Genomic DNA, 144,179 nt, shown 5'->3' on the forward strand with positions numbered 1-144,179 from the left:
TGGTGAAGTGGATGCTTTCTCGTGGTTACACCTTGCACAAGCTGAAGAGTTAAAAGTCACCACTAGAATCTTTCCTTGGCTTTCTATCAAACTTTTGCAAAGTGGAAAGGGTAATAATCTATCATTTTACAGCCTCCACTCAAGAAGGCTGCCCAAGTTGACAGACACTTCACACATAATACTACCAACAATATCAAACACTACTTGTACATCAAATGTTGTTGAGATCTATGATTGATGTCTCCTCCTACCCTAAAATGTTAATGCTATTAGATCAACAAGACTCATGCATGTATTGTACGTATGAGCAAGTAAACAAACACAACTTCTGTCTTTTGTAATAGTCACCTACCCCAACCCTTTCCATGGATTTGTGTCTGAAAGATTCCATTCATTCTATGACTGGATTTCCCAGTATCCTTGTCACATTGTTCCAACAGAAACCCCATCACTGTTCTATCAACTGACATATTTGATTGACTGGACACAGTCTTTAAGGTTCACAATAGTGTCTGACACACACACACTGTTTAGTAACACACAAGCACAAGTGCAGGAAAATGAAGTATACGGTAGCTGTGTAACTTTCTAAGTCAAATACATCAGTAGTAAGATACCAATCATATAAAACGATACAGGATATCTGCACATGAAAAATAATGTATGCAAGATGAATGCAAAATCGAGTAACTGTCACAAAGTTTTGTGAGCATGCACGTGTGTGGAATATTGTTTTGTGCGTGTATTGACTTTGTTCTGCAATTGGTTGCTTTACGGAAGTAAAATCCATACAAGCACATGCACAAATGTACACGGCAACCTAGAGATGTAGCATGTCTGGTTGCAACATGAACTCCAATCAGTCACGAATGCAAAAATGTGGTCCCGACTGGCAGTCATCGCCTACTAGTCTTCCACCCTTATGCCATGAATTACACTTCACAACAAGGAAAAACACATTTCTACAAAATCATTCTTCCTTCTCTTCTTCCCCCACACATCATATCATACGGTTGAGATATGTTCTGTCATGCCACAGGCAAATTGCAGTACAATACTGACATTGATAAATGTAGCTTCTCCACAAAGCAAGAGAGAATAAACAACAACCTAACACGATTTTTCCTCTATTTTAAAAAAAAAAGTTGTTTCAACATGTTGCTTCAGAAGTGTAAAACTGCTGCACGTGTAGTCGTCCATTCCACCACACAAACAAAAAATATCACGCAAAAACTGTAACAGCATCTGGGCTTAAGTGTCAAAAATGGCCCATTACTAAACATTGACTAAATGTGATATGTTTCAATAGAAACACTTTCTCTTCCCTTGCATAAACCCTCCTATTTTGTTCCATGTTCCCTCTCCATTAAGGACATTACCACAAATATTCCAGAGGCCACTACTTATGATCTGCATCACGTCATGACCAACACAGTATACTACATTGCCAGTACTGTAAAAGTGGACATTTTCGCGGTGTTGAAATTTTCGCACATTTCGCGCAACCACAAACTAGCGCGAAAATAAAAGCACTCGAATATTTTTGCTTGCTGTATGTTCCTGTACTTGGTGTCTTGATTCCGTGGAATTAAAAACACGCGAAACTCTTCTCACCCGTCCAAGCGCGAAAAATTAGTCGCGCAAAAAAATATCCACTTTTACAGTAAATGGACAAGAAAGCCATAAACTGGGTACATTGTCTCATTTGTGCTGCCATCCAAAGATTTGACTTTGGACTGGGTAGAATGTAGGATAATGTGATATTTTCATGGAGTATTAATTCTTTCCTCTCAAAAGTTGAGTTTACTGGCAGCCGTTGCCAACATCAAAGTGGTACTGTGCAGCAGTTAATCCTTCCTAAGTAAACACAGTATGGTGTCTTCTTTAAATTTGTGTGCTGATCATTTCAAACTGTAATGCAGCATTCAAAAAAGAAAATACAAGAATAAAGTAAATGAACGATAAAGAAAAGAAAAAAAGTAGAATCATGCAAAAAACCACAATTATCATTCCATGCACTCGGCAAACCAAAACCATGATTTACAGTTATGCCCTAAACATGATGGAAGCGAGCTGAAAATTCTTATTTCATCCCTTCTTCCTTCTCCCCAAACTCCTCATGAGAGAGAGAAAAAAAATTGAATATAAAATATACAAGACACAAAATCTTGAGGTGTGCTGTACTTACAGCAACCATCACAAGTGCAAGAGAGATGTATGTCACCAAAATTTTCTAAACGTCTTTCTAGCATCATTTTCTCAGTCTGTAAGTTTCAATTTACATACGTACATGTTTATATCCTGTTGTATCTCAAATTCATCTATCGAGAAGAATGTACAGATTTATCTACACCATGACGTAAAATGCTTCGTTTCACATTAGATTTGAGAGCAAAACTGATGCAGGCAAGTATGACACAGCCTAGCAAATGTTGTAGCTACAAAGTTTTGTTAATGACAACACAGTCCAAAAGCTTTAGCAACGCTGCCCAAACTCGTACACCATCCTGCTTGGTGATCTGCTATCAAAGCATCTGCACGGTAGCATGCACTAATGCTTACTGAGCAAAAACCTGATAAATATACACTGATGTTCCCATGAGCCTGGAGCTTTTTGAAGGTATGACCAGATAAAAAAATTGTACCTCGAGGTTTGGGGTATGTGTATGGCTAGTGAGGAGCTTATCAAATATCTTGTCAAGACATTTAGGAGTTATCTGTTAAATCAACACAGATTATCAAAACTGAGTGTGGCCTGAAAAGATACTGCATGTAGACTAAAAGAAAAAAATAAATGATCGCACGGAGCATTCTGCTTTTTGGGGTGGTTTGGTTTTGGGAGGTTTTCAGCATATTAGTTCCCCTGAACTTATCCTCGTTAACAATGAGGAGAAAATCTTTGGCATGACATTCATTTACAGAGATATCACAATAGTGTGTTGACAAAAATGACATGCCGTGTATTGAGGAGCAAACAGCACCTTGACTGCAAATGCCATGCATTTAACTATACATGGCACATTGATCTGAGATTAACAAGGTCGGCAAGAGTCAACAAACACCGCCCTCATTCATGATAAGGTATCATGCACACAAACAAACAAACAAAACAACAGAGAGAGAAAGTGTAGCATCCACAAGTGGCAGTTTTACACAACTTCAATAAAACAAAGAAAACTATTGAAATATGCATCCCTCTGAATGAGGTTAAGCTTTTGCACAATGCTGCAATGAAGGATCTTTACCACTATAAACCAGCGTGGATATGACGGGTGAAGAATTTTCGAGAGGAAAATACTGATGTTTGGTATGAGATGGGTGTTACTATGCATTGTGATTTGTAGCTGTGTTCAGACTGGGGTAGGTGCGGGTGCTTTCTTGTGTTCCTTCTCCAAGTGTGAACTCCCCCTCCTCCCAAGTATCATAAAGAGTCGATCCAGCTTTGTTCCACGATGGCGGACACCTTCTTCTCGTACTCGCGACGATTCTCCTGGTACAGCTGCGCAGCTTGGCTGTTGGCAGGACTGTTGGGGTTGGGTTCATCGAGTAACGACTGCAGGAGAGACAATTCATTGGAAAAGGAAAGGTAAGGGGAAGACAATAGTGGAGGAGAACAGAGTGAATATCTGGAATCAACGGACACATGTTATACATGTATGAAGCCATCATTTCAATTCATGGAAATATTCTTCTATGTTGATGCATACATGTGTACATCTGAACTGAAATATTCATATTTGCAGTTCAAGATTTCAGTAAAATTGAATCCAACTTAAAAAGATGTCCATTAACATTACAGATTACTAGGTAAAAATAGCTTTTAAAGTGAGTGAAACAAACTGTCATGATGTTTTGTGTACAGGTATCATTACATCAGGATTTTATCAGCATGCTTTGATAAATGTGGAAAGTTGAGAAATGGAGCTTTGCATTTTTAAATGTGGAGGACTTGTAAGGAATGGAAGTCATTTCATTTCATCTGCACATTGTCATGTGTAGACATACAGGATGTACAAACAGTTTTGCACAAATCAATCATCTGACATAAACATTCTATGAACTTGAATGTTGAAATAGGTTTGCAGCTGGTCCATAGGGTATGCAAATTTTGAATGTATTTAAAATGCTTGTGACATCATCACGAATGCCAACAAGCATCATAAAGACTGGATGTGTGCTGATATGTGCATGCATTAAAAGGCAAAATAATTTCATGCTTTGTTTTACAGTCCATGGACTAAATTCAAACAAGAGATTTGATTCAAACTTCCTCTGTGAATGCAGGCCATAGACTTTCAGGCCGGAATTCACAAAGGTAGAATTTTTACACCTATTCTATAGATAACACTACTGTAAAAGTGGAAATTTTCGCGGTGTTGAAATTTTCGCGCATTTCGCGCAAACCAGAAACTAGCGCGAAAATAAAAGTACGCAAATATTTATGCATGCCATACGTTCCAGTGGTTGATGTCTTGATTCCGCGGAATAAAAAACACGCGAAAATCTTCTCACCCGGACAAGCGTGAAAAATTAAGTTGCGCGAAAATATCCACTTTTACAGTATATCTTAACTGCATACATGTGCATGACACATAATATACCTCAACAGACCTCCAATGAGAAAAGCAAAGCTAGCACATACATGCGCAAGGAATGCCTATTTCTCTCTTAATCTAGTCCACAGACTTAATTCAAACTGGGTAGTTGATACAGACCACCTTTGTGAATGGGAGCCATAGACTTTCAGAATTTACCTGTATTGAGGTGAGGATAGCAGAGACGTCGTATGTCGGACTCCACCTGTTCTGAAGGATGTCCAGACAGATACCTCCGTCAGCATATACTGTAGAGGAGAAAAATTAGTTTGTGACAAGGTTACAGCAGCTGTCCCAGTTCCTGCCTTCATGGGGGAAAAAAAATCTGACTCCGACATAGAATGCTATAATGTTGCCGAAAGACAGAAAACACTAAAACTCTGTTCTGCAGTACTTTCTTTTAATTTTGATCCATGACTGCTACTCACTTCTAATTTTGCTTTGAAAATCCCTTGGAAACGTTCATCAGAAATGTCTATAAAATATGGCCATACAGAAGTATGAATATGTTTGACGATGCCTACTATAAACCGTCTAGTTTCGTATACAGCAGAGCTCTAGCTGTATTACAATAGAAGGCACAGCAAGTAACAAAACTGGAGTCTCACCAAAATCCTCACTAGAGCAATAACAACATGAGAATGCATGCCTAATATGGATGGGTGTACGGGTTCTTCACATGATAATCTTGTCCATTAACTTACCATGCAATTGCATTAATGTTTTGGTGAATAACTTCCTCTGACAAAATCATTCAAGCAGATACTACTCATACAGGCCACAAATGTTCTCAAAAACAGTTTGAGGTTTGAATACAAAAGCTATGTGTTCATGATTTCTTTTAAAAAAACGTAACACAAATTTCCTCTGAACGTAACACAAATTTCCTCTGAACGTAAAAACACAAACATACTTGTGCTAAGTTACAGAAGTGTCCCTCACACTTGATATATCTACATTATATGATAAGGCGCAATTGCCACTCAGAACTGTACTTCTATTGAAATGCCAACTCACCATTGGGATGAAACATCTTTGATATAAAGCGTACTGTAGGGGGCTTGTTCGGATACTCTTCCGTGAATTCAATGGTCAGCTTGAAAGTACCTAATGGCAGAGAAGCATACAAACACAGAAAAGGATGGGAAATTAACATGTCGTATCATAATCATATATCGTATATCATAAAACATGAATTCTATTCTCAAATAGGGATTATGCAACATGGTGAATGTACTTCTGAAGAAATTTGAATGAAAGATATCAACATGCAGATTGCACTGAGGCATTTTAAAAGTTTCTCACATTTTGAGGAATGGCTATTGATCTGGACTTGGTGTCACACATTTTTAACAATGAACTGTCAATCTGGACAACACGTACACCACAATATGTATGTAATGAGGTCAACATACTTTTGAAAAAAAAAGTCAATGAATACACTGGAGTATACATCATGTATCCTTGCAGATTTTGTGGAGTCAATTATAGTTTCAAAGAAATTGTCTTTTCTTCTTATCAATCTTCCCTGAGCATTGCAACTGATTGACAAATTGCCCTTTGTCGAGGTCGATAACCACCTATTATTCGTGTTTGAGAAAATAACATGATAAAAGTCATGGGCATACACAGTTTTTACTTAGTTAAAGATTCTATCCCACGACTTCCTCATTAAACAGGTACTACATCTACTAAATACTGTACACTAGGTACTGAGCTTCTGCCCTATAGCCATTACTGATTCTGCAGCAGGTACTGTGCAATTATTCAAATTAACTATTCTTGCTTTGAGTTGTTTTTTATTGCAACTGACTGACAAATATCCCTTCATCGATGTTAATTTAACTTAGATTTTTTCAGTGGTTGAGTGGTAGCCATGAAAAAATTAATGGGCTTTCATACGCAAGTAGCATTCAAACTGATGACCTCCTGATTGCTAGACAGGAGTCATAATATCCACTTTTTTTCAGCAGGTCTGGAAATTGTGGACATGGTAGAAGGTGTAAAATGAATGCACAGCCTTGGCCAGCTCATAACATTCCACTAGTAACTATGATTCGATAAGATAATACCTGCAGAAAGCTCTGAATGTATCCTTACAGTCCTTCCAACTGCTGGAATTGATCTCACAGTGAACTCTACAGCTGTATGCATATATCAGAAAACCCCATGAGCAGGGCCATCAATTACACATGCTACTGTGCTGTGACAGCCTGTACAATGTACCTTTCCTGTATTGTGTTTACAAGAGAATCCCTTTGGAATATGGGTGAACTCTCCGCACATACACACAATCTTGGGGAGAGAGATGTAATACAACAATGGACATCACTATACCATATGTTGGCATGAGGACGTGACTGTGTCTCTAATAACAAAGACTTTTGTACGCAATCAATTCATGTGAGATTTATATTTTTACGTTACAGTAGAGCTGCACAGCATAAATGCAGGAAGTAAGAATTCATAACTGTACCATCATAAAATAGGGGGAATAAAGAACAACAACAAAAAAGTATTCAGAACCTGTTTGGAAATCTGAAACCTTGCTATCAATTTCATGTGTACCATCAATGAGTATAATAAACACAGAGCAAGAGAGAGAGAGAGAGAGAGAGAGAGAGAGAGAGAGAGAGAGTTTGGCAAGTAGGCCCCTATAGTTTAGCCTGTGAATCTGAGTGACTTCTGACCTCAAAGTGGCATGTGACCTGGGTAGTACTATAACATCAAAATGTGGATTAAGTGACCCAAGAGTGGTCACAAGTGGACTTATGGTTGGAAAGATAATTGTCAAACAATCAGAGTTGTCCAAGTAAACTAACATTTGTGACAACTAACAGCAAACAGATACTAATATGCTTTATGGATCCCTTTAATAGGCCTGTGGGTAAGACAAAAGAGAGGGTGGAGGTGGGGAGAGAAATTCTGAAACAAAACCATTTGGCTAGCCTTCGGAAATGAATCCAAAACCCCCTTCTGTAGTTTGATGCAAAATATTGGGGGAAAACATGACACTAAACACTTCAAACGGGGTAAACGAACCTACTGTACGTACACTACAGTAACAAAACCAGCCGTAATATGACATCAAGCAGACACAGGTTGTAGTAGCAAAGGCAAGTTGTAAATCTCCCATGATATCATTCACATGACCAACAGGAAATAATATAGAACTATTATTCCACACAGTGCAACTACTCTCTGTGAATAAAGAGGACTTGTTTTCAGTAGTTTCTGCATTTTGCCCTTTTGTGTACACCCCTAGTGGACTAGTACAGGATATGACAGTCAAGCATGACATCCCCATTCCTTTGTTCTTGCATGTGATTTTTCAGTAGCAAGCATGTACTACGTGTGGTATCTACAACGATATGTTGTGGCTGACAAGAAAATACACCCCTCCCCTCCTGTATAACCTACACTGCTACAAGAAGACAGCCAAACTTTAATACTGGTGTGGGTGTAGTGGACACAATGGTGTATGATGGCCAAGGTTTGTGGATTTTGCTTTCTTTCTTTCAATATTTACCAGCCCCATTATACAATAGTGTCACAATTGTCATACCCACTGGTAGTGTCTCCGGGGAAAAAAAAAAATCATATTACCATGAATTTATATCTGGTCTCTAGATAGCTAAACTGTGTAAATGGGATGAGCAAGATATTCAATACAAAAGGCCCTGAAATACAACTTCTGGTAGTTTCTTTACATGAACATAAGTGTATTGTCTATTGAGACCTACTACATGAAAGAATTTTTGGGTGAGCATTTCTTCTCTTTTTGTTTGACGGAATCAGTTCAGAATTGTTGACACACTTTCTCATATTAAACATCAGAGTCACAAAAATAAAGACATCAGATGCACTGTTCAAAGTGAATACACACACAAGAAAAAAAAAGAAAGTTGTACTTGGCCACAAACTAAAACTACAATATGAATATTTTGATCACACACAAATTTATTTACTACATTGCATCACAAATAGTAGAAGTCATAATTTTTCAGTGGTATCAAGTGTGCCATAATGGGAAACTAATGTGTGTTGTAAGTACTGTAAATGTCGATATTTTTGTGTGATTTATCTTTTGTGCATAGCAACTAAAAACCATATATTCACAGTTTCTTGAATTCGCGCTGCACAATTGTCTTGTCATTAAGAATGTGCAGATACATGTAAGATTGTAAAGGCATTTACATATTTAGTGGGTTTTTTAATTCAATAAAATAGAGCGAAATACGTGAAAATGAATGTCCTGCATTAAAAGTATCTCGTAGTCAAAAGGATATATCAAGGTTGTCTCTTGAAGTTTCTATGCAGAACAAATTTACATTACAATTCATAAATTATTTGGATAACAACATCAAATGAAATGAAACTCTTAAGATTGTCATTGTGACAAATTTGTACACTTTCACATCTCGTGATCATAGTCATCAATACTACTGAGAAAGACATGTCATGAGAACCTACTGTATGCGTCTTTGGTATACAGTTCAACCTCGATTATCCGGCCATGTCGGGACCGGCGCTCATCTGGAAAAGCGAATTGGCCGGATATGGGAGACACAATGTTAGTGTATATAATAGCTGCCGTCCAAGATGCCGTCCCAGTGCACTGGCAGCTAGGCAGGTAGCGTACCCCGCAACGGTGGTGTAATCTATGCTAGTCTGCGCAAAAATTGTAGTCCCTTACTTTTACGACGATAATGTGGTGTGAATTTATGTTACTTCTGTCGGGAATATTGTAGGGAATTGATGTAAGTTTTGTAAAAATATCAATTGAGTTTAAAGTCACTGTTTTTTCTCAATTTTTGGATGAAAAAAAAAAAGTCCTTCACTGCGTGAATGCGTCCAGACAATAGAGATTTCCGGATAAAAGGAGGCCAGATAATCGAGGTTGAACTGTATTGAAGCTTTCTATGTGAACATGATGGAATCCTGGCAGATACAGTCAGTGATGCCAACCTCACAGACAGTATTGTAATATTCTGAGGGCTGACAAGGGGTATTTTGGTGCAAAAAACCCAGTGTTTTAACTGTTCCTGCAACAGACACATGTACTGTAGTAAATATAATACACGGGGAAAAGGTACTTTCCACAAAAATTGCAGTATTCTTGGCAAAAACACAAATACAAAACAGTACAAAATACTGCAAGCAGTGTAACAGCAGTCTAGTGTGCTACTGATGCAAAACAAATATACCATGCCAGAGTATGAAAGAAAGGACTGCAGCAAGCAGAACCTAACATTTGTACTACTGTTCCTTTGCACTCCGAAGTGAGTAATGTTGGCTATCATTGAGAACATAATTGGTCTTTTAATAGTACGTACATCTATATGTACACTGTATATTTTCAAACGAATGGGCGATGTCAGTGTTGTCTGTCATCATGTGGTTGTCATGTAACACACAATGCATCCCTGGTCACAATTACAGATCTTACACTAAATTCATGCATACAACAGCAGCAGCTATGTACAATTAATTAATAGTGCTACCTTGCCTACAAATACAATGCTCATTGTATGACTGTGTCTACAGCACAGGCTCGTAGATGGTGGAACAGTTCACCCAGCACTTTGCCGCATTAGCCTAAATGCTCTGTCGAATCTGCACAGAAAGGCCACTCAAGGACATCACACCAGCAGCTTATGAGATGACCTTCCCTCCATGATGTAAATATGATTGATAATTTTTCTTGTTTTGTGTTTTTAACAAGAGCAGACCCATTAATCAGACACCTTTATACTGATGAAATTACAATGGTTAATCACTTAATTGTTGTACGTGGGCGCGATGTGCATTGCACATAAATATACACATGTATACATTGTGCAGACATTCACTTAGTATTACAAGCATAGGTATTTTTCTATAGTAGCGAACCTTCATGTACACTGTACATGAAAAAAAAAGTAATTGCTTATAATTACATTAATATCATATCTGAGGTGTGTTTGTGTCACAGTAAAGATGTACAATGTAGGTGCACTATTAAACCCCAAGCTAGACTAACACATCACCATTCACAGATACAACTGTACCTTTAGCTAATGTGCGCAGTCATAAAACTGATCCAGAGATGTAAGATCACATATACTAATAGATGGGTTTTGCAGCGCTTGATGGAAAAATTTTTGTGGCTATTCCAGGATAATAGTTATTCTGAACTGGAGGGAACTGACATATTTTACCATTAAAGGGATCGTTTAGTTTTGGTTGAGACCTAATTTCAGGTTTCTAACATTTTTTGGTGAGATAATGAGAAACCTCTTATGAAATATGAAAGAACATGTAATTCCATGAGGAATTCAACGTTTATTTGATGAAAATTGGTTTTGAAATGGCCGAGATATCCAAAACAGAGCAATTCTATTATTAAAGTGTGGGACCCACACTTTATTATGATTGCTTTGTTTTACTTTGTTTTTGGATGTTTCAGTTATTCCAAACCCGATTTTCATCAAATAAACTTTGAATTCCTCTTAAAGTGGTATGCTACATGTACTATTTCATAATTGATTTTCTTGGTATCTCGAAAAAAGTAAGCCCAATTCTCATCTCCACCAGTACTGTACCAAACCTTTAATGCATAATAAACTTAAATGAAAAGAAAACAAGAATGCAAAACACTCTTTCCTTGAGTTGCTGCCATAATTGGGTCATTCAGGGAAGCAAGCAAGGCTGAAATGTATCATCATATGATCGCACTGCAAATGTACAAATACAAGTGTACACTGTAGGTTATATGGTACTTGTGGTATATTAAAAGAATTAGGATCAAAATAACAATGTACTATAAGTAGTGATAGTGAAAGTAGTGTTAGTTACACAGCCTAAGAAAATAACAACAAAATGAACAAGGGAATAAACTCAAGACTGAAAATATTTGACAATTAGGTTATCTCAGTTTGAAATCATATATACCATGGTAGTTGATTTCTTACAATTACAACAAATATTTGATAAGAAATGACAACAGTTCTTTTTACATACTGTAAATAACAGTGTATTCCCCATTTTCAGCCATGGGGGGGGGGGGGGGGGGATGATAGCATGCCGACGAGCGCAGATACTGCTATGCAATGGGTGGAGATAGTGCCAACATGTTGGATGAATTTGAGTGAAATGTTTGGCGCAGAAAATGTGTTGATTTTTATGCCATTACAAAAAAGGAGTATGTACACTGTACGGTAGAATGCCTAGTGAACAGGAAATTATTTCACCAACATTCAGTGTTGGTATGACTGAGTAAGAGAAAATGAACAAAATACTGTAGAAAAGAAGGGCTTGTTCTCTGTCATGCAAACATACATTAGGTATTGGCTGCAATGGTGTATAAACCACACTTTTTAATTTTGACCTGTTTCTGAGGGGAAAAAGTGCAGTTAATTTTACATCGCTATTCACGGTATATCCAAGATAAACAAGTACACACAAGTACATTCTATATTCTTAGAACACTTTGATAAACACACTTTCGGTATGAGAATAATCATTAAACATGTGTAATAAAAAAAAAGAGGACAGCATGCAGGCTCAGTGGTAAAAGAATGCTTGCCTAGTTGGAACAGTGTGTGACAGTGTCCCATGTTCCCGGATGATGCCAATTGCTCTTTATTGAATAGGGGGCCGCCAAGTCATTCTTATCTTATGTAAACCACAACTTGACAAGTGATGGCTCTCTTGCTTGGCTGTCAGAAGGGAAAAGTTAACCTTTTAGCACTGGTGCAGCTTAAAGGGAATTTACTACAAAAATATGAATATGAGGATTCAGTGAATGGAAAACTATCAGTGGAAAGTGTGTGAATTTTTAAAGTTTTGGAAAGGGGCTTTCCTGTAAAAAGAGGAGAGTTCCTGGTGTCAAGTGGTGGTAGAATAAAAGCATAACAGCAAAGTACATGATATAATAAAGAGACTTCATTTTCATTTTTTGAGCATAATGAAAGATCACTTGACTTACAAGTCAGCAGAAGGCAGTGGTAATACTACTATCATAAATATGTGTCTACGACCAGTTGAGAGAATATTTACATGCCTTTCATTAGAAATGAACGTTTGTGGAATTTTCACTATATTTTCTAAATATTGGTCCACTACTTCAATAATTTACCAATTTTTGTTGCCATCATATTGGGGGGGGGGGGTGGCAGCACTTGGATTCAAAAACATTTCACAACTTTTCAAAGGATTGTCTGGTTTTTTCCAACTTCACAGATGTATTCCACTACTACTCCTGCATGCACTAAATCCACAATATGTTTGGGGTAAATTCCCCTTTAATGATGAACCTGCCTAATTATGGCTTGCATCCTTGACAGGCTTTGAACCAAGCAATGTCAAAGAAAGTACAGTGCCTATCTGAACTAGTAACGGAAGCACTTAGAATGGCAGATCATAGACCGAAACAACAGTAACAAGAAGGGAAGTGAGACACATTAACCAACATATGGCATGCAACTTAACCTCTCCAACAGACAATACTGTAAGTACTCAGCACATTAGATACACACAATACCTTTTAACTACACCGTACAGTGCAGAATAAAGTCCAGAAAAGAGACAGCTGAAACAAATAAATAACACCACACACACACACACACACACACACACACACACACACACACACACACACAAACAAGCTAAACAAAGACACAGAAAAGACTAAAAAGTTATATACAAGAAGTTCCTTTGCTTACTAATCACTGTCTACTTTTTAATGTACTTTTCACTGACATCTTATTTGTTTTATTTGTGTTTTGTGTTGCTTTATTTGTGTTTGTGTTTGTTTTTTAGGTGTACAAAGAAACATGCTACCACTCAATGTATTTAACTTTATAAAACTTACCATCTTCAAAGGGGGTATCATGTGGCCTGTGGGTAAAAAGGTAGACAAAAATTTTGTTACCACAAGCTGACAACAGAAGTGCCACGAGCATAACAATCACACAAGCTATGTTTCATCATTCTTGATTCTAAAATGACTAGCACAATCGAACAAATGCATCCTTGAGATACAATGGTACAGCAGTATAAAGTAATCTAACTACAGCATACATACGTACAGTAATACATAGGTTAAAACAGCAAAAAAATAAACAGAATGCGCTACTGTCAATAAGTAAATAACACTCAGAGACAATGTTTCCAGTGTTAAACCCTCATGTAGGTAACAGATGAAAGCAGCCGTGTGGTCAGCAAACAAAAAATCAGATGAAATCATCACATTTTGTGTCTCATACAAGGAACCATCAATTCATTGTGGTTGGTCTTGCATGTTTCTTTCCTCAGAGACATCATGGCCCATCAGAATTTAGATGTGTACTGAATTCAATACAGGACTAAACATCACAATGTACAAAGTCTTAACACCATGAATGATCCACTTGTTCCTTTTAATTTCTGCTGGAATAACTATAGTCAAATATAATTCTAAATTAAATCTCTTTTTTTTTTTTTGGATGTTGTTCTATTACTGTCGATCACAATCTTTTTATGAATACAAACACCCCCTTAAAAAAAATCTTTCTTTGAAGATGTCTTAAATTCAACATTTTTTAGACAAGTTTCCAATACATTGCTCAGTAACAACGAATATCTTGGTATGACTTCCGTCATGTCCACACTCATATAATGTAAGTTCAATGTCATTGATCTGTAGATCTCATTCTGGACCCTGAATATAGCTTAAATACACTCAAACAATGGAACACCCTTCTTTAAAATGTTTTCCTGTAAAAAAACAAAAACAAAAACATCTATGGCAGTATCAACATATTACCCATGTAAATGTTTTCAGCAAGACACTATCTAACTGCCTTGCTCGACATACATGTACCGACACTAAATAGTAAGGACTTCCTATCAAGATCTAATGTCTGGAACACAGTGGCATATAAAGTGAAGTCCTTCACAGTCCAATGGAGAGAGAATGCTTACCCAAATATAACAGCATTCCATAGCATGATGTTGTTTTCTGACGGAGCACCACTCACACCTGCAGGTGGGTCTTCTTGTAGTCTGTCAGGAAGAGGGCAAAAGATTAGGAAGTTTTATGTGGAGTATTTGAAACTTGCTTTAAAAGATTTGTTTTTGTCTAAATTTTGCTCTGTATATGTGCCTTGAGCACTATACAGAGTGGATTTGGTGCAAAATACTGATACAAGTGGACATTTTGGCCCATTTCACACTACCAGATTAGGAAGCTACAGTAGCACAAATATAACAGCATGTGAATGTTTTTTGCATGTCATGAATGTGTTCCATTCATAATGTTCTCATTCCATGGAATTAAAAACATGCAAAAATCATCTTACCTGGCCGAGCATGAAAAGTTACTTACGCAAAAATATCCACTTTTACAGTAATTACAGCTGTATATTTATTATTTTCATTATCATCATCATCATCATCATCATTAAACACCTTCTTTAGGACATAAATTCACAAAGACAACTCTGCCAAAAACTTGCCCAAGTGCTCTGTACAGGATAAAAAGGTGAGAAAGCAACTTGTTCATGAGTCATCAGGGCTGCAATTTAGGGCACCTACAGTGTAGCTCAGGACACGGGAAGAAATGGACTTGTTTAAATGACGCAGGTAGAGAATTTCAGATTTATTCATTGGAATCCAGATTTCAAACAGCCCTTGTGTCAGAAACGACCATACACATAGTCATACTCTGCTTTCTACCTCCATGTTCTTGGTACTTCACTATAAAACAAAATTTCATGGTTTGAGCAGGGTACTAACACTGACATGCACTTGGATCCTATGCAACATGGATCTGTGTTTGCTATTACATTATTGAACAACTACATTGTATGATGCCAAATCTGCTATACACTACTTATCACTTAGGAATATTCCTGATCTAGACCAGTACAGTAATACCTTTATAAAAGTCTCTATTCAAATACATGTAGCCCAGATTCCTTGGCTAACAGCCTGTGCTATCTTTCTTCATCCAGGCCAATCATGGGAAATGTTCTGCAACACTTAGAGTCACAAAATCTTTTATTACGCGTATACATGCCAGTTGGTGTGGTAAAATTTTTTAGACTCCCCTGTATTACACCTAGGCAGACCAGATACTGCGCGCCTGGCGAAGCGCCAGACAAGTATCCTTGCGTATTTTGATGGCGATTGGTACAATCCTGTTGTGACTTGCTGTGCAGCGAAAGGGCTGTGTTTAGCTATGTTATGCTCTGCTTTGCTCATGTGAATAAAATAAACAAATGCAGTTTATTTTACAAATGCATACATGTAACCCCATATAAGCCTTGTAAGGAATCCCTGAACGCTTTTTGTCTTGATCAGTGTGTAGACTAAAAAAGATCTACATAAAAGGGTACCTACATGTACATATCTGTTGAACAAGGAAATGGTAAAGATATTCCATTACACCAAGGCACAGAACGGTCTACCGTAGTCAAAACAACTTCGGGCGGTCACGCAAAACACACTCGCATCTTTGCAGTGGTCATTCTCACTTCAAACACTTCCCCATAGCGGTCTTTTTTTTTTTTTTTTTTTTAAAGCAAATTGTCCAATTTAAAGGTTCGACCTCCTGTGCCAAAATTCGACCACATGCAAAAGACATAGGTTTTTACATGTAGCAGCCAGTCGAATTTTAGATGGCATTGCGGTCAAATTATGGGCGGCTTGCTTTACATAAAACAGGGTCATTTTGACGTAAAAAAAAAAGACCTGCACCAAGTTTCGAAATCCTGTGCCAAAATCTGACAGCATGCAAAAGCGTAGGTTTTATGTAGCAGGCAGTCAAATTTTGGACAGGATTACAATGGTTGAATTATGGGTGGCTTGCTTTTTAGAGGGGTTCTACTGTAGTGTTGACCATGTTTATCATATTCACTGATTCACAATGATTCATGTCGACCATAAACTAAATTCAAACACCCTTGGCCTTGGTTTGGGCTTGTCCATATGCGTATTCTATTATTCATTGGCCCAACAAGACGCCATGGGCAGCACCAACTGCCTCGACTTTTGTACAGTGACAGGGCTGTAAATAAATATGAGAATGTGAGATCTTTTCTATTGCAGGCCTGCGCCTGTTGTCTTTGTGCTATTTAGTATTTGTTTGTGTACTCTTAAGGTGTTTTCACATCAGCCCGATAAAAATCCAAGCTCGAGATATTTTCCTATTTCCCACGTCAGAAAATAGCGCGCTATTTCATACATCGGGCTGATGTGAAAACGCCTGTCTCACTGCTCTACAATAAATTACAAGTTACAGTAAATCAGTGCAATATACTGATATAGTTCTAGTACTAGTAGTGTAAAGCATCACTGTAGTCTAATTTTACCTATGTAGACCAACGGCTGTATATCCATAACAAGCATCATGCATCACAATACTCATCAACAATTCAATCTCTTTCTTCTTCTGTTTATCTGCCTCCTTCAATCCTGAAGATTTTTGGATTTTTCTACTATTGTCGTGGTTGTGGGCATACTGAGAATAGATCCAAGAAGTTCAGCTTTCAAGTATTCAATGATCACTTAAAATGTGAACTAATAATTCACCAAACACTGCAGAAAACATTTCGAAACACATGAAGTTCCTTGTCTTCCTAGATTCTAATAAATGCCTAGCAAACTGTTATGTTGAATGCTGTCTATCATCAGCTAGGTCTATGTTGAAAGTCAGTGCATCGTTCTGTCGTTAGGCGATAGGCTGTACACTACACACACAGCGTATGAAAATATCCATTGTCATGCCAAAATGGCCCGAGTTTCGCAACGATACTCACCTCTTGAAATCTCTCATTAACCGCCTTCTCGCCGGAGTTGACATGTTTTGTGAAAAGTTTCTTCGAGTTCAAATAAATATATTTACAAGGATACAGAATGAACTCCTCTAAAGTTAGAATGGCCGTGGCTATGCTAGTTTTTTCGTAGATTTCATTGCATGACTTTGGTCAATTCCACGGTTCCCCAATCCACCCGGTAGTAGTGTGTCATAGAACGTGAGCGAATGTGTTGCAAATGTTTTCCTTTTCTCGTACGTACGTACAGTACGTCAACCAACCGGAGAAAAATGACCTCATCGCTACGCTGTCTGTGTGTGCGTGCGCCCTATACAGTGTGTGCCTGAGTGATGTGCAGACGGTGCAAAAACCACTGATCCCCCATAAGGAAGCTTCTGGATAACTCATAGGCTGATCGCTTTTGAAGCCACTGCGCCGCCATCTCGCCACGCAGGACGCCCATGCTTTCTGTGCATGGGTGTTGAATATTCAGTGCCCAATTGAATACTATACTTAAGTTCCCCGTTCCCCTACTTCTGGTGCCTACACAGCTACAAACGCATCATTTTGCTAGGTAGCTGATTGATAATTTCTTCATATCGTCAACCCGCTTTTCAATGATTTACATTCTTATGAAAAGCTTACAAAATGTGGGTACCGGTATTTGCGTATTTTTCTACAGAAGATGTCAGAAACAAACGCAAACAGATGGATACTGACCAGAAATGAATATAATTCATAAAGTGGAAAAATGAGCAGTGTAAAGTATTCTCCAATACCCAGTCATCATTTGGGGTGACTTGAGAACAAAAATTTACTGTTATCACTGTCATTTATTCTTGTGTACAGAGCTAGCTCGCGTCTTCATTGCGATCTTGTTGACAGTTTTAGTTAGATAAGAATGTGTGCAAATTGTCATACCATGGAATAAGAGTGTGGATGTAAGATGGCGGCGCGGCGGCTTCATTTGTTTATACAGTGAGTGTTGGCCAATGAGATGTCCAGATAGCTGTATAGATCAATGGCAAAAAAGCCCGTCCCATAATGCATGGGTATCTAGCGCCATCTGCGTCTACAGTCAAGACAACTTTCATAAGTTGTGAAATGACCAGGGGGTCATTGCCTAAAAAGATGCATTCAAACGTTTAAGTCAGGAAATCAAGGGTAGTCAGGTATCAACCAATCAAAATTGAGTATTTAGAGACTTATGTTTAATTTTCTGACTTATTTCAAACGTTTCAGTCAGGAAATCAAGTCAGGATCTCAACTTTTATGCAACAGGGCCAAGGTGTAGGGAGAGAAAAAAATGTTTGGAGGGGAGGATAATAAATTTCCAACTTTAAAATGTTTGAGTGACATGGGTTATCTTTAAAAAATAAATGGTGAAGATATTATTGCCAAAAACTCTCCCATCAGTTAAATTGCATCTTCAACTTATCATTAGATAACATGTTGTCATAACATGCTAGCACCTCAACCCCTCCCGAACCCTGGGTGTGGCAGTACAGTATTAGTAATTCAAGAGTGTTCACGAGTTGAAGACATTGTTACATTATCTAAGTACTATATTTTTCTGTGACCAACAGTTCTTTGTGAACACATGTGAAACATTTATGTCCACAATTTATTTTTTTTTTATAATTCTGGTCAAACTTAATGAAACAGTCATCACTTTTGTTTATCAAGATATTTTGTAACTTCATGATAGCCAAAATTTACTATAAAACCTATTATTTGACAGATTCATATCAGTGGGTTTCTTTCTTTCCCTCATCCCTCATCTTTTTCTCTCCCTCCCTCTCTTGCTATTGCTTTCACAAGAAAGGAGAAAAAGTAATCAGCATCTCAACCTACCTCTTTAAATTACATGTCTTTTTTAAATACTTAAGTATGCATGTGTATGTTGCAAACTTGTGGATTTCACTCTTATCACCTTGTCTGCTGATGAAGATTAAGACTAACACTTTTTTCACTGGTCTTCAAAAAAATAAAAAAAATGACAAAATGTGATCCAAAGACGTAGGAAATATCTTATTAGTTCTACCTCAGCTGGTGTATTTGAAAGATCATGCTTTAATTTGCGTTTTTTTCCCCGCGCTTTTATAAGAATAAGGAAATAATCGTAGACAGAATTATATGGCAGCTTGTGCATTATCGAAAGATAAAACTTTGATTTCTGCTTGTTCCTGACGTTTTTATAAGAGCATTGTAAATTCATGAATATTAAACTAATTATGGATCAATGGCTTTATTTTATGAGCTGGCTTCTTTCAACAACAGAGATATACATACAAACATACATACATACATACATACATACATACAAAGAGATTGAATGCAAATATAAGTGCCATTTTCAATTATTATAATGGTGATCACCAAACAGAGAATGATAAAATGTTCTCAGTGATAGCACACTTGTCACATAACAAGAAATATTTTTGAAGATACTAAAATTATGACAGATATCTAAATTGTTTTCAGTTTTTCAACAGTCAATCTCAAATACAACTGTATCTCAAATTCAGAGAATGGAGAAACATGTATCTGTTTTGGCTTTCACACTCTTCATATAATTATATATATGTATATATATATATATATATATATATATGTATATATATACATATATACATAATAATCATGCAGGGCTCAATATTAGCGGTGGCCCTGGTTGCCGGGAGCCACTGTAAATAAAGACCTGGCCAACAAAGGAAAAATTCAGTATTAGGCCTTTTAATATGTATACATATAATATCCACATACACACATATACCAGCAAACATGCATCAATCCATGCACATACTATACATACAGATAAAAAGACAAAAATACAGAAAGACAGACAGACAGACAAAGAGAAAACGAGATGAGCATGGCAAAGTTCACCTCACATGTCCTTCAATCTAATCCAGTCATGAGAGAAAACAGAACACACACGTCAGTTTAAGTGCAAAACAATCTATATTTCATGAATTCGTTGTCACAATGCTTCCATCACTTTTCATAACACATGCACAAATTTTCAACAACTGTCCAAGTTTAACAATGTGAATTTCTGTGTATTGAACATTATCAAGAAAAACATGAGGGAATAAAATCTGGCATCAATATATCACCATATACACAGTAATCTGTTTCTGTCAATTTCATTCCATTTTAGTATGACCTGACTGCATTCATTTTTCTTCTACCTTGTCAGCCAAATTCTGTCACATCTGCCCATCCAACTTTTTGATTTCTTACCTTTGAAATGCTAAAGCCTAAAATCTCAGCAGCATTTTTCCCCATCACCATCTGTAAAATCTTATCTTTACAAACACAATTAGAGATTCAAATTCTTTTTCTGAAGTCATCCCAAGAATATAGCTCTCGAAAAATTTGAGAGTGACCCTTGATCCCTAACCTCTGACATAATTGTGAAGTTTAAATCCCCCATAAGGCCCTGGCACTGACCCTTCACTGAAAACATTGAAAACTATAAATGCCTCATCCCTCTATCAGATCGAATTTGACTTGATTTGTTACATGTTTTTTGCATTGTAAAATTCTGGACTAGATTATGGTGAACATATACAAGGAACCTTGATTTTAACACTCAATATCTGTTTGGTTCATCTTCTTTTTGTCACATACCCACATATCAGTCTTCATTGGGACACTCCTGCTCTTTTCAAGGTTTAACAATTAGGAATATAGTTTTGGCAGAGACAGATGGATGACAAATGACTATTAAAAGAGATCACAATGCTCCCAGAACCACTTTGTGGCAGAGGCAAGTAATTGACCCACACACAACTTTTCTGTCTCTTATAAATGGGTTATGACTGAGTAAAAACACCAAACATGTAAGTTGTCCTTCATTCAAATCTGAATGATTAAAACATTTTTCATTTAGCTGTATAAATAATCAGATACAGATAAAGTGAGAATAAACCTGTAAAAAGAAAAATAAATAAATAGTAATAACATGCACAAAGAAGAGGCACAGGTAAAATCAAATAATGACCTGAATAGCTCTTTTGCAAATTTACATGGCCTACAAAGTTAATTTGCTCAAGCAAGCTCACAAAATTGCACATATTTATCTAAGAATATATTCTCAACACTTTGAGAAGATCCAGTTGAGTCTGTAACTTATTATCTTGAAAGTGTGTTACAACGCATTTTCCTTGTAGAGATCTTACAATGACTAGCTCATGAGGCACAACATCATGATCAACATGGATCTAAGCAATGTTTCAACAAAGATTTCTGGGTATTTAAGGGACAATATCTTCCTCACATTGTTCTCTCATCATACACTGGGGGATAAGCAAAGCTTGGCATATTACTGATGTCATTTCATGGATTGTAGTCACGTTACAACAGGCACAGAAATCATATTCAGAGGAGCTATCATATCGAGGTACTCCCTTGCAGGACAGAAAATTAATACATAACGACAAAAATCAATACCATTAATCAAAAAACACTTAAGCCAAAAAAAAAAAAAATTATAAAAAAGGCGAATTATACACAATTTGATATTACATGTAGGGCATGATCAAAGTTTACTGTTTAAGAAAGTCTCCTATTTCCTCTAACTTCAGATGAAATTTCTCTGAAGAAAGTCAGCCGACCAACAGAAAACCTAATTCTCAATGCAGCATCAGCAACTACCAGGAACCAGCCACCTCATTCTGATGAAGGAATAGATTTACAAGGACACATGGGTGACTTAATTGAAAGACAGTAAGAAAAGTACAGGTCTACGGGCAAGAAAAGGTAGGTTGTAAATATTACACATCCAGTGTAAAATCAAATCAGATGGATTCTCATTCTCCTAGAATTCACGTTCTTACATCTTTATAAAAACTACCATTGGTGGATTAGTATGATCAAAGCGAGCAAAAAAGGGAAACTCCTACATTCCACACTACCTGGCTTTCTCTCTACATGTACATTCATTCAGCATCATGACAACTCTCAACACAGATTCATTGTCAACTTGTCATGCTAAAATCAACCATAAAATCAAATCATGTCTGTACTCTCAGGGAGTATTACATGACGAAAGCAAACGTGAATGTAGGAAAGAATTAAGTGCAACATTTTTGTGTCAATCTGATACAATTACACAATTTTGGTACAGGTCTGATATGCTGCACACCAATGCTGTTATATTTTACGTAAGCTGCTATGATATCATAAAGTCCACTGGTTTTAACATACAGTACTTACTGTACAATATCGCTGCATAAATTCTTTCATACAGGGTATATTATGTATATTGACTGACCTTCACAGCTCATCATATCCCATTAATGTCAGCAAGAAATCAATACCAATGACCTTTCATTCATATATTCTACAATGCTGTGGTAAAGAGACATTACAGAACCCAATTCAAATGGTCAAATCTTGGTATAAAGGTCATGATAGGCAAACAAACATGTGAACATCTGAGGCTGCATGCAAATGCACTGATTGGATGAAATATAATCTCCTACAGTTTCTAGGGAGTTAATGATTACGCATTTCTCGGCTGAGACAATGAATAGGATCATGTTCAACCCATGTTGGGGAAGCAACGTTGTGAGGTGAAGAAATTCTCCCTATCACATAGAGCCGCAGATACTGATGTCTGATTGTATCGCTTTTGGGACATATACTTCCGGTTTTGCGGTTCTAGAAAATTGTACCAAAGACCCTATGTAGTGTAGGATCTTTACGTAGGATCTTTGATCGTGCATTCCTTTCTGGAAATGTCTCGAACAAATATGCAAGTTTGACTTCAGGTCCAAGGGGTCGTTCCTGCGAAGCAGATTTTTCCACGCTCTCCGCTGAACTTTGTCTGTTGGGAACTTCACCCGCGTCATGTCCTTCATCTATGGATATTTTCCGTAATTTTGTTGTTTGGCATCAGCAGACCAGCATTGGGCCACTTCTCAGAAGAATCCCATTTATTAAATGTTAAGTTACAGCTTAGAAAATAACTCTATTATTCGCAAGATTATAAGACAGAATTTGATACGATCTATGAATACTAGCCAGTACTTCGGCGTTCAATGTGCATAAAAGTGTACATTTACACATCGCATGTTCATAAATGGAAATTTAATATCCCCAGAATTAAAGGTAAAAAATTAGAGCGCCACACACGTTCAGATTCGAAGAGCTATATGCCATAGGGAGAATTGTGCTGATGCATGTCTCTATTACAAAGATGGTTCTTTACATCTGAAAAAAAAAAGTTGAAAAATACAAAAGCTTGACTAATAAAGCAAAAACTAGGCACACAAAAGAGCTGTCTAGGAGAGACAAATATTTTATATTGAGAGTTTATTTGGATACCGAGTAGGTTATCACTGGGTCCAGCGGGACAGCATAGCAAAAAATTTGAATACATCAGTAATTGCAATGGCATATATCACCGATCCAACACTCCTTTTTTCATATCCGCTCAATGGAAACAATACCATAAATTGGGGAATTGAGTGTCAATATTGAATAAGAATCTATGGAGTTAATGCCCTTCTGGTCCATGCGATTTGATATTTAAGAATAAACAACAGAGTGAGCAAGGTAACAAGCATTCAGCATTAGGCACAACATGGGAGGCAATTGCAAATATCAACTCAAAAAGGCTTGCATCACACTTATAACTTTTCAACCATTGACAAAAACAGTTGGAAGAAAAACATGTCTACAAAAGTGGGTAGCTCACACACATATATAAGCACTGCACGCCCTAAATACGTAAACACTATTTCAAACAAACACAAGTGAGAAAGCCCATGTACAATTCATGCATGCACTTACAAAGCATGACTTAAAACATTAAAAAGAAAAGTGGGGGGGGGGAGGGAGCTGAATAAATGCACTTGCACTTTTTTTCAACTATGCAACATAAAATATCCATATATGACATTGACCTCGTGACTTAACTTGCAATCAATAATTTACATTTATACCATGCAAATTCACACAAAAAAAGAAGACATTTCCACATCTGTAAGCCACAACTTCACACATACCACACAAAAACTAACAAGAGCTTCAGTTGTTGGGCTTTCTGTTTCATTTTTTCCCTCCGTGCAAGGTCAGCTCCTGCTGAACTGTGTCACATATTTCACAGCCATCTGAGGATCTGAGATACTAATCACCTGTAATGCACAAGGCATTTCTTTGAATCACTCGGTGACACAGAGAACAATCTTGGTGTAACACTAAGGATGACACTTATGTTACATCTTGACTTGTTGCACATCAACCCAAGGTATTACACTTTGCCTTGATGCATTACAGAAGATAATATTGGTACTACACCAATAATGAGCTGGGTGTTTGAACTTTCCAACTCACTGCATTTCACCAAAATCTTATCATATGAAAACATCTCCGAGTTTCTCTCGCAGATGTAAGCATCAAAATATCTACAAACATATACTCTAAGGTTGGTAATTACCAACAGAGTCACAGTTTCTTTATTTTATTGTTCATCTTCGAAATATCGAAGCTTGTATACATTCACATAGGCACTTGGATAACAAATTATATTATCTAGTTTCTTATTACAGTTACTATCACTTCAGAGGTTGGTTTCCAGTAAAGTCTGCTGGAAAAAAAAAATGGCTACATACTGTATTTTCACAGCTTCATATCACAGAACTTCACCTCTACCACACAAAAATACAGGTCATTTGATACTAACATATTTACAAATCTCATCAACAAACAACAAAGTGAAGATTGCATAAAAACATACCCATTTTACACAGCAAACACACATAATACAAAACATTTATCTTAAAAAAAAAGACAATTACATAATACGGTAAGCTACAGTATATCTCAAGCATTTTATGCTTTGACAGAATACGAGGGAATTTTGCATTGTGTACTTTCATGTAAAAGACATGGCAAATTTTTGTAAGTTTAGGTGCAAAAACTTTTACTTGACCATCAAATGTGAAATAATGCAAACCACATTGCTGGACCTCCTACTCACAGTGGTCAAGCAGACTGGCCCTGGACAATGCTTCATGACACGTAAGTATATCCAATTTCATGTACAATATCTCTTTATCTTTATGGTACCATGTTAAGGTATCCAAGTATATTTTAATGTATAAAATACACAGCAGGATGCTCTGAAGTACACACCTGTATGCTGAAGTAAAAACATTTGAGTAAATCTGTGTCATGGGCATATAACTGTTAATAAAATGGCCATGCAAACTGTGTAAACTTTAACTGTACACAAGAATGAGACCACTGTTTCATGCTTATATCTCTCTCGCCTTGGCATACCTGCAGTGAAGAGACCTTTCGTGCTGGTGTCGCAGAGGTTTATTCAACTTTGGCTTCAAGGGAAAGGAGTGCTTGAGGCTAAACACATAGGCACTATCCTAAACAACTCTTCTAGGTACATGAAGAATTACCAGGTAGAATGAAAAATACTTAATAGGCAATTCTGCAATACAAGAGAAAACAAACTAGATAAAACTTAACCCGTTCCTTACGGGAACCTGGTTTACCAGGTTCCCGTGGGAGCAACTGATATACGGGAACCTGGTTTACCAGGTTCCCAAAATGAAGACAAGGGTGCCTGTTTCAGTGGCCTAAATTCATGTTTCTTTCTGTTAAAATGCCCAGAAAAGTGAGTTTGATAAAAAGATCAGAGTTTATTCTATCAGGATTTGCTCTCCTTCTGTTTGAAAAATGCGTGTTTTACAGTATTATGTACCTTTTCCTGATTTAATTTTTTGCTTGTTCTGCTGTAAACTCGTACGAACATGTACATAGCGATCAAGGCTGAGATCAGTTAGAAATGCGGGTTCGCTGACCCCAGTCACCTCATTCAGGTACCTGATTTTGTGTAGAACAAAAGATTCTGAGAGCTCATCAGCGCACGCTCTATTCATACCTCGCACCCGATCGATATTTCCATTGTTCACTGGCACACGTAGTTGACCGTGGAAAGGGGGAAACAATGAACCGCTTGACTGCCTTCACACAGATGGATTACCAACCTGTGTGCCTCTCTGTCGACGGGTGAAAAGAATCTCGTTTGGGGGCATTAAAGGCACTCAGAGAATTGCGGAAGGAACGGGTTAATCTGAGTAGCATTCATATTTGATCAAACAAGCACACCTTTTGCCAAGCGCAGCCATGAAACTTGTTGATCTCAGATTTCGTACTTGAACAATGACTACAGTAAAACTTTTAAAACCTTAAATGAAAAAAACAAAACATATAAAAATGTGCTGGATGGATAATACTGTATATTCAATTCAATTGCATCTAGGTTTTGGATGGCACCTGCAATGTTCATACACTAGATAAAAAGGTATATCAGATATTTCATCTTTGGATAAGAGGGCATAAGAATACAAGGATTGTACAAACACAATCGGCACAGCATTGCCAAATTTAATAGCTGGAAGTTTCTACGTAATGAATAAGTTTGCATTAGTTACTACAGTAACAGTACATGGGATATCAACAATTGCTGAAGCAATTCTTAACAACACTAGTCTACTTCTGATTGTTCTCAAGCTTTATGGTTTGCATAAAGTGCAATGCACACATTGTAACTCTTTTTTACTCGACAGATACAAATTTCATTAACAACCAAATATTGTGGATCTTTTTCTTTGAATTCACCTAAAGGTACACAGTCAAGACTCAGTGATTACACACTTGCATGAACATGCAGAGACACATAGATTGTTACATTTACATAGCCCCATGTGATATGTGTCTGTGGGTATCAGTCAGTATAGAATAATACACATTCAACAGGAAAGATGCACTGTACACAATAGGAATGGCAAGAAATTCCTTCTACTCTAGTTATACAGATAATGCTTCTGGCAGGCCCAAAATGAATAAAATAATTCTGTGCCGAAATCAGTGACTAGGAACTAGAAGTGGTCTCAAGGCTTTAAGTAGGTGGGAAATAAGTTCAAAGTATCAAATTCTGAGTATTAAAGTGGACAGCCTAACATTAAAAACACTACAATATATTCTATCAAAAATACTACAATATATTCTGGAAACTACACACACATGCACTCTGAATGTATTATGCATAGCTGAAAATAAGTTCTGAAAAGTTTGCATCTGTTACATCTTAATAATGGCACATTAATATTCATTCTAGGCTCACGAAGATCCACTATCAACCATACAATCAATCACTAAATGACACTAGATCCGAAATTTGTCTCATGAAAAGTCAGTTGTACAGACTACTTTTTTTTTAAAACTTCCTCCCAATCCTCTCTTGCAGAATTTGAAATTCTCACCATTTTATTCTGAGAAAAGAAAATGCCTTCATGTTGAAAACATATGAACATCCATCTTTTGAATGCTCTTTTTTGGACTTCAGAGAGAAAACATTGTGTGATTAATCACTTTGGAATAGCAAGTATATCTATATGAAATAAGCACTTTGTCCCTAGCTTTCGTGTGACTTTAGATGATGTCGACCAAAGTCCCTGCTAATAGGGAAGCTGTACTGCATCAAATACTTCTCACATAATCAGTATGAGAATATATCTCAGACATGAAAACTGGGATATCATACAATTATTATGATGCGATGCTTTGACACATTATGGGACGGCCACAAGGAGAGATTTAACCTACTACCACTCTCGGTTCTTAAACCCATACTTCCCTACTTTCTGCTCGGTAATCTGTTTCCACGTCTCGATGCCAATACAACATGTGACAGTGCATTGAAAAGACATCTGTCCCTTTTTCAGCAAGTGCCCTTTCTGTCAGCCAAGAGCCAATGTGGTTATCAACAAGACGGAACCATGCTTCACTATGCACATTAATTATTCAGTTAGAAGAAAAGCCTGTCATCTGGTTCTTCTACAAAATCCTGAAAGTGAAAATTCACGATGTCTACAATTGGACTATGAACCAGTCCAATTCACCTCCTTCTGACATAGATTGAACTGGATCTATGCAAAGAGCATGACTGTTGACCAGTGGGAGTAACTGAATGTAAGTTTATTGCAAGTTTCATAGGCATAAAGTCTAGACCGAAAATTGATTGTCAGTAGTAAAATGGTATATTAAAGTAAAGGTGCACACTACATCTAGCAGGTGGAAGTATCAAGGCACCACGGGCCTTTATGGAGCACCTTAACCCATTGAGGATGAGTCCCGAGTATACTTGGGCAGGTGCATAGGAAAAATACGAGTTATAGCAAAATCAGCCCATTCTCAATGGGTGAATGAAATGAACTTCTGCAGCTCAGACAAAATTTCATATAAACTTATACACAACAGATAGAAAGAAAAAAGGAAGTTGTTTCTATAATTTGTGTTTTCTAACAAACATGACAACTATTCGATATCGATTAAAAGAAACAAGTAATACATCACATCAAATAATCTACTTTTGACTTTTCAGTGACTGTAAATTCAATAAAATAAATAACACACACACAAAATTCTACATGATTGTGAATAATACTATGTGGAATGTCTAGTCATGGCACCAATTACTATGAAAAGCAGTATTGTCTACATAATTTTGACAAGCCAAAAAGCACAAAAATTTACAACGGAATATACATGTATGACCCTGATACTTGTGTATTGAGGGTGCAGCAAGGTAGCACCAAAGAAACATTATTACTTGGAAAAGAGTTCCAACGCATTTCAAAGTTTCTCTCTGGTAAAAAACAAAACAAAATATATACATCTTCTAGATCTTTGACGAGTCTGAGCCAGCAGCTGTTCATTGATCACTATTGTCCACGCTAGTAAGCATGTCCATACAACACCTCCTCATAGCTATTAATTGTCTCTGCAACTTGGGTGTCATACCCCAGGCAATGGTTTACCATTTCACGGTGCTCCGCGGCACCGTTTGACATGAGATCCCCTGTGCTACGTAACTTCTGAGGTGATGCGGAACCGATGGCAGTGCACAGAGCCATGGATTGATCTACGGTTCCCGAATAAATATTGGCATTTTCCATCACCCTCTGCATGTTTCCATTGGTGACTGCAAAGCCATTTTGTGGCAGGTGGGGATAATCAACCGCTGGCACATCGTCCATCGGTGCCATTTCTGCATCGTCACCATGGTTACTACACTGCATCTCCCTGAACTCTTGGCCCTTCAACAGAAAGGGAGTTTTCTGGAAGACTGGCTGGCAGCCTGGCAATCCAGGAACATAGTCTCTTGTTACCTCCACACTGCCATTGCCACACCTGGATTCCATCGTGGTACCCTTAGTGCCAATGTGTTTGCCATTGGTGGAACCATTCAGACCTACCACACCACCAGACGCCGTTCTCTTATGACCTACTCTGATTGTTCCTTTACCTGCAGTCAATGCTGGATTGTGGCTTTCTCTTGCAAAATAAGACAGCGGTGCTTGGACTTGCTCTGTGTTGAAAGAGACATTGTATAGAAAAGATGAGAGCATTTCACATGCATAGTTGTTGTGATCTGTTGCACCTTGCTATATCCCAGGACTTGCACATATTGGGCACTGAGTGCAAGTTCATTTGACCAAGACATGAAGGGAATGTACATGAAGCACAAAACATGCTTGACAATTCCAAAATTCCAAGCTATGCATTAAAATAAACATGAAGCATGCAGGTAATTTACACAATCACAAAACACCTCTTAAATTTCAAACAGCAGAGTTGTGATACCCATTGGGACACTAGAAATGCCATGATCTAATATCAAAGGAAAGGCAATATGAATAGTAACCAAACATCATTTTTCTGAGCCAAACCGTTTTTGCAGTAAATATTGCCAAATAAAATCAAATCCATTGCATCTTGACATCAAAATGAGACATGAAACAGTATTTGGCGGTCAGAAGGAACATCAAATTGTTCTCAAAGAGTTAAAATAACAATTACTCATTAGAGTGTGCTGTGTTCTTATAATGTGGACATGTCAGGACACATGGAACATATTCATATTGTAGACTAGACCCCATCCCAACCTCCCCACTGTTCCCTGTCTAAATAGTGAGGGTTAGCACCCCTCAGACACATGCCGCATTGCGCTGTCAGAATACAAAGAAGGATAACACAACATATTGGTCATAGAATACATACCTGCCAACATTTCAAGATGAAATATCTTACTCTTGGATTGCAAAAATCTTATTTTATATGCAAACTGAAGTTAAAAATCTTACTTTCAGTCAAATCTTCAGAAAATACACATGAAAAGTATATCTAAATATTTTTTTTAAATCTGATTTCTCTGACAGAAAATCTGATTTTGCTATTTTTAACGTAAAAAATCTTACTGAATCTGATAAAATCTTATTAGTTGGCAAGTATGAGAATAACATACAGCGCATGGTCTATCCTTTCACATAAACTGAATGGGTTGTGCTGACAAGTATTTTAAAGCCATGCAGCACGTACACTCGGGGATATTACAGGGTTACAAAATTCTGAACAAATAATCATTATATCACAGTAATCATATGGACAACACATTATCAGTGAAATGACATCATTTTCGGGATGAAATTGCATTTGGTACAGAGGAGTCTCTTGGTGTAAACATGGAATTACAGAAAAGTGTTCATATTTGGCAAGTAAACATAGCATATCTGGGAAGTTGTCAATTTTCAATGTCAACTGAAAAAGAAATAAATTGTCTAATGCAATTGTCAGCAACATTGGAAGATAATCCTCAAAGCAAAGTACAGTCAAACCTGCCTTAGCGGCCACCTCTCTATAGCGGCCACCTGTCTATAGCGGCCACTGAAAAATCCCCCCGAGAGAAAAGCCATGTTAAAGACCCTGTGTATAGCGGCCACCTGTCTAACGCGGCCAGCGGCCACAAATTTTGTTTCCCGCGATAGATTTTAACCTGTCTATAGCGGCCAAAAACCCGATGGAGCCGTAGCCGAGCTGATAATTCAGGGTGTTTTTCTGCTTTTTATTCGTGCCAGTCATTTCTGGGCAACATTCAGTGATCGCCACCGTTGCATTCACCACTTATTCAGTCACAATAATGCACTAATTCATGACTGTGCACATGCTACATCTAGTGTACTGTGCAACAATTTCATAAACACCGGCATTGTTCTATGAATGATACACACGTGTGCATACGTACACACATAAATGTACATGTACACGTATATATAACAACGATGATACATGTACATGTAGGCTATGCACACAAAGTTGGATTACCTGTCTATAGCGGCCACCTGTCTATAACGGCCACTTTTTCCGTATCCCTTGGGTGGCCGCTATAGACAGGTTTGACTGTATGTGCAAGTGTTTCACGTACTACAACATCATACTATGCTACGGATTTGTACACTCTAACGACATTGTAGCTCAAACACTGGGCAGAAATCTTGTGTGTGTGTGTGTGTGTGTTTATGTGTGTTTGAGCAGAACTCTCATTCAAAGTAGTAACATTTTGGACACAATTGTCACTCATATATGAATACTCTATTGTGCCATTCTTGAACATCAATTTAAAGATTGCTGTCTTTGTTATTCAATCAGTGTTTTTTTTTTTTTTTTTTTTTTTGGGGGGGGGCTCCGATGCACGAGATGAATTAAGTGAGTTTACTGCAGAGCTGTCTAATCAAAGCAAGCAAAAAAAAAAAAAAAAAAAAATCGGCTTTGGGTCTGAACAATGGAGGTTACACTGGTTAGGAAAGAAGCCAACAGATTTTCATGGTGACGCTATGCTGTACATACACAGGGATTGGTACCAGCTGCAGTAAACTAAACCAGTTGTTGCAGATAATTCCCTCATTTAAAGCATCACAATAGGATACTGCTTATCATGCACATGTCTTTCCGTTTGGACCTTTGGCAGATGTATGCATGTAAATGCACATTCATGTTGTGAGATGTTAATTAGGACAAGTATTAATGGATAGTCATTAACGTTTGAAGACCATATGATTCAAACCTTGCGACTAAGAAAAAAATACATATTTGTAAATACTAAAGCTTATAAACAACTTTCATGTGGTAAAGTTTACTGTTCACTGTTGCCTCTACAACGTATGATCTGTTGCAGAATTTGGACGTCCATTACATTTGAATGACTGCATATATCTGCACAGATCTGATGAAAAATTTCATATGTGCATCAAAACATTCCTCCTGTTCAGGCAAGTGAATTTGACACACTCAACACATTGCCTGGATCTTAAAAGTTCTAGCCCTTTAAGAAATGATAATAATGATAATTAAAAAATGTATATCCTTTGCAGATTCAGCATTAGTGCAACCTTTGCTTGAATTACCAAAAAATGTATACAATGTACTAGTAATCTGCTACAATCTACTACAATGAAGAACTGTGTAGACAGGGTATGTCTTGATGTCATTTTGACTTTTATGTACTTTATACAGTTACACTGTATATTCTTCCAGCCTTTTCAGGCCCATCTTATTCTGATATTTCAAATCACTTGCCTGCATAGATTTTATGTTTTTCTTTACTAGCCAAGGGATATTGGGCATGTGCTCCCTCCCTTTAATACAGCCATCTTATATCATACAGATTGCATTTGCTTCAAACCATGACATGGCGTCCACACTGGTTTACAAGTAATGCCCTCTCAGAGCCATGCATTTCGGTATTGCAGTCTTCTGCATAGGGCTCTGTTTTGTGAGCCCCATCGCATCTCCGTTGGGAAAGAGATGGGTTGTCATGGCAACTGAGTGTGCAACACGGCAGGCCATTGGCGCCTCCCTAGCGTCATCCACCTCAACAGACATACTCTCCACATGACTGACACCATTGCTCGGGGTGGAAACGTGCATATCAGAAGCATGGTTGGAGTTGTTGGACACATGGAATGTAGCACCACTACCACCATCATCATCTCGTCCAATCGTTGTTACCGATGCATCGCTGTAAGCACTACCACACATTACCGGCTGATCAGAAGATGAAATCGAATCCATCATCACAGTCCCATTTGCGTAAGGAGCATGCACAAACCAGTTGCGGCCATTTTTGTCCCTGCCATCCAACGAGTTCGTTCCACGCCCAGATGCTGTGTGTGAAAGGGTCGCCGTGGTTTCCCACTGTGAGTTCTGCAGGTGAGTTGCTACATCGGTGGTGCCAATACCGACTGCAAAGGTGCAAAAGAGGACAAACAGTTGTTTGCTGTCGACACACTGATCAATAGTTTCCCGACACAAGCCAACATGGCAGCCAGAGTGGTGCAAATACTCCACAGAAAGAAAAGAACACACAGTTCATCTGTGCATCATATCTACTTACTGATATGAAATAGGGAAAATTTACATTGCTGTTTAGGTGGTGTGTGCCTGTACATTTACCTACTTTTACTGTAAAAGAGACTGTGCCATGAACATGTTACACAATGTGTGTGCCCTGTTTCTCATCGTGTAGAAAATTTCGCCTCCTCAAATGGGTGAAACAGTGATACACATTGAGAAATCAAATTTTCTCTTTGCGGAGAGAAAGATACAAGTCCTTCAAGGACAGTGAATACAAATGCTAGCCATATATAGACAACACAAAGATTGCACCAATAATTTCAAGCACAGAACTGAAAATAACAAAACATTTGCATGCATCACCATTATCAAAGCAAAAGCTATAAAGAATGTAGCCACAGGCTAATTAATGGATGAGCACCATTGATACATGCACTGTCATCAGCAGAATGAATGTATCCTAAATGACAGACAAGTGTGCAACTTCTCACATCTTAATGTGAAAAAGCAGAGACATCTTATTTGCATAAAGTATCAACATACAGCCAATTCAACAACTACTCTGCACTGGCTTGATGACATATTCACAACCTTACTAAGTGCTTTAAGGACTAGATATAAATATGCCTTCAGATTCAGCCTCTATTAAAGAAATGCTTGCACATGAAAAAAAAAATTGCAACATTGCATGCATTGTCGAGAAGATCACACTCACAGAAGTCCTCCTGCGTCAGCAGTACATGCTCCACATGGGCAAGGAAAATGAAAAATATCTCAAACAGCACAATATGATACAATACAGTTGCATGGTCTTGGAAAGCAGGCCCAAGAACACATACATGCAGGTTTACAGCACAAAGCAACAGTTCCAACTCATGCAGAGAGTTGTCAGAGGGCTATGCAACCACACACTCAGTGGCCCAGGGCAATTGAAAACTCAATTTTGGACAGGTTAGGTAAAATGCAATGACACTCGCACATTAATTACCACAAATCTGCAGGACAATAGCCCATATGCCAGGGTTCACATCACTGCTAAGTACCATCTTTTGATGCCTTAAACTGTAAAACAATAAAGTTCCTCACCATGTACATGTATGAATTAGGGTTACAAAAACTACACTCATGCATACAAATATCTGTACATACGTTAAAGCACAATCAAAGTAAAGTAACCTGCGATAGCAACCTTTACACAAAAATTAATAAAATCCACAGTAGTAGCCCATGCAGCTCTTCAAATAGGACATCGAAACATTGGTGAAGGTCAGAAAACTAGCAGCATTTTCCAGCAAATACATCAGCAGTTTAGATGTGGAAAAGGCATTAACTCCACTGACTTTGCACAAAGTTGACACTTTCTGTTTCTCTTCAAACTTCTGTGTTGGGTGTGTGCTCTGTCTATGCAAAGACAGCTCTTCCATAATCATGTATGTAGTAGATCCTCATAACATAGAGGTTGCATACAACAGAACCCTCCTATAGCAACATGAATTTGGCAGTCCCAACTCTTAATATTTCTTTGTGTTTTGTACCCTGATAAAGTAAGAAACCTAATATAACAAAGTAATTGTCATGGTTCTTAAGTCATTGGTTTAAAGAGGTTCCTCTGTATGACAAACCATTCATGAGCATGTTGTGACTGGCACCACAACAGAAGAAGTGAAGTTTTCACAAACCGGAGGCATCTCACTCTAAAAAACTGAGCAACTTTTCATCCAAATATCCCAATTCACTTCCTGCTTTAACCTCAGAATGAAATGCTAACTGAAAGTTGTGTCAATCCTGAGGACCTGGTCAGTGGAGGATGGGGTTGGAGACAGTCAGCCAGAGAGGACATGATGGATGATTATGAATACGTTGTCATGGTTACATGCAAAAGGATGCTATCTCCATCTGACCCTTTGACACAGCTAAATCAAGTTGATTCTTCTTCACAACCCATGAACAACCTTGGTTGACACGTTTTCGCAAATATACAATCACATTTAGTTCTTTAGCAATTACTTTGATGCTTAACATAGCCTTTGTGATACGTGTGCCACAATTCATCAATGGCTGCTTATGTAAGTATGCATAGTTGTGTTTGTTCGTGAACATCTAACTTACTTTTTAAAACATTCAAATAGCTTTGAGAATTAAACATGTCTGTGAAACATGCCTCACAAATGTTACAATACATTGTGCACTTGTCTAAGAAAAAAACTCAAAAACTTTGCAAGGCGACTGCTTGTGACCATAAGATACATGTAGTGTTGAGTGGCAAGAGTAATAAAGGACAGAAATAATCTACAGATAGATATAGAATACAAAAATATCGTGCTGACTACATTCTCTGAAACAATAAAAGAAGCAACAAACATGCTCAAGTAATCTTTACTTAAAAACAGCACCAAGATCTCAGTTAAAGTTGCAATATACATTTTTTATGTCATATGTCAATACCCTTAATGATTGATAAAATCAAACACCAAAGTCTGAAGAAAACAAAGTATTTAAATATCTCTCAGATGAATACCATATTTGGTAATATATATTAATTGTATTTCCATACCTCCTCACTTGTAAAATAAAACTTTTTAAAAAAAATCATCAATTATTCAGCAGTGCATATCATCAAATGGGTCATATGCTGCACATTAGGTTTTACAGCTGTTGTATAATAATCTATTAGTTTTCATGCTATTACAATTTTCAAATTATCTTTACTAGGAGATTAATCAGTTTTTTGATGGACTTATTAAGAGTGCAAATTATGCAAATGTCTATAGACATCAACAAGAACATCTGATGGATGCACCCTTCTTTCTTTCTTGTTTGTTTTTGTTTTTGTTTATTTTGGCAGTCAATGATAAAGAACAGAAAAAAAAACACAAAAAGAAGTATAATTACATTGCATACAGCATAAACACAGAAAAAAAAACACAAAAAGAAGTATAATTACATTGCATACAGCATAAACACATCATGAGAAATACTATCTAAATCATTATTTACGACCTTAACTACCCTGGCTACTGATAATACTGCTGCTGGTACAAAAGTACTGTACTGTGCAGGGGTGCTTCATAGCAAATCAAATGATCTGTTATTTTGCATAAAGAGAGGTTCTAAGGAGAAAATGTGGAAATCTGACATTTCAACTCCTATCACAGTCATCAGTACCTTCAAATCAAATCTGTTTGTTATCCTCTTTCCCTTTTCTCTTTCCCTCATACCTGAAAAGAAATAAAGTCTTTCTCCTACTCTTTGTGTTTTTCAGTGAGCAACTTTGGGACATATAATCACCTTACACATGAAACTAATGGTGGAAATGATAAAGCACATGTTTGGTTTGCTGATAAATATTCATACTTAATACAAAGTTACATGTGAAGTGAAAAAAAAAATAAAAAAAAAACTTTCATCAGATACAGAATGGCTGGAATCTCCAGTGCTCTTCTCTTGGTATCCGCCGTGGTAAAACAGCCACTGGGGGCAGTCCGTCACTTTTTTCAGCTGTGACAATGTGGCATTCGCTCTCATCCATCCTAGCTGCAGCCTGCTCCTCATGTTCATCTTCCTCTTCAATGCCAGGCAAAGTGTCATCCTGCCCATCGCCATGGTCGTTGCTGGGTGTGGCACTTTGAGGCGGAGTTTCTGCCATCTCTTTTGGACATAATTGTTGGGTTGTCGTTGTTTTGGTTTGGTTTGGTTTTTAGAGGTGGGTTTTTTGTTTTTGTTTGTTGGGGAAGAGATCATGAGGAGATAAGGAGTAACTATTTATTGGACCAACATTACGACAGACATCACAAATTGAGCAATCTTTGGGGATTTCTACAGTTTGAATGAATCATTATTTCTAACTCTCCCTTCAGTACAAGCCATGACTCCCTAGAGAATTTACAGAAACAGACGCAGATCGTGTAACTGTATTACATACACTATATGCCTACTCAGTACTGGAGCCTTACATTTTTACAGTTTGAAATGTAGCATACAACTTCTGATACCAAGTACAAGCCATGGCTCCAGAATTCACAGGGAGAAACAGCAAAAATTTATAGTGCACTGCATGTATAAGTTGACATGTCCTGTCTCAGTAAGCCATAAATTCTGGTGAATGTGGCAGTGCCATATTCTCCAGATTTAAAAGTCTCATACAGAAAACTTGTTGTAGCTGCAGTAGACTCAGTTAATGATTAATGACCTGGTTGACAAACACCACATATTTTATAAACTAGAGGCATATATCTACAAAAAGGCAGAACACAACTTTCATGCAATAATTCCCCCCTCCTCCTCCCCCCCCCAAAAAAAAAAAAAACAACAACAAAACAAAACAAAACAAAACACACACAAAAAAAATCATTTGGAGATGGTTGCTGACATACGTATCAGGAAAAAAATGCAACGTAACATGAACCAGGCACAGCATCTGGTCAAAACCGGAAATGAAATTATTTCTCTGCATTTTCTTCAATTTCCTCAATTGCCCAAGTCACCTCCCAGCTCTCTCACTCCTTTTTTAGAAAGCTTACAATTGTAGTTTGCTGATTCCCCCAGAGGTTGACACAATTTCTAAACTTATTGCTACTCATGTCTTTTATTTGTAGCTGAGGAATCCCTTTAATTGCTATTACATCGCAATGTCCTTGTTCTGGGACTGTCCAGTGTGGCATCTGTGACATCAAAGCAGGTTTGCATGAGTGTCAATAAATTGTACAGCCCAGTCTATCTGGGGAAGTCTGTGAATGCTCTTAATGTAAAGAGACATGATACTAGTACAAAAAAAAAAGTTCTTAAGGTATGCACAGGTACATGAATGGCTCATATTACAGGGCCTACTTTAATACTTATCAGGCAATATCATGAGCATACAATGTAGATTACAAGTCATGACATGTCTACTTCTAAGCTGTCATATCTAGTCACATTGAACCCACTTCTAATCAAGGTTTCCAAAAATGACCTGCCATCAAGGGCTAAAACTTTGAACCATATGATGCTTGCATCGCGACAAAGCCCTCACGGTTCTAGGAAAAGATAAAATGTAAAGCCCCATTCATCTCCACAACATTCAATAAAATTATACAACCACTCAATGACGGCGATATAAAAGCAGGACTGCTAACCTGTGCAGAGCCAAACACATGCTTATGCACAGTGAAAAAAAAAATATATTTGTAAACATATTCTGAAGGGGAAGTAATATATATAAATAAAACTTACATTGCTTTATCCAAAAAAAAAGCCCATATAAAGAAAGCATGCAAAGTGAAGTACTAAGAATAATATTTGTCAATAATGAATACATTTCCTCAAGATGGAGAAAACATGCAGGGGCGGATCCAGGAATTCTGTAAGGGGGGGGGGGGGGGGGGGGGGGGGGGGCGTGACTAATATTTCTGGTGCCACTTCCGGGTTTCATTTCATTGTTTTTCTTGTTATTTCTTTTGATTTTACGAAAAATGAAGGGGGGGGGGGGCATGCGCCGGTTGTGCCCCCCTCTGGCTCCGCCACTGACATGTACTATTTTAAATAGGGCAAAACACACATTTAGTAGCTCATCCAACAGTAACTGAACATTTATAAGTCAAGTTTGAAAAGGATGATTTATGTGTATCTACAGTGTAGAGAAGTGAACCTTTGCAAAATGAATATGGCTCCAAATACATACATATATATCTCCAGAGAAAAAAAAAAAAGAAGAAAAAGAATACAAGATGACTTTAGAAGAAAGAAACTGGAAAACCAGCAACAGATTCATGAAGCTTTTGAGGCAAATCACAAAAATGATGACATCTAGAAATGGTCACTGGAATTTCAGTAGGTCATCTAACACAGCCTACTATAGGGACTAGGAATCATCAGTCCTGTTCAAATGACTGCCATACTGCTTGCACAAGACTCCTAGTGTGTTTTGTTTATGTCATTATTTCATATTTTCTCAAAAAAGTCTGTCTCCAATGCTGATGGTTAAAGTCATCCTGGTTACCATTTGACAAATCTTACTATGTGGTTTAAACCTTACCACATCCCACAACTGGACAGTATGAAAACATTCTGTCATGGAATCAAAATTTCCCCTTCAATATTCATCATGCAATATGATGAATATGAAAAAATGTGAAGCTAGCTATGTGACTAGAAAAATCATTTGCTTATTAACTTAACTTAATTTCATGGTCATGTGTGAGGTTCAAAAGATATGTTCTGATGGTCATAGAGTGTATACACTGTATGACCATCTTGAACATTACGAGTCCGGTATAAATGTCACAGAGTGAAATGAAAGCACCTCCACACACTACTACGCTGTCCTACACTTAACACTTCCTGTAATAACGAATGAACCCTTCCAAACTGGGAGACTCAAAACTCACTATGAATCTACATTATGCATGGATATAGAAATAGCAGGGCAGTGGCCACTTGGATGCTGTATGCAATTTATGTTCCTTCCTTTTCTAACTGATATGACGTCAAGGCGAGTTTTCAATAAAGAGACATTCTCACATTAATACAGATATCTTCCATTTTAAAAAAAAGATAAAAAAAGATACACCAGTGACAGCGACTGGTTTGGCTACAGTAAGTCCTTCCGACCACAGCCTTTTTTTTTCTCAGACACCTACAAAAGATGTGTCAAGCAAATATAATAGTGTAAGAGTGTATAACCATGTTTTTATGCTAAATGGATTGATTGTTTGTTTGTTTGTTTGTTGTGTGTGTTTTTATGCCATTTAGTTGCAGGAAGATGGCTAGATAAATGCACCCACCATGTTCTACTCTGGCTCTCTTGGCTGCCTCTCCATTCGTCTCCATCTCCGCCGCCTGCAGCCTCTTGCGGTTCCCGGCGGCTCCGTTGCTAGCTCCAGCATCTAAGTGCATAGCAGTCCTCACATGAAGAGCATCCCCTCCGGCCCTGAAGTACTCTAGACATGGACCTTGGAGATGGGACATCGCCAAGTCAGCTGCGGTTTCCCCTTGCCAGTTTTGAAGACTTTGGTGTAAAAACGACAAACTTTAAAACTCTAAACATAACAATGCAAACTGAGACATCATAGGGACATGTTCACTTGGTGGGGAAAAAAAAGCAACTACATTTTTGAAAGGTGGAGAACGGCACATCCCTCTAAAAATTGAATTTTGCTATATTTGGCAAAACAGAAATTAAGATGTTTCTCATCTTGTTTGGTCTGAATTCAGTTATCTTTATGTGAAATGAAAGATATAATATGGGTGACTTTACTTCCTAAAATGCAACGCCTAACCTTACCATTATTAGTATAAATAGTGCAATCCCTAGGCATTACCTGGCATATTCAATTACAAACAATAAGATGAAATTAGCCCTCTAGAACAGACTTCAAGTGTTAAGTTAGGGGCTGCTCTGATGTAGCTTAACACAGGTGTATGTGATGTACACTTATCCAAGCTATGTTGAAGTCTCAAATGGCAGATGCTCCTTTTTTATGGAAAAATTTTATCCAGTACACTGACTTAGAGGGGATTCTATGTGAAATGCATGCACCATACATGGATACAAGATGGACTGTGATATACCTCAAGTCAGCACCATGTTGTCGGAGGATATGAAGGCACTGTACACTCCCACATCTCACAGCCTTGTGAACTGCAGACTCTCCCATGTCGTCCTTCATTAAAGGAAAACCAAAATCAGTACAGTAACACTAAAACATTCCAAACTTTTTGTATTTTGTAAACATGTAGGAGACACTGAAGCTTGCTACCACATTGATCCAAATAACCACATGTCATTTTTACTGATAAAAGACTTTGCAGCTTGTAGCCAGCATTTATAAAGTTGAGTGAATATTTTATACTATGTGAAGACAAGTTTTTTTAATAGCGAAATATTATTGATTATTACCTATACGAGGTAGGTTTGCGAGGCAATTACAGTTGTTATTTTGCAGGGTCAAAGGTCAGCAGTCAATATTCGTTTCACCACGTCGCTGCGTGTCGGTTACACACACTGTACTGTACACAAAACAATGTGTGCAAACAGTGCAATCTTCCGGTTTTCGCCATTCACTTTACACAGGGAGGTGGGAAGAGAAAGAGTGGAATCTCTCTCCCCACCTCCCTGCTTTAAACGTAAACATTCCGATTGACCACGAAAAGAAAACATTCCAGGACGTCGCTGGGTGTCGGTTACACGCACCGCAGAAGAACGCTGATATATCAACTCATACAAGGTCGACCACTTACAGCAGCACTACACGTCAAACAATGAGTAGTCCATTTGTGCTCAATAATTGCACAGTGACCATCAGTTTTACAACTCTCCAAATTTAAACAGAAGTAAAAATAAAGTGTAAAAGCATTCAGATGTTTGAAGTTCGCCTGTTACAACTACATATGCATCTTTGAAGTTGGAGTTGAATGATATACATTGATGAACAATTTTTCAATTATTTGACATGTTGACGATCTACAGGTAGTCAAATGTGGCTTGATCTATGTCAGAGTGTATAGCCGTATTCACATATTTTCTTAATTTACCGAGGGGATAGGTAATAATTATGATATTGACTGGCCTTGAGCGAGATACCAGATAAATATTGCCCGCACTGACAGAATATTGCCCTCGTCTTCGACTCGGGCAATATTTTCTGGTATCTCCCTCGAGGCCAGTCAATATTATACAAGTATTACTGTCCATATTGTTTCTTTGTGATTAAACCGATTCACTTCTATTTGCAACCCTAAACCAAAACAATTTCAGCTTCCTCTGTTTTCTTCATTAAGGCTATCCCTGCCTGGTTTACAAGAGAAATCTTATAGACAGGCTGTGAAACTTCTGTCATATCCTGCAGAACACAGGCCATGTTGGCTCACCCTAGCGTCAACAGCAACTCTGTTCTGGCATAGCCAGGCAAGGCAGGAGGCCTGGCCCTCCAGCGCTGCCACATGGGCCAGCGTCAGGCCCTTCTCCTGGGTGGCTACGTTGCACGACACTCCTGCCGACAGCAACATCTGTAGGCAGTCAACCTATCAGAAACAGAAAAGGCAAAAAAAAACGATGATGATGATGATAATGAGAGAGAGGGGGGGAGAAATTGCTGCAAAAAAAGAGAGAGAGAGAGAGAGAGGGATGTCCTATAACTGGTGTTGACAAGGAATAAGGTCTGGGACGTAAATTTATGCCATAAGTGTTGTCCGTACAATATTTTGCAAGTGGAGACAAATATGGCTGTTCTGCGAGTCAGTGGATGTGTGATAAAGAATCAAAGCTGTACGCACAAATGCATGCTGCAATACATTACCGAAATATATCCCAAAATCATAATGTAGCAAAGGGCAGTCCTTTGTCATGACATTAATTTTGCAAGCATTTTAGTGTTATCCTGATTAAGACCCCCACCCCCCCCCCCAAAAAAAAAGGAGGAAAAAAAAAGAGTGGCAGTCTTTTGATCATCTCAATCCCTGCGATGAGAAATAGGAACTCATATACACTTGTAAGAGTACTGCTGCCATCCTCCTGTTTGTCTTACATTACAGTGTATGAGAGTTTAGCTCTAGTACTCCTTATTGGTCATAAGACAGCACGTTGCATAACTGATCTGCTATATTTTATATTTAGATTTATTCTTGTCTATCCATAAATAATTTGAGACAATATTTTGCCAAGTGCATTAGGAACAAACAGAGAAAGTAGCCTGCTCAATCCCCTCAGTGTGACACAACATCAGCAGACCCTCTGACAAAAATGGTGTGAGTTCTTTTTTATGTGCCAAACAATGGTTAGAGCATCAAGGAGTCATATTAATGGCACATGTGTCACACAACCATTTAAGAACTGATGACCCCTTAATCATATACATCCTCAAATCTAGTTCAGTCTGGTTTCTTTATTGTCACAATCCTGTTGGTTGTTTTCGGTGGCTAAAGAAGTGACTCGTTCATAATTACTCACAGTGTTTAAGCTGTCCATGTGTTGTGTGGAGTCTAACTGACATGATCAGGACATTCAAGGGGTGGTATATGTACACACAGTGGAGCCATAATATGTACATCATGATTTCAGTATCATGGATGCTAATTTCAGGCAGGTTATTACCTCCACCGATCCAAGGGAGGAGGTTATGTTTTCATTTCCGTTAGTTTTTGTTTGTTTGCTTCTGCGCAAAATAACTCAAAAATTTGTTCACAGATTTATATGAAACTTGCATTAATTTAAAGGTTGAGAATGACACAAGGAACAAAAGATTAAATTTTGGAAGTGATCAGGAAATTTTGATGGATTTTTAAGAAGGATTTTTTTATATTTTGGCAGGTAGGGTTAATGAACTTGGGTCCTACTACTGTTGGGAGTTCAAGCTGCACATTTTTGTCATCTAGCGTTAGTACTGGTAGTAGACTCTAGTTTCCACACAGCGTGTAATAGATATAAGAGCTCAAATAGATGCAACTCTTTATCTTTCAATACAAGTCATTATTCTAATCAGCATAAACATCAACCAGTATTGACCAGTGGCAGTGCTTGGACTTTATAAAACACACAAATAAACAAGAATCAGGCCACACACGAATATGAACGCAGACATTCTTGAAATTCTTACCATTTTGGGAACCTGGCTATCAGAATCTACCAGTGGTCCAGGTTCCCGTTATGAATGCGTTAATACTAAACAGAAACAAGGCAAAACAACATGATAAAAATGCAGAAAAACCGCAGTGCACACCTTCCCGTTGTGTGATGCCCAATGAGCCGGGGTCCAGCCGAAGAGCGGGTCCTGACCAACCGCATCGCACACCGACACCACTGAGTCCCCGAGCAGTGAAGACAAAGCCGACAAGTCTCCGTCGCGGCAGGCCCGGTGAAGGGGGTAAGCTTGCAAGAGATCCTCCGCACCATATCGTTTTCCGCCGTCAACTTCCATACTCTGTGCCCACACGTTTACAGTTGTCACGTCCGTTATTTTGTTTGGCTGATAACTTTCCCCAGAGTGTAGTCTTACGTGGTGTGCACTAGATCAAAGACAGTAGACGTTATGACACATCAGAAGAAAGTACTTCTTGTCTAGGACGCCGGAGAACAACTGCTCGTGGATCGTTTTACACTTCACTACCGGACCGCATGCTCCGCTCCCGAAGAGTGTACATACAGACAGGGTACCGCGTCTGAATGAATGAGGGAGCAGTGATCACCGGCCGTTAGTTTCGCTTTGCATATGATATGGCATAAATGACTTCCCGAAAGTTTCTATGACGATCGTATGCCTACGTGGTTTTCTCTCGATATCAGTACCGTTATCGACCCCACTTGTTTTCCATGGAATCACACACCAGACAAGAGTAGGACTGGTGAAATGTCTGACATGATGATCTAGCACACCGCAGATGCACACACACGATGCTTTTCACTCAAAAAGCAGGCCGCGGGTATGTGTGCGGCAGCAGCAGGCAGCGCAAATTCAGTGTGCATGTTCATGTTGTGTATTAGATCAAACGGGAAGTAAACAATGATCTCGCGCCGAATTTTTTAGCAGGAGTGTCCTGTAGATGGCGCTATACTACAGATGGCAGAGCGGGTTGTCGTTGATAGATAGTATGACCAGGGAGGTGTCACTCCCTGGTATGACAGATGGATAACAAATCGTAGCGTAGTGTCCACAATGTTGCCCATAGCTGCCACTTGGGCAATATGATCGGAATCCAAAGAGTGGAGAGGGAAAAAATTCTCTTTGTTAGAATCACAGCTTTTAAAGTTTACCTATTTCAAATTCGCCCCATTTCATTAAAAAAAAATCGACATGAATAGTAACTCTTGCTGCAATGACGATTGTCACGATAGTATACAAATATACTTGGCCTTGAGAGTTTCTTGTTAAAACTATGGGCAGAGATGACTCCAGAAGAACTATTCACTGAGGGGCGCAGCCCCGAAGTGAATAGTTCTTTTGGAGGCGCCGAGGCCTATAGTTTTAACAAGAAACTCGAAATTAGGCAAAGTATATTTGTTTTATATTTTGGATCAAAAAAAAAAAAAGGAAAATGATTGAAATGCCAAACCTGGGGCCCGTTGCATAAAACTTACCACTGAATTTCAATGGTGACTACCGTCAAAATTAGGCGTCACAGCCAATCAGCATCAAGGATTATAAAATTTACCGCTGATTTGAAGACTTACCGCTAGAAAGGAGCGGTAAGTCCAGCGGTAAGGGTTTTATGCAACAGGGCCCAGAAGTCGTAAACGTGGATGCGATGTGAAGGGATCCTACACTCAACACTAGGACCTAAGCATGCAGCTAGCTAGCAGCGTACGATGTAGAACGCTTTGTGATGTTACTAAAATAGTGAGGTTCACACCTAGATCCCTTTACCTTAATGTTTTCGAAACCTCGAGGTTTTGTAAACTACGAGGCACTTAACTCCAAGTTAGCGTAGATGTAGACGCATGTAGTTTTGAAAACCACGACAAAACCTTAAGGCGAAGACACCACGACAACACCATAAGATTTCTTAGGGTGTTGTGGTTTCGTCGTAGTTTTGGGAAGGCCCCCCACAGCGCGCTTAAACCAGGGGCGGATCCAGGAATTCCGTAAAGAGGGGGCGCGTTTACAAAATTATAGGGGGCGCACGCACCCCTCCCCCATTTTTTCTTTTTATTTCTTTTGTTTCAACAAAAAATAAAGGGGGGGGGGCGTGCGCCGGTTGCGGTCCTCCCTGGATCCGCCCCTGTAAACTGTTACAGATGTGAATGGAGTTTTGTTAACCACGACGCTCAATTTTTAAAACTTAAGGCGTAGACACCACGACAACACCGTAAGATTCCTTAGGGTGTTGTCGTGGTTTCGTCGTAGTTTTGGGAAGGCCCCCCACAGGGCGCTTTTAAAAACCAGGGGCGGATCCAGGAATTCCGTAAAGAGGGGGCGCGTTTACAAAATTATAGGGGGGCGCACGCACCCCTCCCCCATTTTTTTCTTTTTATTTCTTTTGTTTCAACAAAAAATAAGGGGGGGGGCGTGCGCCGGTTGCGGTCCTCCCTGGATCCGCCCCTGTAAACTGTGACAGATGTGAATGGAGTTTTGTTAACCACGACGCTCAATTTTTTCCACAATAGCGCGCAACCCTATGTGCGAACTAGGCGCCCTTTATTTTCTATCGTAGTTAGCATTACCTCGAGGTTTTGCTAACTGCATGTAGGTGTGAACGGCATCGAAGTTTTGTCGTGGTTAGGGGAAGGAATTTTTGCGCTCGTAGTTAGTATAACTACAAGTTTTTGGATAGGTGTAGACATGGCTAATGTTACATTTGACACGCGCGACGCGATGCACGGTGCGAAGCAATTTGCGCAATGTCCAGGGATGCCAAGTTCGAAAAATTTTTATGAGTGAGATTTTCATGACTCAACGTCTCAGCGCGCTCATGTGCGCGTGAGCGAGGGTGTGGGAGGGGTTAGTATGGAGCTTTTTACTTATTTTGAAAGACAAAAAGGAAATATACCTTCAATTGCAACTATCACTTTAATCCTTTGAGCTATGCTCATTGTTAATAGGCCCAAGTTGCAGATTTCACCCAATGCGTGAGAAAAATGGGTGCTAGGCCATGCGTGAGATCGTGAGACGAACCCTAAATGCTTGAGTCTCACGCAGAATGCGTGAGACTTGGTAGCTCTGAATGTCAGAATTGTTTTTATGACGTCAAAATCGCTTTGTTAGGAATTGGTACATTTTCGGAGAGACTGTATGAGCAGTGCGCATGGAAAATGATACATTTTCGGAGTGACTGTACGAGCAGTGCGCAATGTCAAAATTGCTTTGTGGCGTCACAATTGTTTTGTTAGGAATTGTTACATTTCACAGACTGATGGTTCAAAGCTGCGCACAATTTCAGAATTGCTTTGTGACATCATTTTGCAAATAGTATGCTATTTGCAAAATGTCATCACAGAAGTGACGTCATTTTGCAAAGAGTACTTTATGGACTGTCAACTTTCTGAAATAGCTGAAAATACCTTTAATCACGTGAAGCTCTTTCAACCAATTATCAGAGGATAAATTTTTGATACAAAATATAATAACAAATATCCTGCTTCTTGATTGGCTGTTGCTATACGGGAAGAGATCATTTACATTGCAGAAAGCGTTGAATTGATATATACATCTTTTATAAGTTGAGCCATTTAAGACACCACAACTTGGGAAGACCTCGAGAGTCGCTCTCGAAGGGTAGCCAACAAGCTGTTCCTAATTCTACGAACCTAACAAAATTATACAATCGCTGGTTTCTAGACATAAAACACTTGCAAATTCACGTATAGATACACCCGCCTTGACAAGAATCAGAGCGCAAATCAAGTTTGCTTTTTAATGTAACGGTGCAGTCGTCATCTAAAATGTATATCAATACGCGTATTAAATGTATTAAATAAAACACATCGATTAAGTTTGAGGAAAACACAACATTATTGATCTGAACTGCAGTGTATAGGGTAGGGCGATAGTGTCTCTTGGTCACTATGGATTAAGGCAGTGTGTTTAAGGGGGTCCACTTTATTTTAGGGGTCAGGAATAACTGTTCAATTTTAACCTCCAGTCAGAGAGACATTTGACCACAAACATAATTAGTGATAGGGCCAACAGCATTTTTGCTAGACATGCTTAGTATCATAATTACTGTATTATGATTACAGTTGTCAAAACAACGACAAGATCTGCATGAATGTTTATTTCAAGTTGACAAATCACAAGATAGCTGGTGACAGAAGTTGATTGTTGTTGTTACTTTTCGTGTTTTCTTCTTTTTTGGGGGGGGAGGGGTTGTTTGGATTTTTTCTGGTTTAGTGAAAGAAGCACTATAATTAAAATTTAATGTCTGGAGGTTAGAATCGTTAGTGGTGAGAATCTCCTGGGGTATTTTGTGAAGCGTTTTTGTCAAATATTTTTCTGACAAACTTTTATAAGCTACTGAAATCCTTGCATCTGACTGGCTGAGAGCAAATTTGTCCGACATATTTGTCACTGTATGTTCCCTGAAAAATGTTTCATGAAAATGCCCCCCCCCCCCCCGCCCGCAGTTTCTTTTCTACGACCACCGTTGAGGGCGCTTGTGAGTGCGGTCCCTCGCCCTTGCCAGGTCCATGCACAGAGTTCTAGTATTACGCAGGTGGGTCCATGCATATTATGGACTGCAGTCCCTTGAATGTATGAATGATTCTAGCTTGTTTTTGGTGACATGTAACACAGTTATATAGCTACAATTACCCAGCACAGAATTGATTGTATGACGCCCGAAACAGCATTCAGCGCACTCCACGAGCAGAGTACCAAGTAATTGTATAAAACTGGATTTACACGCATTTTAACATGGCCCATCCGTATTAGTGTTCAAGTACTACAATAAAAAATGGTAATTTAACTCTGGCTGTCCGTCTGTTCAAGCACGGCTTATAACGGCGGCCCTCTGCATTATATGTATATATTATATATTGTACTGTGAATCAAGTCATTATTGGCCATATAAACATTTTGTATGTTATTCAACGTTTCATTTGTCTTTATATACAAAATATGACTTACTATGTAATATGTCAATAATTTTCAGAATTGTATTTGTGTAATTGAACCTGCCTTTGTTATCTTTGTATTCTGAAAGAAAATATGAAATGCAGAAAATAAAATCTTTTCAAACAAACAAAAAGACATAATACAATATATAAAATATATTCACACCGTCATCTCGCTTTAAAAGGACCTGCAGTGTGGCTTGGGTTCAAACTTGTGATAATATGGCATCATGTCTTGACATTCCTAATAGATTACCATGACACAGTACTCGCAAAGGTCATTGTATGATATTGAAATATCTATCATCAGAGTTATATACGTAGGGATTGGCCCCTCTTTTATGCGTGCAGCTCACAATGGAACCCTCCCGCATTATCGATTTACAACAGTCATGAACCAGAACAACATATTCCAACAGCCATCACTGAATATTTTTCAGGATATATCCATACATAATGCGCCGAGTTGTTTTGTTGGGGCTCTTTCATCGACTGCCACAAACTCTTGCTTGTAACAATGGAACGGCAAAGCGATATAAGTGGCTACTTTTTATGTACATTAAAGATTTCTCTCGGTATTTTCTACAAAATTACAAGCTATTCTGTCATTACAACTGATTGCCAGTGGTGTACATAAAAGAGGTATATGATATATCAGTCATCCCCTTTTGCACACTGTATACATTATAGTTGTACAAAATAGCTTAACTGCCGTGAGGTTCTGTTGGTTGGTTGTGTGTGTGTGTGTGTGTGTGTGTGTGTGTGTGTGTGTGTGTATAAATATGATATGAGATTCCAAGCATTTGTTACATGAATCTTTAGTGTTGTTAGATTTATATTTCGATACCTTTCCGCTGAACAAATGTTATGGCCCGAATTCACGAAGGTGGTACAAAATAATGAAACCATGGTTTAAACCATGGACAAAAACCATGGAGCGCCAAGTGTCGCACGGAATATTTCGTTACGAAATTAGATCATTTCGTCGACAAAATGACCGTTTCGTTAACGAAATTATCATTTCGTGGAGGAAATGTTCATTTAGATACAAAATGTTATAATTTCTCTACAAAAAATGACTGATTTCGTAACGAATTTTGATATTCCAGGCGACACTTGGCATTCCATAGTTTTTGTCCATGGTTTAAACCATGGTTTCATTTGTACCACCTTCGTGAATTCTGGCCAAAGAGGCGCCAGGTCACCACTTTAGGGGGAAGATTATTTCAATTCGACCTGTACAGACAAAAACTGCATCTGATTATTGCGAACAATCACACAATATTGACATGGCATGATGATATGATTATGATCTGTATCAATATGAGAACCATGAGAAATTGTGTAATTTCATCATTTTTCCTATAATAGGCTGTGGTCAACGTTAACATAGTAATATCATTGCCGAGGTCCTAAACTCTGGATTTCATTGTTCCACATCACACTGATAGTACATGATCTTGAATACTTTATAGGATGATGGATGTAAGACTACTGATAACTGGCGGGGAGGGAACATTCCACCCGAAGGGTTTGAAATGCTATTGAGGGAGGTTATAAGTCCCGAGACAAAGTCAAGGGACTTATAGCCTCCCGAAATAGCATTTCAAACCCTGAGGCTGGAACGTTTGGTACATGTTCCCGACAGCAAAAGTCATCATCTGTTATATTTTATGGGTTAGTCAAATACGTAAAATACGTCAACGACAACCACCAGCACAACGCACTCGATCGCTCCCTCGCGCATAGCCAAATTCACTGTGCGCGCGCGGTCCTATAGGCCTTCGGTCATTTTATTACGTGAAAATGTTTTCCCATGGGAGAACATTACAAGAATGTCCGCCCCGAATGTACCTCCATCACGTGACTGTGTTTAGCCGATCACTAACCGGTATTTGACTAACCCATTTAATATTACATTATATTGCCTAAATGCAGTTTTATTTCACCGAGGCCGAAAGGCAGAGTCGAAATAAAACTGCACTAATGAATATGCCTATATGAAGAATTTATCATCTATCATTATCACTAACATATAAATGTTTGCTATCATTTTATATCATCATCACCATCATCATCGTCATCAGCATCATCATCATCACTATCATCATCATTATCATCTTCATCATTATTTTTATTGTTATTATTGCTGAACAAACAGGGCAAGTTCTAGAGGAGTTTGGATTGAATGATTGAAAAGTGAGATTGAATTACACTATCAAAGTTCGCTTGTCGTACTATATACCATTCACCCTCTCTCCACCTGTGGTAATGTATTGAACATTGTTTGTGATCATATCGCATGCCTAACAGAACAATGTGTTACGCAGTGAACCGAGAGCATTGATTCTGTCGACACTGTTGTCCAATATCCCTGATCAACGCAAACAACCCGCGTAAATAGATATCATTATTATATTTCTCTATAATCGCCGGGTTCTATGCGTATCGGTGTCTTCAGTGTATAGGAGCTATATGGTGTTGATCAGATTGCACAGGCTGGTACACACAGATTCGCTGTCCCGAGACTGTCACACATGGTTGGTTTTCATTGTGGTTTAAAGGCATTATTTACCAATTTCAAAAACCTAAATAAATAATTGAATAAATGAATAAATAAACACATGTTATCTATTTCTAATTTCTGTCATTCCTCATTAATTCATGCATGGACTTTCAGTTTCATTACATCTTTTGTTATTCATTCGTTCTATAGAACAGTTTACTCCAGTTTCCCTAGATATTCATACAACTACACTGTACACTGTAGAGCCTACATTGTGTGCTGTAGCCTATGTATAATCGCAATCTTTAGGATGAAATATATTAAAATTTGTGACTTCACATTCCAAGAACATCGTGTATATGGAAAAAGTCAGAGTGTCATGATCGAGTGCTATAGTACCGAAACTTTGTTAGTTCTGCGATGCCAATGTTGTATAGGTCGTATGACGACATAACATAGCAAGACAAACACCGCGTTATCACGTGAGACGATGTTGCTATTTAATTATACGTTATTCATTTAAAAATACAATTGTATGAGGGATAATCACATGTAACTGTCTACACTTAGGTCACTGATGACAAATCGCTTGTCTATTAAAGCCCGTTTTATACTTTCACGGATCGCATCATGGATCATCCCGGACCCAATCCGTGGTAATCCGGCGTTTGAAAATTGAAAATTCCATATCCGTATAACCACCTATTGTGAATTTTAGGGAATGTGACGCCCCCTCCCCCCCACCCCCCCCCCCAAAAAAAAAAGGAAGTGACTGATTTAGACGTTGCCTTTTTGTTGGTTTCTTTCTTCTATATTTTTTTTTTCGAGAGCGGGCTTCGATGATCATAAGGCGTTGGTGACTCACTGTCTTTATTGGATTCATTTGCAGGTGCATTGGGATGGGTTCGGAGGTGGATCATTTTTGTTTGTGACCTTCGACTAAATCCACTTCTTGTCGAAGGGATCATAACACGTCTGTTGTCTTCAAAGTGATACGTAGGGCCCACACCTACAATGTATGTCCGTCACATAAATTTTGTAATCGTGCTGTTCATTGACGTATTGCAAAATACACGGAATTCTAAACCCGGATATGACTTCTCAGTGTCTATATACAAGGAGTGTCCCGGATGTATTTAGCCGCTAGCCTCTTCAAGGCCGATTCATTGTTTTTAATCCGAGAGCTCCAGGGGTCCGTTTCATGAAGTCGTCACATAAAAGTCTTGACATAAATCTGAGAATGGCCAAAGTGGCTATATTATAATAGACTCTCAATTTCACTTCATGAAGTCTCTCATTTAGTGTGTCTTTTTAGAGAAAAGACCCTCCAGACTTTCATGAAACGGACCCCGGGATGAAAAATACACGTCAGAGGAAGGAAGAGATCGCTATAACAGCGCTGATTACTACACGCTCGTCTAAATTGCCGTATCCTAGCTTTGCCTATGATACGGCGGGTATCACGTCTGAAGGGCTGTAAATTCAATCCTCTTACATGAAATGACAGTTAACTTAATGCCTCCATCTGGTGCACGGTGAAGCTTGATTTAATGCGATTATGAGCAAGGTCGACGTTAAATTCATAAATTATTAGTGTGATTTATTCTAAATTCATTTAGGTGTAATTGGTCTTTCGTCTATTTCTTTGAATGATGCGACTGTCGAATAATTGTACGCGATGACGCGGTGTACCTGATGATTATTCGTTTGTAGGTTAATAGACATTAATTCACATCAGACGTGCAAAAACAGAACAGCATCAACGAACATGGCTCACGAGGAGCCAAGAGCGAATGGTAAGGGTTTAAGAAACCTGAGGGAACGCTTTGTTTGACAATATTTTTTCCCAAGCCTTTGAAATATGGGCCAATAGGAAAAAAACACTCACTTGAACAAAACAAGTGGTAACAACTACAACGATGAAACGGATTAATGAGTCATGGGTGTTGCTAAGAGCATTGAAATATTGAATGCAGGGGCGGATCCAGGAATTCTTTAAAGGGGAGGGCGCAACTAATATTTCTGGTGCCACTTCCGGGTTTCATTTCTTTTTTCTTTTTATTTCTTTTGTTTTTAACGAAAAATAAAGGGGGTGGCGTGCGCCGGTTGCGGCCCCCCCCCCCCCCCCCCCCCCCCCTCTGGATCCGCCACTGGAATGGACAATAAATTGGTGAATGTTTCAGTCACACCCCCTTCCCAAACCCCCTTTGAAGGGTGGGGGTGAAAATCCGAACGCATGGACAGAAACTAAGCGAGCGCAAACCTCCGTCGAGGCAAGGTGTACATCATGGTCACTAACTAATAACCAGCAAACTCCAGGAAAACCCACGCGCACACACACACTCACGCACACACACAGATAACTTTTACAGTCATGAAGTAGAGCGGAGACGCACATGATTACGATGTCAAGGACTGAGGGGAGAGAGTAAAGAAAACAAATTTTACAACTCTCGAGGAACGAAGAAAAGGCCAGATATTGCAGACAGGCAAGGCCGAAAGGTAGCAATCAGGTTGCAAACATGACAAACATGAAAACTGTCTGGTCTGAATGAGGTCAATTCGCCTGACGGACAAAGTACGTTATTGTGTGATGCCCGATTTATTCAGCCTTTCTTTTTTAGGCGAAGTCCTTTTCAGAACGTATAGTAGGCCTACACGTCCATGCACCTGTTATGGCATGGGCTTTTCCCTCTCGGGCCATCAGTGACGGTTTCCGTGTAGAGACTCCTTTTCATGTTCAAGAAGACTTCGTAAAGATGTCAAATATGCAAATATGCAAATTAGACAAGCTGTGATCTCCTCACGAATCATCCACTATAGTTTGGACCATCGGAAATATCACAAACACAACATTTTGCCCGTCAATACATTTAGCAACACCAGCAGTCCCTATTCAAAAACAGTGAAAAAGTCGAGATATAAGTGTACCGCAGCTCATAGGAAATGATAAATATTCGAGGCTGAGGATACAGTTTCTTCGTTTGGAACTCATTAAAAAAAAAGAAAAGAAAAGAAAAGATGTCTAGGAAAGATGTGCTGGTGAACGAAAGACTTGTAAGGGATTATCAGTTGATGTAAATAAATCTCTGTAGACTCCTATTATTGTTTGGAAGCCATATAATGGCATTTACAACTTCTGGATTAACAATATTATGATGTGCTACTATGATGAAACTTTCTCAAATAAACTGTTCTCCCTGGTTTGACTTTACTTTTTTGAAATAGAAAATGGAATGAAGTTTCCGTTTCTAATTTTGATGATGATAAAATGATTAGGCTATAACAAGAGAGGTCAGCGAGCCAATTTGACTGGTGTACTATCTCATTTCGAGGGCAATGGCAATGCCAGAGGTATGGTCGAAATGATATTGTCCAGATTCCTAAGGCAGGCGACGCGTCCATGAAGGGTCATGTGGGCTGCTTAGGTCTGATGATTTTTTTTTTTCCCGGGTCCATTACGTCCTTTTCTGTCAGACTTGATACTCAAGTGATTTTGTAGGGAACATATATTCCAGAATATCATAAACATGCGATATATCAGGGCCTACATAAGAAAGAAAATATCCCACTTTGATATTTACAGGTTATTTGGCTTAAAGAGGGAAGAGGGATGAAATTTCTCCGTTGTACGTATAGAATCTATCTCATCTGGAGTCTTATTATTCTCCTCCGGGTTCAGAGGACCATATTGTTTAAGAGGAGTGGTACTTGAATGAAACGTGTTTCCTTGTTCAAGTTTACTGAAAAAAAACCCCAGCAACAGCTAGGGAGAAACCACACAAACAAAATGTTTCACCGAAATTGACCACTATCATCATTTCCTAAAAGCAAGAGAAATTAAAGTAATCCAGTGCTTATTTCCTTATAAATGCTATGTTAATTAGACTTTGCTCACCTGTTTTTTTCTTTTGAAATCATTATTCTTTTTAGTTAAGACCACTGACGTAACCTTGAGCATAGCACCATTAGATCGACGGAATGAATTATTGTAATTTTCAATTCTGCACATTTTCCCTCAACTTGATCTACAGCGGTAACAAATCCATAACCATAGTTGCCAACGAGATTATGATGTTATCACAAATGTAACATGCAAACGCAATATATCAGCAAAAGCACGAGGAACGACACGTTTGTTGAGCAGCTACACTAGAAGTGGACAATGGCATTTTTTTTTGGTTTTGTTTTGTTTTGTTTTGTTTGCTTTTTTTTTTACGCAGAGTGTAGTATAGCTCCATGGTTTTACCCAGGGAGGTGGAAGAGTTTTACCAGGGAGGTGCATGATGGAACTCTTCCACTTCCCTGGTTTTACGAATCCGAAAAAGCCCACCTCAGCTTTCTCGCCGGGCAGTTTTATTATGAAGGTCACTTTCACACGACACTCCACCATGACTGAAAAATAGGCTCCGCCTTACGTTTATACTACTAGTACATGTACTACAGTATTGATGGATTACTAGCTAGGGACCACCGTAAAGTGGACTCCACGTAAGGCCTATTATAATACCTACACGTCTTCTCACTTCTTGATGCAGTTTGGCCATGAAGAGACAGGTCAAATAGTAGCTCTTTTAAGGGGCTGTATCCATGCTAAGTAGGTACTCAGAAAGTCATATTTGGCAGAACTTGGTACATCATTCTGTACAATGTCGGATAATTGCCATGTTTGTTGACCAGAGCCACGTTTTGCCCCTTGCCACGCCCGAAATCTGTCTCCAGCCAATCAAAGCACGCGACGCTGGCTTTCCCCCAGCACGCCCCCTTTCCCTTCCTGTACCGATGTAAATACACTACACGCAGCTGCCCGAACGAGCGTATACGTCAGATTACGATTGCGAAGTGGCGGCAATCGCAGGCGCGCCCGACAGACGTTGCTCTGTTCTTTCATAGTTTACACGTGTTCTCGTTTATCAATTGCCCGCTCTGACGTCGTCATATAAGCATATTTTCTGCAATTATTTTTCATATACATCGTTTGCGGCACCGATGTCTTTGAGCATAATAGACGTGGATCCTCAGTCACCAACACAAACGATTCAACCTCTGCTCTCACTTGTGCGAGTCGGTTCAGCCTATTGTGCGTAAAACACGGTTTCATTCATTGATCAGCTCAGCTTAGCAGGCACCAGGGAGGCAATATAATCTACCACACGGTGGCAGAAATAGTATTTTTCTCTCATTGTGTTCATGCCAAAAGGCGCACACAATCGACGCTTTGAATCTCTACTTTCTGTACCGGTGTGCGACATTGTCATAGAAAAGCATGGAGGATCCGCGGTTGAAGGCTGCCGATATAGCGGTGATCGTTATTCACTTCCTCGTAGTTCTTGCTCTGGGAATTTGGGTGAGTACCACACAGAGTGAATATATTCGTTAATTAGGCAAAAGCATATTGGCTTAGGTGTATTTTCCACACCCCATATTTTGTTCGAGACTGATAGCGAAGCAGGAGGGCAAGTGACTGGACGGTTTCGCCGCGCCGGCGACGCCTTGGCTCCCCGTTCGTGTTTGTAACAGACACGAGACGGACAGAAGACTATATGATTATATTATCATGCAGGCAAAATTTCACATTGATTCGGGATTAGAATCTGCTGGTTATAGAATATACAGTGCATATAGGGCCTAGTACTTATTTGTCGGTATACCTCCCTGGTATAACTTAGAGAGGTATAGGAGAGGGAACATACACATGGTAGGCCTTACAGTAGCCCTAAATTTGCCTTCACGTGGCAAATTGGCATGCCTGATTGAATCAAAAAACTAATATTGCATGACGTTCTGCGAATGCGGCAGCTTTATGTGATCCATGCATGAACAGAGACCACACGAGATCCAGGGTTCGAACCTTGGATAGGTAGTTGCCTGTGAGTGTATCCGTGACATACAGACAATAAAGATGATCCTCTTTGGCATGATGTTCCTCTTGATCCACGTGGTAGACTGATTGATGATTGTGGCAGAATCCTCTTCCAGCGTGCAAACCTTAAACAGGGCAGGGAGGTGGGTTTGCGACTGGTGTAATTCCCAGATTCCCATTGTTGTTATTGACATATATTGTTATTAGCGTAGTCATGATAATAACTATGACTAATTTCATCAATATCACTATTATCAATATCATCCTCATCATTATTAATGAATGATGGTGATGACGAAGATGATGACACCGTCATGCCAGTATTATAGCTCGATTCATGTAGACCCTACAAATCATGCTAATGGCGACACATGTTGTAAAATATCATTGTTGCATTCTCTCCGTTGATTGTAACGTGACATAATATGGCGAAGTATTCTCGCTCCAATTATCAAGAGAATAAAAGAAAACAACAACAAAACAACAAACCCCAAACAAAGAAGAACGTCTGAGAACTACACACAAATTAAAGACTGTGGATGGATTTTTTTTTTCATCCTGGTTGAGCCGCCAAAGTTTATTTCAGTGTTTTAGTGACATCACACTCTTGATAACTGTTATTGCACCTTGGCTTACGCAGGACGCATTGTTTTGATCGCCTGCATATTGATGCATATAACAATCATACATATGACTCTACATCTTATTGAGGAGTCGCCGTGCCGCAGGAATTGCCGCATTTTTAAGAGGAATTTTCTCCACGTATACCCGCTGCTGAATGAAGTGCCTATAGCCTGAAAGACAAGGAAGATGAGAAAGGTGACTGCGCTTGTAGAAACAGTATTTGTTTTTGCTGTCCGCTCTACCGTACGAGAACGTACGGAGGAGATCGCGGCAGGGTCAATTGGTAATATTATGGTAATTGAACGCGCTCAATTGCGTCACACAGGTGATGAAAATTGATGAGAACCGGCAAGTGTTGTCATGGTATCCGATTGGGATGCGCGCTGATGCTGAAGCGATTTGTATATGGAAAAGAAATACAGGACATTCACTTTTACTATTTTTCACAATTATCGACAACAGCTTCGAGCGGAACAGGTGGGACGTGGAGAGCGAATTAATCTCCTTATTCTTCTGTGTATACATTCTGTCGTTATCATGGCCAACATGCAATGATTACATACATACATACATACAAACAAACATACATGCACACCTGCATGCACACATGCACATACTAGTACGCACACCATTTCTCTCCTCTTTCTGTTAGAGCGCACCACTGTATCGCCTGTATTCGCACGTGATGGAGTCTATGTTTTGATTGGAGTAAACGGTCGCGGACTTATTAGACGGGATTGCTTAGATTGATTTGTAACAGCAATCAAAATGGTGATCATGTTGATAATCCCAAAAACTGCTACTGTTTACTATTACTACCGATGATGACGATGACAATGATGATGATATTGATGATAATAACTGTAATGATGATAACGATTATAACAAAAATGATAACGATGATACTGTAAACGATAGCAATCATCATCATCCACATCATTATCATTATCATCATCTTCATCACCATCATCATTATCAAGAAATGATACAAAACGAGGAAGAAGAGCTAGGAGAATATGCGTTCGTTAAAGACATTTGGGCATGATTCAAGTAATATGTGCCGTAAGCTTTTCCATTGTTACTGCAACTGCATCTTCGCTTGGCAACGACTAGTGTTTCCCTAACTGCTCTACCACAAAAAGAAAAGAAAGAAATGAAGAAAAAGGAAGACATACCATACGGCTAACTTTATCGTCTGTGCGACGTGAGACACGCCCTATACAAAATCCTGCTGTTGAGTGGCAATTCTTAGCTGTCGAGTACTGAGCTAATCCCAGTTTGTTGGTTCCGCAGGTCACTGTATGCTTTCCCCCTCCTTTATACAAAAGTGAAAGGACTATCATCACAATACCTTGCGTATTATAGTCCACTCGTCAAGCGGTATGGATGTGTGTAGTCCGAAGGCTCGCCGTGGGCGTTGCCCCGTGTCGCCAACCAAAAAAGCCGGATCAGCCAGTGTCGTGTGTACATAAAAGCGTGAGGCCGTAAACCTTCAATTTACCTTTCTAATACCACTGTGCTTTGATGGGGAAGTACACTGACCTATAAAACAGTATGCAAATTGGACTTCGAGATTGGCAAAAAGACCAAAAATCTCCAAAACTCCAGTTGTGTTTGATTGGTTTGAGACGATTTCTTGTATTTAATGTTTTCCCTCTACAGTGAGTGTTTTACTCTACTCGATTCGAGTAGAGAAAGGAAGTATAAGTGGCATCATTGAATTGCTCTTTAGCAAAGAACATGCCGTAAATCAGTTCAGGAAGTTGCATACATGGTGATACTGTATTATTATTATGATTGTGTATAGGGTGATGCTGACTGAAAAATAACGTGTATGTTTATTATTATGATAAATGACATTCAATTTTGAGCATTCATGTGAGAATTCATACCAACTATGACTGTATAGTGAGATTACTGGTAATGTACTGGTTGATAATAAGTTGAGCAATAAACTCCTTTCTTCCCCATTAAATTATAGGCTTATTTCATTTTCTGAGACATCGAGCGGGCACTAATTTGGCTCCTTGAGAAGAAATGTAGAGCAATGTATGCCTTAACATAATTATCTCAATAATAATTCGAAGGAATTTGTTTTTTTTTTTCACTTAAAGTATTATTTTTGTGAAGATATTATTACAAAATTTAGTAACGTAGGGTAGTACACTACCGTGACACAGAAACATTGCAACATTCCCATCTATGGTGGCACATGCATTAAACCTAAGCTATTAAAATCATAAACTGTTCAACGGACTGCCCATTTTTCCTACACCTTCACTGATGAGATATAGGGCCTAATGTAATGTCTATGTGTTAAACTGATCTTTCTACATTCGCTGAATCCCCGCGGTGTTCTTGGGGAAGCTTTCCATCGAACTTTCCAGTTTGAAAGGTGAAATGAACGTCGGAGGAAGATGTGAATTTACAAACACTGCAGACATTGCATGGATGCATATCTCGTGCACCTTTTAGATTTAGATCGAATCCATACATCAGATAATGTTATGTTGACGTCACTGAAAGAATTTGATCAACCTGCCGTAAGTCGCGCGGTAGTTCGTGACATGACTGTACGACGACTCGGCGATCGAAGAGAGTGCAGCCCTGTTTACCCAGCCGCTCTGACGGAGAATTCCTCTTCTTTTCTTTGACCAGGCTGAACTTGGCGTCCCCATTTTCCGGAACTGGCTAATAGAACACTACAGATCTGCTTCATTTTGACGTTAGAGGAGTGATACACGAGCGGAAACGTCGTGCGTTTGCCTTGGGAGAAATGAATAGACGTAAAAACAATATGTGGGCTGATTGTATATACAACATCCTGCGTGGAGTTGGGCATAATGACATGCAATAACGTCACAGCTTCGTTCGCCGGCTGTTCAAGAGGCAATCGCAAGCGTGCCTAATTTAATCAATTTTTCAATTATTCAACATGCAGCTGTGAGCCTTCTCTTTAACCGACAGAGATGACTTAGCCATCAGTGTTTGATGCAAACGTTGATTTTACCATGCCACTGGCGTCACCCACAACAGAGCAGAATGATAGCTAAAGGTGCAACATCACTATTTACCGTGTAAAGGTATTTGCGCGGCAGTGGAAACTTCACAATATGAATACCGATAGGTGACGTATAATCACAAACAGGCGATGTTTTGAAGGGAGAAGAGGGAAAAAGCGGGAAATCCATCCTTTCGAGCCGTTCATCGATAGCGAACTTGACTGTCAAAATTGCCAAAGGGATGGTATAGTTTTGGTTGAGATGGGGATTCAGGTTCTAACTTTTTGCAAGATTGATAATTAGAAACCACTTATATCAAAATATTAAAGAGCACACAACTCTTAGAGGAACTAAAGGTTTATTTGATGAAAATCGGTTGTAGAATAGCTGAGATATAAAAAAGCACAAAATAAAACGAAGTGGTCCTGTAATAAAAGGTGGGACCCACCTCTTTTTAGGACCACTTTGTTTTTGGATATCTCAGTCATTTCAAAACCAATTTCATCGAATAAACTTTTGATTCTTCTTATAGTTGTATACATGCTATTTAATATTTCATATAAGCGGTTTCTGATTATCTCGCAAAACGTTGCAATCCTCCTTTTAAGCCCTCTATAAGAACAAACTTGATTGTGTGGATTCTTAAAAAAGAGATGGATTATATTACATCCGATTAGGCGTTTGGGGGGTACATTATCATTGTGGATATTAGGCACTTCATATAAGCACGTAACTTGGTGGGGCTTGACACTAACTTTTCTGTATGGTGACCAGTGCGGCCACTAAAATTTTCATTTTTGTCTGAAATTTTGGTAGCGCCCCCAAAAGAAATTTGGGGTGGCCCGAAATGAAAGCAAAAGCAACAATCCATTTTGAATAATGACCAATTTTCAGTGGCCCCAAACCACCGGGTCACCGCTAACTATAGATATCGAGCCCTGGTATATATATATATATATATATATATATATATATATATATATATATATATATATTATATACGTATATACCATGGACCATGTTACAACACGTATACCAAGGTGGTGATACCATCTTGCTGAATATGGTTCCTATGCAGTAAGCCTACGGTGAGGATTGAGCGCCAATCTATACCCTAATACTGACACATCACAATGTATGAATGTATAACTGCATAAACAATCAGACAGACAAGAGAAATAAAAAAGGGGGAGAAGTAGAGAAAGAGAGGAAAGAGAGAGAGAGAGAGAGAGGAAGAAAGACGGAGGGAGAGGGAGAGAGAGAAAGAATCTGTGAAAGAATCTTTTCAATAATTCAGACAAAAGCCTGTCGCCTGGAAGACCATGGTGTTTACATGCATGTGTGTTGGGTATTGAGACCTTTAGTGGTATTGTAAAAAAAAAAACCCTGCATTTTTGTTTTCTGCTGCGGACGTGGAGAACTTGAGCGACGAATCGGTGTATGTGTCGGGGGCATGGTCTCACGATAGAGCTACAAAGAGTCTTATAGCGAGAAGTCATAAGTATTAGTGGTGAGGGAGAATTCCCCGAATACATTATGGTGCCCAAAGCACAGATTTGCTCTAGCTGGCATTTTGAAGCTATCTACACTCTTGCGCAACCAGACGCCGTGCGACACTAACTTGTGTACATCAGCGACAGGGTTGTGTATAGTTATCTGCATATATATATATATATATTGAAACCTCCAGGTACTGATCGCTTTTACCAAATAATTTACCGTGAAAGATAATCGAAACATAACGGTTGTGTGGCAGAAATTTGTCCCAGCAATGATAACCATAGGTTTTCAACCCATGTATAAAGACTCGCAAAGACAACACTATAACAACAAAAAGATATGAGGACAGACAGATACAAGTAAGGAAGAGAAATAAGTAGACACACACACACACGCACACACACACACACACACAAAACTAACAGCAGAAGCCTTTAAGAGCACGCAGTATTAGAACGTTCGCGGCTCTTACCCTGTAAAAACATCGGTGTTAGATTTAACACCACGGGTGTTAAATCTAACACCGATCAAACTTCAATAAAGGACCACACCCACAGGTGTTAAAAATGCACTGTGATGGTGTTGAAAAGTGTTCACCTGACACTTCGTGGTGTTAATTTGACACTGTACCTGGTGTTATTTTGACACTGTACTGGTGTTAATTCAAAAATGACACCACACGGTGTTGATTTGATATTTGCTGGTGTTAATATCAATGGTTTAACACCCGTCCAGCTTCAATAAGGGACCACACCAGCTGGTGTTACTTTGGTGTAAATTTATTTTCACATTTTTTCAAAAATCTAGTATTCTAATGTAAAATTCTTGATCGTCTTGTTTAAATTAAAAATCAACAAGAAGTGCAGTTACTAAGAAACTCTTCAAAAACAGTTTAGAATTTGGAAATGACACCCGTAGGTGTTAATCTAACACCATAAATGAGCACCGAAAATTTAACACCAGCTCGGTGTTCACTATTTAACACCGGACTTTTAGCAGTGTATGGTCTTTGATTAAAGTGCACCAGTGTTGTTTTGTGTTCGTTTTTTTTTCTTTACTTTCAGCGTATAGACGTAATATCTGTGCATTATACTCTACTGATTAATCCATATCTGTTTTATCTTCCTTATACCGTCCTCCAAATCTCCTCGAAGTCGGCATGGAAATCTAATCGGAGCACGACCACTGGCTATTTCCTGGCTGGAAAAAGCATGAGTTGGTGGTTGGTGAGTATAATGATTGCTGCATGCTTTTGTTTGAACGTGAATCAGCGATTGGCTGAACTATCCCACGTGATAGCGTGAAAATTACATGTATACCATTGTACCTCCAGGAAGATAATACATTGTAGTTCATCCGTGTAAAGGTCGAAGGGTCATACAGCATTCCTGAGGTGAACACTGCTATAGAAGAGTAGACAATATTGGGATTTTTTTTTTAAAGATGGAGAATAATGTGTACTAGTGGCAAAATTTTCACGGTACTGTAATCATCAGTATATTGGTTGAAACTACTGTACATCATGCTTACCAGGAAAAAGGGAATTGAAGTCTGTGATGAAATAATGAACAGATGAGGTCGTGGTGTTGAGAAAGGCTTCATGATAAATCAAGGCAGGAAAAACTGCAATAGAATTTCAGTTGGAAGTTTGGATAATATTTGAAGCCAAAGCGAAACTCCGATCCTTGTTCTGGTTGACATAGAGTGAAATCAAACGAACTAAACACGAGACGTTTTACCAAATTCGAAAATTAGATGTACAGTATTTGAAGTTAATTTGAGTGTCGAGGAGTAAGTACGATCAAACAGACAGAAGAGGTAAAAGTTTTACCAAATTCGAAAATGAGAAAGGAAAAGTGTGGAGTCACGATCATATTTACAACCATGAAGTGGCTTTTTACTTTACCCCGTTTTTACGGAAGTTTCATCGAAATCAAAAGTCAAGGAACATCCAACAGAGGGATGGGGGAGACTGTGTGGTTTTAACCAGAGCTTGTTATGAAACAGCTATGTGGTTTCGAATCATAAGGCTAGTAAGTTGAAGCAAATGAGACAGGGGGATAGGATAGGGAAAGATCTAATCGACAATTTTTTCCAGCGACGTCACACAATCAAGAGTGCGAGGGTTTCGACGCGACTGTCGAAATCTGATTAAGATGTGATACTATTTATCAAGGCTTAGTTTCTTTCAGTGGTATACGTTTAGTAGACGATCCACATATATACGTGTATGTAGATAGTATCGTGTGCGTGTATAATGTATTATTATATTATTGATAGCATGTTTGCATAGACGGGCAGGAATATGTTAATAGCTAGATTAATTGATATGATAAACATATAGACCTATAGAATTTTGTACCTAATCGAGAAAGTTTTGCATTAAACACTGAATGCACTGTTTGTGTGTGTTTTCTTTTTTGAGGGCAGAGGGCATAAAAGGCCTATTTATATACTGAAATGCCTGTGCTTCAGCGAAGCATCGCTGCGCAAAGCACCGAAGAAAAGATGATTAACACGAGAGAAAAGTCTCGATGACAAGCACTTAAGTCGCTAAACCTAATCGATATGGTGTCAACGTGCTACGAGAATATCTCAGCCCCGTTTCTCCAGTACGCCACATGCTATAGATGGCAACCATGTATGCTTCGGAGCAAGAGGATTATTTCGCCACCCGTCATCTGCGTCATCGGGGCTTGCAGGGCTTGTTTGGGTTGGGAACGACGTCGGTGACGTAGGCGAGCGCCTTTATACCGCCCAGGCGACGACTTCCAAATTGGAATTTAAAATTGCTCCCAGATGTGCGTGACAAATCCCGTATAGTGGTCATATACCGGACACTGCTAGGCGTTTGTCTGTGACTTCTCCAAAGCCTATTCCCTCTTCTCTTCTCTCTCCCTCTCTCCCCCTTCCCTCCCACCCCCTTTCTCTCTTTCTCTCCCTCCCTCTCTCTCCTTATATCCTATCTTTTCTTCCCCTTTCTCTCCCCTCCTCTGTCTCTATCTTTCTATCTATCTATCTATCTATCTATCTATCCTATATCCTTATCTATATCATGTATTTATCAATGAAAGATTAATATCTTGTTCACCTCTCTTTCTAATCTAATCACCAATCTACTTATATTTTATAGTATCATTTCATTCATCTATCTATCCAGCCATCTATTCATCTATATTTCTATCTAGCTGTATACGTCTATCTGTCTATTCATCCATCTATCTCTTTCGTTCCTCTCTATACTCAAAACAAAGCTTTCGTAAGTAAAAGTCAGTAGCCAGTCTTTCGAAAAGTGTACAGTGTACTACGATATAGCTTTACTGTAGCAACTTCTGAGCTTTCTATCTTTTTTTTTCAACATTGTGCAAAAGTAAACAATGGATCTAGTTCAGATGTTTCAAATCAGCCTATAGTTAAGCTAATCAACATTAGCAAATTCTTCGCTGCTGCTCAATAAGAAAGAAAGAAAACAAAGAGAAGGAAGAGCCTGTAACAGAACAAGGTTTAAAATCCGCGTTTCATTCTGTCCTATTTAATTCACAAGTTTTTGTGTGGTCAGTTTGTCCTAAAAGGCCTCACGATTTTTCTTTTTGTCAGAATTCTTCTCAATAATTTTGATTATGCTCCCACATGAGCGTCTAGAAGCTTAACTCACGGCTGTTTGACAGTTTTATGTGTAATGGTGAGTATCAGGTTGAGTACAATAACACGTAAAGTGTGAACGGTTTATACAATGTGTTAGAGGGCATGATAAGACGAAAGAATGTTCCTTGAATTATTTTGATAAGATACACTTTATCAAATTTCCTATGATCTTGCCAATATTTCTTAGGTCGGTCTTTCGTTGTACGTCAGCAACATTGGAAGCATTCATTTCATCGGGCTCAGTGGAACGGCTTCAAACAATGGAATCGCCGTGATCTCCTACGAGTTTCACGTAAGTCACTTTCGTATAGCGTTTCACATTGACGCTGGCTGAGAAAGACATTTCTTCAAACAGATATAGTGGAGTATACGTCAACGTTTCTCAACCAAGTTCACACTGATTTTGCACGCAATAGCCGTGACGAATCTAATGTTTCTACACCAAATGCATACATTTCGTTTAGGATTCTTAGGAAGAGTATGAATGGATGTGAACACAATTTAATGATGAATTTATTCATCAATGTGAACACAAAGTTACAGATGAATTTATTCGTCCTGTGATACCTTTCTGTTGCAGGGACTTTTCTGCTTATTGTTGCTGGGATTCATCTTCATGCCGATATACATTACTTCCGGGGTAAGTTTCGGTCCAGTAGCAATTAGAAATAAAGATACCACATTATATAAAGGTGATTATGTTTGAAATGACTCTGATTATAAATGTAATCGGTCTAATAAATGTTTTGTCTTGGTTATAGCCGATTACCACATTGCTTATTATGTACCTACGACATTGCTATTTCGTTAATTGACATAATGATATAATTTTGCTCTTACGTCGAAGGAGAAATGGCAGGTTGCCAACCTCAATATGGTTATTATAAAACTATTCGACAAAGAGAAGAAGAGATTAGATAAAGATACCAAAGACAGAATATATATGTATATTTATCTGTACTCATATCTATCGATTGGAAGGTGTTGTTTGATTTCAGGTCTGGAAAATTATTTAATTAAAAAGTAAAGCATTATAGTTTTAAGTTATTACATAGAATTTTACCTTTTAAAGAAAATTTAGTGCAATGGGAAATTACGTCAGACATGATTTGTAAGAAATGCAGCGAAGCTGAATCAATTTGGCATGTTTATATTACACAGATACGAAGTTATATTGGAAAAGAATAACAAAGTTTATATGCAATTATTTTCATATTGATATTACGGTGGATGGGCGAATTATATTAACAGGATTTAATGTAAGAGATAAATCTTTGGTGTTGTTGAATTTAATGTTAGTTTTTGCCCAATGTACGATTTTTCGTTTGTATATACAGAGCAATTATACAACAAAAGTAACAAATGTATATACGCATTATTGAAAGAATTTAGAAAAGAGCTCACTATAAATTTGATTTTTTTTTGTTAAAAAATGTTATTTGATTTCAAGAAAAGACAACTTTATGAATTAGAGCAGAAGATGAATCATAAGAATTTGTGAACTTTTTAGATATATGAAATGAAATAAAGTCCCTCGAAGGAGTATAAAGAAGAAAAAAAGAACACCTCAAGATGGTTATTAAAACTATTCGACAAAGACAAGTAGAGATTAGATAAAGATACCAAAGACAGAATATATCTGTATATTTATCTGTATTCATATCTATCTATCTATCTATCTATCTATCTATCTATCTGTGCTATAAGAATTTTTTTCTTCGTAAATGCTCATGTATGCATAATGTAAGGTGTATAGATTTATATAACCAAATGCTATTCATACAAACCTGTGATGTCCTCCTGGCCGTGGCAGGTTAGTACGGTCCCCGAGTACCTCCAGCATCGGTTTGGTGGATCTCGCCTTCGTGTCTCTCTCTCCGTGGTCTCCATCGTCTTCATCATCATCACCACCCTCGCCGTGAGTTCAGTCTTACCATCATTCCGTTTGCCCAACTTTGGCAAAAAGGGGAACCAGTGAACAAATCGATAAACCAAACTGAACGTGATTGATTTTTACCTTCGCCGAGTGGGTTGCGTTTTGCCGACGTTTGTTTAATATTTGTTCGCTTTTTTGTCTTTTACGAACTTAATGCAAAAAAAAAAAAAAAAAAAGATGAGAACGGATTTAGCCAGATTTTTCAGGAAAGGTCAGAAACTTCCCAGTAGCTGTCATCTTCTTAATGTGTAATCTATTAATGTGAATTTCGTCCATGACGCGCTATGCGTCTCCATGGTAACCCCTCTATGTTGCCCCTTTCATCTCATCCTGTAGTCGGAGATGTACGCTGGCATCGTGATCATACAACAGGTGCTTGGATGGAACCTCTACCTCTCCATCATTCTGCTCCTCGTGATGACCACTGTTTACACGATGGCTGGAGGACTGACCGCAGTCATCTACACGGACGCTCTCCAGTCCGTCATCATGATCATCGGCGGCTTCATCCTCTTCTTCATCTGTGAGTTCACCACTATTTAGACTATTAAACAGGTCAAAATAGAGCTTGACTATACATTATGATTGCTATGATGATGATGATAATGGCGACAATGATGATGACGTCGGCGACGATGATGATGATGATGACGGTGCTGGGGATAATGACGATGATGATGACTGATAAAGTTATGATAGTGATAATCATCATCATCATCATCATCATCATCATCATCATCATCATCATTGTCATCATCCAATGAGGGATAGATGAGAAATGAGAATGAAGGAATGCCAGGGCCTTCATTTAAGTGCGACGAACCTTTAAAGACTATTGATAGAGAGCGAGGCAGTGAGAGGCTTGGTGAAAGTGTACAATGTGGCAGGAAATTCGTACTGCTGAAGATGATGATAGCATATAGATACAACTTAATCAGCTCTCTCTTTCTCGGGAGTGGCTTTCCATTCTCTCGATGATCAAAACTGTTCTTGCAGTAACTGTTGCTACTATGTTATTGTAGGTGCATGAGTGGCACTTTATTAATGGCACTATGATATTACTTGTTTTTATTTACCGTGTTTCGTTCTGACGAGCAGCCATGGTCAGAATCGGCGGCTTCGATGAGCTCCGAAGCGCCTACCTTAACGCCATCCCCAACTCCACCATCCAAGAGATGCATCAGAATCCTGGCAATGCGACCCTCTGCGGGGTGCCGTCCACTAACGCCTTCCATATCTTCCGCCACGCAGGCGCCGGGGATTACCCCTGGCCTGGCGTCGTCTTCGGCATCTTCCTCCTCTCGGCTCAGTATTTCTGCACCAACCAGGTATGCCCCATAGAGGCCCTTTATAAATAGATCGAAGTACTCTGGCGTGAAAAAGGTGCAAAGATAGGCAACATCAATTTATACATTGGTGAAGAGAACTTGTGAACAAATACCTTATAAATGGATATCTCGCTAAATGATTCACCATCCTGTTGAGAGAAAAGAGGAACGTCGCTGAGCAGAGATATCCTGCTTGTAAAAAATCACTGACTTTAGATTGAAGACTGTATGCTGTAAACTTGCGTATTATTGAGCCGCTTTTATTACCTTGTTTTTGTCGTTGTTTTATACCCGGCAAACAAGACTTTGAAAACATGACAAAGGACAGACATAATACGAAGGTGATGTGTACAGTCTCATAGTTACAACAATTCAGTACGATCATGACGATTATAGAATCTGAATTTCCAGAGTGAAGGTGATTATAATTGAAATTATGGCTGAGATCAATGTTACTACCAACCTCTTTCATATAAACAATGATAAATAAATAATGTTTGGTAATCATATTGTCGAACTTTCATATAGGCGAAGCCCTAGATAGCGTGATAAGCATGACACTTAATTGTACACTGTATTGAAATGAAAAAGGGGGACGTAGCAGCATTTACCAACGGGAATGAGTCAACTACGGAACAACGATGCTAACAACACGATTGTATAATGGTTTGCCGTCTATTTGTGCTGTTTATTCTATCCGATCACTGTAGTTCCTGGTCCAGAGGTCCCTGTCGACCAAGAACTTCACTCAGACCAAAGCCGGGACCGTCCTAGCTAGCTACCTCAAAGTTCTCCCTCTGATTCTAATGATCTACCCAGGCATGATCAGCCGCGCCCTCTGGCCCGGTAAGCAACCATGCAAGGAGATTGATTGTCAGACTTTTACATTTGAACATAAGTTAGCTATACTGGATACAGATTTTCAGACGTTATAGTGATTGGGATTAGGAATAAGAATGTTTTCTAAGGTTATAACAAATTACAGTGGACAAGGATGATGGCATAACAGCTTCATCATGAGAATGCGTCAGTTGGGGCTCTCAAGGAAGCAGAACGAAAGAAGAAAGCATGCATAAATTGTCTACGGTAGAGATACTATGATATTGTACACTCGAAAAGGACAGCAATTTATGGAATGAAGATGTCATTGATGCCTCTCTACAGTACAATGACAGTTCGGTGGTCGCTGCAGTCATTTCATGATATGCAAATTATGTGAGGTGATAATGTGGAAGTCTTTAGTCTTTCATTTATAATATATATACATATACATATATATATATATTTTTTATTTTTTTTTGAGGGGGGGGGGGGGGAAGGGGCGCTCACTGGTGCTAATTTACGGACCAAAAAGAGGATTTTTATCATGTTTTGAACATACTGAAAATGGCGAAGTGATTATCTGGTAAAGATGTAATTATAAGGAGATTTAGCAGTGACGATTTTGTAAAGAGAGGGAAGTTTTGCTGCTGAAATATATAAATTACGAATGATTTGATAATTTTGTTAATGAAGGAAAACCATTTGGAGAAAGTAGTGAGGGTTTGATACCATCATCGTCTGCTGCAGTTTACATAGTGACCGATACCACGACTTTTTTAGTAGCTGTTAACTTAAAAAAATTATACAGCTCCCGTGAGCGGCCTGTGATAAGGATCATCCATTCATTTATTTTGTTCATAAAATATGATTCATTTATTTTTATTCATAAAATTTCAGATGAAGTAGCGTGTCAGGACCCCGAGCGTTGCATGGCTGTGTGCGGAAACCCGAATGGCTGCTCTGACATCGCATACCCACGACTTGTGCTGAAATTGATGCCAACTGGTAAGGCCAATATTTCTATCTGCCGCATTCAGCTACATTATTTCATTATGTCGCTTCGGTCGTCCAATTCAAATAGCGTTGCCTATTATGTTTGCATTCCTTTGTTAACAAATGAGTATATGAATATAAGAACGACCCAAGTCCATGGAAGACCATTTCGAGTAAACTAAAAAAAACTTCATATCTTTTTTGTTTGTCCAATAATATTCTATTTAACTGTGATGGGAAGGCAACATTGTATATACAAATTAGAACATATACCATTATGACAATTAACATTAACATTAATTGTGGAGACGCCATTTTGTGTGATGGACTTGGGTCGTTCTTTGATTCATATGGACTTGGGTCGTTCTTTGATTCATATACATGAAATTCTGCTATAGAGATAAGAGAAGGACGAGAGAGGGCGCTATAATATGAATGTAAGAATGACCCAAGTCCTTCATTCTGACATTCATATAAGATTTTAACTCATTTATTTCAGGCACTTCCGGGGGTAATTAGGATTTATCATTTATACACAAGATGAGTCCATGCATAAGCTACAATTTCCCATGTCAAACTGAATTTGGCCAAAAATTGGACTTGGGTCGTTCTTATATTCATATACTCAAATGTTTTCTTTGGGGTATAGAAGACAGGCGAGTCACCTTTTCTTGCCCCTGGAAGCCCTGTTTGTTATGTCATGATTGAGTCATTTTCATTTATGCTTTGTTGCCGTGTTATGATTTATTTTGTTATTTTATTTTTCATGCTGAATCAAACTTGATTTGTGACTGTCTATATAAAGACTTCTGAAATGCCGAAATCATGTATTGTAGCGACAACATAGTTAGATAAACACGTTGGACATTGGACACTTAGGTCAGATTTTGAAGAGAAACTGTACACCATAGATGAGATAGATTAGTCACAAAAGTTATGATTATATCTCGGTAATAGTTTGCCATGGTAACATCAATTTGAAAGAGGGATATTAGCGAATGAGAGATGTAATAGCATAGTGGGTGCTATTCACCATATTCGGGTTTTTTTGTGTGTGTGGGTTTTTTTTTTTTGGGTGTACTTCGAGTAATTTCGACTCTGTTATTAAAATTGCGACGGTTTGATGTATTAACCCTCACTAGGCCGGGCTATTTAGGTAGTTGATAGAGCCGGGGGGGGGGGCCTCCCAGGCCCCCCCCCCCCCCCCTCCAGATCTCGGCCGTCGACCGCGCGATCGCGACGAAAATTGGCACACACATTGTCTATGATGTAATCTAAAATACCATGAAGTTAATTTTTCAAAAAATCATCGTTTATGCTAAATTATGCTAATTTATGCATATGATGCACAAAATCAGACTAATTGGTATAAATCACAATATAATGCTCAAAACAGGCACATTTTTTGTGTAAATATTCTTTTTAGTGTCCTTAGCAAATGTAATAAAAAAATGTGATATCAGAAAAAAATTCTAAAGTATTTTATTGTTTTTTTGAATTTCTTATGTATTTCTTTGTTTTTTCGACTTTATGTTTTTCATTGTTTTTTCGATGAAATTTGTCCGCGACATCGCTTCGAACAAGAAAATATGTTATTCATTGATTTTAATCAATAAAACACCAAAATAATCATGCTTTTATGAAATTTGCCAGTAATCACAGTTTGCATTGAAATTGTACACGAATTAACGTTTTTGAGCTGACTTGATTTTTGGTCTGACATGCATGTACATATTTATGCGTAACTTCGGAACCGCGCGCCCTTGCGTCACAAATTTGGTGTCAAAAGATGCGGGAGACTCGAAAGAAAAAAGTCATGAAACGTCGCGGCGATAGCTTTTTGCGATTGCAATACATCGCGCGGAACGTCGAGGGGGGGGGGGGGGCCTCGGAGGCCCCCCCCCCCCCCCCCGGCCTAGTTAGGGTTAAATTAAAATAACAGTTATGTTGTATATTCTAATAAGAATAGAAAGATAAATCATGTATTGTTATGATCATAAACTTTTTATATTCCCCTCGAAGTATCGTATGATAATGCTATAAGATGCAAGGTAGAGAGACAAACATAAAACCTAATCTAACGAGATACGGAGCCACAATCCAGATTGATTAAAGACGAAATTTATGCTCTGCTGCTAAAAAACCTTTATTCCAGGTCTAAAAGGGTTAATGTTCGGTGCCATGCTGGCTGCGCTCATGAGCACGTTGACATCCGTTTTCAACAGCTTAAGCACCCTCTTCACCATGGACGTATGGACCAAATTTCGGCCCCTGGCCAGAGAGAGCGAGCTTCTAATTGTAGGAAGGTTTGTATCATATAATTGCGCTGTATGCATTATGTCTGTTTTGGTTGTTTATAATATATTTGTCTCTATGTTTGCCAGTTCGATGATGTTTTTGCAGGTGTGGTTGTTGTAGTTTTTTATGATGCCACTTGTGTTGTCTTAGAGAGAAAGATGGGTCGGGTTGCATGGGGAGCGTACTTTGATGGGGAATTTCAGACCAAATGAAAGTGTATGATCAATAAGTTTCCACTTATTGCCACGCAGTATAGGTAAATCTATGCAAAGAGATATTTGTCAATATTAGACGATGGCATTACCCTTTTGCAGATGTTGATATTAAACACATCTGCCCCCTCCCCATATTGCAAGATCCCGGACCTTATGGCTTTAGACTGTGTTATGGCTGTAGATGATTATAGAATTTAAACTCCTCTGTTCTTAATCAAGATATCAAAAAATGTTTATCATTATTTCTTTTTCGCAGTCATTTCAGAATGTTCGTTACCTTTTTTAGCACATCTTTAAGATATCAAAACCCCGCCAGAGTGAAAGATCAGATGCCTCCTTGTTTTGAAGAGCAGAATGCACACTAGAAATAATCAGGTACCACTCACTCCTCAGCAAATCTGGTGGCTGTCTGTAATAATTAATGTGATTCTATAATCCAAACGGTCCATATAAGTCCAATCAAATCAAGTCAGGCCCAGGTGCTAACTTTTCGCAATGACGGTACCAAGGCCTATATCTCGTGTAGTTGTTGCATTTACCACTATGAGCCTGTGCAATTTCCGTGATTCACTGCTACAGTTAGAGTACCGAAGTGACGATGTCTTTTGATATAGCTTGGGTTGTGAAACCATGTGCGAGCCCCATGGTTAGCAACAATTACATAGTGTTCACAGAATCGGTATTCTGGCCAGATGATGCTGTTTGAGAACAGTTTCCATGGCGATAAATGCCTGTGACATGACACTTCGGTACTCTGTTTGGGTCTAGGGCAATTACCCCCTGGGCAATTATCCTGTAATGGACACTCCCCTGATCCTAACCCTATGATGTACGTTCAACATGACTACCACCTGTTCGCCCGTAGGACCAGTACTGGTGTCATGGCCATCATCGCGGTGCTGTGGCTACCTCTCATCCAAGCTTCAGGAACGGGGCAGCTCTTCGTCTACATCCAGTCAATGACGTCATATTTGACTCCACCCATTTTCGCTGTCTATGTGGGAGGAATGTTTTGGGAGCGCATCACCGAAAAAGTAGGTATACCGGATTTAAAAGTAGTTTCAGATTGTTTAATGTCTTGTTTTATTCATTCATTTTCCTGTAGTTCTGTTTTCGGTTTTTTTTTCTTTTGATTTGCAGTAATATGTAATCGCGTATAGTCTTCTAGGTTTACTGATATGAAACATTGTTTATTAGTCGCTATCGATAATTTTGATACGAAATCATTGTTTGATGGACAGGGTACCTTTTCAGGTGAATGGGCTTGAGATATTTGGTTGGTAAGCAATATTTAGAAAGCCTCTTCCAAAGTTTTCAAAATTTCATTGGCAAATCATCTCTTTCGTAGGATTTTCCGTTTTACTCAATTGTTAAAGAAACAGCCTTTTATCCACCCCCATCGCTTTGTGGACAAAAGAAAAAGACAGAAATATGATCGTAAAATTTGCAGTAATTTCATGCAACCCCTAAACTTGAAAAACTTGAAGTACTTCAATATAGCATATTTTCAATGAGTGTTATACATCCTTTGGTTTTTTTGTGTGTCATCATGCAATTAAAAGAAAAATGTTGTGCACCCTGTTTATGTTTTTGTGTCCAAACAACTAAAACATTTACATCTTCCAAGCCAACTGTTGACCAAAGTTCTTTCTTTTGAAACTAAACGACATTGTTCGTGAGTGTCTTTCCTAAGAAGCAATAATGAAAATATTGATAGATAATCTAAACTGATTGGAATCGTTTTTGTTTATTCGTTACATAAAACATGCGCTCGATGGAGGTGCGCGTGCCATGACATTTTGTGACAAAATATTCACTTTCATTTCATTTCATTTGATTTCATTTATTGGTTTCGGCAACTTTTTTCATGAACATATACTTACAGAAAACAAAAAAACCACAATAAGATATAAAACTAAGGGCAGGTCCTCCATCTTGACTTCATGATATAATTATGGCGTACTACGCGCTTGAATCAAGGAGTAAATGTAGATTGTATTTTCTATTACGGAATGTTTGATTGGGTTGCCAGGGTTGACACAAGAAGCAAACCTTGAAATCTTGACAACATTATGGGATAAATCTATAATCTGCATTTACTTTCTTAATAAATTAAGAGATGCAGGTGCATGTGCATAACGGATAGTGTACTGTTATTGTTCTTTATGGAATCTACAACTAGTTTGCATCTTTCATAAACTAGTCTTACCTTGCTTTTCCATCAGGGTGCCTTCTACGGCCTGCTTTCGGGTGTGGTCGTGGGCGTTCTCCGCATGGTGCTCGACTTCGTGTACACGAGTCCCGGTTGTGGACAACCCGACCACCGGCCAGAGATCGTGAAAAACTTTCACTACCTGCACTTTGCCTGCGTGCTCTTCGCCGTGACACTCCTGATGATCGTCATTATTAGTCTCTTCACGGAACCCATCCCCAGCGAGAAGGTGATTGATTGGTCTTGTTCTTGCTTGTTTGTTGGTATCGTTCCGATCCGATATCCACACAAGGGGGCCTGGGTCTTGTTTCAAAGTCTACACACATTATCTAGAGTGGGTGTCATGAGGGCTGGCCAAAGGCACCTTGAAGGGGAAATGGTTTAGTGTATGTTATTCGCTGAGTGGAAGCGAAGGAAACCAAACATCGCACACACTATATAAATGGCAAGACATTAATTTTTGTTTGCTCATTCATTCATTCATTCATTAATTTATTCATTCGTTCGTTCATTTAATTAATTCTTTATTCCTTTACTTTTTTACATATTCATTCAGTAGTTTCAGCATTTGTTTACGATGATAAAAGTGGGTGATTAATCATATTCTCATGTATATAAAGTGTCAAGTCTACTGAAATAAAATGTATGTAAAGTCTCCTGGGCTCCTAAAATTATGTTGATAATGGAATGGACACACACAAATGCGCACACACATTCATTATACACACACAAGATCACGTGCACAAGAAAAAAAAAAGATCGGAATTGCGAAGAGCTTATAGTCACTCGTGAAGACATTTCAAAATCAATGATATTCTGTGTACACAATCAAATTCAAATGCAGATTAGAGTTTCGATTTAAATGTGAGGCCTTTACTTACAAACTTAAAGCACTTCCTCTTTCAACGGTCAGAATTATGTTCTGTTCTTGTCCTCGCAGCTCGTACGTCTCACGTGGTGGACGAGACACAGCAAAGCTCCCCGAGAAGCAATGCCTGAAACTTACAACCCCGTCAACTCAGAGAAAATAGCCAACCATCTGGACATCGAGGAAGGTATTTACACATTTTTACTTTGTCTATACCGGGTGTCCCAAAAAAAAAGCGGAACGGTGGATTTTCAATACCTTGCGTTCTAAAAGTTACATATTTTTTGACGTCATTAGAAAGAGCATGTTCCGCAGAAGACAATGATACCACAATCATTAAATTTGGTTCAGTACTTTTTATTCTACGCCAATTTCTGTAAATGCAGTTATTTTCAAATTTCGCCGGATTATGAGATAATAATTTGGGTGCGACGAGCGTACCATACGGTGAATATTGTGTAAGCTCGTTGATCCATGTGAACAAAAGATACACCTTTCGCATTGGGCGCGCACACACACACAGACAGACAGACAGACACACACACACACACACACACACACACACACACACACACACACACTGTTTTTTGCTGGCCCGCGCCCATTGTTTGTTGACATGGATCACCGAGCTCAGACAATATTCACCGTATGGATCGCGTGTCGCGCTCAAATTAGTATCTCATAAGTCGCCAAAATCCGGCGAAATTTGAAAATGACAGCATTTACAGAAATTGGCGTAGAATTAAAAGCGCTGAACCGAATTTAATGATTTTGGTATCATTGTCTTCTGCGGAAGATGCTTTTTTTAATGATGTCAAAAAATATATCACTTTTAAAACGCAAGGTACTGAAAATCCACCGTTCCGCTTTTTTTGGGACACCCGGTATACGGACCATATCGCAGTTTTCATCCCATTGAATCTGCAGTGGTAAAAAGTTTTATTTTTGTTCGTTGTTTATAGCTTCGCTTCCAGTTTCTGATCATGACTGTTGGGCATTCAACGTGAAAGTGTTGTTCTGATAGGCTGCAGTATATTGTTGACGAGTGTGTGTCGATCGTGTTTAAAAGGCTCAATTAGTTAGAGGCGCGTGTGGAGAGAAAGGTTCAATAGCACAATAAGTAGTCAGAGTATAGATCCTTCACAGATTGATATCGAGTTCACACTCTTGGTTTCGTTTTCCTCTACTTTTCATTCTATTTCCCTTCACTCCGTCTATCTCTGTCTCTCCTACGGCTCTCTAAAACCCTCCTCTTCTTCTCCGTTTTCTTCCTCGTCATCAACCTCGCCACCACCACGACTTCACCCTGTAGTGGAGATCAAGAAGCCGTCCATGTGCCGCCGCGTCTTCAACATCATTTGTGGTATCTCTTCGGCCACGCCCGAGGACCAGCCGACACCGGAGTCACTGGAAAAGATGCGATCCCTGGAAGAGACGCCATTTTGGCGGCGAGTGATGATCGCCAACCTTATCATCGCCATCGGGTTCGGTGTCTTCCTTTTCGCCTTCTTCGGCTGAATGCTTTCGATTTTATTCGCGGATGATCACGGAGCATCAGGCAGGAGTGATGATGTCAATATACTCCTATTTTTCTCACCACATTGAAGAATGTACATTTATAAGAGTATTTTGCAGGGTAATTTTATGGGAACGTTTAAAGGAATTATCTCCTTATCAATAACAAGATTTGGAAAGGAAGACAAACTTATATTTAAAGTGAAGACATGATCACTGTCTGAAAGACTGAAATATGTTCAATTGAGTATTACTGCTTGTGGATACACACATGCGAAAGAAAAAGAGCGTAACTGTGTCACATTTTGTATATATCAAAATATACCTCATTACTTGAAGACTAAGGTGTCTTTACATATCTTTTTGTTATAGCCATCACGGGTAGCCATCTTTCTAGAAGAATGCACGTACATTATTGTATAATACCCGAAAGAAGAAACACACAGAGGAACGAAAACTAAATTTAATTTGATTTAACATTTCGCGCACCTTCGGTACAATGAACAATATTCATTATGAGCTCGATTAATTTTCTTTCGCATTATAGCCATAGGATAGCATTTAGTATGCGGTGTATCAATCTTTCAGTGTCTTGATAAGGACAATTATGAAACTATTTTGTGGAGTCGACTAAGGACATGAAGCGTGTGGGAGACCTACATAGTATGCTCCACGAGCAGTATTTCGCGCCATCGCACAAATTTATTCTGGTGTTGCAAATTGCTGTCTGCTTAACATTAACTCCCGTCCTTTTCAGGTCGAGTGTATGCATCTCGTACTAATCAATACCAGAGTGCCATGGGTCGTAATATCATGACTTTCAGTTTTTGCTAAAGATCATGAGGTTGTGGAGTTATTGTCATGACTGCACATGTGCAGTAAAGACAGGAATAATTTCTATGAAGATTGGTATAGCATATTCCCGATTGAGAAAGAATTACTGTCCAACTGCCATCACATGAGGTGATACTTATGATATATCTTTCTTTATCATCGTTTTAATGAAGATATGAATGATACTTAAAAGTGGGTATCTCATCGGACTGGAGACTAGTTGGCGACCTGGTGGAGACTCGAGTCTCCTCGGTCGCGCAGTGGTCGCGGAGACGTCTCCGAGACGTCTCCTGGAATGCAGGTCGCAAGAGTCGCAAGAGAATAAAATTTGTTCGATTTTTTTTTTTAGACTCTTTCTCAGTCTCCTTGCAGCTAGCCACAATGACGTCTCCGCAACGTTTTCTAGTGGCGGAAAAGTCGCGGAAACCAAATTTATTGGCGAGGTCTACAAGACGTCTCCGCAACTTTACGGAGACCCAGCTTTGGCGACCTACCGGAGACGTCTGCGACTGAGAAGATGTCTCAGAGACGTCTCCGCGACTTCTGGGCAAATAAATCATTACCTAATTTGGAGACGTCTCTTAAGTCGCCGTGGAGCCGCCTTCTTGGTGAGCGCGCAAGGCATTTGGGGGTTCTTTCGAGTCGCACGAGTCGCGGCGAAGCCTCCTCCGATGAGATACGCCCTTTAATAGTGATGATGATGATGATGATGATGATGACGACGACGATGACATATTTCTTGTCACCTTGACCAATCGACATGACATTTATCAACTTTTATTCAAGGTATGTTTACCAGTCGTGACCTCCATACACCACACAATGAGAATACTCATGATTACTTTTTCGACTTTGTCTTATCCTCCCGAGCATCGTTATCACCATCACTGAAACCTAATCATTTCCCTACTTCTCTGCCGTTTTCTTTTTCGGTATTTCTTCCACATCTTTCTATTTTTTTTTCTTTTGGTCCTACTTTCAATTATTCTCTGTGCGGTTTCAACAGAATCAAGCAAAAGCGACTGAACACGTTGTATCTATAGTTGTACATTATTTGTACAGGATTGAAAGTGTCATAGTGTGGTGTTTTCTGTACTATCTGATCTGTAACCAGGGTATCGTGATGAAAGTCACAGTGTTGTACAGGGTATATCGTATTAGAGACAAATATGACAAAATGAAACGTCTTTTTCATTCCTGTAGAAGTGGCCAAGAATACGGTACAAACAAAATGTCAAGTCTTGTCTCTAAATAAATGATGGACCTCGTGAGTTGCACACCTATATGCACCACAAATTGACACAGTGTATAATTATGACTGAAGTATGCTGTGGGAAATATAGCAAGAAGTATACAATGTACTCGAGTATGTATTCAAGAAGAGGATGTATACTCGCTGATAAGCAAAGCGAATTGTTGGCGAATTTCTTGATGGTGATTGTGAAGATAGAAAAAAATGCAGCCATTTCTTAAAAGCTTGCAATGCCAAAAGGCAGCAAATTTAACAACTATGAATTATTGTCCTATGTGTCCTATCAAGAGGAAGTCCACCCCAAATACACTTCAAAAGAAAGGGAAACACATTCTCTACAGAATGTTACAAAAATGACAAAAATCGTGTAAGAAATAAGGAAAAGATGACACTTTGAAATTTCACATTTTTAGGAAAACATTTCTTGACCAGTCCATATGAATATTCTAATGAACAAGTTGATGATTGTCATGCCCTCACAATTTTATGCATGCATATGACATTCGGACATTCGGAAAAAAAGTATCATTTTTAGCTAATATATATACGGCAGTACGGGTAAAATCATATTCCCATACCGAAATCAGAGGTAACATTTGTTCTTTGTTATTTTGGATATAGTTTAACAGCAAGTTTTATATCTATACAGCTGAAATATGAGATTTTGTCATTTCTGTATATGAAATGAATAAGAAATTGTAAGAGCATGATATCATCAACTTGCTGATTTGAATATTCATAACGACTAGTCAAGAAGTGTCTTTGAAAAATTTTGAAATTTCAGTATAACGTCCTTATTTCTTACCCGATTTTAGTCATTTTGCACTGTCGAGCAGGGATTTTTTTTTTCTGTCTTGTAAAATTGATGAAATTTTGGAGTGGATTAATTTCTTCTTTAAAAACTCAAGAATTATTCAAGTATCCACTTTATGAGAGTAATTATTTTACTTTAACTTACCAGTAGCCGAATACTCAGGAAAAGCAAATGCTGTTTTGTGCTGGCTAAGTATTTGAATTAGGAAATTGTATATATATATATATATGTGTAAAATTAGGAAGTATATGTCTAAATGTCTATTTTGCTGAAGTATCAAATTGAATACCGGCCATACTATCGCCCGGTGAAAAGTGAATATGGACCATTAGCAGAAATATAGAAGACTGGTCGTTGGCGATATCGGCCAATCATTTGAATAGGACCCATATCACCATTATAAGAATCACTTTCGCTGCTGCACAGAACTATGATATGATTATCCGAGAGTTTGACATGGTTAAATGTACTTCGAGTTATAAATCAATCCTTCGTCTTCGTCTAGGAACATTGTGTATATTCTCTCCCTTGTAACTTATTAATTACGAAATGTTCACAATCTTAATTTCTATAAGTTATTAATTGCGAAATCTTAACAATTTCCGTGCCTGTAAACATGTGAGAAGCTTATATGTTCCACGTGTATGTACAATGTATTTTATCATCTCTGTAAGTGGGAAGTTGCGTATAAGCGGCACGGGCCGATTATTTGCTAAGGGGAGGCGGGGGGGGGGGGGGGGGGAATTAACCCAATGGAAATTCTCTCGCCAAATCGGCTGAAAAGCCAAAAACAAAAGAAATAAAACAAATTAAAACATTAATACATTTTCACGTTTTTGCCACCACTTCTATCCCAAGGCGACTGAAAAACCTCCCCCCCCCCCCCCAAAAAAAAAAAAAAAAAAAATGTCTGCGCGGACTTCACATTTCTTACTGTTGGGCTGAGCCCAAGACAGAGAGCTAGGAACATACTGTGTGGGTCTGGACACATGATGGCGTTGTTCTATGCACATCTGCACATCACATTCTTCTCACTAGGCAGCCCAAAGGGCGGGGGGCTAAACCTCCTACTCCCCCCCCCCCCCCCCCCCCCCTAGATCTGCCACTGCTCTATATATGTATAATTGGAAGTCAGCAGAACCGATTTGCAGATGAGACCTATACATGTATATTTTTATAAGGTTTCTGTTTTTGTGAGCAAGTTAAATAAAGAGTACCCAAGTCCTTGTATATTCTCAGGTTGTATAACATTCTGTGTCATTTCAGTTTCTTATTGTACAAACATTCTTCATGTAAAAGCATGTAGTCTGATTGGCTACAACATTTCACAGACAATAATTAAGGCTTGACAATAACTTTTATTTTTGGTGGCCCATTTTTGGAGGCCTGACAATGAAATTTGGCAACATGAAAAATGAAGAAAAACATAAAAAATGAATAATTTGATAAAGCATCAATACACATGTACCAGTAATGAAATAAACCATGACAAAAACATTGAAATAGTTATTCTAAACCATGAGAATATTCCTTATGAGAAAATTGGCAGGTATAATAAAGGGCTTCAAATACCATATGTATACAGTTTGTACTGCAACTATGGGTAACATACTTTTCAATATTGAGTTGAGGCACATATATGATTTTCAGTAACACAACATATTCATGAAATGATTATATATTATCTAGTGTATAGGAGTATATAATATACCTTGTTCTTTTAATGGATAAACCACAAGGAATTTGAGAGTAATTTGGTCATTTATGAGAAAAATAATTTGGCCGAATTTAGCTGTAAAATAGACTGAGCTCGGCCTCAAAGAATAGCGACGATCTAGCAACCTGTTCACATGACAAGCCTTGTGGAATGTGCAAACAATAATTATAATATGCCTTATATAAGACAACAATAAGAATGCTGGAACACAAGTGTAGGATGAACTACTAGAAAATTTATTCAAAAAAAAAAAACACTTAACGACTGCACATCAGTGAAGTTTTGAGACCTACTACAGTGTAGTATACAGTTATGAGATTTGAGTCCAATAGTCATGCACTTTGGTTGATGTTACATAGAATCACCTACTTACATCGTTAATACACTATACTCTAGAACTCTAGAAAGCAGAGATGGAAAATAACATGTCCATTGAATGGATTTGACTTGAGTTCAAGACAAAGAGTTCTGAGGTTTTTCTTTATTTTTTTTTTCTAGACAGAATAGGAAATGCACTTGAAAATGTTCTCGATGAAGCATTGATACAATGCACTTCAACTAATTTTCACACATCCCCCAACTCTGAAACAAGGCGAGACTTCAAAATGACACGTAAAAACAGATCAAAGAGTTGTTTTCTTCTTTTTCCTGCTCTTCTTTCAATTTTTTAAAAGCTGAAGGACAGCGTACCAGAAAATACAAAAGACACAACTGAATTGAGGTACATGTGTCTTTTCTCTTATGACAAAAAAAAAAAATGCTTGGTACCAGAAAATCATTCACTTGCACATGTTTGACATTCTATAGGCAATAAAACACAGAAAGTTCTTCTTTTTCATCTGTAAATACTGTATTCAACTTCAGCCGTGAGCTATGATGTAGGACCACCATCTTAACAAGTCCACCTTCATATACATGTGAATTGAGTGAATTCAACAATATTAGCAGCACACATCAGCGAAAGTTGGGGGGAAATTGGATAATCCGTTCAAAAGTAATGAATTTTTCAAGTATCTGCACAGTTAATGCTGGATGAGAAGACTACTACAGTGTATGATGTCACATGCATAGAATATAAGGAAAATATAAAGAGAAATTCACAAAATTTTACTTTTGGAAAAAAGTGCTCATTTCCTTCTGAAAGAGGGAAGTCAAGCATTCTCTTATTATGCAAGAAAAGTTAGAATATGTTGAATTGTCTTTATATTTTCTTTATATCATTGTACACATGTGACATCATCAGCTGTAATAATCTTCTCATCCAGCAGTGACTGAGCAGAAACTTCAAAAATTTTCAAAAACTTTCCACAGATTGTCCTATATTCCTCAAACGCTCACTGATGTGTTCTACTAATGTTGCTGCATTCACTCAATCCACATTTCTATGAAGGTGAACTTGTCCTTTAATTATGTCTCAAATCCTGTGAAAATGATTGGCTGGACATATCTAGCTCTGCTCTTTTGCAGTGATATCGCATGACCATAATGAAACGTAGTTCACTGACTGATGAAACGTTATTAGCTGAAATGTATGTTATGTCATTTCTAACAGCTATGGAATGTTTGTCTAAAAACCTACCATGCACAACACATTAAAAAACTAGAAATGTCGCTATGGCGACTGATGCCTCCGCCATAATGCATGATTCTCCCAATAGGCGTATAGTACAATGTCTTCACAATGTGTGATCCATGACAGTTTCACGTAACTGGCAAAATATTGAAATGACAGGTTTGTCAGAACTGTCTTGAACTGGGTTTGCTTTAATTTTCTAAGAGTGCAGGTACACATATTTGGGGAATTGAGAATTTTTACTTGAATTCTGACAGACCTTTTTATAAGTTTATGCATTGAGTGATTTCCAAGGTATGAAGAAAGAGTGTAATGACGGTACAAAATGTTTTTTTTTTTTTTTTTTTTTTTTTTGGGGGGGGGGGGGGGCATTGAAACCTGGCCTTTGACCCTTAACCTTTGACCTTTGACCTTCCAGCTGGAAATTTCCAAGAGAATCTCCATTAGGTAATGCATGTAATAAGTTTTGAAACTTATAATGCAAGCATTGCATATACTAGTATATGAGGGAAATAGTAAAATTGTGAGGAGTTGACCTTGACCTTTGACCCCTGACTATTGACCCATGACTCCTAAATTCCCTAGATAATCCCTGCCAGTCAGTACATGCGTATGTACCAAGTTCCATGAAGATACATTGAACCATTTGCGAGAAAAGTGATATTGCAACATTTTCACCTAACCTTTGACCTTTTGACCTTTGACCTTATGACGTGAAACTCTCTCTGGAGAATTTTTACGCAGTAGTACATGTCCACACCAAGTTTCATGAAAATACCTTTGGGCATTGCATAGATATGGGGGAAATTGCAACATTTATAGCATTTGACCTTGACCTTTTGACCTTTGACCTCTTGCCAATGTCACTAAAATCATATCAACTAATTGTCCCATCATACATCATCCTTGGACCAAGTTTGGTGAAAGCTGCTTCATCGAGTTTTGAGTTATCACGTAAAGAGATAAATTTAAGGATTTGACCTTGATCTTTGACCTTTGACCTCTGTCCGATTTCACTGAAAAACTAATGAAGTAATTGTCCCATCATACATCATCCTCCAACAAAGTTTGGTGAAATTCACTCCATCCAGTCTTGAGTTATCGCGTAAACGGATACAATTTCATGATTTGACCTTGACCTTTGACCTTTGACCTTTAGCCGATTTCACCCAAAATCTAATCAAATAATTGCCCCATCATACTTCATACTTGGACTAAGTTTGGTAAAATTCCAGTAAATATTACTCAAGTTATCACGTAAACGAAAGCGGACGGACGGACGTACGGACGTACGGACGTACGGACGTACGGACGTACGGACGTACAGACGTACGTACGGACGTACGGACGGACGGACAACCCGAAAACATAATGCCTCCGGCACCACTTCGTGGCGGAGGCATAAAAAAATAACACAATTTTTACAAGAGCATTCAAGAAGACTGTTTACCAACAGAGGAAATGTGGAAGAAACACAAACTCTTTCAGACTGAAAACATCAATGGGAACATAACCTTAATTATGACAGGAATAGTATAGATTATTACACAAACTGACAGTAATAATATAGATTTTCACACAAATACACAAATAATGTCTAAAAAGTGTCCAAGCACACAAATGTTCACCAAATGTCTGGCAAGGTATCCAAGCACACAAACATATACCAAATGTACAGAAGAGTGTCCAAAAATATGTTTTTGATAAATACAGCATGGCAAGAGACTACTTTTGACATCATCAGCAATATAAATTTGTGGAATTTGCATTCAAAGTATGGTGAAAAGAGTACATTTCTTGAAAAATTATGCAGACACAGAAGTCATTTTTTTTTTTTGAAAATCAGCAGTTGAAGGGAAATGAAACGAAGATATTCATGAGGATTGAGTGAATGCAGCAATATTAGTAAAAAGTTTGAGGAAAACAAGACAATCCATTCAAATGTTACGAACTGTCTATCAGTTAACACTGCGGGATTTGAGTATACTCACACCCGGTTCCCGGAAGGAACAGGTTAAATGGCTAATGCTCATGGCTGCAGCATAGTTTCTTACATTTCAGATGCCATATTAAAGTACTTTATACTGATGTAGGGCATCACATCAACACAAAATAATAAATCAAAAGATCATTAGCTCTTTGAGCATTGGATCTTGACTTACGCCACGAGGAAAAAGGAATCAGAAAATGTTAGTGTGGTCAATCTTAGGAATCACAATACACGGTACAGTAATTTAAATCACATCTGTGATTACATAGAAAAGACACAAGAAACAGAGAGCAACGTTTTCATTCACACTACCTCTGTAAAGTCTTCTATTCCGACAAGTTTTACAGCAGTTCTTGGAACCACATAAACACATATACACATTACACAAACACAGTTAATAAGGCTTGAGGTTTACAACTAAAAACAAAACACTGTTTGTACCTCCATATCCTTTTAGGGTAGGAGCAAGTAAGTTAAGAAAAAAAATTAAAGTTTACTTCAAGGGAAAGGACTGGTAATGGGCAGCGGAAGGCGTTTTTTATTATTTGGCACAATGTAGCAAGGTGATATCATTTGTTGATCGATACCGGTACCCCTCCACAGGTTTCCCTGGGCATGGGGTTCAACAGAGTTGTGCACCTGGGTAATCCTGAATGACTAGTACTGGTCCTGCAAGAGCCAGCAAGTGGTCTCAAGAGGGCACATTTTCCATTTAAAAAAAAAAAATGGTTCAAGCAACACAAGTATATCTTACTTTCAAAAGTATATTAGCATGAGGCATTTCAGTATACTACAGCACACAAGCAGGGTCACACACATACTCTTCAACATTCAGATCGTTGTACTGACATGATCACTTTGCTAAAAAGTGTTGGTTAAGTGGTAGTCTAGCCTGATTTTTTTTTTTTTTTTTTTGGGGGGGGGGGGGGGGGGGGAAGGAGGAGTATTCCACAAATCTACTGTGCAAATGCTCATCCCTGCATTATACAAGTTTAATTACTGAACATGATTTGACCAGTGCCCTAGATACTGACTCCAATTCCACAACAAAAGATGCTCAGAAGCTTACAATAAGGAATTTTTTCATGAAAGTCCCAGAGCATACAGTCATTAACTTATTCACCAATTGCCTGTGATGCCAATAACATGTCATATGAATCCAGTGTTTAATCCTATTTACCACGGCAACTATAAAGCCTGCATGCCTGTGAACTTGCTGGACCAAAGCTGCACTCAGTGAGAAAATTGCTGTAATGGTAATATGGGAGCATCAGAGGAAACAAGCATACAACTTGTATTTTGAATATTTTGGACCAGAGATATTCATGAACTCAATCTACTGTAAAACACAATATTTTTGCTGCACGAAATTTTGGTGTATCGGAGCCGACGGCCTTTTCATCAAATTTTCGCATACGTTTTAATACCATGAATTTTGTCTGTTGCAAAATTTCCATATCTTACACTGCACGTGAACATTCCTTGTTTTACAGTAAAATCAGTTCAGGAGACTGGTACAGTCTGTGTCAAGAATTGGCTTTCTCACCAGACAACTTAATGATGAGGCAAGGTGATTGGAAAATCAATCAGGAAAGTTCATCCAAATTCCATCAGTATTCTGAATACTGCAATCCCATAAATACCGTAATAGAATCAAAAGATATGTTCAGAGCAGTATATTACATTTAAAAAGAAGTGAAATAAAAATGACATGTACGTGCACTCCACATACATGTTATGATTACCTCAGGAAACAAATATCCTAGAATATTGTTGGCATGCAGACACACATGACAATGAGGTGAATTTACATAATGCCCAGGCATCAAAAATATTACGTAAGAACACTACACCTTTGGCAATTAAACTTGGATGCTGCAGTAGAATACAGCTTCTCTTGTTGAATGAATGCTTCAACAAATTGCATGTCGTCCACATATAGCAGCCTGTCCAATGAAAATGTTCCTCCAAGGAACCAGGTACATATATATTTACAAACAGTCAGGCGTGTAATGACACACAACCACAAGTACTGGATGGATAAGATATCAACAGGTCAAGGGACTACTGAGATGACAATCTGTCAAGCAAGTGAACCCCACTGTTATTACCTGAAGCATGGACCTACATGTACTAAATGCATGGACTACTAGTATTAATGGAGGTCTTTCTTTGATCCCATAATCACCGCCACCACCCGATTATATGTGCATCTTAACAAGTACATTCAGTTGTTTGGACAATGACGATTGTGCAATCGGCAATTGTGCATCGTCACTGACAAAAGAACCGTTTCCCTCATTTTGGTCATATTTGGCTGAAGTGCCTTTTCAGACTCAACTGCTTTTGAATAAGCACCAATGGTGTCAGAGCAAACATCAAAACATGACAAATTCTGTGTCACAAAATAAGTAATCAATGAAGTGGACACTTGTGGACATGCATGGAATGGTGTTTAATGCTAAGATATACATGCTGTCTACTGTTACTGTCCATGTTTACTCTGATAAACAATGTGCAAAAATGGGAAAAAATTAGATTACAAAACAGCAATCAACTCTCCAAAATGCTTGCTTTCTCTTGTAAAGCATGTGCACTTCACAAATTGAATTGCTTGAGCAATGATTTCCCAATATACACTGTAACTGCAAATGAATTTTTCTTCATTTCAGAGATTTATCATCTTTTGCGCATGTAGTTCTCAGATTTATCAAAGCACCACCTTGCTTTTATCCAGGCTGGCTGTTGGCGGTGATAAGATCAAAGCCGAAAGCATGTTTAAAAATTTTTTTGTGACCCTTTTCACAGAAACAGGTGCATGAATATCACAAAGCCATGAATGTCCACGTGCAGTAGGTCCATTTCTGTAACAATTGTAATTGTCATCAATCATCATAATCATCACGATCATCACAATCATCAAAATTATCATCGCAGAGTACCACAGCGATGATGTCACAGTCTTTTGATATAGCTTGGGGTTGAAACTCGGTGTGAGCATGGTTAGCAGTGATAGTGTTCAGGGACCAGGCGAGGTAACGTAAAAAAGCTAATTTTCATTCATCTTAAGAAAGAGTTTACATTTATATAAATTAATGACAAAAATCTTATAGCACACTTCATGTTAAATGCACACTCTAGTACACGTTAAGTACTCTATTTGGCATTTACACATAACTTACACCACATTATTAAAGTCTTTATGAAACACCCCCAACTCCCAGTACAAAAAGTCCCAATTTATACATATGGTCCATCACATGCCTTACAAAACAAACACAATATTCAAAGTGGCTATCATAGTACTGGACATGAAGAATGCTCTCTTGGCTTATAAATTAGATTATGGTCTCTGACAAGAGCTGCTCATTTGTATACACAGACACACAATACAGTCAATTTCTGCTCTGATGACATGCATTTCACAAATTCATCAGATCTTTGACCTCATGAAAGAACTTTATCACGAATGGAGCACAGAGCAGAACTCAACCCCTACCCCCCCCCCCTCCATCCCAACGAAAAGGAAAAAATAAAGAATGGAAATACAAAATTACAATATCCATGATTGATTGAAGTTTGTTCTGATCATTACCATTGATTATTACAGGGAAGATACAGGAAGAGCTAGGAGGCAAGACAGAGAGATGCAAATTGTTTACCGGCAAGATACGGGCCGACAAGTTGCTACAGAACAGGTAGGGGTAGACATACACATTCTTGTACAAACAGGTCCCTTCATTATCTTGTCACTCTATAAAACAAGATGAGGTTACTCGAGCGATTTCATCGACCAAGTCCTTCTAATTAACAGCACTTTGCAGTAGTCACAAATATAATTTGCCAGTGGCACCGCCCTGCGGTACAGTCAAAGTCTGTGTTATTACAAACTCTCCCTGAAAGGTCTTCTCAGAAATCTTAGAGAGATGTAATGATGGAGAGGCAGAGCTGCACTGAGGTTCACTTCCAGCGACGTGGCTACCTCCCCATTTGCTCACTCACACTTGCGTGGTCATCACCAGGGGCCTGAAGCCCAACAGCTGGTGCACCATGTGCCCACAAGGCATGCATTGCGAATGTAGGGACAGCAGGCATGTGGCAATGTCGATGAGGTACTGCGGCACATCGTCCGCGGGAAACAGACTCGCTCTGAGTGTCTCCAGGATGACAAACACCTTGAAGCTGTCTTCATCACCCAATCTGTGCCGGTCATCGACACTAAAAATCTCCTCGAGGAAGTTACTTCCCGCTGCATCATACAAGGACTGCACCCTGAGAGTTCTCGCTAGGGAAGAGAGCATTCTTTCATCTTCGATATGACCAAAGTTTGCTCGCAATGAGTAGACCCATCTGTCTGCTGGGTTGTGCTTCATCATTCCCTCCAGCTCTAGAAGAGTCAAGTCACAAAGGGTGTGGTCCACATTCCCTGTGGTGCTCGTAATCTTGGGGAAGTTTCCGTGGGAGGCTGTCTCCATGACAACCTTGTAGAAGGTGCCTGGCAGCAGGTCTTTGACGACCTTCCCATCCACACGTCCACACCCACATTCCACTGTGACGCGAGCAAGTGGGACTTTTGCAGTAACCTCTATGGACTGGTCATGTGGTGTTACATCCGGTGTTACATCTAGTGTGTCGGGAGTAGAGGGTGGGGTGGTAGAAAGCTCCACAGCATCACCATTTTCTAAGAAGCAGAAACAAATGAAAAGGAAGATGGCAGGAGTGTGAATGAAACACACATATAAAATATGTAACAATGACCTATCATCTCAACATCATTAAATTGCCATAGTTTCTCAACTCCACTGCATATTTTACACGAGAGAAAGATTAAATAGAACTGGTCGTTTTTTATCAATCAGCTCTTTTGAACTCTTTATGTACCACATTATTCTGAGACACCCATGTAGTCATGCCTTGTGAAAACAGTCTGTTTTTCAAATTGGTTAGTTTTACAGATTTTTGTTACCCTGGACATGCAGTGAGCAAAGGGTTAAAAAAAGTCAAGCTTATCTTTGATGTAAAGTGTATAACAAATCTATGTTTGTTTTTCTTTGATTGACCAGTAGCTACATTATTGTAAATGCAGTACAGAATACCACTTGATAGTCCATCACCATGTGAAATGCAAGCTACAAGTAACAGGAAAAGAATAAGAAATGCTCTCATTGAGGTGTAGCATTTGGCGATTAAAGATAATAAAAAGTTTTGGTACCTCAAAAGTTTCCTTGAATTTCCTTGTCTTAGTTTGTGTTTCAGGTTAAAGTACCTTTCATATAACTAACACTGTGAGACTTACTCGCCCCGAAGTGCTCTCATGTCTTAGTAATCATGCAATTAACTGCGACCAGCAGCCCCATACGCATAGCGACCAGCAGTCCCATACGCATAGCGTAATCGGGCTTCGCATTGTAGCATTCAGGATCATGACAGGTTTAGTATCGCAGGATAAATGTCAACTTAAAATCCCAAAAATTCTTCAATTTGAAGACTTACCAATTAAGGTGAAGTATTGAAAACAGGCTTCGGGCAACGTTTGGTTCTGCCCATAGTCCCTTTCTGTTCGAATTGATTACTGAATGTGACTCGGACGAGAGGACCTTGGGGGAGCTACATACACTGAATACTGCAGCCAGTGCATGCGAACACATCACATGTGCACAAATTTCAAATCCATCAACGGATAAGCTGTTTGTGTGCGCATGCGCTGGCCGTAGTAGTCAGTGTATGTAGCTCTCCCAAGGTCCTCTCGACCGAGTCACATTCAGTCATCAATTCGAAAAGAAAGGGACTATTGGCAGAACCAAACGTTGTTCGAAGCCTGTTTTCAGTACTTCAACTTAATTGGTAAGTCTTTAAATCGAAGAAATTTTTGGATTTTAAGTTGACATTTACCCGCGATACTAATTCTGTCATGATCCTGAATGCTACAATGTGAAGCCCCATTACGCTATGCGTATGGGGCTGCTGGTCGCAGTTAGCTATGCGTATAATGGGCTGCACGCTGCTGGTCGCAGTCAGTGGTTTCGTACAATATTTATCGACGCTGTACGGCGACGGCTCTGTTACAAAACCATTATTGCATGATTACTAAGACATGAGAGCACTTTGGGGCGAGTAATTCTCACAGACAACGTACTTTAACATGAAACACAAACCAAGACAAGGAAATTCAGGGAAACTTTTGAGGTACCAAAACTTTTTATTATCTTTAATCAAATGGTTTGGGCCAGTTTGCGCGTTTGAGCAGAATATGCGAACTTGGCATCATGTCGACCGAGTAGAGTGTTTGAATGTGGCACATAAAGAGTTGAATAGGGCACTAAAAGCTTACAATGCAAATTATGCCTTCTTATGGTGCTCCTAAAACACATGATTTCAATTATTATTACCTCCGCCAAGGGGGGAGGTTATGTTTTCGTTACCGTTGGTTTGTTTGTTCGTTTGTCCGTGTGCAAAATAACTCAAAAAGTAGTTAACGGATTGGGATGAAACTTGCAGGAAAGGTTGAGAATGACAGGAGTAACAAACGATTAACTTTTGGAAGTGATCCGAGAATTTTTGGGGAATTTATGAAGGATTTTGATATTTTGGCAGGTAGGGTCAATGAACTTGGGAGTTCAGGCTGCGCGTATTTGAGGTTTGCATGCGCGCACTAAAGTGCGTGCTCTAGTTTCTGCTGGGGAGAGGCACGCCGCGCATCTGAGGGTTTATGATGTAACAAAGGCTTCTATATTGAGAAATCGGGCGATTTTTCAGTGGGTGAAAATCACTTATTTCTATGGAAGAGAAAGGTCATTAGTGGAAAGTAACTGCTTGGCGGAGGTCTGCGCTCTCGGAGTGCTTTTCTAGAATAATAATGTAATACCATGCATATCTTTTTAGTTCCAGATGGTCAGTAATAAACTTGGGTACAAATTCTCCCTATCGAATAAAAAATTAAACAAATGAATGAGGTGATCTTACACAATGAATGCAACACATGGAGGTCAAGGGGGATCACACTTTCAGTGTCGACTTATGCATATCTGGTAATGCAAAGTTATTGTGCCGGAGGTGAGGGCAAAGCATATTATGCAGTAATTGCATACAATTTTCATCCTTTTATCATGACTCAAACATTCTCACTTTACAATAGAAATGCATTTTCATAGCTTACAACTTTATATTTCTTTTCCCAACATGTAACAATTGCTGAAAAAATCTACAAAAATACATATGTATGGTATATAGTTTGGAGATAAAGATAGTGTTCGATGTTTTTTTGTGTACAATCAAATAGAGCTCGCGCTGTACACTGGCACAGCATTGTTGTTATGGAAATTTAACAAGACCTGGATTGTACGAGTTTTTACAGTTACATGCAATAGGGAGAATTAGCCATTCCCACTCAAGGGAGCACAAAAATGTCTGGAGTCATGTTGGTTATGATAAACTTAGATCAACATAGTGACTAATAGTCAAGATAGTCTTGGCACCAAAGGTTGAAACCTCATCCTTTGGCTGTGTCACTCACCCATGAGATGACGCAATGACCTTTGACTTTCAGTGCTCAATCGATTGCGTGACGTACACCTCTTGTAAACCAAACATACCACAGAAGCAGCAACACAGCATAGCACAGCACAGCTTAAAATTCCCAGCAAAAGAAAGGCCCACCACATGGATTCTGAAAAGTCAAACAATCAGACATCCCAAACACTGTGTTAGTCAAGACGAAGGGAGGTTGTAAGTGGTGTACAATAAATGATGACCTCTTCAACGCTGCTCTGATACAATCATACTTCCTTGAATCTTTTTTTAGCAGCTATTTCGCATTTTCGTTGTTACTCAACTGAACTTGTGTTATGACAGCAAAGTGTTGTGCATTTGTTTAATTCTAGAGCAAAAATTTGTCAGTTTGAAGGCATGAGAACTACATTTTCACTTTAAATATGCTTAAGAGCCTTGCTTCCCAACCTCTCTCAACCCCAGTTCCACTTTGGCTCTTACAAATCTTTTCAAGACCCAGCCAGATCAAATAGGAATCTTTTTCATTCCGTTGTTGGCCAATACCGCTGACCATGCAGCTAGAGATTCACAGCCCATTAGTGGGCGGAATGCAACTTTTCCACCGCATGGGTGTATGCAAGGGGGGGTCGGGAGGGTCGTACGACCCCCCCAAATTTTCAAGAGGTCCACTTTTTGTAAAAGACATTTTTTGAGGGCTTTTTACTCTATATAGGCCTACAACAGGAAAAAAAAAAGTGACCAGGTGGTGTTCCAGCAAATTGTCAAAAACCTCGTAAATTTCGTAACTTAGTTTTAGTATGCCATAATTTACCTTATTTCTAAGCTGCACTGCCATGCCGAAAAAGTCACTTTTGTATGCACCAAATTGCCCCATTTTAAGATATAGAATTCAAAAACTCCCTACCGTGGAAGGGGGGGACACCCCCCTCCCACACCCTCCCCCCGCTCGGTCGCTCCGCTCCCTCGCAAAGGTAAAGGTCCAAAAATTTTGGTTACGACCCCCCCAGAAAAAATCCTGGATACACCCCTGCACCGTACTGACTCACATACATCTCATGGTCACAAGCAACCATGAAGAGGAGTCCATTTCTTTTTCTCTTCTTTTCTTTTAGTCACAAAGATGGAATATACAGAAGAATTTCTGATAATTGTTCGTCTAATATACCTATGGTTGTATTTTTAGTCCTTTTCATCTCTGTTCTTTCCATCATGGCTACCAGCTATCTTCCTTTCTTTTTTCTCACACCCGATCAAGATGGACATCAAGGATCAAACAACTAAACTAAGCAGGTACGTATAAGGTATGTCACAAGGCATGATTCAGGTTAATGGTCTCCCATTTACAAGTCCACAGCTCATTCCACTTTCACAAATTGGATGCTTCCCCTAGTTGAGCAACACTGGGAGACAATCAGATGTTCAGAAGCTGGACTGGAATATATATATTATGTCCTAAGAATAGCAAGGTTAACCAACGAACAACCAAAATCAATGACAACGTTGATACTTCAGACATTTGCACAGAGTGAGCACTTTCTAAATCTGTTTGCACTGGGTTGATCTTTAGTGCCAGCATCCGATTAACTGAATGACATACATGTAACTCCTGAAACCCATGACAATTTAAAACAGGAAATCAATATAACTGTACCATCTCCTCCGTTACGTGTGGATGCTGTTACAGGTGGAGAGGCCGTGCTCCCATTAGATCTTGTTGGGGTGGTTCCTCCTCCTTCGGACTTTGTTGTCGTTACCACGGTGGTGACTGCCAGGGTCGTCGAGCCTAGTAGTTTAACAAATCATGTCAAATAAATGTCAAAATATACACTTGTATAGGTAAACTGTAAATTCTCCTCCTTCCCTCCCAAAACTACCACTACCACTGCCACTACCATTACCATTACCACTAGTTACCACTACCAATTCCACTACCACTGCCACTATTACTAATACCACTACCACTACCAATCCAACTACCACTACCACTGCCACTACTATTACTACTATCACTACCATCACTACCAATCCCACTACTACCACCATTACCACTACCCATTCCACTACCACTACCACGATCACTGCCACTACCACAACCACTACTGATTCCACTCCCACTACCACTACCATTACCACAACTGCTTCCACTACCTCTATCACTACTACTACCATTACCACTACCACTATCATTGCCACTATTGCTACCACTTACACTACCACTAGTACTACAGGAAAACCTTAAAAGCCAAAGGGCCATATTCTACAGAGACCCATGAACTCTTGTTATCACATCTCCTGTTACTGAGTTTTCATTACGTTACACTTGATTCCGACATTCGATCTCAAATGCAATGGCCAAAGGGAGTTGATAATCCTAACAAACATGCCTAACTTATAGTTTCCCCTGAACACGTAGCATCTCCTGGTCACCTAAATAAACTCAAATAATTCTTGTTCTTCAGTTCTTTTCTTCCAGATAACATCCATGAGTGCAATGCGATGCGTAATAATGTGACAAAAATTACAACTAAGAACAACAAGCTACTCACACGGGGCAATTTTATACCCCCCCCCCCCCTGAAAAAAAGAAGATTAAGCTAACATTAGTTTCTTCTTTATCTGTTTTGTATTGTTGTTGTTGTTGTTGTTTTTGCATCCATCTGTGGGAGTGGTGAGGAGAGATATTGAGCATGTGCAGACTGCGCAAAATATAGTTACGGAAAAGCAAGAACTGATTAATTTGAGTACTGAGACTAGTGCAGTAATAAATCAAAATAAATGAATAAATGAAATGGAGAGCAGGAGGAGGCAATACCAGATTGATGTTGTTGGAATCAAAATGATGGTTCAAGTCACAGCCTCTTAAAGCGACAAATGAATTTGCACAATCAATGTTAACATCATGCATTTTTATGTACTATAAATTAGACTCTTCCTCTGAAGGTGTTGATCCTTACTCCTACAGAACTGAACTATGACAGCATTATGAAATTTACAAATACATTACCAGACGATCCAATCATTGACAGTTTATGTGGTGGTAAATACCACTTAGAAGCTGGTGCTAAAAAGTTTTAAAAATACTTGTTGCTGCTGCACACTATCCAAATTCAAAATTGACCAGCAAGCCTGGAATTCCATTGATTTGGGTCATGGTCTATTTGGCCTTGACTCTCCATTTTTAGAGGAGGTAGGAGGCCAAAATTAATTTACATAAAAATATTGCTTAGTTAAAACAACGTTGATTTGATTGCTGTTCCTTAGCCTAGCAATAAAAGTTACAGATTGTTGCTTTAGGATGAGATACTCTACATATATGTAAAATTTTGATATTTACTTTATATACAGCTATGATATCAAGCCAGCTATGTACATCTGCAGTCAAACTCTGGCTAGTTGCGCACTAGCTCTGTGAAAAGGCAAGGAAAATCATGTCTGTCTTTAAATTTAAGTGATTTTCCAGTTACTTTTACAGAAAAAGGCCACTGCTTGCAGTGGCCTGAAACTCTTTGAAGTTTGGAGGGGAATCGCAGCCGGTTGGTGAGGCATCACAGCCATTGGCCTCAGGCCTCTGTGAAATTCGAGCACTGTGACACGATCGAAGGGGAGCCCTTGCACATTGTGAAGCGACTCTCACCTGTTGTGGTCGGCTGCGCTGTTGTGTCCACCGGACAGCTGTTTGGCGGAGCTGGGTTCTCTTCGTTCAGACCTTCTGGGCAGCGATAGGGGCATGGCGCTTCAGCGCATTCCTCTGGATGGAGAATTATATCGCTCAGCAAATTCTCCATACTGCAAGGGCTGCACTTTTTGTAGCTTCCGCTACGGTATGCATCACAGTAGTACCATCTGATTAAGATTGAGGAAAAAGTAATTCAATGACAAGTACTGTAAAGTTTTCAGGTCATATATATTCTTCTTCTTCCTCTGCTGTTTGTTTTTGCTTGCTTGTTTGTTTGCTTGCTTGCTTGCTTGCAGAGACTCCAACCCCAAGCACCTTCTGATCAGGAGATTCTCCCGCCTGAACCCCTAACAAACGGGAAATTCCAACTTGATGTGCGCAAAATCCCTTGGGTCATTGGGGTTCTAGATGATCTCTCGTGCTATCTAAGGCTTATTTTTCAACGTAGGATGGCACTATATAAGTAATCATTCACTGATTCAAATCATATACTTTGGCTTGATAATTTGGCTTGATAATAAAACTTAATTTGATTGTATCACATGCAGATGCTATTCATGCATGCATATAAAATTGACTGGCATCTACATCACCATACAAGCATGAGATGCAGAGCCAGGGCGGGAGAAATTTTATCTCAAGCGGGAGAACGGGAGATTTTGCAAAAATGAGCTTTAGGCGGGAGATCACCTGTCGAAAGCTGGAGAGTTGGAGTCTCTGTACTTGCATCTATCCAAAGAGTGATGAAGGAAGACCTTGGGCAAGTGTAGCCTGTACAGTGTCGGATGAATGTTAATGATTTGATTTAACGATCGCCCCGACACTGTACAGGCATGCTAACCTGGAAACATTGAACAGCATATTACTTGAATATGAGACCATTCTGAAGCAAGTAATTTTCACACAACAATAGATATTGTACTCTTAAATGAATCCCACAAGGATTGGAACAATCATCCCCCAGCATTCCCACTGATTCCCACTGATCAGTTACAAGCCATCCCCTTTTAATAAGGAAGTCATTTGGAGAGATAGCCATGCAAAATACGTAAAAATGTGGTGAAAATCACAAAAGACTGGAGAGCCATTTGTGACCCTGCATCACAAAACCAACAAAAAGTTGCCAGATATGGATTTTTAGTTAAGGGCAGATTCTGAAAGAGCAGACTCAAAGCTATAAAATTATGTATTTCAAATGAACTCCGCTAACCTATTTAAATACTGGAAAGAAAGCACACACTCATATATAATTTTGAAGTACACAACTTTTTTTCCCCCAGAAGCCCTCTCCCCATTCAGTGGTAGGTAGGTACCGGTATGTAGAATATTACTTGATGATCAATCGTGCCCAAGGAATCATATTTTCCAACGAGCTGCATGCGATGCACTGTAGCATGGAAGATTGTTGGACACTGCTCTGGTTGTGTTTGTCAATTATCAATTATCAAAAAGCAATTATGAAAAATTATGCAGCAACTGTGATCAGGTAAGCTCTGAGACAGAGTACTTTTGGCAAACCTTTTTGGCTAATATTTTGTATTTTTGTTGTTACCCGACTGAAATTGTGTTATGACAGCGTTATTTCACACATTTCTTATGCATAGGTGCACAGTTTAAAGGAAAAAATTGCCAGTTCTGCATGCATATGAGAACTAAGTTTTCATATATAAAAAATCACCGGTAATCAATGGTAACTGAGCAGCAGTGTTGCGGCCAAGAGGGAAAGTGTGTTGTTGGAGACAGATCCTATCATGGTTATTACACAGTGGCACCAGCATGAAGTCAAGTCATGTTTGAACATGAAAGTGTACTAACTACCAATACCCTGGAAATCAAATTTGTGTACACCTAGAATACACTAAAAACAGCTATAATTCACCTGTGATAGCCCCTGAAAGTATTTTGATAAATCAGGCCATATCTCTGATAACAATTTGACACTTGTGCTCCGTGTGTTTAAGTTTTGCTCTGTAAAGTGCCAGTTCTGCTGTGTGCGCATTCTAGAAGAGATAGCTAATGATGTGAAACGATACTCACGTATCCCACTCCTCCGGGGGTTCTCCCTCGCAGGAAAGTCGAAAACTCATCCCCATACTGACCTGCAATGATAAAAGATTAATTTATCAGTTATGCTTGACCTAAGCAAGGAGAGTATCACACACACACCTCCTTGACCAAACAAAAGCAGGCTTTTGTCCTCTAGTACCATGGGTTTTGTGTGATGAATCCCTGCATTGCTTAACAGCATTATCATTGGGATATCTTTCATGACCGCTGACTTTTTTTTTCTGCACACAGCAGGTTCCTCATAATAAAAATATTCATAAAGATCAAATACAAGTAGATAAATGCATTTTGTATACAGCAGTATCATTAATTGCCTAACATCAACATTTGCTAATTGGCAAACTCAAACCACGCAGAGATATTGATATTGAATTGTTGAAGGACAATAACACTATCTTGCTACAAAAACCATCAAATGATAAATTCTATACAATGAATTGAAGAAAAAAACAACAACTATTCCCCAACCCGTGATGTTAGTTGCTTTGGGTTTTATTGGGGATAAACCTGTGAAAAGAATGTTGAAATTTAGCTTACCAAAAAAAAAAGAAAAGAAAAAAAAAATGGTCAGTAAAAAAAACACACACATTATTTTCTACCACTTAACTTCATTGCCCAAAAATGAAACTTCAGTATATGACTTGCTGTGGTATGTCCATACTCTGTTCCAAATATCTTTTTTGTAATTCTTATCACACAGTTTTGTCAGGTAAAAATCAAGATCACTGTCATTCATGTATAATCCATAGCGTAAGTGTTACGCAGTCTGATGTATCAGTTTCTGTACTGCATGCAACACTTGAAGCACATCGTACAAGTGTACGTTGTCTAACCTCCTAAGCTGAACCCCATCACCGAACCTGACACTGCTGATTGGCTATGTGTGCGCTGACCAACAGAGAACACATGCGCAGAAGGAAGATGTAGTTGTGCATGTCAAGTATTTTCTCACAAACTTGGTTGTCTATTTGTTCTGATTTTGACCTAACTACTAATTATGCAAACACAAAACTTTGCAGAATGAGTCTTGGGTATACAGCCTAGCAATATGTTTATCATTTGCATATTCATGCTAGAGCAGACTTGTGTCAGGAAATCATAACCTTTTTTCATTATTGACTCAAACATATATTTATGTTTATATATTAAATATCTTAAAGGATACATCAGCATTTTTGCACCAAATTCATATATGGACGATGACACATCCACATGAAATTTCAAGGGATTTGGTGATTGAAAATAAGGGAGATATGCGTAGGTGAACATTTGAGATTTTTGTCCTTTGCTTCGCACAATGCTTCAATGACTGTAATGAATTCAAAAGCTTTTGTGTCTTACTGTGGAGTTAATCGCACCGTATTGCCAAGCCTGCATTAGATCTACAATATCAAGACAATGCCAGGAGTGTGATTTTCATACCTTGTCATTGAGAGGTCAATGTTACAAAGTAAAATCTTACTAGCATACTCTTTACAGACAGGGGTCATATTAGTCAAAACTCAGGTGACCATGAGGCCTTTGTTACATGTTGCACATTTTTACATCATAGCTAAGAATTATCAAGCTCATTGGTCGATTTGCAGATCATAATAATCAACAAGTCTGGGACTGCTGAATATTGTGGTTACCTGATACCCAAGATTAACAACATCACAATATTTATTGATGAATCATGTCTTTGTATAAAGGTGTTGCATTTTTCTTTTCTTGCAGATTACCGTAAAGTTCCGTGTATAAGACGCACCCGTGTATAAGACGCACCCCTAATTTCGGACCTAAAATTATAAAAAAAAAAAAAAACACGAAAATGTCCACGCAAATATTGTGTGTGTCCTACATATTATTTCAGCTCAATATTTCCCTAGAATGCAGCATGTATTTGCTCTATTTTTCGTTTCCTTTTATATTTTCTTTTAACGGTATTCATCGGATATCAACAAAATATGGAAGACGCAAAATGCGAGACTTGTCTCGGTACTCACTAGCTATTTGTTTCGCCTTTCAATCGTGGTATATGTGTCATGCATATCATACTCATGAGTAACAGTACGATCTTTGCTGTTATACATAGCAGAGGGTGTCTCGCATATTGACGCATGTCAGAGAGGAAGGTTCATTACGAAAAATAAGAAAAACATCAACAAGTGTAGCAGAGGGATCATACGGCAAGACGTACGGTGCGTACGGTAATTACACTCATGCACTGTTACCAGTAACATGTGTGTCTCTTGTACCATGCTTGTATGCACAGTGCTAGCCTTTTGCAAAAGGCAGCTCGCTATAATTTCAGCACAAGCACACAGAGAGCAATGGACTTGCACACACAGCGCGCAACGGGCAAGCGCGCTTCGATCCGATCGCTGTGTGCACGCGAGTCCATTGCAAAAGCCTCTCTGCATAACATGCAGCTGCTGCCTTTGCCAAAGGCTTGCTAGCTAGCTAGCCAGTACAGTGTAGCTATGCTATCCTAGCTGGTCTTGCACTCGTGAAATGAAGAGCAAACTAACGACATGGATATGCATGCATGCTTCACACATCGTTCATATTTACGGTGACATAGTGTCGATCCTACTCCGTATTTTACAGCTTTTGTCTATGGTCATATTGATACTAGTACATTGATAAGTTTTACAGTATCGGTAATTTAGTAATGATACCTGTACATCGCGTATTCCAGCTACTAGGTTGGCTGTTGGTAGCTTGGTAGACTGACATCGGTAGCATACAGCAGTGCTGTTACAGCTGTTGTCTATGGCCAGATTGATACATCGTTACTGCACAAGGCCGATGTAAGTGTATCTCGTATTTGCAGCTTTTGTGGGTGTCCAGATTGAAAGATCGCTCTTTTATCCGTAAGTTCTAGTGATTGCTTACCTTCCAAACGTCGATGGGCATACATGGCCCCAAGTTGGCCTTATAAAATTGGGTGTACATGACGGATTTTTTTCCTCGATTCGACTGTACCCGTGTATACGACGCACCCCCGATTTTCAACGTTTTCCGACGAAAAAATAGTGCGTCTTATACACGGAACTTTACGGTATCTTACAAAATTTAAAATGAATGAATTTCTGAGCTTCCCTGTTTAACAAACTGTGTAGCATGAGGCTATAAAGGTTGGGATGGAATCTAAAACAATAGGAAGTTTGACAAACTAAATTATCCTGGTGAAGTGAAGTGCTAAAATTCTTTACAAAAAACAAAAAAACAAAACAAAACCATAACATTTAGGTCTAACAGATCCTATGGGGCTGACAGATGGAAACACCGATATGATGGCTACAAGGAAACAGATTTCTTTGAAAATTGTAAACAGCACTGATATACCAGGATGCATAGCTGCCAACATTTGAAATTCAAAATTAGTAATGATCAGATAAAAAACACAGAAATGTGCGCGAAGCGCACATCACGAGCGCGAAGCGCGAAGTCCTTGCGGCCGGGGTCCAGGGCCCGCTTAAGGGCCCTGGAAGCTCTGGGGTTCTAGACACTCTCTGGTGCAATCTGAGCCTTTTTTGGGAGCATTTTAACCTTTCTCCCCATTCCTGGATTACATCAATGCAAAGCTATTTCTTCACATACATAACAATTAACATATAAATCACACAGAGTTGAGATCAGCCATTTGTTAAAAGATGTGATCTCCAGTCTATTATCTACAGGGGTTTTCAGTTGTTTTTAGGGTGAATCTTAGGTTTGAGAAAATTATTGCCCAAAATATTCATAAATCTGAAGATAAATGAATAACACAATAAAATATGATTAAATGGACCATTCAAAATATCATTAATTAAAGTATGCATTTGGATTTTTACTGCCCTTAAGAAAAAAGAAAAAACTTACCACAGGCACAGGTGTTAAGAGCTCTATGTAGCTGCTGCTTTAAGTTCTTAATTTGTTGAGGTATAATGGTCCTGTCTGCTCTCACTGGAGGAAAAGTGAAGTTGAGTTTATTTCAGTAGCATTGTTCAAACATTTGTTGACTGTCTGAAATCAGTTTCTTTCCTCATGACACATAGATTGTTATTCATTGAGAGCTCTACATGTAGCTGACTTAGCTCTCCTGAGAAATTTGTCATCAAAGTCTCTCAAGTAGCAAGGTCCTGTCTGCTGAGCCTTGGTGATTAGTAAACTTGACAGAGTTTCATCACTCATTGATCCTCTGAAATCAGTTTTGTTCTTGCGTACTTGGCTGAACACCCGTTCACACTCCGCGTTTGTATGTGGTATTGTCAGGATCCCTAGCATTACTCTTCCAAGTCTATCATAGCTCAGTTCACCTGATGCACCCTTCTGTGTCATCATAACTGCCCATTGCTTGTCAGCTCCTTCTTCTCTTAGCACTGAGTCTGGAATCTGAGCAATTTGATAGCTCACAAACTGGTTTTCCACTGCATCCATCGCACTATGTCTGTCTTCTCCTTCTTTGACGAGTAACATGCACGGAAACTTGTCAATGAAAAACTTCACAGAGGTGAATTTGACATCCATTCTACATGAAATATCTGCAACCTGTGCATGGATGATGACATTGGATTTCAGTGGAAATTTTGCAACAATGTAGTCACATGCCTTTGAGTAATAAGAGTATACTGCTGCATAAAACTGTTGGCGATCAGCCTTGTCCAATGTGCTCACAGTCTCTCTTGCTTCACTTCCTATGACAATCTCACTTTCTTCTCTAAGATTCTCCTTCTTTTTGTAATCAAGAAGGGTCAGATCAGTGACTGCCATAATGGCTTGTGGAGTGACAAATTTGCTGTACAGATCACGCAGTAGGTTTTCAAGTTCTCTTTTAAGTCTGTGGATAAGAGGACTTCTGGTCTGGAGGATGACACTTTTCCTGTCAAATGAAGTAATACTTTGGCTCAGAAATTGTGCAATGGCCAACTTCAGCTTTGATTTCAGTGTCTTCAGAATTCTCACAGGTCTTGTTTCTTCCTTTTCAGTTACATTGCTGGTACCTTGACTAAGTTTAGTTGAAGTCTCAGGTGTGAGTATGTGTGAGCTTGTTTTCTTTGCAGTAGATTTTCTGGTCACTCCTGTAGTACATTTGCTAGGATGACTTGAAGTTCCAGGCTTCAGCTTCAATGTGCATACTGCCTTAGCAGAAGGTCCTTCTGTACAAGTCTTTTGTTTCTTCTGGTGAGGTACATGTACGTTTACATTATCACCATGCCGTTTCTGTCCAACTGAATCACTTGCTGCAGACACATTTACTCGTTGAGGCTGTGATGATGATGCACTCACCTCCGGCTGAAGCAGTTGAGGTTTGCTTACAGTTACATCTGGTTTTGCATGAATTGCAGATACCTTCTTTGGAATACGAAACTTCTGGAGGCTTGATGTGATCTTGGCCTTGCTGGTTTGTGGAGCAAGCTTCTTCTGCTGGGAGACACACGCAGGTTCCTGAGCAGGTTTGCTTTTCAAAGTTGGATTTGCTTTCTTCGGTACAAGGTTGGTCTTGATACTGGGTGTTGTCTTGGTCTCTTTAACAGGCTTCTGCTGCTGAGCCACTTCCTCCTCAAAAAAGAGAATGAGAGCTTCCCACTGCTGGAGAAATCGTGGTAAACACTGTCCCAAGCTCAGCCAGCGAGTACAAGCATGTTTCAAGATTGCTTGCACTTCAGTACCAAGGAGCTTTTGGAACTTTCTGAGATTAAGTTTCCTGTTTACGCTGGCTTCAAGATAATAGAACACATCAATGAGAAGCGAGTCTATTGAGCATGGTAACGCTGATGATCCAGCTTTGGCGGCAAGATCAATGAGATGATTTGGGCAACCAAGCACAATGAGCTCTGGCTGACATTTTTTGAGGCATGCTCCCACTCCTTTCTTCACACCTGTCATGACCGCTGCATTGTCTGACCCCAATGCTGTACAGTTTTGCCATGGGATACTATGCTTTTGCATTTCTGCTATAAGCAGCTGCGCAATGTTTTCGCCAGTTCCCGCTTCTTCCAAGTTTTGAAGGGAGAAAATAGAACAAGAAATTTGCTTACCGTCAAAGTAGTTGATAACTATTGGGTACAATTTACTGGTGCTTGTATTACTCCCATCAGTTGAAATTGCAAAGGGTCCTGCTTTCATTGCTAAAGCAATCCGTTCTTGTTCATCTTTGGCCATTTCTTTAACTAGACAGGAAGTTTTGGTCCTTGCACTTGAAAATTTCTTCACCTCCTCCGAATTTGGAAAAGCTTTCCGTAACAATGGCCCCATATGACTAGCAGCAGAAAGAGGAATGTTGTGCTCCAAGTAGAATGATGTAAACAAGCACTCAGCTCGCGTAACATTTAAATCCTGCGAAGTTGACATCCATGATGTTATCTTGGGTGTGGATGAAGATTCAGACTCAAAATTACCGATGTGAAGTTTTGATTTCCTATGCAAAATGATGTCACTGCGGCCACCATGAGCGATTGAAATATCCCGGCGACATATCTTACAAAATGCATGCTGTTTGCTCTTTCCAGATTTTGTGATGAAGTCGAACTCTGTTTCGTATTTGCTATTGTAACACTGTCCCTTTTTACAATCCATTCTCTGTCATTTATTGTCCAAAAGTCAAAACTAGAAAAGAAGAAGTGAGAAGATAGCGTCGAACGTTCGCTAGCAACATCGCAACTGTACTGCATCACACACAATACACATCGGTGCAGCGCACTTGCAATCATCATAAAGCTATACATAGGCAGTGTGTATGCACTAACATCAACATGCATGTACTATGAATGGCCTCTTACCTTCACACGAATGCGCTGTTTTCGTCTACACGTACGAGCGTGGTATACTGTAAACGTCAATATTTTCGCGCGATTAATTTTTCGCGCTGAGCGGCTAAAACCACCGCGAAAGAAACCACGTAAACAGTATTCGCGGGTTCTTAAATTCGCGGTCCGCAGCAGGTTACTTTACTGTAGTACACATTCACTGCTTTCATCCAAAGCCTCTGCTACATAGCTTGCTATGCCAGCGTACGACAAGCGACGTAGCGAGCGACTCGACTGCGAGTACAAGCACTCAAATACGTAGTACAGCTGTGACTGTACCGTAGTCACGGGGGAATGTAGCATCGGTGCGCGCGGTGCACACTGCATGCTACATACAGTACACAGCAATCTATCGTCTCTTCGCACAGTTACAGTAATGGTCCACGCCATGCATGTGCACGTACGTACGTGGATAGAATTGCGCTGACATGTTGTATAACACATGCGTGAATGGGCATAGTATAATACATGTATAATGGCGCTCATATTCGTAAAATTTAAAGGTGCATTCGTATTTTCGTAAAATAGGTAAAAATTCGTAATATTTACGAATTTTTCGTAATACTTGGCAGCTATGAGGATGTACTAGATGAAGAGGAAATCAATTTCCAATAATTTTTAATGCCAGGAAATCTCCTTTGTCTCGTGTTCTCTTGAGGTCACTTCCTCTGAACAGAGACCTGCAGGTCGAGCGCTCGAAGTTGAGCAGTGACCTTTGCCTTCATGGCACACCACCTGAGGCTATTATTTCAAAAAATTTCAAATTGGGGATTGACTTTGAAAGAGACAAGTCAAGTGCTCTTTTACCAAGCGAGAAAAGTGAAAAAACATTGTATGTTGAGTTTTCTTTATAAATTATATTCTTCATATCGTTCTACGCATGTGACATCACAAGCTATCGTAGTCTTCTCATCCAGTAATGGCGGCACCACTGAAACTTTAAAAATTCACAACTTTTGAGTGGACTGAATTTCCTTAAACTATCAATGATTTTTTCTTCTAAATGTTGCTGCTTTCTCTCAATCTTTACGGCTTATGTATATTAAGGTGAAATTGGCCTTCAAGAAATTATATGTAAAAAAAGTTTGCACAGAAAAAAAGGAAAATCAGACCTTTTACACAAGCTGATGACTAAAACAAAATACTGCCACTCTTACTTAGTATGGATGAATAAGATAGTAACAAAGTCCACATAACACTGTTAAAAAAAAAGAAGCTGAGATAAATCTGAGCTTTCAAAGACTTCGAAATATTTTCTGAGTACAGTTGTACCACATACAATGTACATACTTGTGATGTATGGCACTGTTCAGAACACACTAATTAGTCACCATATACCAAATATTTTAATGTCAATGTAGTTTTTAATGTGAAGGTACTTCCACTACCTGGTATTCACAAAGAACATTCTACAAACAATTTTTGGGTAAAATCTATCGAAAAATAATACATTTCAACAAACTGATGGAGAAAGAGGACACTTTCTATGGAGTCTGGGATATCCTTTAAAAGTTTTGCAAAGAATGTAGCGTATTGATTTCTCGAATAGGGCTCACATGACTGATACATGAGCCTGCTTTGTTTGGGTGGAGGTGAACAGCTGCACAGAGCTACATGGGTGTGGGAATAATGTCAGTAAAATACCCCTGCAGTGTTTACTATTATGTGGCCCAGTTTTCATTGCAATAGCCAGATGTTCACTTGTCTTCTTGAGACAGTTTCATCCCATATCTCGCAGGGTCTCCAACATGGTTTTCTGCTGACTACTGGGAAATTTCTATCATACACCCTATGCTGCCTCACTTACAACTTTTTGTAGGTCATCTCTCGCATTTACTGTAAATGCCATATACAGCTGTCTGCGAGTCACCTAAGTGCTACAAAAATATATTTGCGAATTTCACAACACATGAAATTATCAACTCTGATCTCTACACGAATGGAATGTGCATGCACACCCCCTTCATTACTGTACTCCACAATCGCAAATTTATCCACTCTTGAAATTGTTGGGAAATCCTAATTCAGAAAGGATTAGTCTCAATATATATTTGGCACATGCAGTATCCCTTCATAAAGTTGATTTCTATCCGTTGGGATTCTATCAGATTTATACACTGTAATGAAAAATAAAAATTAATCCTATCCCTAACCCAAACTCTAACCCTAAACCTAAACTTAACCCTAACCCTAATCTTTACTCTTACAGTACCTTATCACTAACCAGTATTTAGTTGGGGGGGGGGGGGGGGGGGGGTAGGGGGGTGATTGCCCTTATACGCTATCTGCCATGTCCTGTATAATGTCATTCTACCATTTATCACATTATATACAGACAAATTCATTTAAATGATAAAAAACTTTATGATACAGCACAAATTACAAATGGGCTGCTATGCTCGGTTCAGTTCTCCAAACAGATTTGTTGTCATCTGCCCAAATCTCCAGTTACTATTAATCTATTCCCTAGCTTCATTTTCCAAAATTGAATAAGATAAATCTCAGCATTCTGAAATCTGACACTTGAACCCAAAAGGCCAAAAGATCAGTTGGAGTTCTCCTCTAACATTATGGACAGTACAAATTGAATAGTTTTACAAGCATATCAGCAATCCACTTTGTATTCTGGCTATTAATGAATATAGTTTCCAAGGAATATCAGCTGGGAATGTTCCATGTAAATTCAAGTTGGAAGGAAAGATTCATATAGAAGTACATCCTGTAAATAAATGGAAACATATTTCTATCTCCCTACTGAGGTTGAAGGTCAATTCTCAAAGTCAAAGGTCAAGATCAATGAACTTTATCTACGTGTGATTTAGAGGCCATAGTTACTGAGTGAAAATATGAAGCCATCCCAGTTGACTGGCCACAGCAGTCAAATTGCTCAAGTTACATTAATTGTACCTACTACTAGTGCTCAGTTACTGTATCATAGAAGGCATAGTTCTACCACATACACTACACAATCTATAGGCGGCTTGGAATTGTTTCTCCAACCAGACTTTATGTCTACAGAACACTGTACTGAAGAATAAACAGGATATTACACCATAGACAAACGACACTGTGTATGAAAGCACATCAGTACGCTCGTGCTATTTGTTTCCTGGTTGGGTTTTGTGTCTGGCCTGTTTTTACCTCCAACAAGGGGGGAGGTTATGTTTTCGTTACCATTGGTGTGTTCGTTCGTTCGTTCGTTCGTTCACTCGTTTGTCTGTGTGCAAAATAAAACTCAAAAAGTAGTTAACGGATTGGGATGAAAACTTGCAGGAAAGGTTGAGAATGACACAAGTAACAATCGATTAACTTTAGGTAGTGATCCGAGAATTTTGGGGGAATTTAAGTAGGATTTTTTATATTTTGCCAGGTAAGGTCAATGAACTTGAGAGCTCAGGCTGTGCGTATTTGAGGTTTGCATGCGCGCACTAAAGTGCGTGCTCTAGTTTCTGCTAGGGCGAGGCGCGCCGTGCAGCTGAGGCTTTATGACGTAACAAAGGCTTCTATATTGGGAAATTGGGCGACTTTCAGCACACAATGCTATAAAAGTACGTATGGGTAGAAATCACTGATATCTCTATGGGAGAAGAAGATCAGTAGTGGAAATGAGCTGCATGCTTGGCGGAGGTCTGCGCTCTCAGAGCGCTTTTCTAGCTTGTTTTGTTTTGTTTTTTGCCTTCTTCTTCTTCTTCTCCTTCTTTGCTCTCAGAAAGAAAGAAAAAAAACACATGACACTGGAACACATCGTTATTGCACCCCTCCTAATCCCCAACCACCCTAAAAAAATAATCAAGAAAAAAAACACACGCACAAACAACAAAGATGAATTCTTGTCAATAAACAATACAAATAACATCTACTCTGTCACAGAAGAGGGCAGTGTTTGACAAATATCCAGAAGCACTCCTCGCTGTCTTAGTGCATTCCTCTTAGCGCTTGTTACATATTAATGAAAATATACAAGGAATCTATTTGCCTATCTCTTGAAATCTAATTTTGCATTTTTACCTTACATTCTATCCCTTGTTCTCAAATGTGTTCCTATTTTTGTAATGCATTCACTTTTTCCTCAAACATGGAAAAGAAAAAAAAATTTATGGGTGACAGCATGTATAAACTAAAAGCAAGATGTACAATTTTCAGACTTACTAGTACTAATTGAGTATCAGACTTCTCTTATTGTTTGTTTGTTTGCTTTATTTTTTAAACCAACAGATGCACAATGCATGCAATTTGTGGTAAACAGTAGTGTCATTTGGGTATATAGTCCCCCCCCCCCCCCCTCTCTCTCCACATAGGTGGTCACTGAGATACGGACAGTAATGTGTGAAGCATATTTCCTGGCAACTGGTTGAAGAAGAGCCATGAGTTAGGTGATTTCATTCTAGTACACAACTGTATCATAGAAGAAATGTCAAATATCCTCTGTAAAATCTTCGGTAAATCCTACTCATCGGTGAATACGTGAAAGACATTTAATATTCAAGCGATCTTTGCTTGTGAGGAACAGCCATCATGACAAATTTAAATCAATCACATATTCACACAGACATGCATCCACAAATTACCAAAGGCAGAATCATATCACATTGACGGCTGACTTTTTCTACGTGTTCCAAATTCAAGAATCAAACATAAATTTAGGAATTAAAAGGTTTTCAAAAAATTTTCAACTGAAAAAGAGAAACACATACAATGGGATGCAATGAGACTCACAATGACAGAAATACACTTGTAGAACCAATTGGTTAACCACAGAATTGTGGTTTCTGGGAGTTATTGGGATAAAAGAGAAATACTTACAGCATTAATGACTAAGGCGATTTGCATCAGGCGAGCCATTGCTAGGTACCTGTGATGACTCAACGAAACCTGATACACCACTGGAGTTTGAACGCCTTCCTAAAGTGCCATTATCCTGTAAGATTGAAGAAAAAACAAATCATACAGTGGAGTTAGTTTCAACCAGGTATAATTACAAACTGTAACAAGGCCAGCAACAAGAAGTGTCGAAGCACTTTTGATATTCTAAAGGGGCAAAAAATTTCTAGGTCCTTGTGCACTAGTCAGTAGTAATTATATGATAGAATGTATTTCATGTGCAGTCACTACTGTTTGATCCGGACTTTTAACCATCACTGTAGCAGCAATTAAGAGGCAATCAATTTTACCACTTGAATTAGACGAAACATCATTTTCAATAATAAAGGCATTAATTACCATTTGCACATGAAACAAAAACCCAGCTCTAGTGCTTCAAAATTCTAAAATGTGATTTAGGAATAGAAACAACCAATGTAAAATTGTTAATCAGTATAATCAATGTTAAAGGGGATGGCTAGTAACTGATCAGTGGGAATGCTGAGGGATGATTGTTCCAAATCCTTGTGGGATTCATTTAAGAGTACATTATATATCTACTGTTGTGTGAAAATTATTTGCTTCAGAACGGTCTCATATTCAAATAATGTGCAGATTAATGACCCGTCACTGACCAGGGACGCTTACCTGGAAACATTAAACTGCACATTACTCGAATATGGGACCCTTCTGAAGCAAATAATTTTCACACAAGAATAGATATACTCTTAAATGAATCCCACAAGTATTGGAACAATCATCCCTCAGCATTGCCACTGATTCCCACTGATCAGTTACTAGTCATCCCCTTTAAGCATTGTTAAATATATACAAAATGTGAACAATAGTTAGGATAGAATTGCTTCTAGAATAAACCACCTACAGTTATGGTTTATAAATAGTGATATCTCCTTACATTTCAGGTTTTATTGCATTTTTTTTTATATGGTACAATGTTTTGTGATACAATTGACTTATATGTATGCACAAAATACATGATAACTTGACCTTTTTAAAATCACTGCTTTCAGTGGTAAACAGTACCCTGAAGTAGGACATTTTTTAAAGATAGCATACAACTCATCTGGGAAAGAAAATTCAATAAACTTACATGAAAATAGTATCATGCTCTAGCTTCATTAGTCGTGGAAACTGCACATGTGTGTGGGAAATTTCACACCTCTGACAACCCAGTACATGTATATTATACAATCAATATTGCCTCATAACAGCCTGTGCACTCTAAAACCAGAACAGTGGCTGTATTGTGGAACAACTGGCGGAATGATAGTGCATTCCAGATTCAGTGTGTCTATATTTTAACACCGGTGACTGGCAGAAGAAGGGACTATAACCCAGAAGCTTTGAGCCTATTGACCGATTCGGGTTCGTTGAGGGCAGCAGACAATTTGTGGCACTGGGCGCAGCCATGAGGTGTCTTAGCCGACCCCCTCTCCTCTCCCCCACCCCCCGGGCAACATGTTTATCGCACACTTGTAACAAAGGTTCGCGCACTAAGCAAGCATTCGCGCACTCAGTACGACACACCCATTGGCTATAACAACCATGCATCAGTTTTTCATTCCGTACGCGGAAGGGGGTGGGGGAGAGAAGAGGGGGGTCGGCTAAGACACCGCGTAATGGTGCTGCCCATGCCAAAAATAATACACATAGCGCATCACAGAATCGGTCAATAGAGTTCAAAATTCTTTAATGTTGTGACTGTGTACATTAATTCTCTTGTGGCAAGATGTATCATGGGATTTATTTTTTTTAAAATAGAGTTTTATTGCATGCTGGTCACACACACTGCATGAGCCAATTCATCTAGGGAGTTTTAAAAAACAAAAGTCAGGATGAACAGAATTTTTACATTGCAATGTGAATTGTGAGAGTTAACATCTTTTTTGGTTTGTGTGTCTGCACGTGATATGGTTTGCAGAGCTTGATAAAATGAAGAGATAAATGGATTATCCTGTGTGTTAACCGGACCAATGTCTAGCAGCCTAACTACTGTATACGCTATATATTTCGCGGGGGTTTTATTTTCGCGAATTTCGCGAGTCGGGAGCTATTCGCGAAATTAACAACACGCGAAAATATTACCTTCCAAAATGAATCCCTTGCCTTGATGATACGAACATTCCAGTACTAGTATACCATATGTCACGGCTTACCGAACAGACCATACTGGCTAAGCTTGTTTACGCACGTCCACGTCTACTTACGAATACTGTAGAGAGCCAATCCATTATCGCAAGGGGACCACTCGTCAGAAATCTAGCGCGATGGACTTAACCACTTCGAAAATGTTGAATTCTAACTTACTAGTTCGCAGAGTTTGGTAAGTTTTTCTCATGCAGTGTATAACTAGTATCATTCTTATTTGCTAGTAAGTTGAAAATTCACACTTTCTTTGCCACTTCATATTTTCTCTGGTCCCCAAATCGCGAATTTAACCACTCGCAAAAATGTGTGAAAGCGGCAATTCGCGAAAATTTATGTACGCGAAAATTATAGTGTATACAGTATGAGCTTGCTGGGGAATGGGATGTTCGTAACGGAGCAGGAAATTTGCTCTGTACTCTATATACGATGGCTTCCCTCAGAGATACTGTAAAACATGATATGTTCGCTGCATAGAATTTTTGCGAATATTGGAGCTGATGGCCTTTTTCTTAGCATGAAATTTTCGCAAATTGCCACTGGCGTTCGATGCATGTAGTGTCGACAAGAAATTTCGCAAATCTTGGTGCTCGCGAAATTCGCGAAATTAAAATGCATGCTAACATTCCTCGTTTTACAGTACCGGTATCACAATTAATTGACCAATTCACAAGAAGTACAAGAAATAAGAATATTCCATCTAAACTCAACAACAAGCTCTTGTTATGAGTGACTACACAAAAGAGAGAAAATTTCATGCTGTGGAAACAGTTGTTTCAAGTGACATGGCCTGTTTTTATCAGCTGAAGAGGATTTTTGTTGTAAATTTGATTCCATTCACAATTCCCAGCAACAAGCTACAGAGGTAGAACTCTTCTCTGTGTGAACAAAGAAAGGTCATCAATGTAAATTAATAATGTGAGAGCTACAGCAGTTGTTGTGAAATCCACTCCTTCAGGAATAGAATTACTATTCAGGTCCATGACTTGCTAAGCGGAAAGCTGTGTGGTTTGAACATCCCTGCTACTTAGAATACATTGTGGCCAGTCCTCTTGTAGACTTGATCACATGGCCACACACAGATCACATTCAAAAGCATAGTGCACACACCATTATGCTGGCATTCACTGCACCATAGATTGATCTACAAATGTATCTATACACAGAAAAATAAGAAGGGTACATCCGGCTTATGTAGCTCAACCACAACTTTTCATCCTGATTTGACAAAGTGGGGCCAAAGTCTTCCTCCTTTCATGAACAAATCTGCAACTCATGATCCACAATGGAAATTTCTTCTATTAGCAAGTGCGTCCATAATTTGTCAATCCACGAATTCAGTTATAATTAATCAAATCATTAGAGAGATCATTTGAACAATACAGAACGGTCATGATAAAATTAGCTCAAAAAGCTTTTTAATAATCTACAAGTACAAGTATATGGTGTAATTAACATCGTCCATTGTGATTAAGTAGTGATAAACTGTCTGAGTGTGTCTTATTACCTCTGCCAAGGAGGAGATTATAATGGATGTTTTCATCAGTTTTGGTTTGTTTGTTAATAGTTTGTTTGTTTGTCTGTGTGCAAAAGGAATCCAGAAGTTATGAACGGATTTGGATGAAACTCGAAGCAAAAGTTGATAATGATACAAGGAACAGATATGATCAAATTTTGGTAGTGATTCGTGAATTTTTATGGATTTTTGAAGAATTTTAAAAATCTTTTCGTAGATGGGTCAATAAACTTAAGAGGTCAAGCTGCATGTATTGAGGTTTTATCTTTATGTGGAATTTATGTGGAAAATTATGGGAAATGGCACGATTTTCAGTATGTGTGTATGAGTGGTAGGATTCTTTATAACACTGGGCCTGTGGGAAAAGGGACAGTTAAAATCATTTATGTTGAAATGGCTGCTTGGTGGATGTTTGCACTCTCTATAGTGGTTTTCTATTTTTGTTTTTTATGTGAATGAGATACCTACAGAGCTAGAACATCTCTGTCTCATTTCTATCTATTTCTGCAATAGTCTAATGTTTTAAATTCCATCTTCTCCTTTCCCCTTTGGCATGTCCCACCAATTCATTCTGGGAGTTTGAACTTCTTTTAATAGTTAAAGTCTAATTCTCAAAATGCATTCAATGAGAAACCTCTTATTAATTAATATTAAATATGAAAGAGCATGTAATTCTATGCGGAATTCAATGTTTATTTGATAAAAATTGGTTTTGAAATGGCTGAGATATCCAAAAAAGAGCAATTCTAATAAAGTGTGGGACCCACACTTTATTACGATCGCTTCATTTTACTTTGTTTTTGGATGTTTCAGTTATTCCAAACCCGATTTTCATCAAATAAAGTTTGAATTCCTCTTAAAATGGTATGCTCTCTACTATATCATAAGTGTTTTCTTGGTATCTTGCAAAATGTTAAAAGCCCAATTCTCATCTCCACCAATACTGTACCATCCCTTTAAATCCCAAACAATAGTGAAACACACCAGAGATACATGTAAGTTTGCACTTTGCCCTATTTTTTCAATACTTCCTCATTCATTTTAACACACTTCATGCCCTACAGATTAATTTTCAGAGTTTTCCTTTACAAAGTGTCTTTAAAGGGATGGTACAGTGTTGGTGGAGATGAGAATTGGGCTTTTAACTTTTTTTGCGAGATACCAAGAAAACACTGTATGAAATACTACACAGCATACCAATTTACGAGGAATTCAAAGTTTATTTGATGAAAATTGGGTGTGGGATAGCTGAAACATCCAAATACAAAGTAAAACAAAGTGATTGTAATGAAAGGTGGGTCCAACATTTTATTAGGATCTGCTCTGTTTTGAATATATCTCAGCCATTTCAAAATCAATTTTCATCAAATAAATGTTGAATTCCTCATGGAATTACATGCTCTTTCCAAATTCATTAGAGGTTTCTCATTATCTCACAAAAAAAGTTACAAAAATGAAGTTAGGTCTCAACCAAAACTATACATTCCCTTTAAGTCCATCGACAGTGCACAAAGACTAATGCACACTCACAAACCTGCACTTGTGAATGGATGAATAGGAAGAAATTATACAGGTTGCCTTTTCAAATATAAAGATACACTGTACATTTGTAGACAAAAAGAGTGTAACAGATTATCGGCAATCAAGACACCAGTAAAGCCATACAAGTCCAAAGATTGTAACAACCGCTTAATAGTGTAACATCATATGATTTGGACTTTCATCAGACCATTTTCCTTCTCTCTCTCTCTTTCTCTCTCTCCCTCTCTTACCCTCCCTCTCCACATTTCCACAGAACTTCTTGTTCACTTTTCACACAAACAATACTCAGATTTCATGATTTTTTTGATTTTTTTTTAACGAAATGTGACTTGATACATGTATTCTCACAAGATACCAGCAAAAAAAAAAAAAAAAAAAATGTGTTTCCTCTTTATGCAGAGACATCAACAAGAGATCATACCATTATCAGGGGTCGCACTTAACTTTTTTTTTAACTAGCCAGGCGGACTACTTAGAATCAATTTTAACACTGAAGCAATATTTCGGCAAGCCAGACGGACCAGTAACTTCAGAATTTTATGATCTTTAGCTAGTCCGACGTGATTTTGGGTGGCCAATGGCCAGCGGACCATCGCCAATTTCGAACCCTGATTATTTACCCCCCCCCCCCCCCCCCCGGAAAAAAAAAGTGCTTTACAAGCAATATACCACATAATGGCAAGGACAATGAAGGAGAAATATTATAGTATAATATCATTTTCACAAGGGGTCAATTTTCACAAGTTTCACAAATTACTGCTGGACGGCATAAACAACACGTGAGAATGTAGCTATATACTAGGCTAATAATGCACCTATGATACAAATGTAGCTTCAGTGTCAAATAGTGAAAAAAATCTAGAGAAAATGATTACGACCTCCTCATTTGCAAAGATATCTGTAGGTGAAAATGACAGCTTAAACAGTAAATGGTTCATTACCATTCATATTGAACTTTTTTCAAACATTTGCCCGAGTACAGAGATAATTTGCTAAAGCTTTCCTCATCAACCCCTTTGAAAATTTCAAACTCTTTTCTTTTAACATTTCCATATGTGGCACAGACATTTTACTTTTCCTAGCATATAATGTAACCACCAACTCTCAGGTAGTGATATGAAGGCTACACTTGAAAGAAGCCAAACACAAAACAACAACAACAAGAAAGCCCAATGTATACATCATGTGGTGGGTTGAGTGCAGGCAACACCATTATTGCCAGTGAAAGTTTGAGGAAATTGGACGATCAATTCAAAAGTTACACATTTTAAGTGTGGTGCTGTCATTACTGGCTGAGAAGACTACTACACTTCATGACATCATTATGGACAGTATAAAGAAATAAAGAAAATTAAACATACTTTCACCTTTCTAGTATAATTAAAGAGCACTTGATTTACCTCTTTCAGAAAGCAGGGGAAACGACATTAAGTATTACCCATAAGGACTGCCCCAGTTAAAGTGAAGTCCATGTCATTATCTTCAAACTTTTCATACCATAACTTTGACGCCGTTTACAGTGCGAGGCTCGGCCGCGGCTCGGCCGCGGCTCGGCCGCGGTCGAGCCCACCTTCATTTCAGTGTAAACGCGCAAAAGGCCAAATGCGAGGCCAAAATTGGCCTCGCATTTGGCCTCGCTCTGGAGGTGGTCCGGCCTTTTCTTGGTGTTTACTAAACGCAAACTGGGCCAAATGCGCGGCCAATTGCGCGGCCAATTTTAGTCTGGCTTCCAAACCCTCTGCCTGTATCTTTCTCTATTCAGGATATTAACCCCCTCAACGTTGAAAACTAGTATAGATTAAGGTGGTTTTGTCCTGCAAAGGATTTTTTCCTTCGGCAAAGGCCTTTGCCCGAACGGCGACTTCGTCCCCACGGAATTCATTTGGCAAGGGGTCTGAAAACCAGACAATACCAAATTGCGTTTGTTTACAAGCAGAGCGCCACTACGACAAAATATTGAAAGGTTTGAATCAAAAGCGCGGCCGAGCCCGGCAGTGTAAACGGACAAAATTGCGGGGCCCGGCCTCGCAATTGAGGCTGGGCTCGGCCCAGCCCCGCACTGTAAACGGGGTCTTTGACCCTTCTAAAGCCCAAATACGTAAATAAAACCATAGGTTTATGTGCTTGTTTTTCTTCTACGGGACTTTGAAGAATAGGACTAATCTGCCAACCTGTACGAAAATGATAGCGTTACAGGATCAAGACCATGATTCGCAACAAAATCTGCAATGACAAACTTAAATACCCAAAATTCTTTCAAAATCCATGTTATTTTCTCCAAATTTGCAAGAATTGCAAAAAAAAAGGTACCCAAAACGAGGAAAAGGTTTTAAAGTTAGGGTTTACACTCTCATTTTGGAGCAAACAGTGCCCTCCCGTGGCAGAAAACACAAAAATCTCTCAAATCCTTCCCATCAACATTTTCTGTATAGGGGTGAGCTAAAGGACAAGGTTCATAAAACTTATGCTGTAAATTCAAAACCCATGTCATTTTCACGAAACTTGACCAAATTGTAGAAGAAGGCTAACTAATTCCAGAAAAAAATAATAACAAGAGACCCGGGGGTCACGCGCTCACCAGAGTATCGCAATTTCACCTTCTATGCATTCTTGCACACTCTGGATACCTTAGAACATTGGAAACTTGGGTCTGCATATGGATCCCCCCCCCCCCCCCCAACTCCAGGGGGGGGGGGGGCAGGCAGCCCTGGATCTGTAACGAACAAACTTGCAACTGAAGTCATCAATGTACAAACTCATGGTATTAACTTTGCTTTATCATTTCTGGTTCTAGAGCAGAAGATTTTAAATATTCCTTAATGTTGGGGTGGGGTTGGGCCCCCTAGGGGCCCCCAAGAGGGACATGGTGCCCATTTGAAGGAATTGAGATTCTATCCCCCTAGGGATGCTACCTGCTAAGTTTGGTCAAAATTCATCCTGAGGTTTTCAAGAAGAAGATGAACATGTACAATTCAGGCTCCATTACAACTGTAGGACTTCTCCCCCATCCCCTCTCCTGGGTCCCAAGAGAGAGAGGGGGGGGGGGGGCACCCCTGAATCTGCCAACCCCATGAACAAACTTGAAACTACAGTCATCAATGTACTAACTCACAGTATCATCTAAGCCCTATCACTTCTGGTTCTAGAGAAGATTTTTAAAGGTTCCTTAATTTTAGGGGGTTTGGGCCCCCTGGGGACCCCCCAGGTGGGCCATGGTGCCCATTTGAACAAAATGAGATCCTATCCCCCTAGGGATGCTACTTACCAAGTTTGGTGAAAATCAGACATGGCGATCTCAAAGTGAAGATGAAAATGTACAATTTAGGCCCCATTAGGACCCCTCACCATCCCCCTCGCCTGGGTCCCAAGGGGGGCACCCCTGATTCCCCCATGAACAAACTTGAAACTACAGTCATCATTGTATATGTACTTACTCATAGTATCAACTAAGCCCTATCACTTCTGATTCTAGAGAAGAAGATTTTTAAAGATTCCTTAACTTTAGGGCGTTTGGGCCCCCTGGTGGGCCATGGTGCCCATTTGAACAAATTGAGATCCTATCTCCCCCCCCCCCCCCCCCCCCCCCCCCAGGGATGCTACCTGCCAAGTTTGGTGAAAATCGGTCATGGGGTTCTCAAGAAGAAGATGAAAATAAAAAAAGTTTACGCACGACGGACGACGGACGACGGACGATGGACGAAGGGCGATCGCAATAGCTCACTTGAGCCTTCGGCTCAGGTGAGCTAATAAGTGGGGGTTCATGTGCTCGTTTTTGCGCTAGCAGTGCCCCCATGCGACATATATCATCATAAGTCAGAAACCTATGCAGGGATGTCCTGACAGGGAGGATTCATAAAACTTATGCTGTACATTCAAAACCCATGTCATTTTCACGAAACTTGACCAAATTGTAGACGAAGGCTTACTAATTCCAGAAAAAGAATAAAGAGTGGGGGTTCATGTGCTAGTTTTTGTGCTGACAGCACCCCCATATGATAGAAATCATTCTAGGACCCAAAAATCTGGTTATAAACCGATCGTGGGTGCCCTGCTTAGGTGGGGTTCATGAATGTCATGCACTGTACATTCAAAACCCATGTCATTTTTACAAAACTTTATCAAATTGTAGAACAAGGGTTACTAATAATGAAGACCAATTGTAACAAGAGACCCGGGGGTCACGCGCTCACCTGAGTATCGCAAGTTCACCATCCATGCATTCTTGCAGACTCTTACCTGAGAACATTGGAAACTTATGGTTGGTAGCTTTGAGAGTGGCGGCATGGTGTCCATAAATTTACATATTCCATCACACTGGTAAAAAAATACCTACAAAGTACACTGTATTTTATAGAATGTTGGATTATGCAGCTTGGGGAAAAAAAGACTAAAAGCCCTATCAATTTTTGATAAGAACTAGAGAAAAATATTATTGAAATTTCATTAATTTAGGAGGTTTGGACCCCCTAGGGCCCCCAAAGAGCATGGTGCCCGTTCAAACATTTTGAAATCTTATCCACATGGGAATGCTACAATTTTTACTTGCCAAGTTTGGTGAAAATCCATTATGTTGTTTTCAGCAAGAAGATGAAAATTAAGGCCCGCATTTGGACCCCCCATCCCATCCCGCTTCCTTGGGTCCCAAGGGGGTGGGGTTAGGGCACCCCTGATTTTTCCATGAACAAACTTGAAACAACAGTCATCAATACATCATACTGACTCACTGTATCAACTTAGCTTAATCACTTCTGGTTCCAGAGAAAATCTGTAAAGATTCCTTACAGGAGGGGGGGGGGGGAAACCTGGGGTCCCCAGGTGGGGCATGGTGCCCATTTGATGGAATTGAGATTCTATCCCCCTAGGGATACTACCTGCCGAGTTTGGTGAAAATCTGTGATAGGGTTTTCAAGAAAAGGATGAATATTTACAATTTAGGTCTAAATTTAGGCCCCCTGGGGCCCCCCAGGTGGGGTGTGGTGCCCATTTGATGGGAATGGGATTCTTTCCCCCTAGGATGCTACCTGCCAAGTTTGGTGAAAATTTGTGATAGGGTTTTCAAGAAAAATATGAAAATGTACAATTTGGGCCCCATTAGGACCCTTCCTCACTCCCCTCCCCTGGGTGCCAAGGGAGCACCCCTGATTCCGCCATGAACAAACTTGACACTACAGTCATCAATGTACTAATTCATAGTAATAACGTAGCTCTATCACTTCTGGTTCTAGAGAAGAAGATTTGAAAAGATTCCTGAATTTTTATTTTTATTTATTTATTTATTTATTTTATTTATTTTTTTTTTTTTTTGGGGGGGGGGGTTGAGTCCCTCTGGGGGCCCCCAGGTGAAGTATGGTGCCCACTTGAACAAACTGAGATCCTAACCCCCTAGGGATACTACCTGCCAAGTTTGGTGAAAATCGGTCAAGGGGTTCTCAAGAAGAAGATGAAAATGTAAAAAGTTTACGCACGACGGACGACAGACGACGGACGCCTGACGAAGAGCGATCGCAATAGCTCACTTAGGCTCAGGTGAGCTAAAAATGGGGGGGGGGGGTGTTCATGTGCTTGTTTTAGTGTTAGCAGAGCCTCCTTACGACAGAAATCATCGCAAGACCCCCAAATCTGGCCAGGAACCAATGCAGGGATATACCCTGCTAGAAGGCATTAATCTAATGCGGTTCACTCAAAACCCCATTTTCTTTAAAAAAAAAAACCACACAAACAAACAAAGAAAACAAAAACAAAAAACATGTCACAATTACAGTGACATGGTGAAAAAATATTCAGAAAGGAAGGTCCATATGCGTTTTTGTTATTATTTCCCTTACACAGCCATAATGATATTATGTGGACGCAAATGTGGACAACTCCACATTGACATGCTTGTTTGTTTGTTTGTTTTACCCATTTGCTGTAACAATGAGATTGCATGTGTTGGTTGTTGCAGTGGTTGGTAAAGTATGTGTTGCAAACATGGAGATGTACTGTACCTTGAGTACCCCCCCCCCCCCCCCGAAAAAACAATTTTTTGATTTTCTTTTTGTTACACCAGATTTGGTAATCAAAAATTAATATCTGAATGGTGAAACTGATAAATACTTGTTTGATAATACTTTTGTGACCTTGTATTTTGTAACCAAAAATGTAAAAAAAAACAATATTTTGTACTGATAAAGACAAATGTAGATCTAATTTAGATTCTAACAGAGATACAGTACTCTCCGCATAATCAGGTAGGCTCGAGCAGAGCATTTCTTACCCGATTAAGCGGAGTACCCGATTAACAGAAGAACACGTCTCATTCACATTTGACACACACAATGTGTATACATGCATTGTACATGTATATTGCACCAAACACCTACACTGTATGCTCAACACGTGTGCTTGCACGGCACATTATACATACCTTACACTTGCTCAGTCAAGAGCAATAATTCACACTCTTTTTTATGGACTTTATTGTCTTCAGAAAACTTTGTCGTTTGACTAAAGACTCGTCGCGAACACGCAGGCGTTTTTCGAAATGAACATGTCTCTTTGCATGTACTAGTCACGTAGAACGTCGGGTTACTTTTTGAGAAGTGACTAGGGAAAAGCAAAATTATGGAGCTGGTGCACGGCCTGATTTTCGTTGCAAATTTCTCATATTGTGAATGTTGTTGCGTGTGGCAAGTCGGTACTGGTACAAAATGTGTTTTAATGTTAAATCACTCCCCAAATGATTGGTCTTCTTTGCAAATTAAGCAGAGAATGCGATTAGCCGTGGAAAATTTGATGCTCTTGATGTTTCAGATATTCAAGTGTTTATACATTGTATCTGCGATCAAGTGGATAGAAATTATATTAGAAGAAAATTATTTAGAGGCAACCCGATTATCAGGTAATTTTAATGTGCATTAGAACTGATTTTGACATTACTACCCAATTAAACAGAGTACCTGTTTAAGCGATACCCGATTACGCGGAGAGTACTGTACTCATATTGTTTTTTTTTTTTTGTTCTTAGACCTAACGATGAATTGTGTGTCATATGCTTGTTTTGTTGTTGTTGTTGTTGTTTTTAACACCTAGTCTTGTAGACTAGTATACAAATGATGCACAGGTCTGAGTGCCTCAGTCAGAATTGTGAGCATAAGGTAACTATGGAATGCTTAAGCCTCCTGGGTTTAGGCTAAATTCCATAGTTACCGAATGCACACTATATTCCAACTGACGCAAGAAGAGATGTGTGCGTCATCTGTTTTATAGAATGTGTAATTTCCTTGCCAAAAACCCATTTTTCTATCATGTTACCCGATTACAAATTTACTGGATGCATTTCCTTTTGGCTTGCCGTAGACGAGAGCCCGAAAACCATGCATCAGTTTTTACTGGACGCACGGCTAACCGTGCATCATACTGATGCATGGTTGTTTTAGCCAATAGGCGTCTCGTGCTGAGTGCGCGAACGCTTGCTTAATGTGCAAACCTTTGTTACAAGTGCACGTACTCTTGCTACATAAGTGCTCGATAAACATGTTTACCACCGTGACTCAGCGTGCGGCCAGTATAAATAAACACATGGCTCTCGACCAATGAGATCAAGGATTCTCGCTACCCATTCTATAATGGTCCCCGACTAGGGCCTATACATAGGCCCTTGGTACCTTAGCACTCCACTTGACCATGTTGATGAACAGATAATGAACTGCATGTCACAAAACAGATAGATGGATTGAAAATGGAAACAGCTCAGTTCCTTCTTCTTCTTCTTCTTCTGACTAAGTCTGCCTCCTTCACTACAAGGCATTTCCAAGTTTCCCGATTCCGTTGATCAGTGTTGTGCTAGCATGACCATGTGCAGCTCAGACCACTGAACCACTGTACGTACCACGTACAGATTGTAACGCGTACAGTCGGCACACAAGCCGAGGGAGGCTGTGGCCGGGAGCTGTTTGGTATCCGTACGTACCACACTCTAGCTCGATCTTCTAGCAGCTGCAGTCATCAGCTCAGCTGCTAGCTCAGCTCATCACTCATGTGTGCGCTTCTAGGCTCTTTGTTACGTCACTGCCAACCTGTGCAGCTAGGATACGCAAAAACTCAACTGAGGAACGTCCTTAAAGGAGCATTCCAGACGATTTACATAATTTCACATCATGTAGCACATAAATCAACAGCTCCATGTATATAGATTTGTGGGATTTATTGTGGTTCCTGAGCAGAGAAACAATACTTTGAAAAACCTTAAACAAATTACGCTGAATAAGATGATTATATCGTCTGTTGAGAATGAGAAGGGCGTAAAGTCATCGTGAACACTATGGGTTTTGTGACAACTTAACGCCCTTATCATTCTCAACCGACGATATAGGAGGTTCACATATTTCAGAAATGTACAATGTAGCAGTGCAATTCCATTGCAATACTGTTTGCTTGCAAGTTCACCTACAGGTGTATAATCTACACTTGTATGTACATGCCTTCTCCTTTTGTTCTGCTTCCTTGAGCCTCAACTGAAACATTCTTATGGTGACCCTGTCATGTTATCATCCTAGATGGGAATTTGTTATAAATTTCGAAAATATTCTTATATCTTATCCCGATTATCATAAATTATGAAACTCTAGTTGCTCAAATGTAAAAATCTGAAAATCTTCCGAAGGTCTCCTTTAACATATATTCAGCGACAAGTTGTTGGAATTTACTAATTAGTCGGTATTTTGGTAAAATCCTACAACGTAATTAGAAGCTGTCTTTGCCTTTAATCTAGTCCAGTTAGAGGTGAGGCGGCTTTTCACAGTGAAGATTGCACTGCATTAATTTTGTCAATCATGTCTGTGTGATTGTGACTGAGCTAGGACTCAGTAGAATTCAACTAATGAATGTAAAAGCCAACATATTCATGGCTGATTTAACTTTTGAGCTAATCTTTTGTGGATGCTTAGGCTATAAGCAGGTAGATATTCACCACGGGATACAAAATGAGTGGCCGCTGACTGCTAGGGTCTAAATTATGACAGCAATTTTGTGCAGGGAATTTTTCAGTGGCCGCTATAAGCAGGTGTCGCTATAGACAGATGGCCGCTAAAGACAGGTTTGACTGTACAGCTCGAACTAGCCTGTTTGGGGAAATTAGCCCAAAATTTGATGTGTACATGCATACTTTGCATCACTCTTTAGTTCGAAAGTGGATCTACCTATGAAAATCATCCGTATCACCGTGGTACATCAGACTGGTAGAGACACTTGTTTAGGTACAGTATGTGTTAGAAGTGACAAGCTCAATCGACTCACGTTCGTTGCGTTGATCTCGATCGTGTACATAATAATGTAATGATAATAATGTAATAATAATTACCCTGGCCCTGATACCCTGACGATGCACTCCTTTACCGATCCATTAACACTATCGCTGACACAGAAACTCTACACTCCACCAAGACCTTTGTAACGTCCAGAATTGGGAGCAAAAAGTGGTTCATGTCTTTCAGTGCTGACAAAATGTGAGGTGCTGAGAATCACCAACAAGCAAAACAACATCAATGCTACAACTCCATATTCCAATCATGGAAAATCACTTCACATTGTGGATGAGGCTATATATTTGGGCATCACTATTCATTGCAATCTGACCTGGAAACCCCACATTAATAACATGTGCAAGAAAAGCAACAGCACTCTAGGTTTCCTCAGACGCAACCTAAGGAAATGCCCGCCACACATAGAGACGTTGGCTTATAAGACGTATTACAACAACTACTCTTGAATACTCCAAGTAACTACTACTACTAGGGGTATTCAAGTATCTAGTAACATCAGGTACTTTGATGACCTTTAGGAGTGCAGCCCTCCCTGTCATTAGACAGATGGCGCCGCCCCCTGCCCTCAAGATGCTGTAGTGAGAGGCACACCTGCACCGAGCACCTGCACCTGTATGTATGAAAGCACCTGAGCTCAGTCACAACAGGCACATGCTACAGCACACTGCACAGCACAGCCCTCTCCAGGACAGCGTCTTCCCTTTTGGGAGAGTACTCATTCAAGGTCATCCACAGTATGGGAGTGGACCCTCACACCAAGGAACTCATCAACCAAATTGAGATGGTACAATGACGCGCAACTCATTTTGATACCTAAAACTACACACAACAAAGCAGTGTTGTCCTCATGCTTCAACAACTGCAGTGGAGATCCCTCTTTGAGTGACGAGCTCAAAACAAAGTTCTGATTCTCTACAAGATCATGAACGGTTAATTATAGCCATTCCAGCGGTACCTCCTGAACCTGTTACATTATGATGTATCTAGCATCGGGTCCCGTTACCAGAGATCATGATCTCCAACTGAGACAGCACCACTGCTGTATCCAAACATACCACTGTACCAACATACAAATTGTAGCTTCTTCCTATGGAACAGCCTACCACTTATCAGCTGCAGTAGTATACGGCGTTGACCGACAAGTATGTCTAATTCCACGAAAACTACTCATTTATAAATAATAATGACATTTGCTGGCAATAGACAGACACCATTGATACACACCCTATCGTGATTGCGACGGTTGAATGCAACTTCGACCCAGTTCCCCCCCCCCCCCCCCCCCGCATAAAAATGGTCATTATTCTTTTTTCCAGCTTGGTTTTCAAACCAATCTGGAACTAGAAATGTCGCTATGGCAACTGGTATGCCTCCGCCATAATGCATGGTTCTCCTAATAGGTCTATAGTACATGTGGACAATGTGTGATTACATTTTCACAAAATTGGCAAAATATTAAAATGACATGTTTGTCACAAATGTATTGAATGTTTACCTTCCTTGACCTATGTTTAATTGGATGAATAAGAGAGCATGTATTTGGGGATTTAAGAACTTTAACTTGACTTTGACCATTTCATAAGTTTATGCACTGAGTAATTTTCAAGGTATGGAGAAAAAGCACAATTTCTGTATTGAACAGTAAATTGTTATCATTTTCATCTGGCCTTTGATTCATAAGAGAATCACTGTCAGGCAGAACATACATAAATTCAGCATGTACTAAGTTTCAAGATAACTTGAGCCACTTCCGAGATATGGAGAAAGAAGTAAGTTCAGCACTTTCACTTGATCTTTGACCTTTTGACCTTTGACCTTCTTGGCAAAAAAAAAAAATCCCAGAGAATCTCTATTGGGTTATACATGCATACATCAAGTTTTAAAACACAAAATCCTGCTGGCATTGCATAAATATAAGGAAAATAATAAAATTTGGAAGTATTACCCTTGACCTTTGACCCCTGACCTTTGACCCCATGAACCCTAATTTCCCTAGATAACCACTGCCAGTCATGTTCCATGAAGATACCTTGAACAATTTCCAAGATACAGAGAAAGAAGTGAAATTTTAACATTTTACTTGACCTTTTGACCTTTGACCTTTTGACCTCATGACCCCAAACTTTCACCAGAGAATCTTAATTGGGTAGTACATGTATACACTAAGTTTCAAGAAAATATCTTCAGGCATTGCATAGATATGGGGGAAATAGTAAAATTTTAAGCATTTGACCTTGACCTTTTGACCTTTGACCTTGAGCATGTGCACCCAAAAGTTGATAGGCACAACTTCACCCCCTAATACACATACATGCCAAGTTTCATTAGGATACCTCAAAAGGATTTGGTAGTTACCCTGTCCACAAAATTCATTACGGACGGACGGAAGGACGGACGGAAGGACGGACGGACGGACGGACAACCCGAAAACATAATGCCTCCGGCACCACTTCGTGGCGGAGGCATAAAAACTTTACATCACCAGTCTGTCTGGTAAGTGGTTAGACAGAAAGATCCATCTGTCCGGAGGACTCTTTTATATTTTGCCATTGACGCTGTCCTCCGTAGACAGACGGAAGGTATCAGTACCCATTGCTGTGTGGATGTTCTTAACCACTGTCTCTATGGAAAATTGGGTGAGGTACCTCACCCTTCTCGATTGCGTCTAATTCACGGCCCTAGGTCGGCAAATTTAAGCTTGTATAATTAAATTAGCTTTTTAAGAATACACTACACTCACCAGATTAATGAATAATCCAACATTTTAGTAGAATTTTCAACGTAAAACACAGCCTGTCGCGTCGTCATGTTCAAACTGCAGAAACATACACCTTGGGTGGTATTCTGAAAATCTTCCTAAGTTTCTTCCTAAGTTTCTTCCTAAGTCAGAAACTTAGGAAGTGCCTAGGAAAGACAAAATTGGTATTCTGAAATGTCTTCCTAGGCACTTCTTAATGCAAATCAAGCCATCCTTATCCCCACCCACGTCCTTTCCTAAGCCAATACGAAATGCCGTATCATAAGGAACTAACCAATGTCTGCCAATGACAATCGCATATTACTGTGACGTAGGGTCAAATACACGAGTGCGCGGCATGTCCCCTTTCTCACGCTCATTTCGCGCATCAAAGTACATGTGCGCGCAATGACTGACAAGCGCGCCTATCACGATGCTTGCAGTTTGCTATTCTTAACAACGTACTTACGACAGGGGTGGAGCTTTCCTAAATATTTTCCTAAAATTCTTTCCTAAGTGCATTCTAGAATACCAACTTCTTCCTAAGTCAGAAATTTGCATATTCCCGCCCCCTTCCTAAGTTTCTTCCTCAGTCTACTTAGGAAGAAACTTAGGAAGATTTTCAGAATACCACTTAGGAAAAAATCCTGACTTAGGAAGAAATTTCTTCCTAGGAAGGATTTCAGAATACCACCCCATGAATATATTAGCCAATCACATGCGAGGTAGTTTCTACGTGTTTGTTTTACTAAAACACGTATGTGATTGGCTTACAGATTCAAAATGGCGACTTACTGCTTGCGAACGGCGATGTTGCGATATCGATAAAATTTCTGCGTTATAACCGAGTTTATGTGAGTATTTCGATTGCACAATGTGAGAAATTTATCCCAAATATTGCTGCATAATGTGTCATGTCACGTCAAACTTGTTTGAATGTAAAAAAGCTGTCTGAAGTTTGGTTTCTCGTAACGTTGGATCTGTGCGCGACTGCTCCACACAGGAGCCGCAATCATTGACTTCGGTCTGTATACGGAGGGGATCCCTGAAGCCAGACGTAGTCTCCGCGGAACATTCCCCGACAGACAGATACAGACCGATCTTTCGGTCAAGTAAGTGGTATACTCCGGTCTGCGGCTTGGCCAAGGATAATCACTGATTGTACCATTAACCTTTTTGTGTGCTTTGAGTGCTGATTGGCATAGAAAATCCCATAGCATTCATTGTATGTACATACACAATGTCCAAACTAAGTGCCTGGCACAGAAGGGTTAAGTGATACTGCAGCTAGGCTGCCAACATTGGAAACTAACGTTAAAACGTTAGCTGATCCCTCAGTGAGAGTGAGACTCCCATATAGACTAGGCCAATGCTGTAATTTCACTGATTTAGGAGTCAAAATGAGTGAGATCAATAGAAATCAGTTCGGGAAACCCACTCACAAGGGGGGCCCCTCCTTAACAGTACTGTATACGCTATAATTTTCGCGTACATAAATTTTCGCAAATTGCCGCTGTCACACATTTTCGCGAGTGGTTAAATTCGCGATTGGGGGACCAGAGAAAATATGAAGTGGCAAAGAAAGTGTGAATTTTCAACTTACTAGCATATAAGAATGATACTAGTTATACACTGCATGAAAAAGACTTGCCAAACTCTGCGAACTAGTAAGTTAGAATTCAACATTTTTGAAGTGGTTAAGTACTGACGTGAGTGTCGCCAGGCGCGGCGGCGCGGCAATGCTTGAGTGCAGACGTGGCGACTGAGTACGGAGACTTTCGTTCATTCAGGTGGCTTTAAATGAAGGAAAAATAACAATTTCAAGTAACGAAATAGTCAACCACCTACCTTTGCAATTGGTATGCATATACAATACAAAAGGATACGTTCCCATAGGGTTGTCCAGTTGAAGTCGTCCCTAAACAAAAATTTTAAGTTGAAACTTGCAAGTTTCGCCGATGAAGCTTGAAATTTCCAACAGCTCCCGCATTCAGCAAGTTGTTCAGCGCAGGTCATGAGCTGCGCTGAACAACTTGCTGAATGCGGGAGCTGTTGGAAATTTCAAGCTTCATCGGCGAAACTTGCAAGTTTCAACTTAAAATTTTTGTTAGGGACGACCTCAACTGGACAACCCTATGGGAACATATCCTTTTGCATATATATATGCATAGCAATTGCAAAGGTAGGTGGTTGACTATTTCGATCGTTACTTTTGTTATTTTTCCTTCATTTAAAGCCACCTGAATGAACGAAAGTCTCCGTACTCAGTCGCCACGTCTGCACTCAAGCATTGCCGCGCCGCCGCGCCTGGCGACACTCACACCAGTAATTGCTCGCATTTCAGCATTCACATGGGTCGTTTGACATCGCATTTAAATCCATGATTTTAGATATGATGCCTCGAACCGATTTTGCTCAAATTTCGTGAGTAACTAGGAAACTTGTGAAGCTTTATGGACATAATCAAGCGAATTGCCGCAGTCCTTTCATTTTCGCGTTGCATTGCAAAAAAGCGTGGAGACTCCTTATAAGGGGTGCCCCCGGGGTTACTTATAAGGGGGACGGGGTTACCTACAAACTTGTATAAGGGGGACGGGTTACTTATAAGGAGGGGCCCCCCTTGTGAGTGGGTTTCCCGAACTGAAATGCATGCAAATGAAAGAAAGTTTTAGAGTGAGAAAGGACCAAAATGAGTGGTTGGCAGCCCTGATAGTGTCAGTGATACTGATACGATAGTATTGTACTCGTACTCACCACTCATGTCACTTGATCATGAACATAGCCATCCCCACACATGGCATTTCACTCAGCTCTCTCACATCCAGGCTCGGCAAGTTTTACGTTCGACGACTTGATTGCGCACTTTCGATTGCTGGGCATGGGGCGGCACTCAAATCAGAATGCCTAGAGCTCCGTACTCGAAGACACTCCGTTTCCACTGTATATACGCAGTAAAATAGACGACATAAAAGTACTATCTTTCATTCTTTGGTGCTAGTTTGTAGTTAATTTATGTGCACATTATTGCATTGTGAGTAGCATGCATGCAGCATCAGACATCACAGTGTAAACGCAGCAAGCAGCGACCCCAATACGTACCGTGAGTTGATACCCGTACCGTACTAGCCGTATACCGTGCATATGCCGTTCGTTCCTCACGCAATCCCCCGGAATCCGAGCGAGTCTGCTAGCTAGCGCGGAGCAAGGCGTCGGAGCGGCGAGTGAAAGCAGCAGGTCCGTCCCATGCCCACTGTGCACTGAACTCAGTGGTCCGTCCATGGGGAAAGTGTGTGTGTGCGTGCTGTCCTCACACTGGTGGCTCACACACTTTGTTGTTGTTGTTGTTGTTGTTATTTGAATTTATTTGGCGTTTATCATTCCTCAAGGAATATTTACACAAAATCAATATTCATAAAATCACTTTTAATTTGTCAAATTCTACCCTATATTATTTTCATTTTATTGATAAATAATTCAAAATAATACATTATATCAAAATGAAATCTCCCTCACTGGCCTCGGTTCGAGCTGCCCAATCGACGATCGTATTTTCTGGCCAGCCCGGCTCGGCTCCACCGAACTAAAACATGGAAAAAAACAAAAACAAAAACAAAAACAAAAAACAAACAAAAACAAACAAACAAACAAACAAACAACAGGTGCTCGGCTCGGTACCTTGAGGAGACTTCTCAGCAAGGAGGGGCCGTGATTGGCTGTCCGCCTGCCTAGGCCACTCCAATACACGAGAGGGGCTCGAGCGATGCTCGTGATTAATCGGGAGTATTCAACGCGAATTTTATCACAAATTTACATTAATTAAAAAACAAAACAACGCTAAGATATATTAAAGCAAACATCTAGGCTGTGTGCAATGTGCAGAATGATTAAATCAAACATATACTAGTACTTAATATCTAACAAAATTTATTGTGTTAGAGTGAATCTTCTTGTCCTCTGGACATACTGAACGAAAGCACGCATATGCTTTAAGTTAGTACTTCCTATACAAACTGCAAAATATGGCGCACATCAGTGATATCTATTTCTGCTAATAACATACTTCTTTCTATTATATATATATTATATGCAGTCGATCGAGCCTAGCCTTTGTCTGAGGCTGCGTTCACATAAAAGTATTCGGTATTCGGTATTCGGTATTCGGTATTCGGTATTCGGTATTCGCAATTCGCTATTCGCTATTCGCTATTCGCTATTCGCTATTCGCTATTCGCTATTCGCTATTCGCTATATTCGCTATTCGGGCACCGAGTACACCATCAGTGATCACCCGCACCGTCAACTCACCATCCCATGCAGTGCATGAGGATTTCTTCCTCCTACATCCCAGTAAATCTTATTAACAATTTCTAAACAGCATCAGAATGTCAGTCTACATGCTTATTTTTGCTAAAGGGCAAATCCAGACCAAAATTGTCATTATTTCATAAACGAGGGACGGTATACGCTGCAAGAAAATCGAACAAGTTCGATTCCCACTTTGCTATACTTTTCGCAGCTATTCGGTACTTTCGAATAGTGCCCTCTTATGTGAACCGGTGTGAGGAAATCCTATCCATGTATCGTTCGATTCAAGCTATTCGCGTGCCCTCGAAAACGAGCCCCGAATACCCGAATAGTATACTTCTATGTGAACGCAGCCTAAAACACGAGAAGAAAAAATGGGAGTCGTCACGCAAGAATAAACTTTGTGTATAGCAGGCCTACTTTGTAGAAACATCCTCCAATAGTACTCCTTGTTTATATGTATAGGGGTTTATGCTGGAGGTCTGCCGAGAATGATTAATAGTCTTTTTTTTTTTCCTTTTACCATGTTTCAAATTAAGGGATCGTATAGTTTTGGTTGAGACCTGGTTTCAGGTTTCTAACAGTTTTTTTTTCGGTGAGATAATGAGAAACCTCTTATGAAATATGAAAGAGCATGTGCCATGAGGAATTCAACGTTTATTTGATGAAAATTGTTGAAATGGCTGAGATATCCAAAACAGAGCGATTGTAATAAATATGGGACGCACACTTTATTATAAACGATCGCTTTTTTTAACTTTGTTTTGGGATGTTTCAGTCCTTCCAAACCCAATTTTCATCAAATATATAAGTTTTGAATTCCTCTTAGAATGGTTAGCACTGTACTATTTCATAAGTGTTTTCTTGGTATCTCGCAAAAAGTTAAAAGCCCAATTCTCATCTCCACCAACCCTTATTGTGCAGCTAAAGATAACGTAACTGCCATCGGGGTCGGTTTCCAATCTTTGATTGTCCTTGAAAAATAAGACATGATGGAGTCCTGACACAATCTTGTATTCCAATGTCGATTTCGATCTGATTTGGATGATGTGTAATATACTGATTTTTTTTTTAATCAATAGGACCCTATCTACCCACTTTGCCCTTCATCATTTTGTATGCAGATGGCTCTTGCTTTGCACCTTTCTTCTGCATTTGGGGACAATGATTTCTTGAGCTGTAAGTGTATACAGCTTGTAAGTTATAGGCTTTACTAGTATTCCTCCCATCTTATAAGTGATTTTAATGACTCATCTTGCAGCAGCATTTTGAACACTGTCAAGGCAAGATAGGGATCCCATGCCGTGCAGATTGCACAATTATTTAGATATAGCTTCACAAGCATGGTGTGTTATAATTTTTCCTTGGTTTTGGGCGGAGGTTTACTTCTCTTTATAAGAGTGTTTTGAACTGCTTTGCTTTTTCACAAAGTGGAATTACTAATATTGTTCCAGATCTCATATCGTTCTGGAGAATGACTCATGTATCTGATATGGGTATAATGATCTATACGTAATGTCCATGTTTGATGTCTTCAAGATTTATCATATTTTGATTTATAGGCCTATATGTCAGTATTGTCTGGGGCAGACTATAAAAAATTTTGTTTGATGGGGCCCCATTTTCTCTTTCTTATTGTCTTTAAAACACAATAACAACAACATGGATAGCTTCTTCCAGATTAGTTCCCGGCATCATTGTATTTTGATATGTTCTTTTTTACTTAGTTCATTTTCCTTGATACCCTCATGGATGAGGTCAAATTTAATACAATGACGCTTTTGCCCAATCAGTCATCATCAAAATTGAAATTGAAATGTTCCTCAACTGGATCCACAGATCCCCGTATAATCCGAATTAGGGAATTCCAAAATTTAGCATCATCACTAAATTATTCACCGCTATATACTATAACATCAAAAGGTACTACCATCCGGCTGAGGGGCTTCAAGTCCAGAAAGTTCAACGAAAGGCCAGGGGATGTTTCATCAAGCTCATGGTCAGCGCTGACAATCAATAAAATAGTCAGCGCTGACAATTTCAGCAAAATCCTTGGTTTTGATTGGCTGATATGCTCTGGTCACTGACTGTGATGTACTGATGTATACTATTATTGTCAGAGACTGACAACTTGTCAGCGCTGACTAGGTTGATGAAACGGGTGCTGTTCGTTATTCCGAAGGTTCGCTATTCCGAAGGTTCGTTATTCCGAAGGGTCGTTAATCCGAAACACGCAAATTCCCTATACCTACAGGTTCGTTAATCCGAAAATGAAAAAGGGTTCGTTACTCCGAAGATTGGTTAATCCGAAAATGAAATTCGGAACAATGAACTTTCGGAACGAATCTTCATAGGAATAATTAAGAGCCTTCGGAATAACGAACCTTAGGAATAACGAGCTGTAACCGATGAAACACCCCAAGAGCACCTCAGCCAATCAAAATCATGGATTTTGCTGAAATTATCAGCGCTGACTAAATTGATGAAACACTCCCCAGGATGATGGCGTACATCAATATTATTCCGCAGGAGCACAACATCGGCATCGCGTGGTCAGCGAAGAAACTTGACCACGCGGGTGCGAAGCTATAGGATGCAAGTGCGAAGGGTCCTGAGCGAAATGAGCCTGAAGTTGAAGCAGAATATGATCACAGACAACTAGATGCACGACGTATTCGAGGCAATCAGCAGAGTCAAAAGATGATGTCGACACACTGTGACAGTCATTACAAGAATAGAACGCCTAATTTTCCAACGCCGAGTTTTAATTTCAATATCAATTTCGTATACAGCCAAGGAGCTCATCAGGGCAATAACCCCAAGAGCTATACTCCCCTTCACCACCCCCCCCCCCCCCCACCCCCGGCGGTGAGAGTAAAGATTATAGTTCGGGTTAGGATTGTTGTTGTTGTTGTTGTTGTTGTTGTTGTTGTTGTTGTTGTTGTTGTTGTTGTTGTTGTTGTTTTGTGTTTAGTGGCGTTTTCCATTCTCTTTAGAATATTTACGCCAAACACTTAATAAATTTCTTTTCCTTTTATCATTTTTTTTTTAAATAAACAATATTGTAATGAGTATCCTTGGTCAGCTGTCGGTATATACGTCTATTTTGCCTGCTTAAAATATCATATCTTCTGGCCAATCCGGCTCATTGTCTCGAGCAGACTTCTCAGCCGTTATTAACGGCTTAGGCCCCTCCGATATGCAGGCAGTAGAGTCCGATGCTTACCAGCACAGGAACGGTTCGATTGAGAGCCAAACAAAACAAACAAGCAATATTAATAAAATACAATATAGTAATCACATATATACATTTTTTAATAAAGTAAGTAATCTCTGGGCTGTGGTGCGCATGGGGGTATTGCCTCTTCAGAATATACCTCGAGGCAGAGTTAGTGCAAACTATGTACACTCATAACATGCATGAAAGTTTATCTACAAAATCGTTGTGATCTTTTAACATATAACACAATTGAAAGAGCTCTTTGGTATACTGGGTTAGTTGAAATTAGTAAGCTTTGAATGCTGTTCTCATGAATTTTTGTTTCAACTAACATCTGGTCATAGCTCTGGGTATGATATATCTGGGGCAGAACATAAGAAAATGATCAACCGTTTCTGGGACTTTACAATATTCACACATACCCGACACATGTTGGTTTATTTTGAAACAAATTGTCATTTAAACCTAAGTTCCCCATCCTGAGGCGATGTAGAATTGTCTCAGCTCTTCTGTCATTCAAAGTGCATATCTAGGTCTGAGAAACCTTTCGTTGAACATATTATTTCAGGGGGGAGTTTGTCTCCTCCCATCTAGCATTTAATTTGCCATTTTGTCATAATATAACACCTTTTCAGTTTTTTTATTAAATTCATATTTATTCAACTTGTTATTCACTTGTATGGAAACATTTTGTAAAGCCTTACTAATATTCCCTTAAAATATAGATTAGTGCAGAAACTTAATATTTCTGTAACGAACCTTTCTTCTCTCTCAGTTGAGATCGAATGGCTTGAAGGGCACTGAGTGAGTCACTAAAGATAAATACTCCTGTTCGAAGTGCTGGTAATTGATTAGGTTCAGGTTTAGCAGTGGCGGATCCAGGCGGGGCTTGCCACCGGGCACACGCTATCCTTATTTTTTGTTAAACAATAGAATAAAAAGAATGGGGGTGCGTGCGTCCCCTTTATAGCAGCGCCCCTGGCCGCCCCTGATTGGGTTAAGGTCAACGGAAAGAAGGTTCTTGGGTAATTGCCCTAGACCCCCAGGGAGATATGGGAAGAACCTCCCTCATGTACAGTATAATTATGTACAGCTATGTTTCGCATTCCACTACGAAAGTCAGCAGTGCTATACTGTAATAGCCGCGTATCGAAGGGCGCATTTTGAGGAAGGAGGACAGTTGGCAAAGGTCTGGAAACCAGACTACTTCGCCGAGGCTTTGGTGGACGGATGAGGCGCAGGCGCGAGCGAGGAGAGGAAGATGAGATCTGATACGACAGATGATGAATGTACCGTATACTGTAAACAATAGGCTTGTGCTTGTGCCTGCTGCCATGCCTGAATGAATGAAATGCACTACCTGCTGAATACAATCTACCCGTCGCGTCTACGAGGGCTAGGAAGGCTATCATACCTGCGAGTGTCTGTGTGCCTTTAGAGTTGCCAAGATCAAGAATGGCTAAGTGTCATTATTATCACAACTGTGTCGAATTCTTCGGGAAGTGTTCGGCGTTATTGTTTATGTTGGTGCAGTGCATGGGAGAGCGCACATCACCACCAACAGTTGGTATGTATGCATGGTTACAATGACAATGCAGTGTGAACAAGGTCAAGGATAAAATACACAGCCCTGTCGCTGTACACAAGTGTACAGCGACAGGGCTTGTGTACAGCGACAGGGCTGTGTCCAAAATGTGTAGTAGAACGTGGTCTACTAGGTCAAGGAGTACTAGTACCAATGCTGGTTAATTTACTGTCTGTGTGCACTATCTACATTCCATGTATGTCCCCATGTCAATTAATGGGCACCATGCATTATTATTCTTCATCATCACCATCATCATCATCATATCATCATCATCTTCCTCTTGTCTAGCTCATTGTCTGCTCTACCCCCTCCTCGATCATCAAAGGACCTTTGTTCTTCTTAACTTCTTTCTCTTCTTGTTCTGTTCTTCTTCTTCATGTACTTCTTATTCACCATCTTCTTCTTCTCTTTTCCTCTTCTTCTAATGTTAGCTACGTAGCTTCTTTAATTCTTTGGTTTGTTTCCCAGAACAGATCTACTCTCTAGATCTGATCCCAATTCCTACCACCACCCCTCCCCCCTCCCTTTTCCCTCTTACCTCTTACCCATACAGCAGCCCCAGAAACTACTGATGGTTGTTGATGCAGTGTATCTTGTTGCTGTAATTGTTTAGCTCTACAAATCATCAAGTTTACTATGGTAGATCCTAGTAGTACTACTAATAATAGTATGATTATGTATAAAAATTTTTGTTTTTCCCTCAAATTGGCATAGCCCCTATTTTTGTATTCATTGTACATTGTTTTTTGAATTGAAGAAGTGCATAGTGTTACAAGTTTTATGAACATATCGCAGGAATATTTCAGCCTGTTGCTGTGACTAGCTAGTAGTAGTATGCACAACTGGACCAGATACTGTCCTGTGCACAGTGGACTGCATTGTCACTTCATGACAGTGCTGTGCACATTGTACCGTAAGGGTACCGGTTTTCGACACTTTCTCTTGTTTATACCATCAATACTGCACCGTTTTACCTAGGAATTTTGATATGAAGTTGAGCTACAAAGGCCAATAATAATATGCCTTGAACAAATTCCAATTTGAATGCACTCGTGTTCAATTTTTAAGCGATTTCCGTCACGCCGTCGCTGGCATCAGATTTCGACACCCAGCATAATTTTTCAACACAATCACAGTGCGCATCACACATAAATCACATGGCGCGGCGTACAGTAACAGTACGCGTACACTGCATTGTGGATGCAAACCAGCAATCATACTAGCGCAAGAATTTGTTGTTTCCTCTATAACGTGTCTTAATATGGGAATGCCGAAATCTGGTGCCACATTCTCAAAGCCAACTCTTTCTACAAGTTTGCTTATTTATCACAAATTCAGCCATGAAAGACATTTATGAAATCAAACATCAGGATTTGGCAAACAAACTGATACTCAAGTAAGGTAACCGGCATGGGTTTCATTTTACAGCGATGTATACAAAATGCATCGTATTGTTTTGAACCCCTAAAAATGGCTGACATCATCATTTCTGCTGACACTGTGTTGCTTTTCTCCTAAATATTCTACCGTCGGAATATGATGACAAGTGACAAACGGTGTTTAGGACTAGAAATGTGATTGATAACTTGGTTGATTGTTGAAGTCAGACGTTTGTATTGAGTTTAAGATTTGATAAGAATTATCTGCTGGGTGTCGAAATCTGGGTCCTGTCGAAAACTGGTGCACTAACGGTATAAATAGTTACTGTTAGCTTGACCAGCAGAAGCCGTACGAAACATGGCTGTCGAACATCTGTGCAGTGCGATACATGCTAAAACCATCCTTAGGGTCTGTTATGATCGTGAGAAAAATAGTCTATAGACTAGTGGTAAAACTACCCCCCCCCCCCCCCCAACTTTATGTGCACCACACAAAGGAATACATTTAGGTGTCATCACTTACAGCGTAGGCCCCCCTCCACTTTTTTAACCCGAAAGTATATGTAAGTGGCAGTAAAAGAAAAAGATGGAGATCATGAGGTATGAGCGTGGTAATGTTATGTTTTTGCGCTGAAGACCCCATTTTTTTTTTTGGGGGGGGGGGGGGGGGGGGGTTGTCAGCTGAAGAAACCCGGAATTAAAGGAGAAGGGGGTAGACGAGCTGAAGACCAGCAACTATAAACCTTTTTTTGCATTGTACATAAAATTTTAGCTTGTTGGCAATTGGACAGAAGGACTGAAAAAAGACTAAGAACTGTGACTTGTGATCTTACTGGACATATCTGTTATGGTATATTATGTTTTAAAGACCTTTAATGTAGTCTAGAAACATGTATAAACCAAGATTTTTCAATACAATACAGACACTGTGTACAAAGTATTTGCAAAGCATACCTAGTGCTGATGCTCCGGTTTCCTTTTTTTATCAAGTATACGTGTATTCAAAACTTTTTCAAACCTAGCAGACAAATAGTCGGGAAGTAGGCAAGCTCACTGAGGTGTGGCAGTTTGCCTGCATGTAGTCCAACAAAATGACTCTAGACGGTCTACATTGTACCAAGTAGTCTACATGATAAAGATTAATGGGATTAAGAAATAATTCTGTGCCAGCAGTTAATTAGATTCTACTTTTTTTTTTTACTAATAATTCAGTCATAAAGCACTCTGGCGGCAGATGGACCACACTAATTGGCAAGTGTAGCATCTTGTAGTAAGGGCTAATGTGCAGTCATGCTTCTGTAAACATCTACACTGACAGACAGGCCGAACATACTCTTTATTGTCGTGGATGATCTCCGGCCCTCACTCAGTTGTTATGGTGGACCAATCATCTCCCCAAACATCGATCAACTCGCCAGCCAATCGGCAAGATTTACACACGCTGTGACACAGGTAAGAGTGAAACACATAAAGTAAGGCCTATGTAATATCACTTGGTATACATTGTATCTCCTACTCTTGACATCAAAATAAGCTTGAAATTTGCAGAGGGTTGATTGATTAATTTGCTTATCTTATCACTCAGTCTGTACCTGCATTTGGAGGAGCAAATGATTTCATTGCAATTATTGTATTCTTTGTAATGAATATAGAATGCTTTGAATATGATTGACTGGAAATTGACTGAGAAATTTGAAGGAAGAAAGAATAGATTTACTACACAGTATATTTTCCACGTGACATAGTTCCCAAGTGGATAAATATTATTCACTGACAAAGCAGAAGAGCACTGTGATGATAATAACATTGTCCTCTACAATTTCTGAAGATCTCACTGTGAATCACTGATTTGCTCACTGATAACTAGTTTCCAAACCACTCAGTACTTTCAGATTATTACAACAAGCAAGAACAACAGCAGCAGCAGCAAAAACAAACATAATGTCAAAATGTTGTTGAACATGGAGAAACCAAGAAAAGTGATGCCCCCGGCACCCTTTGGGCAGCCGGGCATAAAAAGTGTCAAAATTGATTAAAAGAAACACATATCTTTGAAAGAAAAAACTGCGCTATTATGTTCTTAATGGTAGTTTGTGCATGGTACATTTATTATTTGAAATTTCTATCTCACACATTTTCTCCATCATTTCTTTTAAATTTAATATTTAAGACTTTATTGTATTTTGTACTTTTTTCTGTAGCATTTTGTCTCAATCTTTTAATCTACAATATCTTATACACAGTAAACTTTAAAATTGGCTTCCACTTTTTGACACTCCTTTGTATTCCAATAATTTGGCTTTTCTGTGCATTTTGTCTCACCCTTTTACCCCTTTTAACTGCCATCATTATTGTGTTGTTCTTAAATCTATTGCCTCTGGCTCCCCATTTATATTCTATCCTTGGCAGGTTGTACACAATGAGCTGGGTGATTGTTACAAGCCCCACTTTATTCCTTTGTGTTTGCACACCCCAGTACTTTATTCCCCTTCCATAGATGATTGGCTCTCTTCCTTTTAAAACCAGTAGCCCATATAATACTGCATCTCAACAGACTTTGTAAACTTATCTCTGGGTGTTTTCCAGAGATCATTGTCATCAGTAGACAGAAGAATGGTCCTGTCGAGACTTCTGACTGTTCCTTCGAGTTGTAAGTGATTGTACGTATTAAAACCTATGATGTCCATGTGAGGTGGGTGGAAGGACAAGTACATTCTTTAGGGAAGAGATTGGTGTAGGAAGATCCCGTGCTTCTCCAACCCAGACTTGAAAGTATTCCTATAGCAAAGGAGCCAAGATTACTGATGAAGGGAGACTGTTACAAGAGTTCCAAGAGTCTACCGTTCTCTGAGTAAAAGTTCTTGTTCTCAGGATAGTGTTGGATCTTTGTTTGAATTTATATAACTTTTGATGATGTCCTCTTGTGCTTTAATTCATGTATATATAGCCTTTGGGCTTTTTTTTGATCTTCTTGGCTTCAATTTAAGCCTTGGATCCCAAATCACATTACCATACTCAAGAAGAGGACGTATGTATGAGAGCCTGGATCTGGAGATTCTTATAAATATTGGCTTGATAAGCCCAAACATGTGATTGGCTCTGTTTGGAATGGCTCTGTTAACAGTTTTGGCAACATGTTCTTGGAAGGCTAGTTCATTGTCAACGATGACTCCAAGGTCCCTCATCTCCAGAGCAGTATCATGCAAAACCTGGTTGTGCATGTAATAGGTTGTCATCTCTCTTCCAATGTGCATGACTTTACATTTAGCTGGGTTGAAGGCAAGTTGTCAAGGTTTAGCCCAAGCGGTTACTTTATCTAAGTCTCATCTGATGAGGCTTCATCTTCTGTGACTGCATGTGGACCCTTTACTGGCGATGTGATATCTGAGATGAGATTAAGAACTCCTCAATTTTAAAGTATCAATCTCTGGGTCACCATGGTCCTCTGAAACATGGAGTTGGGAATATGGGTCCCACATCTCTGATCTTCCCTATCTCTTAGGACTAGCTCCTCTGGTTCCTCAATTGCCCTGTGCTCATTAAAACTTAAACCCCAGAATGGATTAAAAAATTATAATGCACTTTGCAACAAATTTGTACTACCTGACTTACTATTCATCTTAAAGGACAAGTTCACCTTCATAAACATAAGGATTGAGAGAATGCAACAAAATTAGTAGAACACATCAGTGAAAGTTTGAGGAAAATTGGACAATCGATGCAAAAGTTATGAATTTTTAAAATTTTTGTGTTGGAACCGCTGGCTGAGGAGACTACTACAGCTTGTGAGTCATATGCGTACAACAGTATAAAGAAAATATAAAGAAAATTCAACGTATTTTCACTTTTTTCGCATAATAAAAGAGCACTTGACTTGCCTCTTTCTAAAGGCAGGGGGAATAATATTACCCATAACATTTGTCGGTAACGAGTCGGGGGAATGTGTACTTTTTTCTTAAGATGAAATTTTGTGAAATTCTCTTTATATTTTCCTTATATTGTTGTACGCATGTGACATCTAAGTTTTTCGCACACTGCAGTAGTCTTCTCATCCAGCGGTTACTGCACAAAAACTTCAAAAATTCATAACTTTTGAACAGATTGTCCGATTTTCCTCAAACTTTCAATGATGTGTTCTACTAATATTGCTACATTCTCTCAATCCTTATGTTTATGAAGGTGAACTTGTCCTTTAATGTGCCGTCATGTGGGCCACAGGTAGGCAACCGCAGTATATAACCACACACCTGATGATCTTGATAAAGGACTCTGGTTCCCCGATCAAAGTTTGCACAACATTTGACAATTTTTGCATTCTCCACAAAATACACCTCACTTGTCAAACCTCATCTTGCTTGCAAACTCTATTGTGCATGTGTGTATGTAATTAATGCACACAAGCCTAACTATACTAGCCCCCACCTGTTAGCATACATGTATTTACAATTGAATTGTTATTGAATCAAAGAGTTCTCGTTTGAACTGTTATATCACCAAAATCAGTTAATACCACTGGGGTCGGATACTAGCTTGTCAAGGTCTTGGTTGTGAAGAAAGATGTATGATATTCAAATTATTTTTTTTCCCCCCGAACGACATAGCAAGCTGTCTGTGGACCAAGCCGCACATCCTTTCTGACGAGTCGGCGTCCAGACACCACCAGGCTGTATGACTTTGGGTCCTACTGGCGCACACATGCTGGGAATTACACAACTCTGCCTCAGCATTTTAAGGAGAATGGTTATTTTACAGCATCCATTGGCAAGGTTTTCCATAACGGTGAGTTTTAGAAGTCCTTGTCGTACCTTTTGCCTTTTAGCTTTTTTTCTTCCCCCAGATATTCCATTAATGTAGAATGTACCAACATACTAATGTAACATAAATGTAACTCGTGATTGGGAGCAGAGGAATAAA

At 39.2% G+C, this 144,179-nt stretch overlaps 5 protein-coding genes and 1 pseudogene across 5 annotated transcripts in view; 2 read left to right on the forward strand and 4 right to left on the reverse strand.

Moving 5' to 3' along the window:
* Positions 1–2,068: 2,068 nt before the first annotated feature.
* LOC139737371 (ubiquitin-conjugating enzyme E2 A) lies at positions 2,069–17,572 on the reverse strand. Its single transcript, XM_071648047.1, has 6 exons — positions 17,378–17,572; positions 14,541–14,621; positions 13,450–13,475; positions 5,613–5,702; positions 4,755–4,843; positions 2,069–3,553 (listed from the first exon to the last, which is right to left on the reverse strand). The coding sequence occupies exons 1-6, from the start codon at positions 17,419–17,421 to the stop codon at positions 3,422–3,424; spliced, it is 462 nt and encodes a 153-aa protein (XP_071504148.1). The 5' UTR covers positions 17,422–17,572; the 3' UTR covers positions 2,069–3,421.
* Positions 17,573–28,883: 11,311 nt separating this feature from the next.
* LOC139737352 (uncharacterized) lies at positions 28,884–44,922 on the reverse strand. The gene is made up of 7 exons (XM_071648029.1): positions 44,293–44,922; positions 42,446–42,598; positions 41,147–41,238; positions 40,360–40,583; positions 37,013–37,246; positions 32,993–33,486; positions 28,884–29,853 (listed from the first exon to the last, which is right to left on the reverse strand). Exons 1-7 carry the CDS (start codon positions 44,488–44,490, stop codon positions 29,143–29,145), a joined length of 2,106 nt encoding a protein of 701 aa, XP_071504130.1. The 5' UTR covers positions 44,491–44,922; the 3' UTR covers positions 28,884–29,142.
* An 11,968-nt stretch (positions 44,923–56,890) lies between these two features.
* On the forward strand, positions 56,891–78,448 carry LOC139737372 (sodium/glucose cotransporter 4-like). The gene is made up of 14 exons (XM_071648048.1): positions 56,891–56,971; positions 63,768–63,839; positions 66,446–66,550; positions 66,839–66,898; positions 68,072–68,176; positions 68,531–68,717; positions 69,293–69,522; positions 70,233–70,368; positions 71,242–71,349; positions 73,493–73,643; positions 74,716–74,884; positions 76,076–76,291; positions 77,003–77,117; positions 78,243–78,448. Exons 1-14 carry the CDS (start codon positions 56,891–56,893, stop codon positions 78,446–78,448), a joined length of 1,941 nt encoding a protein of 646 aa, XP_071504149.1.
* An 11,686-nt stretch (positions 78,449–90,134) lies between these two features.
* On the reverse strand, positions 90,135–131,788 carry LOC139737353 (uncharacterized). Its single transcript, XM_071648030.1, has 8 exons — positions 131,528–131,788; positions 111,454–111,568; positions 99,848–99,909; positions 97,720–97,977; positions 96,157–96,356; positions 95,786–95,917; positions 94,139–94,291; positions 90,135–91,306 (listed from the first exon to the last, which is right to left on the reverse strand). The coding sequence occupies exons 2-8, from the start codon at positions 111,490–111,492 to the stop codon at positions 90,624–90,626; spliced, it is 1,527 nt and encodes a 508-aa protein (XP_071504131.1). The 5' UTR covers positions 111,493–111,568; positions 131,528–131,788; the 3' UTR covers positions 90,135–90,623.
* On the reverse strand, positions 103,316–105,955 carry LOC139737345 (uncharacterized; annotated as a pseudogene).
* A 5,949-nt stretch (positions 131,789–137,737) lies between the features above and the next one.
* Positions 137,738–144,179, forward strand: part of LOC139737373 (iduronate 2-sulfatase-like) — a 15,222-nt gene continuing 8,780 nt past the window's right edge. The window contains exons 1-3 of the mRNA XM_071648049.1: positions 137,738–137,865; positions 140,584–140,717; positions 143,867–144,044. Of these exons, the coding sequence (XP_071504150.1) occupies positions 137,754–137,865; positions 140,584–140,717; positions 143,867–144,044 (424 nt within the window). The 5' untranslated portion in view covers positions 137,738–137,753. The remainder of the gene's footprint in view (positions 137,866–140,583; positions 140,718–143,866; positions 144,045–144,179) is intronic.

The sequence above is a fragment of the Diadema antillarum genome, unplaced genomic scaffold (genome assembly GCF_040938485.1).
Source record: "Diadema antillarum isolate AM-2024a unplaced genomic scaffold, OU_Dant_1.0 seq00000690_RagTag, whole genome shotgun sequence".
NCBI lineage: Eukaryota > Metazoa > Echinodermata > Echinoidea > Diadematoida > Diadematidae > Diadema > Diadema antillarum.

Coding starts and splice junctions, on each gene's coding strand:
- LOC139737372 (XM_071648048.1), top strand. CDS start 56,891: ATGGAGGATCCGCGGTTGAAGGCTGCCGATATAGCGGTGATCGTTATT. Junction 56,972..63,767: donor TTCTTGCTCTGGGAATTTGG/GTGAGTACCACA, acceptor ATCTCCTCGAAG/TCGGCATGGAAATCTAATCG. Junction 77,118..78,242: donor CCATCTGGACATCGAGGAAG/GTATTTACACAT, acceptor TTCACCCTGTAG/TGGAGATCAAGAAGCCGTCC.
- LOC139737353 (XM_071648030.1), bottom strand. CDS start 111,492: ATGGCTCGCCTGATGCAAATCGCCTTAGTCATTAATGCT. Junction 94,292..95,785: donor CACACGTAACGGAGGAGATG/GTACAGTTATAT, acceptor TTGACTTTTCAG/AATCCATGTGGTGGGCCTTT. Junction 91,307..94,138: donor GTCATTGCGTCATCTCATGG/GTGAGTGACACA, acceptor TCTGCTTCTTAG/AAAATGGTGATGCTGTGGAG.
- LOC139737352 (XM_071648029.1), bottom strand. CDS start 44,490: ATGGAAGTTGACGGCGGAAAACGATATGGTGCGGAGGATCTCTTGCAA. Junction 41,239..42,445: donor GAGTTGCTGTTGACGCTAGG/GTGAGCCAACAT, acceptor CCTTTAATGAAG/GACGACATGGGAGAGTCTGC. Junction 37,247..40,359: donor GAGAGCCAGAGTAGAACATG/GTGGGTGCATTT, acceptor TATGTCCAAAAG/AGATGGCAGAAACTCCGCCT.
- LOC139737371 (XM_071648047.1), bottom strand. CDS start 17,421: ATGTCAACTCCGGCGAGAAGGCGGTTAATGAGAGATTTCAAGAG. Junction 13,476..14,540: donor TGGAATGCTGTTATATTTGG/GTAAGCATTCTC, acceptor TTTTACCCACAG/GCCACATGATACCCCCTTTG. Junction 4,844..5,612: donor AAAGATGTTTCATCCCAATG/GTGAGTTGGCAT, acceptor TCTCCTCTACAG/TATATGCTGACGGAGGTATC.